The sequence below is a fragment of the Pollachius pollachius genome (assembly GCF_949987615.1).
Source record: "Pollachius pollachius genome assembly, chromosome: 17".
Classification (NCBI taxonomy): Eukaryota; Metazoa; Chordata; class Actinopteri; order Gadiformes; family Gadidae; genus Pollachius; species Pollachius pollachius.
Window position 1 is genome coordinate 4852358 of NC_136950.1, and position 123404 is coordinate 4975761.

Below are 123404 nucleotides of genomic sequence, written 5' to 3' on the forward strand. Positions count from 1 at the left end.
ATTTCAAGGTATTCCCGAGCTAATCAACCAATTATTTCCACAAAAATGTCTTCCAACCAGCAACCACGAACACCGACCACAAACAGCTCCGCGTATTTATTTGTTCTAAGTCCATCATGTCTGGAGGTGCTCCCATGCCCAGCCTGTTACACGGTACTTATGGATATTACTTTCCATTGATCAGGAAGTGTGCCCCCCTCCCCCGCCCATCCTGAAGGGTCTGGAAACACTTCTGAACGGTGACCGAGCAGCAGGTGACCGGCCACCTGGTCTTTGAAGTGGGCCTGCTCCGTATTGATCCCGTGCATATTCTCAAGAATCAAAGAAGGCATCAAAGGCATAACTAAACTCTTAAAGACCCTGTTTGTTGTGTGTGTTGTGTGTGTGTGTTTGTACACACACCCCTTCCTCCTACACCAACACCAACAGCAGAAACAGGAGGGCATCAATGACAGCGTGAACAAGCAAAGCAGGTGGTGGCCACTGGCCAAACCAATCAGCTTCACCCTCCTCAAGCCTACCCCCCCCGCCTCCAAATAGCTGAGCTAGCCGTCTATTTTTATACATAAGGTAGTGGCCAACGTTTCGGAGGATTGATTTTGATTGTTATGATATAATCAATACACCAATACTGATTACAGTTACATGGGTGATTCAAGGTTGTGCGAGGGAATTTTCCGCTTTTTTCTCTTGCTCGCTGAACAAACCCGGATTGTAGAGCTATAAAAATAAAGACCACGCACCAACATGCGGTCAGAGCCGCGGCCATGACCACCAATCACCGAGCCAACCGAGCAATACGGCGAGCCATCAACTCCACCGCCAATGACCTCCTTGCTATTGGTTAGAATGGATATCACCACCTTAACTACGAACTACGCTGGAAGCTGTCCTTCCCCACAACCCCAAGCTATTCCTCAAGCTCTCAACCCCCTCCACACTTGATGTATCTCTCTCCCTCCCTCTCTCTCTCTCTCCCTCTCTCTCCCTCTCTCTCTCATCTCTCTTTCCCTCTCCCTTTCTCTCTCTCTCCCTCCCTCTCTCTCTCCCTCTCCCTTTCTCTCTCTCTCTCATCTCTCTCTCCATCTCTCTCCCTCTCCCTCTCTCTCCCTCTCCCTCTCTCTCTCTCTGAGTCTCCATGGCCCCAGCAGGGTTCCCAGGCTGCCAGGACGACCACGGCCCTGGGATTACCCTCATGGCATGAGTCTCTGGGGCCCCTCACTCTCGCTCCCTCTCTCTCTGTGTCTGTCTGTCTGCCTCTCTCTCCCTTTATATCTCTCTTTCTGTCTGCCCCCTCTCTTTTCTTTCTCCCTCCCTCTGCCTCTCACCTTCTCCCCCTCTTTCTTTGGCCCTCCTCCTTGCTCTCCCTCTTCCTCCCTCTCTTCCTCTTGGTTCCCGCACTGTCTCTCCCCTTTTCTCTCTCTCTCTCTCTGTCTTTTCTCGACCCCCCCCCCCCCTCCCCCCCCCCCCCATTCTCTCAGCCCCTGCCCTCCCCCTCATGACGACGCACGGCGGGGGGCGGGGGTCAGGCGGTGCCGCTCTCCCTTGCGCCTGCCGCAGCGCCGTCGCTGAGTGCTCCTGAGACGTGGACACAAAGTGGCTCCCTTCTCCTTCTCTTTTTTTCCTCTTCATCTCAACAACGTTGAATTTCATTGGCTGTGATGGAAGGATTTACGCCCAGCACTCCAAAGGGAGCCAATCGGGGGGGGCGGGGGGGGGGGGGGGGGGGGGGGAGAAGAATTCTAGCTTCGAGCAATTTAGAAGGCCTTGTTTACAAGGTCTCCACATTGGTAAACACGTGGCACGTGACACATTGTTTGTTAAATGTATACGTTGAGAGATTTATATTCTTACTTCAAGTACTGCTCTGAGCTCCGCTTCAGAACGTATATTTTCCTGTGTGTTTTTTTTATTATGTGCTACAAAATAGGAGCGGGAGGTTGTTTGTACTTAAAGCCTCAATGTAGAAACAGCATGTGAACGAGGCGATCTGGAGCGTTGCACCGCAGCTCACTGTGCAACCCACAGGGAGCACGGCCGTCATGGAGGGTTGGGTAAATATACAGTCCTTCTGGAGCAGCAGGAGTCTGCTCATAAGCAGGGTGCACCTATAGGCCTCATCCACCAGTACATTAAGCGAAATAATAAACCAGTACCAGTACATTGAGCAAAAATATAAAAAATAGTTTACTCAATTTATTTTATTTTTTACCTCTGAATACCCCCAAAACAACTGTTAATGAGTAAAAGTGGTCTACATTTTTGCATGAACAATGCAGGTATTAGTATAGCGTTAGCCTTTAGCTCCATACAGGGTCTTCCTGTCGCTAATGCTCCCTGTGATAGCCCAAACAGTCATCGTCACAGGGCAGGAATAAGTGTCAGCAATCCAAACACGAATAAAGATATATGGTAACTGGATCTTTTTTTCCACTGCGTCTTCTAATAATGCCTTCTTTTTTTTTACCGGCCAAAAAAACATACGTAGGAGTCTTGGGACACTCCACAAATGCGTTTGATCATTAAGGAGCTCATCTGGTTTTCTAATCAGCTCCCATTCGTTTAATCTCTTGATTGTGTTCCAGGAACACCAAAGCAATTTGGCATATTTTTTTGGGTCATTAATGCAAGCAATTTTTTAAACATTGCTCTGCGACATGATTTTATGGTGGATGTTTATCAGTTTTTTTCCCGCTTTTTTTCTCCTTCATTTGCTATGATTAAAACTCAAAAATCATACAGGAACATTCTAGATGGCGTTATCCTCTTCAGAACAAGCCGCTCAGGCAATAAGAAAAAGAAAAAAATAAGCTTGTCCTGGCTCTCCTCAAGAGACTGAAACACAATGGCCACAATGAGGCCGCTGACCCCCGAAAGCCTCCTTTCTGGGGTGTTCCGTTTGTGTTTTATCATTTATTTCATGGGCTGCGTCTGCTAAGTGTTTGGGGTTGGCGGCGCATCCCGTACAGGGAGTGCCCTCGGCCCCGTGCTGACTGAGGAACATCTCCTCGGGAAAGCCTCTCCCCTTCGCTGACCGCCCAGGAGATGGGACTTGAGTAATGTTCTCGCATTAGAAGGGGCCAGCAAGGCGGACGCCCGCAAATTAGGATAATTAATCCAGTAGGGCACCACCATCTACCATCATTCAGTTGTATAAGTTGTTGTGCTGTGATCTGAAAAAGAAGTCAAAAGCCACAAGACACACTAATAGTTCCAAACAGACCAAACTAGCACGGTTTTGAATTACCAATCCTTTTTAACATGATTACATATTATAACAATGTGTTTTACACGGTAGTAGCTGTGGACATGGCACTTCTACTATTCTGACCTTGTAACATTTGTTGTGGGTCACTTTGATTGACATCGTGTTTCTATTCCAGCCACTTAGCTACTTACTTAGCGAAGAGCTGGCGTCCCAAACGGCAGACCAAAGGGCCACAGTGTACGTGGGCGTGGCGGGACATTTGCCTTGCTTTGATCCATGTCATGCAATTAAACACCAGACGTTGTAAGCGTTGTTTTAAAACAAGATATTGCGGTGACTCAAACACTGTGACGGCAGTTTGAGACCTGTTTTAAAAAGTTTTTTTTCTCCACTTGATAAAACAACAATAAAACAACCTCTATTGGGTTAATTGACTGATTTTGGGGGACTTTATTTAACTTTAAAGAAAATTGTTATTCTTTTAACATACTTGGACCACAATGGCCTCGCGAAGGGCAATCGGGGTGTTTAGAAAGAGTGTGGAAGAGGGCTCTGTCCCTGGTCTAAAGAGTGAACTGATGCAGACTGGAGAGTGAATAGGCCTTTTACAGGTCAGCGGCTCCATTCAGCCCCCTGACTTTGTCATTGTGCGAGCGTCATAGATGGACCTAATTAATATTCTAATCATAGGGCCCCCAGAACATTTTAAACTGAATTATTCTGCAAGTGCCACTTCCCTTGATTCAGTTGTTCTCTGACACCGTTTGTAAGTAACTAAGAACTAACATGAATTAAACTCAAGTCTTCTATGAGCAACATTTGTTCTGGCTTGCTCTTTATTTTAACTCAGGACGTATATCATTCCACTCCTCAATTGTTATATTATACACTGCATAGTAAATAGAAGATTCTTAGAAGATTCCTAACAGGTTATTGCTAAGGTTTTTATATTCGGTTTCATGTGGAATTAATGAAGAAAGTCATGTTATGAATAATAACAAATAACTCAGTACTGTGTTGCCTTAAGGAAAAAAAAACAATTTTGTGTTAAACAATTTTTGAATAAAAAATACAACATACAGTAAAACGATTACCTTTTCAAGCTTTGATGTTGAATGATAATTATTCATGCTTCACCTGGGTGAATACCAAAAAGTGTGCTACATTGTTCCAACTCTTAATTAACATACTGTGGTAAGTAAACACTTGTGACAGGATTATTAAATTAAGTTGTATTCTACATTACCTGCATAACTATTGGAAGTAGTATCCTGCCCATTTAGCTAGTAAACACTCTCAAGGGACTTAATGTAGAAGGGGCTACAGCAATATTTGGAGAATCAGGCATTTTTGAGTGAAAGCCAGAGGAATAATAAAAGCAAAAGCTAACTCTTGGTCGTACTTGTTCGGCTTATTGCGAATCTCTTAACGATTACAAATCTCTTCACACATTGACTCGGATTCCCAGTTGATCAACATAAATATCTCCGTCGATATGAACGCAGGGAAAAAAATGCTCATCCTCTCACAGCACGGCAATTTTTATTACTGACAAATCCCTCGAAAACCGCAGTGAAACAACGTCCTCCAAGCGCACTGTAATACCGCTGTTGATTATCCAGCCGCAAATCTACATCATTAGGGCCGCCGTCAGGACGGGGATTGTCTCCTCCTCCACCGGGGGAGTGCAGAGAGTTATGGAGCTGTGGCGTGCCGTACAGAAGGAGAACCCTGAACCCGGCCTCCTTTTGGGGCTTTGGCTTTCACGACGGAGCCCCTTCAGACGGGGTAGGAGGTGGAGGGGGGGAGGCACTGCGAACAGCCTGAAATGCTAATTTCCATACGATGATAAATCTGCGGTATGAATTTGTCAGTACAGCACTCCCGCCCCGAGGCTGCGCGTTATTGCTTTATTCTATTAGTCAGTTATTACCAGCGATCACAGTCGACCCCCAGCGCCCCCCCTCCCCCAACCCGTCTCTTGCGCTACCCCAGCGACACAAAGCCCCCTCTTTTACATTACATTTATCAGCCGCTGCACAAACGCTGGAACCATATGACGGCGGCGGCCCTCGGAGCCCCGTTTCCTCAGAGGGCTCGGGGCCCCTGCAAGTGACAGTGGGGCCCTCCGGATGTCCCCACAGTGAGGTCTGATCAGCGTGGGGGCTAGGTGCCGGGGACCCCATCGGGGGCCACTTAAATGTGTCCTCCCCCATTAACATCTCACCCAAGACATCTTCTGGCGCGACCCCGTGTTTGTGAAACTGAAAACGGGCAATTTGGGGATTCTGGTAATAGAGTATAATGTTGATGGAGAAATAAAATTGTTAAATTGTGTGTGTGTGTGTGCAGTGTGTGTGTGAATTAATATATGTATTTATGTTTGTGTTCAGAACTGTCTTTGAGGCCATGCCGGTGGCTGCTACTGTGTACTAAAAGTAGCTAATCGTAGCATTAGCGGAGGCGGCGTCACTGGCCAGATGTTTGGCGCTCTGTCCTCCTCCACCTATTCATCTTCTTACAGTACCGCTAGCCGCGGGCTATTTACATCACAATCTGCCGAGTAATTACCATACCATTTAATATAATGCCCAGGCAATCAAAGGGCGATAACATGCAATTAAGATGGCGTCTCTTCAAAAATGTATGTAGGCAATCTTGCCATCTCTCCGGCCTTCGAGAAGATAAAGTGCGGCGTCTCGCCAAATGTCAAACTCAAGTGACTTAATCCGGTTATTTTCAATTAATATGCATGTCTGGCGACGCCGGCTTCGCCACTGCGGTAGACGTTGATGAATGGAGCTCATCGCGCCTACATTTAGCCTAGAGACACGGGTTGTCAACCGCTTTGCTGAAGTCACCTGTTATATCCGTCGTCCTTTTTTAAACTATCTTCTCTTCGTCCTCCATTTGTTTTGTTGTTCTTCTATACCTCCAGGCCATTTGCATTCTTCTGTACCCTCCCTCCCCCCTCCCCCCCAGGACAACTAAATCCTGTGTGGGACTGTGGCGGCGAGGCGTTTATTGAGCGAGGGAACGACAGTCTGGGAGAGAGCACGGTGGGTATAAACAGGGTGTGACGTGCTATAATTGTATGTTGTGGTGTCACTTCACTGAACCCCATCGAGAGCCTAGTTGGATGGCAGCCCGACGTCCCCGGCTGACAGGTGGGGTAGGGTGGAGGTTGGGGGACAGGAGGTGGTGCTGATACCCAGGACCCTACTGGCACGACCTGGGCCTTCAGAGCCACCGTACCGTCTGCTCATCGTCCCCGCCTCTCTCTTGGAGAACAAAATAACCTTTGCCCTGACGTGCTGTTTAAGGACCTCCATCACCACCAAGAACCCCACCAGCACCACCACCACCTTAGAAACCCCACCAACACCACCACCAGCCCCACCACCACCAGAACCTTAGAAACCCCACCAACACCAGCACCACCAGCACCTTAGAAACTCCACCACCAACAGCCCCACGACCACCACCAACACCACCATCACCACCAGCAGCACCACCGCACGCGAAAAGAAGTGGGGTAGGCGCCCGGTGAACTGATTAAAGGGTTGACGGGGGGGGTGAGGGGAACGGAATCGTCTGTCAACCAGCACAACAGCTTTTTAATAGGAGTGTGTGCTGTTGGATGTAGTGGTACGTCTGTGACAGCGCGTAGCGTATCCACGTGGCGGCGGCGCCGGCGGTGGCGGCTGCTGGAATGAGGAGGAGGTGGTTCCGTCACGTCTCGCCGGCTCTCTCCTCGGCTCGCCCGGGGGAACGCGGTGCCCGCCGTTTGAAGATTAAAACATCGCACTCGTCATTTGCTGCTCCACTGGCTGCTCTCCTCCAAGAGGGAGAGTTGAGATATGAATTGCGGTTCTTCCACTGACACTCCCTGCCTCCACCACTCCACCCAACACCTCCGCCCCCCACCCCCGAACCAACAGCCCCCACCCCCCCCAATTCAGAGCTGATTATCAGCCCGCTCTTTTGCTGTGGCCTGCCGTGCTTCATGGTGGTCCGAGGAACAGAGGAACACAAGCCAGGAGAGAGAGAGAGAGAGAGAGAGAGAGAGAGCGAGAGCGAGAGCGAGAGCGAGAGAGAGAGAGAGAGAGAGAGAGAGAGAGAGAGAGAGAGAGAGAGAGAGAGAGAGAGATACGGCTCTGCTGGCTGTTGTGTGTGGGTGAGCCATTGTTCCCGGTACAACGTGCAGAAAGGTGAAGCTTGGCTGAGTCCATTTTGCCTGTCCTTGGTTGCACCGCGTGTGTGTGTGTGTGTGTGCGGGGAGGCATGCACCTTTGCCAGTGCGAGCCACACACGCCTCTGACCCATTGTGCGCTCCTTCCCGACGTTTCCGCTCATGTGTCCGCGGCCGGACCCCGGTGCGTGTCTGTGACCGCGCCTCCCGGAGCCCCTCTGTTTGGCCGGCCCCCCGGGCCCCCCCTGGATGTCTCCATCCAGCACCCGTACCAGGACTATAGGTGCCTTTAATAGAGCCATCAGTCAGGGGCCCCGACCAGCCAACCGTACTGTGGGGGCCTGAGCTTTAGTGCTGGGGGGGCCCGCATGGCGTCAGCGGTGAGGAGCGAGGGCCGTTTATCAAAGTGCATCCAATGTGAAGGGGGCTGTTAGCTAAGTGTGTGTGTGTGTGTGTGTGTGCATGTGCGTGTTGGTGGTGTCGCGGTGCTGCTTCGCTGGCCCGGTACAAGGCGCTGCAGTGTGTGGGTGTTTAGTGTGCGTGTGTGTGTGTGTGTTTCCTATTGAGCTAGCGACGACGTCAAACATAGCAGCTAAGTGGCTAAGTGAGAAGCTGATATTTAAGTGATATTAAACAGTGGAGCGATAAGGAAAAGCTTGTTTGATTCTATGTTACCAGGAGAAAAGTGACGTTTGGTTATTATTTCAATATTTGTGCCTGTGTGTTTGAGTGTGTCTGTGTATGTGCATGTCAGTATGTAACTGTTTGTGGGGATGTGTGTGTATTGGGCTATATGGGGTCTGTGTGTATGAATGTGTGCATGCAAGTGTGTAGGTATGTGTGGGTATGTTTGTTTATGAGTATGTGCACATGGACATAGTGTGTGTGTGTGTGTGTGTGTGTGTGTGTGTGTGTGTGCGTGTGCACGCGTGGTTTTGTTCCCGCCACTTCCTGCGTGACCTTCTGGTGTGTGAGAGTATCCACAGCGTGACACACACATCTACTCTGTGTGGCGCCTCAGATCACGCGGGTCCACACTGCTGACATGACATCATCGGACCCGCCCACTTTTGGCCGCATCACAAGTGTTCTCATCGCTCACGTTATTCACCATGCTTCAGCCTTTTTCCATTTCTGTATCATAATCTCCTCAGAGTACTGTAACCTCTCGCCCAGATAAAACGGTAGCCTAAGCGAGTGTTTCGTGTCCCAGAGGACGCCGTTTCCCCCCCCCCCCCTCCCGGCCTTCTCTCTCATTGGGGGGATGTTAACGCGCTGACCCTAAGGTATGGGACATCGGTGTAGCACAGGGAGGGCAGGATGAAGCACATCTGTCCGGCACTCACTATCGTAACCCCTATACGCACCTTACACAGGAATCCTCTCAGGCTTCAACAATACGCCTTGTAGCGGGCAGGTTCAATTCAGGCCTGTGGTCCTGTATGCCTCATGCGGTACCCCCCCCCCCCCCCCATCCCTTTCATTTCTGTCTCCACTGTGCCATCCATTCATCCATCCATAACAGCACAAAAGCTCATTCTTTTTTTGTATATATAGACACAAGCATTTACTGAACTCTGCTGCTGAAGTGTTACACCCTGGCTCTAAAGCGTTCTATTGCCTGTTCCACTAACAAGGATACTCAGTAATGAGTAAATCATTTGTGCTGCTTGAGTGTGATATAGTTATATGCATATTTATATACTTTTTCGTGAAAGAAGCTCCACAGAGAATACATACTAATGGTTGTTTACTAAATCCCACCGGCAAATAAAAAGCAAATAAAATTCAAAAATATTTGACTTCATTAACTTAAAAGCATTCTTTTTTTATCATCTCAAAACATTTTTAAAGTATTCAATTAAGAATTCATAGAGAAATATTTTCAGCATATGGAGGAAGCAACGTAATTCATTCTTCGAGATAAAAATATTGCCTTGGGGTGAAACTGAAATAGTTCAGCTGTTTCCGATCAAAATCTCTCTCTCTCTCTCTCCCTCTCCCTCTCTCTCTCTCTCTCCCCCTCTCTGCAAGAGAAAAAACACACACAGGAGTTGAGATGTAAAGATAGCTCGTGGTGAAATGTATAGATCTCCGCTCGCGTGGGACATGGGGAGCTTGTTTAGAGAATCCCTGATCAAAGCCGGGGCCCCCCGGGAACCGCTTTATTAGATTTCACACCTTCACGCCAGGGGCCAAAGAACGGAAAATCAACACACAAAATACTAAACAGCCGTTTGTGTGCAAATAAATATTTAGGACTTTCTTACATTTCCCATCGCTGATCAATGCCTTTGTGTTTATGTTTTTAAGTGTGTACCTTAAAAAAAACCTTAGGCACAGGATACTATCTAGATTGACTGGTGAAGTCATCATCTCTGCTCCCCTTATGCTCTGCGACCCCCCCCCCCCCCCCCCAAATAATCCTCCTCCCATCCTGGGCCCACCATGGCAATCAACCAATCGTGATATCATCAGCATAACGACGCAAGGGGCAAGACAGCAAACGCAGCGTTTTAATTGGCCGGGCATGGCTTTTGGGTAACCGGAAGGCTTTCTTGGTTGAATGAGATCTGGGCATGTTGCCAAATGAATAGAAAACGCAGCTCTCTCTCTCTCTTTCTCTCGCCCCCCCTGTCTCTCTTCCTCTGGGGTTAGCGATGGAGCTACCCCCTCGTTTGTTTTGGGGGGCACTCCAGATTTGATTTTAATAATATTAATAATGCCAATGTCTTCATTTTGTCTTCTCTGCTTTGCCTCCTAGGCCTTCCAGAGCAGTGGCTTGGGAGGGAGGAGCGAGTGGCAGAGTGATGGAGGTGAACAACACACACACACACACACACACACACACACACACACACACACACACACACTTAATTGTTTCCCTGCAAGAGAGGAGGGAGTGTGAGGAATCATTTGGATGAAATGAAGGTTGACTTCTCCTGGTCGTCTATGGAGTCCGCGGCCCTCCCAACCCCTGCACTAATGACTAATAACATAAAATCTCTGTTATCCCTTCATATTTCTGATTAAAATGACATGTATACAGGATCTTAAGAAGAAATGCTAATTGCATTTCCAGGCAACGGAAATAAAAAGCTATACTATTATGCATAGTTAACACCACAATGTCCCCCCATCACCTTCTGAGGTAGCTCTATTGTCCACCCAGTCACACGCAAATGCGTACGTACACACACACACACACACACGCACACAAGCACACACACTCCAAGTGTTTTTTCTCTCTCTTAATGAACTGTCTGGCCTGGGAGCTGGCGAAAGCCAGAGGTTAGAGCGACCATTTTCCCTCCCTCGCCGGCGTGTCGCCATGGCGACGGATATAGAAATCCCAGCGCCTCCTGGGAAGCGAGCGGCGGTGACACCATACAGTGGCACTTCTGTGGTTTATAAAAGGAGAGCCCAGCCTGGTCAGGGACGGGTATTCGGGCCGCCCCTCCCAGCCTCAACGCTCTACACCCTTAACAGGAAAGATCTGGACCCAGAGGGTGTGGAGGGGCGGGACTTGACTCCAAGTATCACCCAAAAATTCACAAGTCGAGGAAACGAGAGGGGGAGGAAAGGTGACCGCTTGATTTGAAGCGCCTTGACAAACCTTCACCAGCCCGGCCTGCTGTTTGAACAGTGGATTTATTCTATTTTGTAAATATTTGGTTAAACCCTCACATTTCCAATATGTTGCTTGTGCTACGTTTAGACCCTCCACACCACGATAATATCAATATAATTTATTTTACACATAATAACATGTTTTTCTGTGTTCATGTGTTTGTGGGGTGTAAAACGGGGGTTGTACAAGACATGAGAGGCCTCTACTGGCCAACAGAGATCTGACATCCGTCGCAGTACAGTAGAAATAGGCCAAGTCTCAAGTACACGAGGGAGTACAACCTGCCTACCCCCCCACCCCCCAACTTAAGCAAAAGCTCTTAGAGCATAAAATATAAGGCTAGGCTAACTAGCCACAGGAGCAACACGTCATCACAAGTGAATTTCTCAACAATGGCCATAAATGAAATGCAAAGATAAAATGAAATGCTCACATTTCTTTCATGTTTTTTTTTTTTTGGGGCAGTGTTATCTTTATCTAAAAAAGGGGAAAAGGGGCTCTTCCTCTCCTTGTTAAAAAGCATGTGTCAAAAAACGTTCGATAAAACCGTCAAAGGCTTCACACTGCTCGCCACACAAAGAAAATCGATACCATTAAACATGAAAAAAATAAAAGCTTAAGTGTGTCTCCTGAGGACTCGTATGTTATCGTCTTGAGTTATTTGTCAATAAAACATTCTTGAACATTCCCGGGATCCTAAATTCTTCATTACATCTCCGAGACAAAGGAATTTGAGATGTATCGTCTTCTCTTATTTTTTTGTTCCCCCCCTACCCTCCAAATGTTTTGAAGATTCCAGGTTAACGATAAATCAATAGAGAGAAAAAGAAAGGAAGAACAAAAACAGGGGAACATGTCCACCCTTCGTGCAATCAGAACTCCTTTTTAGCACCTAGGTTGTCTGGGATTGCCCGGCCAATCAGGACCCAGCCCAGTCCCATCGGCCCCAACATTAATTTCCTCAACCCACTCCAACTCCTACACAGGCACACAGGCAATCTCCCCATTAGTTAAGCAGAGGTAGGAGGCCGCTTGACAGGATCTCGCCTTGTTCCCATCCTGCTACGCTGAACCGCGGCGGCGCCTGGTGACAAATCACGTTAACTTGTGCACACGCCCGTCCGCGCGGTGCTTGAGCTCAAACACACAAAGTGGAATACGGTTCTCTGTGACAGTAAACACCAAGGGCTCAGGCAGCGCAAGGTAACTCGCCTGAGATCTGCGTTATTCCTCCGCCGGTACACAGACGACAACCTCTCCCCCCGGCGCGCTAACAGCTTGGGGCCATTGAGGTGTATTTAGGGCCTAGGTGTGTGTTTCTTCTGGTTTATTCGGGTTTATTCTGGGTTACTTGTTTATCTGCTCTTCCAGTTGATGGAGTATTGCAGCAGTAGAGCGTGGCTCCGGTGGTCGGAGTTGTAGGATTTGTTTGTGTGTATGTTGACTATAAGTGGATGCTTTGTATGCTTTTGATGTACCTGAAGTCATCCAAGGTGACTTCAGGTACGTGGCATTCAGGAGCAGGGGAGGCGGTTAGGTATCTTGAGGTAGGATGCGGACATTGGGGAATGAGCACAGTACTTTTCGGCCACTAGCAACATCCCCAATCTCCATCACTATAATGAGAGAAAGGACATTTGGTAATGTCACATTCACATTAAATAACTCCACCAAACATTCAGTGCCAGGCAAAACACAAGCTCTGTGCGGCATGACATCATACATTGGAACAGGTCGGGTAATAGCCACACCTGCGTTCGCTGCTCGTCTTATTAAGAATCACTGTCACAACATCACACCTCCTCCTGTCATAATCACGTCCGTGATCATCTCACAGTAGACAAAGACATCACTGACCTAGTAAAGGTTTGGCATGCGGCAGGCCGTCTTGGATTTACAGACAGACGCCCAGTAAACCGAGCCATAAACCACACAATAAAGTGGCGCGGTTTGATAGGGAAAGCACATCGCTTTATCTTTAATGAGACAGGAGTTACCGTCATAAAAGCCCAGGGGGTGCAGTGAAGAGTGGGAGTCGGGAACTATCTGCACAGACGCATTGGAGTATGTTCAGGAGGTGAACGTACACATACTGAGTTATCCCACACACACATATTCACATCTTGACAAAGCATGCTCGAAGCATCCTGTGTGGAGGAACAGCAAACATCACGTGTATTGCTGTGAATAAAAAGTGGAGAGCAAATATTGAGTTTTCTCCGTCGCTACCGTTGAATGTTGACTCTGTGACATTTAGAGGGTGGGTGTCCTCCAAGTGGCATGACCTATGCCCCACCCTCTGGTCCCCACCCTTTATTCCCCGTCACCCCTCCTGTAACTCCCCAAAGCACCTCCGCCCCACCCCGTCCCACCCAGCGCGGTCTGAGCCTCATCCCAGCGAGGATTCCCCTCGGATGGGAGCGCTGGGCCCAGCGACGCCACGGCTAAGGAATGCTTTGCGGTAGGCTAAGGTCATCCCCCCCCCCCCCCCCCCTGCCCCACCCCTCTCTATATCCCCCCCCCCCCACCCTACCCCGACGCCTTCTTTCAGTCTTAACCCCCTTACCCCACCCCTCCCTGGCCCAAATGCCTTTCTCTATTAATCAGAGCGCACCGCTCTCCCTCTCTCCCTCAACTTCCTTCCTCAAATCCGCGCTAAGCCTGTCATTTCTGGCCATTATTTACTTTAATGGGCTTCGGCTGATCCCCGGCTGCAGCCATGGACGTGAGCATAATGCGGCTGAGGGGCGGCGGTCCGGGGCGCGAGCGGCGGCGGCGCTAGATTAGCCCGTGGCAGATGGGCTTTACAGAGGCTTCCTGTGCGCAGGAGTGTTGATTGAGAGGGCATAATGAGAGAGGTGCCGTCCGCACAATGGACGCGGCCACCTCGCTGTACCTCTCGCGTCCAAACAACCCACCACACACCCCCCACAGCCCCGAACCTTCTCCGACGCCCTGAGCTGGTTGTCCCCACCACCCTTTCCTCCCCCCCGCCTCTCTCTCTCTCTTTCCCTCTCTCTCTCTCTCTTTCTTTCCCCTTCCTCCCTCTGTCCCTCTCCCTTTCCCCTCTCTCTCTCTCTCTACCTCTGTCTCCTACACCCTCCCTCTATCTCCCTCGCTCCACCTCTCCCTTTCCCCTCTCTCTCTCTCTACCTCTGTCTCCTACACCCTCCCTCTATCTCCCTCGCTCCACCTCTCCCTTTCCCCTCTCTCTCTCTCTACCTCTGTCTCCTACACCCTCCCTCTATCTCCCTCGCTCCACCTCTCCCTTTCCCCTCTCTCTCTCTCTACCTCTGTCTCCTACGCTCTCCTTCTGCCTCTCTATACCTCTCTCTCTCTCTCTATGAAGGAGGAAGTCAGAGTGCAGAGGCAGGCACAATAGCAACTGTAAATAAGCATGAATGTTAATCCAGCATTAATTGGTTTCCCTCTTAAGCTGGTTGTTCACTTCCACAGGCTCCGGCTCCACTCTGGGTCATTAGCGAGAGAGACAGAGGCCCCCATCTCCTTGTTTACTTTCAGCAAGGCAGACCGCGGCGAGATACGCTAACTGGATTTACGCTCACACTTCAAAATGGAATGGCTTGTCGGTTTTTGGGACAGTTTTAGGGAACCAAGCTTTAGCAAAGGTTAATAAGATAAACAGTCGATTGACCAATTTATTTAATGTTAGGAATGTTGGTTAAAATGTACAAGAACCATTAGTCCCTTGATTAACCATTAACACCTCTGTGGTTCTTAGGTTCTCACCCATGTCCACCTGCCTCTCTCTCTTTCTCTCTCTCTCTCTCTCTCCTCACCGGCATTGAATCTCTCTGAGCTGTTGGCCCAGACAAGAACTTTGCGTGTGTGTGTGCGTGTCCAGAGTGCTGCAAAAGTCGCCCCCCCGGGGGTCAAGTTTGTGTACAAGAGTTGAAATTTTGTTGCATCCGACTTTGTGTGTCTCCCACTCTGGAAGTTTCCACACAAGGGGGACCCACTACACAATCCCCAGTCTCCAATTATCCCTACGGCTCCGAGCGCCTTAAGCAACTTTTCATTTTCTTTTTTCTTTTTAAACCTCCCCTTTTCACTCGCCTCTTGTCTAGCGATGAAAGAGAAACCAAGCACCATGTCAAGGGAAGTCGGCTGCCTAGCAACAAGGGCCACAGTTTAACTCCCGACTTGCTCTGGAGTTCTGAGTAATGGGAATTGACAATGTTTAAGCGTTGTTTGTTGCCTGGTGAAACGCAAACAAAAATGGATTGTTTTTTTCCCTCAAAGTCCTGAGGATGATTGATGGTTAGAGACCATAATGGTGTCGTTCATTTCTCCCTTGTGTGTGTGTTTAGTTTTTTTCTGTGTTTTGTTTCTCCTCCTCCTCCTCCTCCTCCTCCTCCTTCTTCTTCTTCTTCTTCTTCTTCTTCTTCTTCTTCTTCTTCTTCTTCTTCTTCTTCTTCTTCTTCTTCTTCTTCTTCATCTCTGTGGTCCGGGGGTGGATGTCATATCTTTTCACGGCGAGTTAAAGGTTCTGGAGGAGCATGGAAAAGGCCGGCTTTTCATCTCGCTGCCAGACGGACGCCTTCCCTGCGTGCATTCCTACCACTGGAAGACGTTTAATGATGCCGTTCAGGGGCCCTCTGTTCGTCTCACCCAGAAATAATTTAATAAGAAACTTTGGCCCTTTTGGAAGCCTCTGTGTCCTGCCACAATGGTGGACTAAGGAGCAGCTCAGAGCAACAAAGACAAGCCATTAAATATGAAAGCCTTTGATACTTTCCATTTCTTCCCCTTCCCCTTGACCGGCCACTCTTGTGGTGGATTTGTTTGTTGTTTTTTTTGTGTCTTAGCTTTTCTAATCAGGGTGGATTTTGATGTTGTCATAAGGATTTTTTTTACAGTGCAACAAAGCATTTTAAAAAAGTAAGGGGATGAAAATCTTTTGGGTTTAAAGTGTTAACACTGATGTTAGATTAGTGTGGTTTACATACTGAATTTTCGCCTGGTTGGTTTTATAGAATTAGAATTAAGATTTAAGCCAATAACAACAAGGATACTGGACTTCAAGTACAATGAAAACAATGCATAGTGTGTGACCGTTCGATAAATATAAACAACAACAACAACATTCAGAAGAGGTCAATCTGGGAGGTCAACATCATCATGGCATTTGGAAAACCGCCAAAGAGTTGTGTTTCGCTGGTTCATTTACCATCAGGACTCCGACTTCAAAACGTCCCTCCAACACATTCAAGTAAGTTTCCACTTTGACAAAAACTGAAAAACACCCTTCATCTCTGTGGCATCATGAGCACACAAGCCCATTCAGAGAGAGAGAGCTCTGCTCTTGATGGTATTATACAGAAAACTGGTAATTTCTTCTGCTCCGAAGAGCATTTCTCAAAGCAGCAAATGACACAATAAGAGAACCATCCATCACAAAGGAAAATTAGTGTAGAAATAAATGGCAGTCTCTCTCTCTCTCTCTCTCTCTCTCTCTCTCTCTCTCTCTAATGACAACAGGCCGACGGCAGTGATTGGGCCACAATAACCGTGGTGACATCAAAGGGCGCCGAGGCCCCAGTTGAATTGGGGCTGACCCACAGAGGGCCGTCAACCTAAACAAACAGTGGCTCACCGCCCCCTCCCCACACACACACACACCTCCAGTCCCCTACCCTCCACATAGCGGTTTCACAGTCGGTACCCGGTAAGCCGCGTTCACACCGGACATCTAAGTGGTATAGTTCTACGACGCGGCGGTGCTCCCCATTAAGGCTGTGCTCCTAATCCCGGGTTCACCGTGGCTCTGGCCCATCGTGTCCAGGGCCAGACACAACACCGAGGACATTCAAACACCTCAAATTTGTTAATTGCAACACCAAAAAAATCGGGCCAGAGTATAAAAAGGGCGTCCCGCTGGTGTCTTTGTGTGCGCCGCGTTGCCTTTTCACTGCCGCTTTAAACATATGGAAATTCTAATCTCTGTGTAGCTTCTTGTTTTTTTTTTTTCTCCCCCGATATGCATTTCAATTCAGCCCGCATACAATGGGGCTCATTTGACGTGTGTGATGTCAGCGGAGGGGCTATGCATACGAGATAAGCAGCATACAGTATATAGAGACGCATGGCTTTCGGTGCCTTTGATCATAGTTCCCTTACTCTATTAATTTTCCCACAGCCTGTTATCGCAGGGCGCACTGCCTCCATGTCCCACGCTCAGCGGGCTTTGATCAGTCGTACCAAACGGTGTAATAGCACTTGTAATGGTAAAAAAGCAAAAAGGCAAATAAATAAGCGATGAGTGATCCTGAAACCGCGGTAGAGATCAGCCACCACACAAGGCGGATGGAACGCAGAACCGAGCGCGCTACCCAACGCCTCACAGAGATGTTCCCCCACCCTAACGCATTCGGTCTCGCATTTCCAGAGTTGCTCATTTGCTCGACTACCGACACGTAGGACTAATCAAGGACTACATCTTGGAGACAAAGTGTTCCGTGCAACAACCAAAGGCACCACAGACAATAAAAAAAGACATATCTGACGTCTCACAGGTCTTGACGTTGTCAAAAAACGTCTTTGGGAGTCCATAACAAATAGCTCTTAGCATTTGTGCCATCTGTCCGTAATGAGTCCATTTTCTCCCACAGTCATTTCCATACTGTATTGTGCATCGTCCTGACAACATTTGCATAATTGTTCAAAGATTTTGCGCCAAAAGAGATATCCATGCTGGGAAGTGAGAGAATGGGAGAATGAAGAGATGAAAAGAAAAGAGAGAGGGAAAACAGAGCAGGCAGAGAGATGGGAAAAGATGTTTGGGAATAAATGTGTGGAGAATAATCCTTTTCTTTCTCTCTCTCTCTCCTTCAAGCTACACAGTAACCTAATCAGGACTGGCTTTATCTGCTAATCCACATTTAAACTTTAACCTGTAGGGGGCCTCTTTGTGTTAGTTAATGTAAGCATAAAAACCAGAGGCTGGCCTGAATCCCTAATCAGATCCATCATATATTGTAAGACGAGAGGAAGAAAGGAAAATAGAAAAAACTGATTTCCAAAAGGGAAATTGGAAATTAGCGTGACTTCACACACTCCATCCAACGAAGAGAAAAGAGGAAAAAACAGGAGGGCAAATGTAAAATAAAGATGAAACAATGCCGATATAACAAATTAGTGGTGTGGAATGAATTAACTCTCAAAAGGCAAACTTCTTAATCAGCTCAGCCTTGCCCGCCTCGATTCAGGCGACACACACAGAGTCACGGTCACTTGGTAAACCCAGAAGATGGAGGAACGCAAAAAGGACACGCATATCATACAAATATGTGTGAGACCAATAAGTGTTCACGTGATTAAAAAGCAAAAGGGTCTTCTGAAAGGGGAGATTGTTGGGCGACATACGGGACGCATTCACATCTGATGATGATAGATGACAGCCTGTGGCAGCGGACATATTGGGGTATTAATATTTAAGTACATATAAAGAGAAGTCAGAAGTTGGAAAGAGGGGGCAAATTAAATGGGATCCCCTCTGACAACAATGGTTAATTCATTGGAGGCTTTACAAAAGGGGGGTCCTTCCATACTGCAGTACTAAATGAACCTGCTACCACAGTTTAAAACTACTAAAATAATGTCAGTCACACTTAGACTATTTTCTGTTTCTCAAAAGTCTACGTTACCTCTGACAAACTATGGCTCACACAAATATAAGCAAACTCCCCACATACATTCAAGGGAATGTTTAAAAAATAATCAAACCAGTGTGAACTATGAATATTCATCACTTACCAAATATAAGCATAGACCCCCTCCCCTGCCCCCAAAAAACCAACAACGCCTTGTTTACCATGACATAAGCACCACTCGTTGGATTTTACCAAGTCAATTACCTATGATAACTGCAAGATGCTAAATGGTGCAATTCGCATGAGGGATATCCATCGCGAGAGACAAGCCTTGTTTTGCTCACAACATTAAGCATCTGTTGACACTTCACGTTGACTCCTGAGCAACATTGGCTTCCTTAAAGCCCTCTCTATGTCACACCATCGAGACAAAGAGTTTCAGGTTATAATAGAAACATAGAAACCTAGAAACATAATAATATTTCAGAAAATTGAATTAGTCCATCTGTCGTTCACATTTGTTTTCCTTAAAGCCTTTCCTTAATGTGTTACACTATTGAGACAATGAGTTTTGGGTTATAGCAACATTTGTGGATGTGGAAATAATAGAAATGTAAGAGAAATAAAATTAGCACTTGTGACCTGGTAGAAAGATAATTACAATTTATGAGCACTTGGGATTAGATTTTTTGGTTGTTGTTTTTTCTAAATCCCTTTTCATGTTGAATCAAAGAGTTTCTGGTCATAGGGACATGAGAGGTACTAGAAATAATACAATATTTAGGAAAAACTTATAAGCACTTATTTTCCTTTAATATAATACGTTTCACTGCTGAGACAAAGAGTTGCAGCTGTGTACAATAGTGAAAAGTGAGGACTGAGAAATATTTAGGAATGACTTTTGATTCAAGTCCTTGGTGTTATCTTTTTCTTAAACCTCTCCACCAGTTACACAGCTGTGACAAATAGGACTGGTTTACAGTGACTTGTGAAAGACAGACGAACATGCAAAAAGAAAAAGAAAAAAAGTGATGATTTAATTCCTGAACTTGAACATGTCCTGACATTGTCACACACTGGGGCTTTAGAAAAACTAAAACTTCAGCTGTGTACTACAGTGGCATGTCAGTAAGCTTTAATAACAAAAAATAGGACCTGAGACTCAAGAACCACAGAAGAGAACAAAGTGTCTCCTCTTCTTCAGCTAAAATGTTTCTGTGAGAGCATGTTTGTAATCACACTCAAACGCACAAAATGCCCTAATCCCTCTACCATGTGTGCTTTTATCCACCATTAACACTCCGAGGCCTCGTGTGGCATCAAGAAGGGAAGAAAAGGAAAGCGTGTCAGTCGCTCCTCAGTCTGGTATCTCGCTGTATAATTTCCCCTCCATTAGAGGCAGAGACAAGCCTCCATGGCGGTAATAAAGTAGCACACATCAAGTCATGCTGTCTTGCCTTTTTTACCCGCAATTCCTATAAATCATTGGCCAAACCTCCCCCACACACACACCTCTAGAATACACCTGTAAGTATGATGATGCAATGATGACCCGAGTTGGCGGAGATTTCCAATTTATTCTACACTCCAAAAAAAATAAATAAAGGTTAACGTCGAAGGTACTTGTGTCGCTCAGAAGCAAAATACGATTTTAAAAGTTATTTAAGAGAAAAATGATATGCATAAATACAGCCTACATTATTATGTGGGGTAGAAATGAAGAGCAGAATGTAACGGCATAAGAATAATACCATTATTGACAGTTCAGGAAAACATTATTAACCATACAGGCTACACTATTAGCAGCGTGATAATAACAAGGTTTCTTCACAGATTACATTAAACTAAAGATATTACAGATAAACTGTATGGCTAGCCTAGCAGCAACGTGCGGGTAATTAGCCTGGCCTTTAAGACAGGGTGAAGGGCAGAGGGGGATGCAGGCGAGGTGATTATGATTTCCATTTTAATAAAACAAGATGGTCTCATGGTATATCACGTGCCGCTCTATTTATGAACTGTGCATTGGCAGCAGTGGTGGTGGTGGTAGCGGTTGTGGTAAACAAGGCCTGGGCAGTGGAAGATTGTACTGGGGGTCTCTGGGCAAGGTGACGATGCCCCCATCGCTCTCCGAGGTCTTCACGCATGAGCGGAGGCCTCGCTGTTCTTGCCGGCCTGTTATTATTGTCTTGCTTCGACCGCGGTCCCTCGAGCGCTTCAGTGGGATCTGACGCCATCTAGTGGCTGCACAGGCTCACTTCAGTGCAAGCACACCACATACACACACTGTCTGGCTTGACGATAACAAATACATTCACGCACCGCCTCACCCTCAAAAATAACATCAAACTGTTGTCTGATGAAGTGTGTTCAATCTCCAATAACCCTGCATTGTATTTTAGTGAGAATTGTGCAATTACTTTACGCATTGTTACCAAATAGAAGGCTGCAGGGGTTATGGTTTTTGCAGGGCCCTCATCTGGCCATGAGTGCCAGAGAGGATGAGGCTAATAAAACAATTTTCGGGGCAATACACAGGGGCTGCTAATAATTTAGAAAAGCCATCTCAGGGGACGTGTAATCTTGGTACATCCTCTAAAGCTTATTATTACCATATCATCACAATAAAGTTGTCTCTGTCGCATTAATGTTGCTCCCGAATTCTAATGAAGTTGTCCGGTCCGTTTTCATTTAGCAGATTACGGTACATAAAGAAACAATAACCCACGCGCCGGCTTTTCGCGTATGTAATCACGCCATTTACAACTACTCCTAGGTCTCATATGACAGGCCAATTTCCACACTTATTAAGCCCCCTGACACACTTGAAATAATCGTATTAAGAGTTAAGGTTTTTTTTGTTATTTTGGGGTGTGCAGGGTTGAAATTGGCCCCCTATTTCTGGGAGACCTGATGGTTTAGGTAATAGACTCTTAAACAGACCTCAAGACGTCTCTAATGCACCGGCCTGCGGGCGGGCAGGGGGGGGGGGGGGAGCAGGCCAAGAGATACCAGTCAGTCCAAACAGGCGGAAGAGCAACCCAGGGCCCTCCTCGGCCCTCCACGGCCACACTCTGCTTCCACTGGGGCCCTAACCAGGGGGACTCTTCCAGCCCACCACAGAGGTTCAGCAGATATGCGCCGGGTTTTAATGGCTCGATAACGGGCAGACCCCCCGCGGAGGGCCGGGGTCTGCCGGGGCCACCGGGCCCACCGGGGCCGGGCCCTGGAATATAACACACAGGGGGGGGGGGGGGGGGGATGTGTGTTTATTGGTTGCTTTGTTTAACACAGCTGACATTTTGTGGTGTTGGTGAGCGGGTTGGCGCGGCCCGTCGGGTAACATGACCAGAGTCGCGGGTTTGAAGTGGGTGTCGTTGTAATTCAAGGGGGGGGGTGAAGCGTAGACACGCCCCGGCACCCTGGGGTGTGTGTCCACCATCCCCGGCCCCCAGCCCCTCGCCCGGCCCTCTGAAGAATGCACACACTCGCGCTCTCTAGTTAGGCCTCCGCCACATCCTGGTACTTTTATCTTTGACCTCTGACCCCGGGCACATCTGGAAACATAGTTGGAAGCAACCAGGAGGAAGTTGGCTTCCCCCCCCCCCCCCTCCCCCGACCACAAAGCGCTGTAGTTATGGTAGAAAGACTTTTGAGTATTTAGGTTTTTCGTGCAACAATGTAAGCTTTCCAAACATGGGGATGGTGCTGGTGTCTGACCCTTGTGGTGCTGTGTAGCGTTTGACAAGACCAGTGAGTACTGGGGGGGAGGGGGGGGGGAGTCAGTGGGAACACTGGAGCAGCCGGCAGTCATGTAAACATCTCCGAGGGACGGGGGGCTATTGGAGGCTTTGATGTTAACATGTTTAAAAGACTGCTCTTGTGTCTTAATGGACACCGCGCTTCCCAGCCAACGCAAACATGTCCAGGCTGGAATTCTGGGAAATCGACAACTTCTTTTATTTTTTCCACACTTTCCGGACATCAATGTCTCCATTTCATGCGTATTTGTTGTTTTAATTAACAGGGCTGCAAGTGGGTGGGAGAATAAGCTATACAATATTAGAATGCATGTGTAGGTCCAAATATATTCACTTTATAGATTCCTCATTTTGGTGTTTTCAGTGTTTTGATTTTCAGTGTGTTCATCCTTGAATGTATGCCAACACCCACACCATGATGAAGTCCTTGTAAACTCTTTTTCCTTTGGTGATACAATTGTGAGTCAGAGAAGATGACCAGTAAAAAAAATACAACTAAAACAAAAGCAGCCCGCTACAGATCTCCTCCCCAGTTTCTGAACAGCGAGACGTAGGGCCGACTTATGCGCCTGCTGTCCTCGCATTATGAGACGTTTGGCCATAGATCTATGGGGTTGCGATCTTATTCGCTTTTCATGAGGGGGTTTATGTTGACATCCCATCCGAGGGGTCGAGGAAACAGAACCCCGGAACGCAGGGTGACGTCCACACTTATTGCTGCATCAATATTATCTTCCCCTCCAAAGCTGCCTTTTTCTATTTTTATTATTATTATCACCATCATTATCATTTATGCTTGTATTCCTAATTAAAAAACAAAACGTGTGTCTGAGGGTCCTACCATATTAAACGTTACAGTGTCATCATTAAAACAGTCATTATGCTCCTATGCAGAGCCACAAGCAGGATAACAAGTGACGATATGAATGGATGTTGTGTTGACGGATCAAATGTCCACCGGTCTCGGTGGAATTATTGCCTCCACAGATTCTGCTACGGATCTTTGACTGTCTCGCAGGAATATCTTCTGGAATATCTTTAGTGCCATCAGGGACTCTGCCAAAAATGTATCGTACGCCCTTCTCTGGCCTTACGCACTCAGAAAAGGCCCACCTGCTGAGGTGTGTTATTTAGATAATCACTCGTTTGGACCCGGAGGGGCTGCCAAAAGTTTCTCGTTTGATGTTTGCTTTTGTTTTGTTGTTAGCTCATCTTTCAGGGGACCCTGAACAGTCACAGAACCATCCATACCCCGAGTCTCCCACCTCTCACAGGCATGTCTGAGAGCAGCCAAGAACACTCGCTACTTGTTAAATAAATAAATGTATTATATGATATGTAATGTTCGTAAACGTCTCCTTACGTCAGGCTCCACCGCCGTCCCCCCAAAGCATTCTGTGATATATCGCCGACATCAGCTCACCCTTTTTTTCCAACTACGCACGCTCAAGTCCCGGCGTCTCCTTATTGTTTGTACAGCTGTTCGAGTCTCCCAGTATATTCAACGTCTGAGGTTTATTGTGCCGCGAATAACCACAACAAATAACCTACCAACGCGAGACATCAAAGCTGTGTCATCGAAGCTGTCGCACAACCCCTTCTCTTTGTTCCCTACTTTAAAAACAAAGTGAACACGACCAGCACCTCGACCAATATATCCTTACCAATTGAGTTTCCAATAAAATAAAAAAGTGCCGTAAAAATAACGACTTGTATTTTTACATCTGTGGCGCTGACTGTGCAGGGATGACCGTTTTGCACATCATCCTGCCCTGTGGTTTCCCGGCTTTACGGTCTCGAGGTCTACGCTCCCATTATATTCCTTTATGGGTCCCCTCGTTAACTCGGGCCCAGAAACAACTGCGCAAAAAGAAACATTTCCCCCCTGACAGTTTTAGATGATAATCAGTCCGATGGGCCCCCTTCATTGACTATTGGTTCCAGATAAAGTGTTTGTGATCGGCATGAGTCGACATGTATTAGCGTTTGGTGGCTTAGAAGATGTTTGTATCTTCACAGCTGAAAAACCCATCTGATGGAGTGACTCTGTTTCTATCTCTGAGCAAACTGTAAAGCACTTCATTGTACATCAATGACTGGATATCAAGTGCGAAAAAAAAGAGAAAGAAAAATTGTGATTGTGATATAAACAACTCTGAGGCGACAGAGAGATTAAAGAAAGAAACAAAAATGTTAAGAGATGGAGATAGAGATCGAAAGAAAACGACTATCGTCATAATAGGGTCACATCACCCCAAATCCACAAATTCACTTAAGAGTGTGGGTTGTCAATAGATTATAAAAAAGGTTATGTTATGCAAATCACTATCAAACGATGGAGAAATACACTAATTGCTTGCTCATTTTGCACAATAAAGAGTCATGAATCCAGAGGTTATTAACATCTGAGACAGTGTCCTTCATTGGAAACTGACCTATGCAAAGGCTCTTGTTACTTTCCTTTACTCTATTTTCCTATTCTCATTTTAATGCTGTATTCTGTATGCAAGACAAGACAGCCAGACCCACCACCAAGGGCTTTGTGGGTACATCCCCCGATAAGCCCCGGGCAGAAAGACCCCTTGTCTATTACTGTTTTTGTTTTCTTAGGAAGAGTATGGTGGTTGGTTAATTAGCAAACATCATCCGACAAGACTTACTGCCACCGAGGATTTCATATTTTCGTATTTTCCACAAGTTTCTTCGCCCCGAAGCCTTCTCCCGGATCCCGCCACATGTTTGTTCTACCAGAAATGAGACGAGAGAGTTTAATTGCTGTGGAAGCACGGCAGCGAGGCACAGCAAACCCCCTGCCCACCTTATCCACACACCAAGCACCCCCCGCCCACAACACCCCTCCAGTTACACACAAACTTCTCAGTTCAGGGCTGGCTAATTATGCTAATAGCCGACTGTTCAAGCGTGCTGATGATGTGTGTGTTTGCTGAGGGAAGTGGATGCGTTTCCCGTTCGCTCTCGTCATAAGCCGGCTGTGCTCGCACGCCCCGTACGTTACTCCTCTCTCGTGAGATCACTGGAGGCACCTGAAGGCACGGAGACTATGCCCTCATCCATCCTGCCTAACCCATTACCCTCGGACAGGGAAAGGAGGATAAATATTGTTGCAGATGCCTAAACTCCACCCCCCTCCCCCCCCCCCCCCCCCCCCACAAATGAGACTAGCGTTTGGAGCCCAGATTCATCACGCCGTGGCGGATTGTTTAAAGGCTTCCGAAGCCTTGGCCCTTCGGCGGGAAAGAATGGCAGCACATGTTTCTGTATCACTCACCACTGTGCCGTTGCCGAAGGGTTATGATGATATAGTCGACTGCCTCTCCTGGTGTGCCCGGCGGCTCTCTTGGAGAACGTCCACACCCCACAGTCTGTCAGCCCTGTGCGCTGATCTCATCATCAGACCACGCGGAGCCATCGCAGCCTTTTAGGAAAAACACAAAGGGGTTTGTATTGTATTAATTCTTAATCCTATACAGGAATTAGCGTGTTCTATTTGACTCTTTAGTGGTTTTGCCAGGCCCTTTAATCCAAATCAACGTAGTGTGAATGCGTTAACCAGTAGTAAGACACTTCAATATCAATCCATTATTCAAATAATAATGAAAACGTGTGCTCTTAACATTTGGTAACACCTTTACTGGTCCGAGAATTGGGAGGGAGTGTAATGAAACACAACAGACCAACTCGAACAGAGCCAATACAAGACTGCAGCGCAAAACCATTCAGTCATTTCCCAAAGAGACTCAAAGTTAAATCAGAGAGAGATTGTCAGGGAGCCAATGTGTGGAGTCTCTGGATGAAGGACGCCTTGCAGGAGACCTGAGAGCAGCAGTGGTTTGGCTCAGAGCAACACGGCACATGGGTTGTGGAGGTGGGATCGACCGGGCCCCCGTTGAAACCTTTGGTTGACTGCTATCAGCGCCAGAGGAGTCGGCTCGTATAAACAGAACATACACACTGAGGGCCGTCTAGATCTGGGCCGCCGCTTATGATGAATCTGCACGCCTGAAGAGAGAGGGTCTTCTTCATTGTTTTAATGAAAGGGGGGTCAGGGGGGCAGAGCTCCTCTGGAAGTTTGGGGGGGGTCTAAAACATTAAGCAAAAACATGCATTTCTTCATTCCAATGCAATTCGCTACTTCGAGATGGGTCAACTTGTGATACACAATAAATAAACACTAAACCACATTACAATGGCATATGGAATAATCCTTTGAAAAGCAGTGATTATGATCCTTGGATCATTCCAAAAATTCAGCAAAGATTGCACAAAATAACCACATCATAATTCAGACACTTGTCTTCACTCATAGCAGTGGTCGACTCAAACACGTTTCTCTGATTCACCCTCTCCTCCAAAGGCAGAGGTGGCTTAAGGAGGGGGGGGTTACGGTACCTGTTGCCGCGGTCGACGCTCTTAACGGCACTCGATGGAGCGGCGGCCACCCGTGGCCACGCGGCGTATTTATGTTGGCAATATAAGCGAAAAGAATTAAGATCGTAAAACTGGATGGCCACACAGGCTGCCGCCGCCGGAGTCTACTCTGAGCGACTGCTGTTTCGCGGAAAGCCCGGGTCTTTTATTTATGCAACTGTGGATTTAAGTCAAGGTGACTTGAATCCACCTCCAGTCCCCCGCCCCCCGTACAAACACTCCTCTCCCCTGACTTAAGCTGCTCTGTGGCCGTGATCGGGAGAGTGATGACTTGACACGACAATCTGTCTGTTTGCCTTCCTGAGCTAGTAATGTGTAGTGGTGTGACTTAGATCATTTTCTGTGTTCTTTCTTGTCGATGTAATGCTGTTATCTTTTTTGGAAGAAACAACAGAATGCAGGCCTATTTGCAGATAGCAGCATATCTCAAGGAGATATGGCAAAAAAAACGAAACAATGAAAGAACTTTATGATCCATGTTTTCTTGTGTATGGCATCATTTCTAACTGAGATGCACTTTAGTACAATGAGCAAGATTTTAAAGGTCAATGTTTGTGTGAAAGCCTCAGAATTTAATACTGACTACGGCAACCTTTCTTCCTGCGCTGGGCTTGTCAGGCAGACCACTTGAATGGCAAAGTTCAAGGCTAACAACAGATGGATCATATTCACCTTTTCCGGAAAAGCCAGGTACCAACCACTATGGGTGCTCCACTCCTAATTACCCTGGTTTCTAATGATCGGTCTCCGCTATCTTTCTTTCTTTTAGCGAAGCTAAAAAGAGCTAGATAGAGAGACAGACAGAGTTAGAGAGTGACTATCGCATCTTAAGTACGTTTCCCCCCATTTCTTTTCAACTTGATATTGTTTTCTAGACTCCAGGCTTGAGTTTCCCGGGTTCACTTACGAATGTCCCAAAGCTGCCATTACCAACACACTTCTTTCAGGAACTTTGCAACGACTTTCTCTCTTCTACAGCCTTAAGGGTCCCCAGCTAGCCAGCTAACTGCTTTCTACCCTACTGATACAAGAGGAAAACATAATATTCTGGAGATATTCTGGAATAGTATTGTAGTATTGTTTGGTCCCTCCTCCAATAAAGGGATGCAGGAATGACGGATTCTGGTCTCCAGGCAACACTCCTCTTTTTGCCTGTGCGTCATGTGACTCTAAAAGACAGACAGACGGAGAAACCCATAGGGAAGTGGCTTCGTAATAACTCTCTGTGTATTCCAACCACTCCGCCCGACCACCACCGCCTCCAGGGGGAGCTCTAACCAGCGGAGCACAGGGGGAGAGAAGCGAGTAAAATAAACACAGGGCTGACGCTAAATACTTTCCCTGCTAGCCTGGTAGAGGAAGTAAGGACAGGAAAAACTGTCCGCACCACCAGCCCCACCACTACCACCACCACCACCACCTCCCCTCTCTCCAACCCAGCCCGAGATATCTTCTCTGTGGGCTGCTGGAACAACAAGACTCAATGAGAAAGAAAGTCATAGGGCTTACGAGACGCGGAAAATAACCGCAATGAAAACGTGAGGGCAACGCCACCCGCGCCAGACACACTATCAACAAAGGCACAGCGGAGAAAAGCCACTCCACACAAACGGTGACCTTTGACCCAGGCACTCCACTCCCACTCCCCGCCTCCTCCTCTTCTCCCCCTCCCCAAATCAACACTTTTCCTTCACACACTCGTCGGCGAGACGACGGGGGAGCCCCGGAGTTTGTGCAAATGAATGATCTGTCAGGAGGCTGTTTATATCCCCTCTCGCTCCTTTACTTAACACTCCCGCATTAAAAGAGAGGAGCTTTTTAATTAGCTACGGACTCCTCTCTTTTTAATCAACTCACAAACGACGTCCAGCTGTGACAGCCGTGACAGGCGGAGAATGGCGACGGCGGAGCCACTCTCTACTCCGCCCAGGAAAGAAATAAATAAATACATGAAGTCAGATTTCTCCAAAATTAAACGTAAAAGAGGTAGACAATCACACACACACATACACGGACACACACACAGTGGGATTGATAGGTTTAAGAGGACATTTTGAAGATGAAAATGCAACTGAAATGTCCTTTTACAGAGAAGAGATTGCTGCTGGTTCTTTATTAATAATGTGTGAATTAGTAGAAGTAGAAGCTGTGGAAGAGTACGCGCCACGGTGTTATGGCAGTGCTGCTTTGGGTGTGGAGTCACACTGCCGTAATTCAGCCGTCGTGTGGAACAGATCTCCATCCCAGATCCACAGGGCCGCATTATTTCAAAATCATTTTCTCTTTCTATTGTTTGATTGTATAAGGGCTGAGGTATTTTAAGTTTGTTAGTTTGTTTCTCATTGTGTATGTGTATGTTCATACTTGCGTGCGTGTGTGTGTGTCGATATATGTGTGTGTGCGTGCATGCGTATTTGTGTGATGCGCCTGTACGTGCATTTATGTGTGCAAGCCGTTAATAGTATTAAGCGGGAAAGCCAGACCCGCCCCAGTGTAAGTGTAACCGAGGAGCTGGGTTCCTTCATTTGATTTAGCTGCCAGGCTGCCAGTGGGATACTCAGAAATAATACCGTCGGTCGGGGCGGCAGCTGTGTTCTGCTTGTCTCTGCTGAACAGATTGTGTCGGTCTACAAGAAAAAGAAATAAGTAAACAAATTAGAAAAGAGCTACTGCCGAACAATGGCTCAGATTAAAAGAGCAGGACCGTCTCACCCCCCCGTTCCCCTCCCCCTACTTCCTAGTTGCCCGAGACGACACGAACGCCATCGCTGACATTTAGCATGGACACGACGAGTCATCTGATACGACGCCTTAGAACAGGGATGAAACGCTGAGCATCAGCCATGCATTTGGTGCGAGAGGCGTCGCCAATACAGGCAGTGCTCTCGGAGGACCCCCCCTATCGAATGGCGCTTGGTTGTTGAACTTTAGCCAACTGGTGACTCAGAGGACACCGTCATCGCTTACAAGTGTAGTGACAACAATAACTTTTTCTTTTGACTATTTTAATGCATTAAGTTGCAATTAGGTGTAAATCCAGAGCGAGGATTAGACAGGATCTTCTCGTTTGTTCGGAGAGAACGTGAGGAAGTAATTCTTTCCTGCACTCCATGCAATATTCTAAAATTAATGTAAAATTAATTTATTGCTACAATTATACATCACTAATAAATTTGCACCACCGTGTTTTATTACACTTCCTGCCGAGGAAGCTGTCACAGTACGTCTGGCGCAGAACTTTGTTAAAATGCTACATTTCATCACATAGGCCGACGCTCATACTTCTGCCAATTCAGTTTCCACGCAACCACCATTCTTTTTTCTTATTCTTCGCGCAATTCACTTACCCAGACTTACTGCGATTGTGTGTGAGTGTGTGTGTGTGTGTGTGTGTGTGTGTTTGTGAACATGTGTGTGTGTGTGTGTGCGCGTATCGCTGGAAGTTTTCCATGCATCATAATCGTTTCGCTAATTCACTATGCTAATTGAGTAATTAATTCGGGAACAGGAGATTAGAAAGGGGGCAAAAAATAAAGAAATAAATAAACAAGTAAAGCGTTGAGTTTTACCGCCGGGGCTACCATTTCGTTTTGACATTAGAGATGCAAACTGACTAAAATATTCCGGCACTTTTGCTTCGTTAGCCCAGGGCTAGCCTCGTGTGTGTGCGTGTGCGCGTGTGTGTGTGTGTGTGTGTGTGTGTGTGTGTGTGTGTGTGTGTGTGTGTGTGTGTGTGTGTGTGTGTGTGTGTGTGTGTGTGTGTGTGTGCGTGCGTGCGTGCGTGCGTGCGTGCGTGCGTGCGTGCGTGCGTGCGATGAGCTTAGCGACTAGTCACATCCACGGTGGCCCCTTCACCGCGGGATGTGAGCACAGATAAGTGCATCCTATAGTGCTGCCACTGAGCTCCAGTGGTCCGGTCATCCCTGCCCAGAATTAGAGCTCATTTGGTTTTTAGTATTAGCCATTAAATGGCGCAGACCACACAGGAACACAACAACAGCAGGCTAACCCTACATTGTTGATGACCTTGAATAATTATTCATATTTGAGAAAAAACAATACATGGCTCTCTAGTGGGGCAATCGTGTGTGCGTGTGCGTGTGTGTGTGTGTGTGTGTGTGTGTGTGTGTGTGTGTGTGTGTGTGTGTGTGTGTGTGTGTGTAATACAGATATTAATCCACAAGATGGCACTAATATGCCTACAATACACTGTTTCAAACACATCCTCATTGGTACATTGAATATTATGAACCCTGCTGGGGTGTAATTTAGCAAGTAAATACACTAAATACAATTTCCAGTCAACTGACAAGGCCTACACACTTTTGATTAGGTTATGATTGAAATATATATTCAATCTTATCAGAACTATTTTTCACCAAATCCATAATTTAGCTGCAATTGGCAAAAACAATAAACTTAAAACCCTATCATTATTTATAAATGGATTTTGGTGGTGATATTCAGATAGATTGCATGGTGTCATTTTATGACTACAGACTTAATTTCTTAGTATTAAGTATCAAATGAAAGATAAGATATCAAGAAGATGAATAAAAGTTTTTGTGAAAGAAAGTACTTGTTCACATTCATTTATGTCCACAAGGGGGCATACCTGTGACAAAGGGTTCGCCATCAAATTGAACCAAATCAGAAAGTCTTTTTTTAACTAAATAATGTAGATGAAAGGTCATTAAATAGTTACATCCTTACTGTTTCAATACACATTTCCCATGTGATGACTGCCCAAACACACAACATTAAAATATTATATCTCTGACTCTCTCTTACAGCAAGGGACTTTGGTCCAAAGTGACTCACACGTCCATGTCTTGTTTTGAACAGAAATGACGATAAAAGAATGACGAAGCCTAGTGACTCATGTGCCCGGGAGAACAGTTAAAAGGTAATGCTGAAGCCTCCCATGTTTGTAATCAATCAAAGCGTTTTCCCAAGTACAAACGACCCCACCGGCCTCCACCAGTGTGATAGAGCTGCGGCAGCGATCGCTCTCGGCAGGCCTTCCAGAGGACATCAGAGAAGCCCAGAGTCAATCGAGTCACAGCTAATGACCGGCCTGGCCATTCTGGTCACTTGTTTCACTGTTTGACTATGATCTCCAGATGGTGAGGGTGGGTTAGGAGCAGGAGGACTGGACTAATGGGTGCATGGGCGTGGATAAAAAATAGTGTTTCCAGTACAGCTCCCTTTCATGTGTCTGCTGGTAAAGGTTTCTTCTAGCCTGAAAGCCAATGACATGAGCAAGACCCTGTTATGGTGTGTGTGCCTGCCTATGTCTGTAGGTGTGCACGTGTGTGTGTGCCTGCCTCTGCGTGTATGTGTGTGTTTATGTGTGTGTGCCTGCCTGTGTCTGAATGTGTGTGTGTGTGTGTTTTTGAGTGTGTGTGTACTCGTGTACGTGTGTGTGCCTGCCTCTGTGTGGGTGTGTGTGTGTGTTCTTGTGTTTGTGTGTGTGTGTGCCTGCCTCGGTGTGTGTGTGTGTGTGTGTGCCTGCCTCGGTGTATGTGTGTGTGTGCCGGCCTCTGTGAATGTATGTGCCTGCCTTCCTGCGTGTGTCTCGTTGTGTGTGTGTGCGTGCCTGCCTGCGTGCGTGTGTCTTGTTGTGTGTGTGTGTCTTGTTGTGTGTGTGTGTGTGTGTGTGTGTGTGTGTGTGTGTGTGTGTGTCTGGCCTAATGACCCTTTTTGCCTGTACAGATGGCCTCCATGGGTTTTTTATACGCAATTATGACGAGTCCCCTTTACAGTAGGCTTGGATGAGTTTTCCACAACTGCTGGTATAAACACAGTAAAAAGTACCGCGTCATTGGGCAGAGCTGTATTTTACGGGCTATCAGATCACAGTTTACGATGACAGTGTACATGTATGTGTAGGTTAAAGAGGTATGGAGAGCATACATGGCATGGAATGGGAACCATAGAAGGAACTGGTGAAACATCATTTGGGGCAGCGAGGAAAGGGAAAGGGGTTAACAAAGGTGATTCACTGGTACCTGTATGTACCTCTCCCCTCTCTTTTATAGAGAGAGACACAGAGAGAGAACCAAGAAAGAGAGAAAACCGAGAGAGAGAGAGACAGAAAGACAGACAGACAAGAGAGAGAGAGAGAAAGAGAGAGAGAGAGATGGGCTGATTGACTGTTGATTAAACCTCCTATTTAGTCAATTAGAAGATGCTGTTAGCCAAGGCAACATACAGTGAATTCAGATAAATGTCATAAAGGAGTTGGTCGGATTGCTTAAGAATGCAAAACCTCTGATCCACTAACATTTACTTCAACTCATATGCCGTACTTTATGCTTGCCAATTTCTAATTATCCAAACATTTCCCTCTAAATATCACCACTGTCGCAATTTCCAAAGACACTGCACAGATCCTCTTTGACGATGAGAGTCAAACGGATTTCTATGGCCCCTTAATCACAGTGAACGCCAAAGGGCCTTGGCGACAACACCCCCTGAACCATAAGCCTTCCGAGGGGCCTAAGGAGACACCCCCTCCCATACCACGTACCCCATTGGGAGAAGGCTTCCTTGAGAAGGAAAACAGAAAAAGGTCGAGTGCAAGAACGTACGGCATCACATTGACTTACTACCATTGGACACACAGAACAACACAATTAAAAGTTTCAACATAAACAGAGACGCATAAAATACGTTTTGCAATGAACGTTGGTTCCCAGGGATAAATATGACACGATCTAAAAGAGTGAAAGAGGCCATTAAGTGGTAGTCCCAGGTGGTGTATGGTGGTTGCACCGAGCCCCAAAGTGATTCAGTAACATATCCTGATGCTACTTAAAAATAGACAAGAACCCTTCAGGGACCCTGAGAAGCAGATCCCCCCGACGCAACATGTGTGCAAGTTTCACATGTTTCACAACGAGGCGAAGCCATGGGAAACCTCCTTGAAGAGGCGTGTTGAATGGGTCCGATTCATTGCACAAGAACATTTCCTTGTAAAGGAAGAAATGATATCCCAATAGCTAACATGTGTCCATGACCGATTGTGAGATAGCTATAAGATCAGAACATCATCCTTTGTTGTAAAAGGACGTAAGTGCATTTTAAATATAAAGTCTTGATTGGCTGGAGTTTAATGGTAAATGCTCAGTTATATTGTACGGCAGGTTATGCCTCGTTTCCACCGAGCAGTGAGGTACGGTGCGTGCGTTACGACTCGGTTTACTTATATTGGCATTTCCACCGCCAAAAGTTGGGCAGGGTCTCAAAATAAGTGCGCTTTTCAGTACTCCTCCGTTGGGGTACCAACCGTCTGAAAGGGTGCCGAAAAGGAGGAGCTACATACACCATCCGTTAGTTGGTCGACAGAATCGTCTCTTCCGTGCAACAGGTGGATTACCCCCGGAGTGCACCGCAGTGAACCGTAGCGCACCGTACCCCAATGAACCGTACCGCACCGAACCTTACCGCACCGAACCGCACCGAACCATACCCCACCGCTCGTTGGAAACTAGGCATTAGAGACCCATCTTATTTCACATATGAAATGGTTTCTTAACTTTATTATCAACATTTGTAATCTCGCCGCCACATCCAAAGAAACGTGTCTTGGCTTTTCTGCAGAGGCTATCAAGGGGAAATAGCTGACATTAGAGGACTGAAGAACCTTACTAAACCGGAGCTTCAGCATCCCTGGAAACCACTGTCACAGGAGGCTGTTTACACAGACCGTTTCCATTCAACTATTATGCGTAGATAGTGTTTATTTAACAAGGTGTTTGGACTAAAGGGAAGTCCTTTCTGTCACTGCCACCAGCAGGCTAACTAACAGCGGTTAAAAGGCATTCAAACAAGCTTAACTGGCCTTGGGGCTTTTATTCTTTCAAGTTGAAATGGGTCTGACTCATTGAAAGAAGGTAATTGCTAGTGTTGTTCTGATCTAATTAAAGAAATAGCCTAATGAACACTACATGTTGGTAAGACACGCAGTGCTCAGGAGTGAGAAAGATATCAGCAATCAGAAACGAGGGAGATAAGGTGTGGTGAGAGCGAGAGAAACAGAGAGAGAAAAGAGACGCAGAAGTGAGAAAGATATCAGCAATAGAGAGAGAGAGAGAAAGAGAGACAGACAGACAGAGAGACAGAGAGAGAGAGAGAGTGTGAACCACAACAAGAGGCAGATGCTCATGGGGGCTGATGCGCCGCCGTGTCTCATGGTGAAATCTATACGGCCCTTTCAGTCCAATGAAAAATGAGAAGTGTGCGGTAACTCTGTTAGCAGCGGGCGGTGCGGCCAGAGGTAATAGAATAGGGACCAGGCTCGCAGGTCCCCCCCCGCCACACTCTGTGTTAGAGGCTGAGCTAACCTGATTTGAACCCCGCCTCCCCCGAGGGACCCACCCCGCCCCCCGACTGATTGAATGAACCATGATGGACAGTTTACCAGCAGCCCATTAGCGCTGATGTCGCTCCTTTTAGTTCTTGCTTTGTTAATGTGTGTATGTGTACCCGTAGCAAGGACTGGGTTATCTTGGGCCTTCGGTGGAGTTACAGTCGGCTGGGGCCCCGGGGCCGTGGCTGGGGTTATCAGCTCACAGAGTGGTTCTCCATTGCTTTTCCCCTCATGGGGATCACTTTCACTTTCCCACTTACCTCTGAAACAGCGTAAGCACTGCAGGTACACCCAAACGTCCGATAGCATAGCCATGGTCCTTTCACGTCGCTAATGTGTGAAGTACTGGGATCAGTATGTACCATTCTACAGCTTCACTCAAACCACATGTTCCGACCATGGGACCGCTTTTGATGTTTGGCTTATGTCGACACACGTGGAGTCCATTCACGTGTGAAGATAACTTTATGTAAAAGACAAAGACCAAATAATGATTCATTGCCGAGGGGCACGTAACACACATTGCAGTAATCAATCATTACCATTGCAACTGCATGGGAGACAGTATGGATAACATCTTCCCTTTATCCAATTCTTCAGTTGCGTGAATCTCCATGTGTTGTACTGTTTTCCTTGGTTATAGTTCAGCAATACTTGTACCACATGGTACCGGCCATTCTGATAGTAAAAGAAAGCACACAGCACATTAAATCATGCATTTTATGTTTAAACTCTGACTAAACTCGTAAATGAATGCCTCGAGATCAAAATACCCTCCCTCGTGTAAAGGTGAATATGTTTGATCTATTACAACATTCATTATCAATCATAAATAATTATGTCATCAACATGGTCATTTCGAGACATATTGAGACAGCTATTTTAACCAGTTCTATTTATAACAGTGATGAGATGTGTTGAGAGAGCGAGAGAGAGACAGAGAGAAACAGAGAGAGAGAGACAGAGAGTGAGAGAGAGAGTGAGAGAGACAGAGAGAGACAGAAAGAAACAGAGAGAGACAGAGAGAGAGACAGAAAGAAACAGAGAGAGACAGAGAGAGAGACAGACAGAGAGAGAGAGAGAGAGATGTTGCTGTGTACCAGGTTCCAACAACATGTCTCCCTCGTCTCCTACTCCCATCTCGCTCGATCCTTTCACTCCTTCAAGATTAATTAAGAGAGTGAGACGAATCAATCTTCTGCAGCAGAGAGGGAGAGGAGAAAAAATATTTACAGAGCTCCCCGGGGAGGGATTTCATTAGGGTGTCCCACTCCCCGGGGTGCCATGGCAACGCGGTCCGAGGGGTGGTGTGAAACTTGACCCCTCGGAGTGCCAAGGCATGTCGGGTAGCATGTCAACATGTTAGGCACCCTGACGCGCAAAGTGGAGGGATCTATGATGCAAAATAAAGTAACCCCGAGACCAGATAACAGATTCACATAATAACATCCCTTCTTCCACAACACTGTCCTTATTCCCTAAGTGGTCTGAATCCCAACAACACAGGGGTTGTATAGGCAGTGAAATGTTGCAGCATAATAAATAATAACATTATGTTAACTGAGGTTCAACATATATTCACAAAGCACAGCAAGACGTCGCATAGAACCCCCCCCCCCGCCCCCCCCCCCCCCCCCCAACTCCCAGAGATCAAATCATCGAACCCATCCTGTCACCTTATTCGGTTCAACTCTCCAGGGAATGGAACCAACACCTCACGCGCCATCACAGGCCAATACGCTTCTTCTGTGTTTTTGGTTTAATCCTCCCTGTTTCTTCTTCTGTGTTTTTGGTTTAATCCTCCCTGTTTCTTCTTCTGTGTTTTTGGTTAATCCTCCCTGTTTCTTGTTAATATTCCTCACTTTGCTCCTGTTGATTGGCAGGGGAGACCCCTGCTGTTATTTCCTTGAGGCATCACCCCCCGCATGCAGCCACTCCCGCCCACTCCACGGGGGGCCCACAATGACCCCCTCCCCCCCACCCCTCAAACCCTCCCTCCGAGGGCCCCTTGGACAGTCTAGTGCCTCTGTGAGTGCCAGGGGTTAAGATACTGCTGGAGCATCTCCGTTCTCTCATATGCCATCTTTGAATTGATTAATTGAGGTTGTCAAATACTCATCACACCGAAGAGCAAACTTTATAGACTGGGTTCATAGATTGGATTAGACCTAGAGGTGGGGGTCATTTCTTTAAATTGGTTGATGATTAATAATGTTCTTTAAAGGATTTAGTGGCATGATTAATATTATTCTTTAAAGGATTTAGTGGCATCTAGAGGTGAGGTTGCAGATTGCAACCAACTGAATTGTTTCTAGTGGAATATATCAGATATAAGATGTGATTGCATTGATAATATTATTTAAATCCTTATCGCCCAGCATTGACTATAAATATGTCCAGGTCATTTTAAGCTACGAGCTAGTACATTTTTTACATATTGCAACTTTAACCAAAATACCAGCGACCTCCCCACAATTCTGCATCTAATGGCAGATAATGTTGCTTGCCATTTAAAAAGACAAATGTTGATTGTTACCATCGCAAAGCCTATCATTTAAACAACCCCAATATTGGACTTTCTAAGGTTTGAATTAAGCCACATGCAGCAAGTACTTTAAAATCTTAGCCAAGGGGTCTCCCACATCTGTTAACAATCAAAATACTTTTGCTTCTATACTCATGTGAAACAAAACGTGTCATGTGAAACAAAACGTTGTTTTGTTTGCTTTGAACTGGACATTGGAATCCTTCAGCCGAAGAAACAAACCCAAGATGGGCACGCTTTGTTTTCGAGGCGCTGTGTATTCTTGTCGTGTGACCTTGACGCCTTCCGCTCGGCACTCCTAAATCTTTGTTAGGGGGGTCAGCTGAATGCTAGGAAAGGGAATTTTTGGAACAAACCTACAAAGACCAATCACCAGCGGCACATAGGGGGTTTCAAGAATCCCTCCAAAGGAAGGAAGCTTTCCAGCATTAATTACAAGACCATCAAGGGGGCGTAACCTTCCCCAAAGGAAAGACTACAAACATTTTCACAAACGTGTATCATTTGACCTGCCAATTGTGATTCATTACGTGTTTTCACTTTGAAAGCTCTAGCCTGGAGGGTAGAGAACCAGGCTTCAGGGATTATCTGCGCCTGGCAACGTGTTGCTAACAAATATCGGCGCCCCGCAATTCGCAGCAAAGTGGGAATTGGGCTCGAGAGGGGGGGTGAGGGGGGAGGCGTGCCGCATATTGATGTGACCACAGAAGTGTGTAATTGACAGGGTTTTGATTTGACAATTAATTTGGCCTGATGCTTGAGGAGGGCTGGGGTGAGGGAAGAGCGCTGTGTTCCTAGCGCACCGCTGAGTCACGTTGCTTTAGTATCCAAAGGAGAATAGCAGAATAATAACTGGACCAGGAATGGGCGGGTTTATCACACGGGCTGACAGCGAGATGGCAATAACACCAGAATTAAACTTCTCCCTTTGGAGGTCGTAGGCAGCGTGCGCCAACAACAAAATGTGTTCCCGATTCGGTTCATTGCTTCTCTGTACCGAAGTTGTAAGCTAATAGCTCTCAATGGTCCCAATAGTTGTGTCTGAGAGACGTTCACGTTGTGGCACAATGTGATATGAATAAATTCTCGGGGATCCAAGTGTAGTCTCAGCTTCGACTCCCAGCTGGACATTTTTGGGTTCGACCCCTCAGAAAGAGGGCTACATGCCCCATTATGTCCTCTACCAGTATAGTATCAGTATTAACTGGAGGTCTCTTTGGAAAAACGTGCCCCCTAAACAATAAAATAGCAATGGTACATCTGTGAGATATCTAAAGCTTCACTTGAGGCAGAGAAAGCATTCCCCAAGATGATTTAAATATTAGGAAACTTACACCAGACCAAACAAGTATCACATTCTTCAACTCAGCTGGTAAAGTTCATGGGCTCAATGAAAACGACAAACCATCTCTTACCTTTCTATCACATGATTTTCATCACATGAACACAAAATAATCAGAAAACCGTGTGAAGAACCGTGGTATAGTTAAAAGTGTATTTTTTAAACTCCAAAAGAACAATAACATCCAATAATATACAAAACAAACCACACTTTTCCTTGCCATATTGGGTCATAGGAAAGGAAGGTAAAAGAAATGGCTGATTCTAAAACAGTCAGCCTGGCCAAGGTTAGAGCTGAACACAGGTTCACTCGACCACAACTGAAAAAATCTACACGCAATCACAGCAGACGTCATTGTAGTTTAACGTCACAGATGTTGGTCGGTTTGAATGTAGCAGGAATCTGCTGTAAAGTCGTAAGAGTTAACATATTGTTTGACATACAAGTCAAGTAGGGACACGATGTAGCATGGATCCTGTTATTTAACTTAAACCAAACACTGCATTCCACAGTTTGAGGCCGTATGTCAATATTGTCTTCTTCAGGGTTGCTTTTTGCTGTTTGAATAAGATGGGTGTTTTTTAATAGTCTTGGATGGAGCCGGTTGCAGTTGGTTCCATTCAAGTTGCACTCAGTGCCTGTCATTCGGTGTACAGCCTCTCTCCAACAGGGGATTGTGTGTTGTGTAATTCCACAGTGTGTTGCATAACCTTTAATAAACAAAGAATGTTTCCCATCAATTATTAGCTCAGATTCAATTCAGCAGTTCCTTGCAATTCTTCTGTGTGAAAAGGACTGATGGACTGATTTCTTCAAGTTCTTTGAGCGCATTGAACATGATCAATGCGCTCATTTATTTATTATATTTATCCTGCCCTTGAAACAACAGTTTATCTAAATTATGATGATGGCCAAAGTGATAATTTTGTCAACATGCATAAACACACATTTATAAATAGCTGTGACTGCAGATTAACATTCCACTAAATCTCTCTGCAAAACACATTTATCGGTGCGCAACATGATCCTCATCCGCAAGGTCTCGTTGGTTCTGAATGCCGGTCAGTCGTTCTGAATTAACGGAATGGAACAGGACAAGATGGCGGCCACCTCGGTCGCCATCTTGTCCTACTTCCCATACGACCAAGTCCATTAATTCAGAACGATTGACCGGCATTCAGAACCAACAAGACCTTGCGTCGCTGCTGTTTTGCCCTATCCTCCTAAACCAACGACTTAGTCCCCCCCCCTGCTCGAGATATTGACCCAGCTGACATCAAACCAACAAGACCTGGCCTTGCTATAAATGAGGCCGCAAGAAGAGCGACGAGGGAATGGATGTTGCATCGTCTTGGAGTAGTGAAATAGTACCGTGCCATACGTGCTGTTGAGGGAATGGGATTGTATAGTGCCAGTGATGTAGCGCACAGAGGCGACAGGGCAAAGGAGCTGCCCTCTGATTGGCTGAGCATGTTTAAATTGTCAGAGAGGGGGGCCGCGGATGTGGAAAGGCGCTCATCTTTCAATGCAATTCAGATAAGGACAGTCTGGTTAGGATAAGAAGCAGGCTTCTTGTAAACCAGTGCCTGCGCGCTTTTTTCTATGCTTATACGCATACAGTCTCACACATGCACACAAACACATGCTCACCCACACACTCATGTACACACACGTGCTCACGTACATATACATACACTTGCTCACGCACACAAACAAAGCCATTCACAGACATGTGTTCAATACATAGAATCTGTATGATGAGTTGTTAGAAGCTGGAATTCTAACCATTAGGAAGACACCTGAGTAAATAAAACATAGAACCACACAAGCACACAGACACAAAAACACACCTTTCGACATCACCCAATTGAGCAGTGCAATCAGGAATGGGACAGCGCGAATGAGATTGCAAATTTGACCCGACTCCCTCCCCCCTAAACACACACACACACACACACACACAAACACACACGCACAAATACACACGCACACACCGGTAAGCTAATGTGAGGTTAGGGTGCTGCATTTGTCACCCGATAAATGGGCCTCGGAAAGGAACAACGCTTCCGTTTCATCTAAAGCCAAATTTATTTGTTCACTTTCACACACTTAGTGTCTGAGACATAGGCGTCAACATGATGAATCCATTTAATAAGAGGAATTAAACCCTGTAGTCGACAAAATAAATAAAAAAACTCTGAGGCAGCCAACCCCTTCTAACTCTCCGATCGACTGAAGAGCAAAGCAGGTTTCCATGAACTAGCAGAACACGTTTTACACAAAGAGAGGTTTACACAATGTTTACACAAACAGATAGGACCAACACAACCAGGAAAAACATATAGGATCGTGCACATTTTCCAGGAGGTTCTGGCCAATGTATGTGTGTGTGCGTGCACTATGCGTCTCCGATAAAATCGAATATCAAAAGTATTCACGTGGGAGGTTAACATTAGTGTACAAGAAGGCAGAAAGGCCTGGGTCTGGTATCTAAGAAATGTGTAATAGACAAATCGTATTAAACAAACAGGAAGCCATCGGGAAGGCCTGCACCAGGCCTTCCCTATGGCTTCCTGTTTGTGTAATAGATTTGTCGTCTCCAACATGTCCTTTTCTTGTTTGATTAACTGAGCCCTGTGGCTTCATGGTTTTAATGACCTCAGGTCGACCGAGGGAGAGGTCAACGGTTTCCGTGACGTTGAGTTGGATTTAAACCCTTTGGTGAAGGATTCGTTTAAACACCAGGATGTGTGCAGGTCTCAACTCTTCTCTCGGTGGGCACGTAAATCTCTTACAGTTACAGTTTAATCACTCGCAGCTCCAGATATTCGCTGGGAGCACACAACTTTTAATGTGAAACACATGAATATCCTTCTCTCTCTTGCTTTCTATCTTCATGCTCCTGCGGGCATTGCTCTGTCCTGTCCCACAAACACAAAGAGTCATACACAACCACACACGTACAGACACACACAGACACAAGGTGGCACTCTCACTATGACACATTCACACCGACACAAACACACACACACAAACAAGGTGGAACTCTCACTGTGACACTTTCACTCATACACACTGGCACACAAATACACACACACACACACAATAACAAACATGCGGGTGAACTCTGACACATTGAAACGTACACCTGCACACACACCAGCGCACCCACACAGTCACGCACACACAAACAAGCACACATAAACAAACACACACTTCTACCCAGAGCCTAGCTAACAGGGCTAACACATTCACTTGTTTGATATACACACACAAACACACACACTCCCACAACCACCTACACACAATGACACACAGCCAGAGCCTAACTTACAGGGTAAATTCATTCAGTGTGAGGAAAGATATAAATATTTTCCTGGCCTTGGCTGCCCCAGTGAGATGACTCCGAGGTTATCCTTGACACCTCAGTACGCAGGCAAAACAAACGCCTTCTCTCAGCCACAATCGACCCACTGCAAGTACAATGGGGGGGTCCTGAAGCCCTCTGCAGTGGAGGAGTCATTAAGGATGTTCACAAATAACAAAAGACAGGATGGTATGCTGTTGACTTCTTCACGCGCTGCGCTCAATTCAACAGATTTATTGTTCACTTGTTCACTAAAGAGCAACCCAAGTCCTTATTGCTATTAAAGGGATACTTCTCCGATTCAGAACCGGCCTTCTATCATTATAAAATCACTATTGTAATATAAAACAAAAGTTTTTTTTCCCTCAGTCTAACCCAGGCTTCCCTTGGCCCAGCTTTCCTGATCTAATTTTCTCCTGAAATGACGTCAAATGACGCGTTTGACGTCAAACTTTGCTTGCCTGCTAGAAGGGCCGAGGACTACAAACCACTGGTTCCGCAAATTTGTGAGCCCACCAATAAGAAATGAGGGTGGGCGGGAGCTCGCATACGAGATGTAAACACAGCCAAAGTGGATTTTGAAAATGTATTGTTGGATTCGGACATTCAGGGCTATTTGTACGAGCCAGAATACAGCCAGGAAGAATTGACACAAATAGAGAAGGAGGCCGCTGCGGCTGCAACAAGCCTTGCCTGTTGCCGAGGACGAGGAGACGGAGCGCGCCGGTTAGCTCTGTTGGCCTATAGACACTAACACAGAGTCCCTTTGCTGCAGCGAATTTCAGCGATGCCAGTTTCTTCTAGAATAAATGGCTGAATCTGGCGAGGACGGGGCATATGTGTAACCTCTCACCCAGGCTTTACGCCTCATCTGAACAGTAGGGTATTGGATACATATTTCCGAACCCAGAAAGTGAACTGGAAACGCCAGCAAGCCCGCCGGGAGAAACAGAGGTCTGAGCATAGAGTAAGTGTTTGTTTTTTTACTAACACATTGGCTACAATAGTTTTGAGTCCCGGCGAACATGAAAATGTAGTTATCCGAAAGTAGCCGATCTTATTGGCAGAGCATAGGCTACGTTACATTAGCTTGAAGTCTGTGTAATGCTGTATAGGTTACTCAAGGCATAATTTATTTTGCTTTGCTAATGTTGTTCTCTTTCTTTCTTAGACAGTATCAGCTTTTTGTGTTGTCCAGGCCATCAGAGCTATTTACCCAGCACAAGATGGGCAGTACCGTGGCTACCAGGAGACAGTAGATATTCCAGATGAGCTATGACTATTTTAACTCTAGCAAACACGTTTTAATTTTGTAAATAGTTCATATTTTTTCATGAATAAAACTTCAAATTCATGTTGGTTGTTGTGATTTGTTTACTAACCCAAGTGCTGTTATACTAAAGTAGGCCTACTGTATAAAATAAACCATTATTTCAACGGGGGAGAAAAGGTTTGAGCACAAATACTTGATATGCTGAGCTCCTGTAATTAGCAAATGTACATGCTGTACAGTAATATACAAATGATGCGTTTGAAAAAACAAGGGCAGAAGTCTAAACTAGTCAACGTATCATGGGGATATGTTAACACAAAGTTTGCTCGCGCTACCACTCGCGCTAGGACCATGGGTCCTTCCCCCTCCAAACGGAAACAGGCGGGCGGTGCAGCGAGCGCAATGCACTGTGGTAGTTGGAGGATTTCTTACTTTTGAGTCAGAGAGACACTTTCTGCCTTATCTCAGGCAAGGATGAACCGATTTCAATTTTTTTTGCACATTGATAATACATAGAATTGTTTACTTCATATAACCTTCATATCTCCACCGGTGAAGTATCCCTTTAAAAGATGTCTGCATATGAATCCAGAATATGTCGGCAACAGGACAATATTTTGGTATTGGTATTGTGGTTACTGTTGGTAGTCCGTTTGTAGTGCGAGTAGTATAAACCAATCATGTTTCAGTTTGCTTTAGTTGCATGCAAGTAAACAGTCAGTTTGGAGGGCAACAATCTCGGAACTCATCGCTATCATCCGACTACGATTCAGCTTTTTATAAGCTGTGATACAAATTTATAGATATTAGCCAAAATGTTGTCTGGACCTGAAACACCTTCAGAAGATATTTAAAATAATGACCAGCACACAGAGAAGGAAGTCGTGGCCCGAATATCCATTATCCAGCTACACAGGATAGGAATATCGCCCGGTTTCCTCAGAGTTAAACAGGTACAGACGATAGCCAATGATTTCCAAGATTGCACAATTCAGAATCGAGTTAACTTCGTAACTCCCTCTACAACTGAAAAGTTTTGTGACAGCTTTGAAAGTTCTAGCAAGCCGGAGATTGCAAGCGATGATCATAACACATTTTAAAGATGAATAATAATTTCATCACTAATTGTTTGCATCTCGTTGTTGTTTGCCCTTAGACCATTTATGACGTGGGAATTGGGAAGCTGTGTTGATTACAGCCGGGTGTCTTCAGTATAGAGAGGCAGATGGACATGAGGAGTAGCAGGCAAAGGATGGAGAGAATTGGGCCAAGCATCAAACGTTGGCCTCCACCATAGACCAAAACAACTTAGACTTAGCGTCTGTCACCCATTGGTTTACACATGTTATGAAGCCGTAGTTTTCACACACAAGATATTTTTAAAAAGCAGTGGAAGTTGTGCATATTTGTAACATTCAGGGTGGTCATTGAATGGCCATCAATGCAGTAGTCCACATCCAAAACTCATTCATATTTAATCCTTAATAACTTTAAAAGGAAATAAAACCGTCCAGAGGAGACCTCTCAAAATATATTACATGGAGATGAACCAGCTACTGTGATCCTAACCGAACTAAGAAAAATGGGTTCGCTTTGTATTAAAAAAATGAACTCCAATTCACTTAGAATGGATAGAGAGTCGATAGTCACTTCCACCAGGGCTTCACGACCAGGTGGTCAAGGCTGCCGCTGTCTACACCTTTGGCGACTGGTGTTGTTGTGTTGATTTACAGTTTTCTTATAGATATCAGAAAACTCTATGTGTCAGAGAGGTGTGACTTTGAACTGGGATTGTCCAGAGCCAGTGGTGATGAGAGCACATTTCAAGACAGGTTAGGGGGATGGGAGTTATGGTGTCAAATGCAACAACAAGCGCAAGGGGGGTTCAGGACAAAATACAAATGCACAAATGTCAATAGTGTATTTCTCTAATACACTAATAGATTGTGGTGGAGGATGCCAAAATAAGCAGGACTGGGGGGGGGGGCAGTTGGCAGTATTTATAGATTGTCTCTTTTAAATTATCTGCTTTGCTCAGTCTTTTGTCGGGTTTCAGTAAGACGGTGAAATTCCATCAAGCAATTAATAGACGAAAATACTTGTGTGTTAAACAGAGAGCAGGATATGGGGTTGCTTTCTGATTTGTTGGAGGGACTTGCCGCCAGAGAAATTGGAACGGAGTTCGCCATGGAAGATTTGTAAATAAACTTTTTGGGGGTGTTTTGGTTTGTTTGCAAGCCGGAGATTAGATTAGAATGCCAGAACATGTTTCCCACTCCCCAGCATGCTTCTAAACAACACAACATCGGCTATCGCTCCGGCCTGCCGGCATGGCTCGGTCAAATGCAGCACCAAATCAAATCGCTTTACTCCTACATTGGTCCTGCACTAATGTCCTGTATTACAGGGATATAACTCATATTCTGGATCCTATGATCTCAATCCTAATGTCTTTAATAAATACTATAACTTTAATTAAATACATTAACCAGCTTAGATATACCTCACAATTAAATACATTATTCAAATGACTATAACTCAAATTAGTCAACAAACTCATAATGAATGAAGATTGGTTAAAATATAAGTAACACAACAACGTAATTGATGTTTTCGTATTTTAATCGCTAAGATAGCGGGAAGTGATGCAGTGGGGCCTGCTGTCAGTCAGGGGTCCACAGTAAACTCACGGTCATCCAATCTAACACGGTGTTGTCTTTCATCGCCAGGTGGCCATGACCACAGTTTGACATTTTCAGGTTCTGCTTTCCTCAACGGCCGCATCTCCTCGCTGCAACAGCTCACCACGTGTGCATTGGTAATTACCTCCAGTAAGTCAACAATTCATTCTACTGGGGTTGAACGGAGAACAACACGCCTAATCGTGTTCAGAGTAATTTGATTAGCGGGCAGCAATCCCACTCTGGCATCCTCCAGGGGGAAACAACACCAAGGTCCAGCCACTTCCTGTGGGTCCAGGCCTTTACTCACAGCTATAACACCGTCACAGTGGTTAAAAGTGTAGAAAGTTGTTTAAGTGCCACAAATTCTCCTTTTTAGTGGCTGCATTAGTAGAACTAATAAAACAAAAAATAAAACTGCCAATTTCGGTTTGGCAATCTGTAGCAACCTATAGGAGGATATTCATATTTATCTACCAAGGGAACCATCCAAATCTCCATGTTAAATCTCAATCCATCTGTTGCTGTCCCGCCTAGACAATAGTAAATCACTGCTGTGCAATGGAGTGCTGTAATAATATCCTGTGCCCAGTCGCTCTGACTTATTTGTTTTTGTGTGTGATATGTCGTTTTGAAGATGCAAAGCCCTGGTATCCCCGGGATGAGATGATTAGCGTGGTTAACTCCTAGTAAAGTTAAGACCCAGTACAGCTTTTGGTTGATATCAAAGTGCAGGTGATGGTGCCTGTGACAGGATGTGCCATCTCTCTGAAGTGATAAGGTTTTTGTTATTTTTGTCCCTAATGGATGGATCCTTATCATCCAAGGAGAGTTGAGGATTTAATGGCAGACAATCTTAGTGCGCCAGAGGTGTAAATGGCCCTGTTGCTGTGTATCACAACTTGATATGCGGACGCTCTCCACTCCTTCTCTCTATCCCTCTCTCCATCTCGCCCCCTCCCTCTCACTCATTGTCTCTCTCTGTGTGTGTTTCTCATTCTCTGTCTCTCTCTCTTTCTGTTCCTGTCTTTCACTCTCTCGTATGTTCTACCACTGTCTAACCTTCTGTTTTCTGTCTCTCTCTCTCTCTTTGTTTCTGTAATGAGTATTTCTCATTATCTTCTCTGTATCACACAAGCACTCTTTTTGCACTCTTCCACTGTCTCTCTCTCTCTCTCTCTCTCTCTCTCTCATGGGTTCCTTCTCTGTTTGCATTTCGTTTCCTACTACTCTCTCTCTTACTTCTTCATCTACTTTCTAAACTTTCCTGTATAGAAAGAAAAAAGAAAAACACGAGAAGCAATGGTACGCCAAACGATCCAACATCGTTAGTAAACTACACGCCCCTGAAAGAAGCTAGTTGCTACTTTGAACTTACTTGCCCCCTTGATAAGAAGCTCAAGACTTGCCTAATGCCACGACCTCGGAGCTAAGATCGCAGGTGGGGGGGGGGGGGGGGGGGGGGTTGGGGACGAATACCTGTGAGGTGTGCACCGTCGGCGGGTGTGACCAAATGATTTAGCCGGAGATGGGGTGGGGTTAGGGGGGTGACAACCAATGCTGCCTCATCCGTCAATGTCCATCTCTGTTGGCGCAGGACATCTAGGCGAGGGTTGGAGGTAAGTAGGTCACCGTATCGGCACCTGTCACCTAGTGGGGAGACAAAGGGGGCCATTGAGAGACAAAGAGCTCCTCAGACTCCAGTGGTGACCGATGATTGTTTGCCGATGCTAATTATAGAGGCTGTTCCACGACAGTTTGGTTCTTAAGCCTCCAGTGATAGACACATCGTATTTAGCTCCAATCTAGTCCATAAATCAAATGAATTTTTTACTCTTCAGGGATTTCACATTCCCCACCTGTTCCCAACCGATGAGTGATGCAGCGCTGTTTAAAGACGGCTTAATGTAGACAGAACTAGGAGATTGTGGTGGATGGACGCTCCCGACAGTATTGTCATGCATGTTAGGTGCCAAGCGATTGTTCTGTCGCACACGTATACATAGTACATGAATGTGTATATGTGAGGGGAATGCGCAAGCAGACACACACGCACACTTTCACAGCATCAAGACGGGAGTGACAGCTGGGTGACAATGGAAAAAAACTCAGCTATGCTTAGGAAGCTCGGTGTCCATCGATAACCCAACTCCAAGACCCTTATCCCCCACCCGGCCCCTCGCCTGTCCTGCCCCCCAACGTACACAAACAGACACACACCATTCGCACCCTGGGTCAGGTGGCTATCAATGTTGTGAATGTTGAAGACAGGTCGAACAGAACCACTGGACAGACTGTGCTGTTGTGAGATTTGTGTGTGTTTTTCTGTTTGTGAGAGAGAGAGGGCGAGAGAGAGAGAGAGAGAGAGAGAGAGAGAGAGAGAGAGAGAGAGAGAGAGAGAGAGAGAGAGAGAGAGAGAGAGAGAGAGAGAGAGAGAGAGAGAACATGGGGATGGGGTGTGAAAAAGACAAACGGAGAAGGGGGAAAATTGTGCAATAGCATCTGTGTTTTTATGTTTGTGATTAAGCACAATAATAAAGTGTGTGTGCCTATCTGTGAGAGAGACTTTGTGTGTCTGCATATGTTCCAACTAATCATTGAGCTGACACCTGAAAACAAGCCAAAAATCTAACATGCTCCAATATTGTGTCTCTGATTGTGTAAAAAAAAGAGGGTGAGAGAAAGAGCAAAAGAGAGTGTTTGTGTGTGTGTGTGTGTGTGTGTGTGTGTGTGTGTGTGTGTGTGTGTGTGTGTTTCTTTGCAAGTCTGTAAAAGAGAGAGAAAACTAGAGGGAGAAAGAGAGCACAAGAGAGGGTGTGTGTGTGTGTGTGTGTATGTGCGTGAGTGAGTGAGTGAGCAAGTGCATGGCTTGTGTGTCAACCAGTGTTCCTGCTTGTCTGGCTCCTCAAGTTAAGTTGACTCAGAGTCAGTCCCTGGCTCAGCGAGCCAGTCTCCATCTCTATCTCTCTGCCTATCTCCCTCTATTGCCAACATCAACAGCCCTCCGGTTTCAGCCACTGCAGGTAGGAACTTATTTTACCAGTTCATCCACAGCCTTTTATTTTGCTTTGTTTTTTAAATTTGTTGAAGGTTGCGTTTACTTTCACTGGGATAGGGTCAATGAAGCGATGTCGGAGGTGGACTGAATTGAAACATGTTTAAAAGGTTTTGCCGTGGTAACCAAAGCCATCTAGCAGTCCAGTAGGTTGCATAAAAGCTTGTTTTTCTTTTAGTGTCAGTGTCACATTATATTTCAGCATATCTCTGAATCTTTCTGTTCATTGACTTATGTATTCATTCTATGAATTTGACTCTTATCAATGGTTGACGCTTTTATTCCTCTCACATTTATATCAACCAAACTTTTTTCAAGCAGCATTCTTTGTGACACGTTGTGAGTGTACACAGAGAGGGGAAGAGAGAGGGACAGTTAACAGTAGACGACCAAACAGTGGGGAACCAGCCGGAGCTATTCTCTCATCCCCCCTCACCCAGAGCGCCCCCCCCCTCGAAGCGGAGGGAAGGCTGGGACAACTTCCTGAAAAACATTGTCCCTCTCTGTGTGGAAGAAGTGATTCCATAGATGGGGGAGAGAGAGAGAATGGGAAAATTGTATATAGAATAGCAAGGGATTAGGGAGGGAAGAGGAAGCTTATGAAGAAAGCGATAAGCGAGAAAGTGTGGGTTGGAATTACAAATGGTCCGGAATATACAATTGTTGGGCTGCATGACACTGAAGACAATGGGGGCGAAGAAGTGAGAAGAAATCCTGTATAGCGACTTGAACTCTAAAGGTTCTTGTGTTGTTAAGTGTTAAAATTTACTCAAAAAATGTCAAACATTATATCATCAAACACTTTCATTTGGCTTTTGGAGTGCGTTGTGACATTGGTTCATTCGCAAATGTCCCTGTGGACACGGCACAGCGAGTGGGTGCCAGCGACAAGGTGCCAGGGACATAGCACGGTGACGGGAAGTACTGGGGGTTTCACTTTACATAAACAGTGCAGGAAGTGATGGCATGGACTGCATGGACGGGTCAAACGTCACGTAAACAGCAGTAGGCAGACGTGGTTTCTCAAGCCAATACATCCATTAACCTGTGCCCTGCAGTCCGTCCGCTGGGAATCTCTCTCCCCCTCTCTGTCTCCTTCACTGTCCCTCTGTCCCTCAGTGTATACCTCCCCGTCTCAGTCTCTCTCTCTCTCAACGGCTCCATCGCTTTCTCGCCGTCTTTCTATGTTTCTCTCCCACTGTCTCCCAGTATCTCTCTCTCTTTCCATATACAAGCACTTGTCTTTGTCACTTATTCTCCTTCCAGTGAACACAGGGTAACTCTAAGCTAAACTTTGTAACACATGTATGTTTTATATACCTATATAAATATACACCACTTGTATATGGAAGTCTATACGTTACCGTTTTGTGATGTTGCGTAACACGGCTACACATGTGTTTGGCGTTACATAGCCAATTATGCAGCTGTTATTCCGCAGGAGAGCTAGTGCTTGGCTGATCCTATTGTCTTCCAAAGGCCTACAGGTTGAGCAACTCTTCAGAGAGACTGCCGTAAGATAAGACAAGGAGGAAAGGGAGCCGGGAATTCAATTGAAATTCAAATCACCGTAGATTTGAACACCAGGCATGCATGCAACTAATCTTTGCATCTAGCCAAATATATATTTATATTCATTCAGCTGATACCAGTCAAAATATTGACCGTGGGGTTAGTGTGGAAAATGGGAATTATTCATATTTAATTAAAGGTGTTAAGTGCTTTGAGACTGCAGCAGAGTTAACAGCGGTGATTTAGTCATGTACATTAGTACATTGGGTTACATTTTCCAAGCGATATCACGCGTGATGAGGAAAGGAAGGAATAGTGTGAAAAAAGAGGGAGAGACACACACCCACAATGAGAGAGAGAGCGAGAGAGAGAGAGAGCGAGAGAGAGAGTCAGCGCTAAACGATAGGGGATCATTGTTTGATAGTGTGCATAAGGGTGGTGGTGGTGGTGTGCCTGCCAGTAAGATGAAAGTGATGGTATCATGGTTCTCAATATAAATCATTAACTCCAGCAGATTGACTTTTCTTTTTTTGAGGCCATTGCCTCTTTTGCCAGCCAGATGGTGGTGCTCATGTCAGTGTATAAAACAAAAGAGTGGCCCTCAGATAGCTCTGTTGATGGGAACCAGGCTTTGAAATCCCCTCACATTCTAACCCTGATTCACTCAAATTCAGGACTTTTGCCCAAACAGCTTAAGTCTGCCATGAGTCTCCCATGATCTCCAAAAAGTTCTGTTTTTAGTTTTTGGAAATATGTCCCTGAAATCGGCAATGGGAACGGAATGTGGTCCATAGTGGACCAAGTCCCAGTTCACGTCGGGGTCGTCTTAAGGTCAGCCCCAGGTCGCTGTATATTTCCGAAAATCCTATTTTTTGTTAATGCGTCATTGTCACTGGCGTCATGATGTGTCCGGTGTTGTCTCACTTTGGGGACATTTCATGTTTACCGACTACGGGGAATGAAAGTAAAGTGGATATATGCCTTCCTGTCTGCCGTCACCCAGGCTTTATGGCGGCCCCTCTGTTATGCGGTGCACTGTCCCTCGGCCGACTCAAGGGCCACACGCTGCACTAAATCAGCCTTCGTCCGCTCAGGACCAACCTTTTATTACGCTCATTTACATTAGGATGGCTACTCTGATACTTTGATATAGAGAGCATTGGCTGTGTGTCTCTATGTCCCGAGTGGCGTCCCACCCCTCTAATGCGCACGCACTAACAAAAACAAACACACACCGCTCACCTTGTGCATCTGCCTCATGGAAAAGTTCTGCCGGTCAGGAGGCTAGTCCTGTCGATACAGAGGGGGTCCAGTGCATGTTAATCACAGAATGTCCTTATAAGGTCAATGGAATTCTTAAATTCAATTGTGATTGGTTGTTGTCTGCTTTTAGAACTCACATTAAATGGCTGCAGTTGACTATAGCCGTTAGTGAAACGAAAAATGAGTGAATCTCATTTTCATCAGAAGAACAAACCTCCCTGAGTGTTATCCATGTTAGGCTTGTGGCAATGTTCAAAAGAAAAATACAAAATAAATGGCACAACTAATTGCAACACATTAAGCAATACTCTAAAACGTAACGGCTCTCAAGTAAGATTTTATTTATTCTGCGGTCTGCTTTTTACAAAGAATCGGTATGAGGATTTTGACGAGCAGACCCAGATATATGCTATTATTCTGTCCGACTTGGCATCCACACAGTCCCCCAAACTAAACTCTCCACACATCTGCAACTGATATGGTTATTGCTCTAGCGCCAGCAGGAATGCTCAGAGGTCCAACGGAATAAGGTAGAATATTGACTCAGAGTTGAAGTAGGTCTCCTGAAGTATATTTGAACTTCCTTTTATTAAAAATTCCTAATATTTAAATGAACTATTACATTCATGCATATTTTCTTAATATCAACCAGATGACATTCAGAATATGGCAGCGCTAAATATAGTGTAACATATACGAATTACACACACACACACACACACACACACACACACACAATTTATATAACCGTCAGTAACATTACTGTACATTTATCTGGTGTGACTTGCCATGAACCAAGCCAACAAATGCTATTTGATTACTTGTAGAAGTGTTTTTTTCAGGTCCACATCAGGATCTCTGTGAGAAGGTCATTTACATGTTACAGGTCAGCAGGTTGAACCGGAATGGCTGTGGGACAAACAGCTCTATACTAGAATGCCATCTTGTGGCAAAATGGAGGTCCGAATAATAATAATAAATAGTAATGATACATATCTCATTAACAGTTATGGTTGTTGGTGGTATTGTAGGCTAGATATATATTATTTGTACATTGTACAATAATTTTAATTAAAATGTTTATGAACCATATACTTTGTTGTACATTACCTACATGTATTTATAGGTAATACTCATCCGTATATAAATTTCAAGTTATTTACCACTTAGTAACTCAAATTTAGAACCCAGGCTGGGAGCTGAAAATCATAGAATCACACTAACCTACTAATTAAAATGTTTGAATGATGTTAATTTTCAGACTTTAATATCATACTTTGTCCTTTAACTTGGTGTTCATTAGTAGCTTTACAATATAGTAGAATGTAAAAGTACTACTGTAATATTGTAAATAACAGCTATGGTATAATATAACAGAATATATAATAACAAAAATAGAGTGGGATCCTATATTAGGCTTGTGGCAATATTCAAAAGAAAAATACAAAACAAATGGCGCAACTAATTGCCTCACATTAAGCCATGTTCTAAAATGCTACGGCGCTGAAGAAAGGGGCAGAATTCATTTTTATCTCCTAGTTGTGCGTTCTGCCTTCTCCACAAATGGAGCACACAGAGAGAAAGGAGTCAACGATCCCCGGGGCTAATTTTCCACAGCGTGCAGGTTGGGCTTTTCTCACCGAGAGAGGTTTCGACAGAGCCGCCGCCACCGCCGCCCCGCTGGCCTGTTTGTTTAGGTGTGCGCTGATTAGAAGTTCACATGCTGCGTATCTTAGCACACCGAGGGCTCGGAACGTGACATGTCTTTTACAGCGACTGGAGCCGGAGCCTGTTTTTTTTACCCCCTCGCCCCCCTGCTCTTCGGTGCTTCCGAGTTTAATGGCGTTGCTATTTGAGCACATACTTTGCCGCGCAGTGTTCATTAGCGCAGGTCGTAACGCGCAGCCTAAATGTTCTCCTTCCGGGTGCCGACGGTTCGCCCAGATGGACGGCTATTTGATGCCAACGCTGTACATTTTTACTGTCCCCATTCATTAGCGAAGGGCCGTTTCAAAGGGGAAGAAGTAACAATGCTGACTGTCTATATAATATTTAAAAGGAGCTTAAGTGGAATATTGAATAACGTACAGCATCTGTTCTTCCGAGGGCTTCTTATGTTATATGAATAAAGATAAGCGTCACAATAGGTTTTAATGTGCTGGTCCATAATGAGCTGGCATAGGGGGGAGCACTTTCAAGGGGCCGCATGTGAATTAGCGTTTATGGGCTGTAACGGCAGTAACCATGGCTCTCCCCCTTGACTGTCGCTGACATTTTTCTTTTTTGTTGTGTTTTTCTTTCCTAGGACTTGCCGAGGCCTTTTGCCCGAGGCCCGTATCAGTCACAGACAGACAACCCCCCGTGACGTGCCCCCCCCTGGTTTTGAGCGGCCCCAGAGCCCAACGGCAAGCGGTGGAAATGGCGAACATGACGGCAACGGCCTCCGAGGGGATACAGCTGACCTGTGGCATGTCCGGGAGCCACAGGTTCATCTTCACCCTGGTGCCCGTGGTGTACGGCTTCAACTTCGTCATCGGCGTGGTGGGCAACAGCATGGTGGTGGCGGTCATCTACCGCTACATGAAGCTCAAGACGGTGGCCAACGTCTTCGTGCTCAACCTGGCCATCTCCGACCTCACCTTCCTCATCACCCTGCCCATGTGGGCCACCTTCACGGCCACCGGCTACTACTGGCCCTTCGGCAGCTTCCTGTGCAAGGCCTGCGCCGGGCTGGTCATCTTCAACCTCTACACCAGCATCTTCTTCCTCACCGCCCTGAGCATCGACCGCTACCTGGCCATCGTGCACCCGGTGTGCTCGCGGCGCTACCGCACGGTGGGCTACGCGCGCATCAGCTGCGTGCTGGTGTGGATCTTCGCCTTTGTGCTCAGCGTGCCGACCGCGCTGACGCGGGAGGTGTACGTCATCGCCAACGGGACCACGGTGTGCGGCATCCTGCACGCAAAGGACGACCCGAGGCCAAACAACCTGCTGCTGGCCATCAGCCTGATGAAGAGCCTGCTGGGCTTCTTAGTGCCCTTCCTCATCATCAGCACCTGCTACTGCCTGATCGGACGGGCGCTGATGAGGTCCTGGCACATCCAGAAGAGCGTGCGTTCCCGCGACGACGAGGTGCTGCGCATGCTGGCGGCCGCCGTCCTGGCCTTCTTCCTGTGCTGGGTGCCGCACCAGGTGGTCCACTTCCTGCAGGTGCTGCACCAGATGATGGTGCTGAAGGACTGCTCCATCGTGGAGATCATCGACACGGCCATGCCCTTCACCATCTGCATCGCCTACTTCAACAGCTGCGTCAACCCCATCGTGTACGGCTTCGTGGGGGCCAACTTCCGCAAGAACCTGCTGCGGTTGCTGTGCTGCGCACAGCGCGGTATCCCCCTCCCCCATCCCAGCATCAGCTCCAAGATGAGCGCGCTGTCCTACCGCGCCAGCGAGGCTCTGAGCCTGACCGCCAAGGGCAAGACCTCGTCTGCCGACAGCAAGTGAGGGAGGGACAGGAGCGAGGACGGACTGAGCCGCCCTGCACTGGCGGAATGCGATGCTTGTAAGGAAACACCCCAACTGTATTACTAAAGCACTGAAACTCCAGGAGAAGACAAGGCCACAGATGTTGCATGTTGTGTTCCTGTATATTCTATATGACGTTATTCCAGGATACCTAATTAACCGTACACAGCACTAGGGTGCGGTCACAATCCTTATTTATAAAAAGTCTTACGTAATAAATATGTCAGCCGGACTTACCCTGGCTAGTATATTGGTCCTGTCCTACTCATATAAACAGCTAAAGTGCCATCATACCAGTGAGAAATTAACTTAATTGTCCAGTAGTTGAAAATGAGCACTAGAAATATATATAGCATGGTTCATATACTGTATACTGCAAGGTTTCACCATGGCAATCTAGCCAGAGTGATGATGCATTGACGTTATTCCCAATGCTGTGTTCTTTGTGTCTTTAATGGTCAAATGCATGCAAGTATGGACATGAAAGAACACAGGCTCACTGTTGCTTTGTGCTCCAACAAATTGGAAGCCCAATACAATCGGATGAAAATGATATATGTTGCTATGACGAGGGGATATGTTTATGTGATTTATGTTTATGTTCAATATTCTGTGCTCCCGGTGGCAGTGTTGAGGTGTAGGTGTACGTTGCATACTGAAATTTGACTTGCGGCGTTAAGGAAGTTCTGGAGAAATAGAATGTATCGCCCAAGCACTCCAGGTAGGGTGTTTTGTTGTCCATATCTGTGGTGATTGCATCTTTGTTGTATTTAAACATGTTCAATGTTGATGCTATAGCGTTGATATTATTTTTTTGTACTCTTTTGTGTGATTGTACAGTTTGTGAATATATGAAAACATAAATAAAAAGGTAAATAAATGTACAAGGCTTGGTGGTGAGGCGCTTGCTACATCAACAATAAAGTCTGTTGAGTCTCTCGAGTGGGCATTCCAAAATAGGTGACCTTGGTTCACACAAGAAAAATATTGGTTAATCATTAATCGAGCATCTCATCCAGGGCCGCTGCTGGCCGTTTCGGTGCCCTACGCGGGGGGGGGGGGGGGGGGGGAAGGGGAGCCTCTTTTTATATATTAGGTAAAAACATATAATTGCCGAAATTGAGTGATAGGTTATGCAATTAAGAAAAAACAACGGTGGGCCTCTTCATAACTAATTTATATATTTTTTTAATTCAATAATGTAATAATTATTTTTATTTTTTTTACAAACCATAATTTTTGGTGCCCCCCCCAGGGACTTGGTGCCCTACGCACTCTGCGTACCCTGCGTATAGGGAGCGGCGGGCCTGATCTCATTGGTGCCACCAATTCCTCTGAAGAACACGTGCAGGTGTGCAGGACGTTCCCTGGGGAGAACGACGTCGCTGACTAGGATTGGGGGACGGACGCAGCGACGGGGACTATAAGAGCGGTCAGGATTCTGCCCCAGCTCCACTGTGCAACGATGAAGGTCTTCCTGCTGTTTGGATTGGTGGCATTGGCCCTGGCTGAGGTCACACGCTTTGAGGGGTAACATTTCTGATGAGATTATAGAATGGAAATTAGGAAGAATATGTGGTGTGCTGTGATAATATTCCTCTCTCTAGCAACTAACTTAATTATCATAGATATTTTATATATTTCTTTCTCCTAATAGATAAGGTCTAGCTATACATCAATTTAGGGTAAAGTCTAGGTACATTTAATTATAGGGTTAGGCTAAGGTATATGTATAAATGCATATATGGTTAGGGTAAATTAAATATACAAATAGGGTTAGAGTAAGGTATAGCTAGATACATAAAAAGTAAGGTAGCTAAATTTGTACTATTTTTTGCATAAAAGGTTTTGAGATCTACACCAGTCGAGTTACAACAAAGATGATTTATCATATAGCCCATGATAATGCCAATAGTGTTAATGGCATTATAACATGGCATAGCAGCAAAATAACACAAATGCAAAAGGGTTTCATGAGTCACGTTTAGGGCATAAATAATTCTTCAAATAAATCCAGGAATTGGCGGCTTGCTTCAATACCCAATTATATTAATATCTTAAATATGTGCGTGAAATAAAGGCTCCTCAATAGTACATATCTTACTGGTTCCTCTCAGTGGTGTTTATATTTAGCATCCTTTTTCTTTTCTTTCTACCAGGGAGAAGGTGCTGCGCCTGAAGCCTGTGATGGACGAACATGTGGCGCTCATTAGGGAGCTGGCTGCCAGCATCGAGGTAGAGCCATCTCTTCACACCATGCTTTACCTTAGCGTGAGATTCTCACTCTGCACAGGGGATAAATTGGCTCGCTAAAGGTGATGTAGGCTAAATTGGATCCATTTTCTCAGGTCATCCGCACAATTTGTTCACAACTTTCACCGAAAACAGTCCAATTCTCCCTCCACTTTTTCGTAGCTCATTGTAGACATAATAGGCTACGTATCCGGTCCTTTTTTCAAGGATTGGACAGCTCCCTATAGCTACAAATAAACCCATACCTGAATTGTACACTAGAAGGTCTTACCTGCCTCTTTTTACATTTTGCTTTCGGAGAGTCTCGGTTTTGCGTTCAAGTGTTGGCCTATGGCGCCCCCTGCAGGTCGACTTCTGGAGCCCCGACAGCGCTGAGTTGGTGACCATCGACATTGATGTGGACATCCATGTGCCGGCCGCCTACCTGGACCTGGTCAGCACGATGCTGCAGCAGAGCGACATGGAGACCGAGTAAGGCAGGGTGTTGTGTGACATGTTATCCCCTCTCCTTTCCAAACATCACAAAGGAATCCTCATCCTCATTTCTTTCCGATGCATTCCCGAAGAGAGCTGATGAAAGTATTTTTTTTTCGGTTTAAACGCTGTGCTGGATTTGCATCAGGTTGTAATCTAGAATAGACTTCATTTAAGTCATTTAATTACATTATTTCGTTATTTTGCTGACATTTCTATCCAAAAAAACAGGCTGCAATTCATTCAGATACATGTCATGAAGCAGCAGATTGGGGGAAGACCTCTTGCTCGGGGATGCCTACAGTACAGGTAGACTGTGGACATTAGGGACTCACTGTGGTGCTGTGTGGCCCTCAGGGTGCTGATTGAGGACCTCCAGGTCAGCATCGATGCCCAGAACGGCCCCGCTCCCAGGACCCACAGCTACACCAATTACAACAGCTGGGACAAGGTAAGACATGGACCCATCACACCACTGCTTTTACATTCTGCATTGACATGACATTTTTACTCCTTGTATTGTGTTATATATTTATTTTGTAGTCTTGCTGCATATTCTAAAGAATTTATGTTTATTATTATTAATTTAAGTTTTTATCGCTTTAATGACACCTTCATTTCCCATCTTGGATTAAAAAAGTACTTGTTACCTTATCTTATCTAATAGATAATATGATAATTGTGATACATGGATCTCACAGTACCGTTTTGGATTCTCCTTGTCCTTCTGATATGATAATCTGATTAAATCTTTTGATGCTGCGGTCTCCATTTTAGGTCCAGTCTTGGATTGCCGCCATCTCCACCTCCAACTCTGCGCTGATCAGCAAGCAGTCGATTGGCAGCACCTACGAGGGACGCCCCATGACGCTGCTCAAGGTGTGTTCCTATGGACACCTGAGGGATATTTACTGTAGCCACTGCTGTAGGGGGTGGGGGGGTACTATAACTATAGAGGATTTTCCCATCAGGCAATACCCATGAGGCATTGCTTTCGCCCAAATCCTCCCCTTGGCGTTTACTTCCTCAACCACCCTTAATAGATCACCTGACTTTGACTTTGTAAATTTCTAAAGCATCATGGAAAATAACCACCAGTCAAAAGTGTATTTGCGACTGTTTGAACTCACGTAACTCCCACTAGCAAACAGATTAACCTAAATCTCATCTCTCTTGGAACAGCTCGGCAAGAAGTCCAGTGTCACCAAGCCTGCCATCTTCATGGACTGTGGCATCCACGCCAGAGAGTGGATCTCTCCTGCTTTCTGCCAGTGGTTTGTGAAAGAGGTAGGACTAAAACGACAGCACCACTCAGACCTCATGGCCTCAATCCGCCCATACGATAACACATCCAGGAAGTTGACTGCATACATTAAACAAATGACAACAACTCTAAAGTCCTTAAATCAACGGTCAAATGGACACTCATTTGCAAACTACAAACACCAATTAAACATAAAAAGCAAAAAGTTGCAGCCGCAATGAGGTACATATGCAGAGGGTGTTTCACGGACATCCACCAGCATTGGGTGTAGATCTTGACCCCGCTTCAGGACTTTCGGTAGTGGAGGTCTGGCCATTGTTGGGGCTGAGCCGCTCACGGAAAACATTTCGGCTGAGAACTTTGTCTTCCCTCCTCCCTAAAACGATCTTTATCTTTCCCAGGCCCTGTCCACCTACGGAAGTGACTCCCAGATGACCAGCCTGCTGGACCAGATGGACGTGTACGTCCTGCCCGTCTTTAACATCGACGGCTACGACTACACCCACAAGAGTGTGAGTTCAACAAGGCTCGAAATACATCTTCGTCCAATGGACGTCCACTCCCTCTGTTCTGTTGACTTCACGAACAAAGAGTTACGTGAGAGTAAAGTGCAGCCTTTTGGGACCTTGTAGAACAGGATGTGGAGGAAGACCCGTTCCAGGACCTCGGGAACCAGCTGCCTTGGGACCGACCCCAACAGGAACTGGAACGCGGGCTGGTGCAGTAAGTCAGCCGTCTGTGCAGGGTTGTCTATGTCTAGACGTCAGCCTCCAAGCTTACGTGGACGTTGGTGTGTTTGGTTATTTAGGCCGAGGGAAAAAGCAGTCTCATTGTTTTATCCAGTTGTTGGTTCGATTTAAAACACGTGTGTCGATAACCGTTCTAGTTTCCAAACGGTAAAGGAAACCTTCACAATTGTTTTTTGGATTATTTCAGATTGTTTTCAGTATTTCTCTTCTCCCACATGACATCTCCGCTCGCTGGGTTCCTTCCCATAGCAACCGGAGCCTCCCGCAACCCCTGCAGTGAAACCTTCTGTGGCTCCAAGGTCGAGTCTGAGGTGGAGGTCAAGAACGTGGCCGACTTCCTCCGCAGGAACAAGGCGGACATCAAGGCCTACCTGACCATCCACTCCTACTCCCAACTAGTGCTCTTCCCTTACTCCTACACCTACGACCTGGCCGCAGACCACAGTGAGCTGGTCAGTCCCCGACTCCTTTTCAAACCGACCAAAGTCACATGCACGCACATACAATAAGGCAGCCTAGGAACCACATTGGTAAACGTCGTCAAGCAAAGCACCTGCTACAACGATGTTTGATATTTTTCACTTTCTGTAACAACGCCATTATGCAGTGTAAATCCTCTCTCTTGGACTGGAATATATATATATATATGGACATATTGCTCTTCATATGAACATACCCTTGTCCAAAATATATTGCTGAACAACACTTATATAAACAACCCACGAGTTGCATGTATAGATATATAAATGTATTTACAGGATGCAACTCCAGTAAATCATTAAATGTGCCTGTGAGACCTTCCTCCTGCGTGGGGCCCCCCATAGGTCCCATTATCACACCGATCTCTGGGATTTATGCCACTGAAAATCATTGACTTCCTGACTCTTGATCATGTGATATCCCCCCATCCACCCCTTCCTCATAGGAAGCATATAGGGGGCTCTCTTACCACTCCACGGGGTGTAGGACGATGGTGCTTAACACTCACACCTCTGCTCCAACTCTCTCTCTCTCTCTCTCTCTCTCTCTCTCTCTCTCTCTCTCTCTCTCTCTCTCTCTCTCTCTCTCTCTCTCTCTCTCTCTCTCTCTCTCTCTCTCTCTCTCTCTCTCTCTCTCTCTCTCTCTCTCTCTCTCTCTCTCTCTCTCTCAGTGTTTCATAACCTACCCTCTCTATCCAGCTCTGCTATTTCCTGTTTGAGCCTGTTGTCTATGCCAGTTCATTTCCTGTAAACACAAGGCTTCTGCTTTCTCTCTGCTATTGGTTTTAACATCGGCAGATGGAAAATATTTTCATATGCTTGGCGCACTTCAGGCTCAAAATGAGAAAGATTAGTACAATGTGTGTACATTGTCCCAGGCTACATCACCTGGCATCATATATTTATGCTTGGTTATTTATTGGTTTTGGTAATACGGTTTCAAGCCAAATCTGATATTAAATGTTATCTTCATAGAGGGGCCCAATACTAACCATTGTGTGAAGCATGAGTATGTACCAAAATACAGCCCTCCCAGTCCCAGTAGCCCTTTTGTTTAAGCTCCACAACCAAAATACAGAACAACTAGAACATGGAACAATCTGTGACGTTTTCACATAACACACCTCCTTTTTAGAGTTCATTTTAGAAATGGAAAAAACATTAAAAAGAAAAATACCAAAACAAGGAACAAAGGACGAAAAATGTCTGGTCGTAGACATAACGCAATTTCTGTACATTTTATACAGTTTTATTGTCTGTTTTAATTGTTCCCAGTCTCACGTTTAGTAAGTGACTGGATGTCATATGTGTCCAGTGTTAACCCTTTGTTTACTGACCTTCTCCATGTGCAGCTGAAGGTGGCTGAGGGCGCCTCGGCCGCCCTACGCAGTCTGTACGGTACTCGCTACACCAGCGGCCCTGGAGCAGCCACCATCTGTAAGTATACAACCACAAGAAGAGCCATCCCTCTCTACACTCCTCAGAAGCACAAAGAGAGAGAATAGAGAGCTCCTTCAATGCCTGGCTGTATAATAGACATGGCTAATTGTAAAAAGAGAGGCTCAATCTACCTTTGACAGTGATCTACTATACCACAATGCTCCCTTAGTATTAAGCAGTATTCATCATTTAGTAAGAGTAAAATAATACAATAGCCCTGCTCTACTCCCAGACCCTGCGGCCGGCGGCTCAGATGACTACGCGTACGACATCGGGATGAAGTACTCCTTCACCTTCGAGCTGCGCGACACCGGCCGCCACGGGTTCCTGCTGCCCGCGTCCCAGATCCAGCCCACTTGCATGGAGACCATGCTGGCCATCAAGTACATCGCCGCCCATGTGCAGAAGAACCTGTACTAGGAGAGGACCCCCGCCCCCCCACCCAGCCCCTCTTTCTCCTCTCTCCCTGCCAACCCAGCTCTTCTATCTCTTTTCCAGAGAGCCCACCCTCCATCCCTTCACTCTCACAGCAACCTCCCCCCCCCCCCCACAAGCCCCGCCTCCTCCAGCCCTGTGTCCATGGTTACAGGGCACCACCCCCCATGTTTCCTCACTGTGCTCCACAGGATGTCAGGATGAGTGCAAACAATAAAATCAATGAGCCATCCCCACCTGCTGAATAGTTTGGCATGTGTTTTGCATGTGTGTGTACATCTTCGGTATTATAGAAATGCACCATCTTGTGGACACAGCTTTTGATTTGATTCTATTTAAAAAACAGAAAAGGTAGAAATAAAGTATACCATAATTGCCCTATGTTAAGCATTACAAGCTAAATAGTGATTATTATTAATCAATTTCAAGATAGATAAATATATAAGATAAAAAAATATATATAAATATAATATTTAGAATCTCCCTTGAAGGCATGAATAAAAAACCTTATACTTCTGTTCAGCCTACTTCATTCATCAAAATCAAACAAAATCAATTCTAGGGTACGAAGGAGAAAGAGCCACTGGTTTCCTGTAGAGCCCTTGGTGACTGCATGGTCGCTCTTGTGCACTGGCAGTGCCCAAAAAGTGGGCGTGTGTCCATCATAAGCATCCTGGCCAGCTTCACAGTACGTGACAGCAATACTGTATCACTGATTGCTTAAGTTGGCAGTGTGTGCATTCCGCCGAGCACGTCCATGACAAGGGAAGACAAAAGGGCCAAAGATTTGTACTGAATGTAACTGAACCGAGTACAAACAGATTTAAAAATGCGGTTGAGGTAGTTAACTACGATTGAGATTAACTCGAAGGTAGTGATGATAGCAATGGCGTTTCTGTAGTTATTTGCAATTTGATTTGTCCTAACGACGTTGATTCTACTCGGCAGTGGCGGCGGGTGAAAAATGTTGGTGGGGCACAGTAATAGACAGTGGGTCTGGGGGTCTGGGGTTCCCCTCCCTTCCTCCCTTCCCCCCCCCCCCCCCCCCCATACATTTTTTTTAATTTAATAGATTTGATTTCCTGTATTCTGGAGCATTTTGGGGATGGCCACTACCTATTTACCTACTATTCATTCAGATTCATAGCCTACATCCTGACTTGCAGGGCCTCAACAAGCTTACACTGCAGATACAGACCTACTTCATGGCCATTCCACCAGCCATTGTTATTTGACCCATTGTTGTTATTCTGATATTGAGACAAATCATGATCACTGTCCTATAGCGTCCATTTTTTGTGAGTCTCAATGTCTACTTCAAATGCAGTTAGAAATATGGGACAATTGCTTCATTTTGTTTATATGCTACAGGCCGAAAGACTAAATTAATATGTAACTTACTTGCTCCTTTTAAGTATAACATTGCTTGGGGAGTCCAATTCCTCCACTGAAAGGGGTGGAAAGTGCTTCCAACTCTCTGCTAGTTAGCGATCTATCTCTTCTCTATATGTAGTTGTGTTGCGCGAATACTGCTGAGGGAGGCAGCCTATTTGATTGATTCACTGAATTGTCCAATCATGCGGTGATAACAAAAAAGAAAAGCGATACCATTGGCCTGGGGCGCACACTGGTGCGACCCGAGGGCGAATTTTCTTGCGCCAATGAAAAGCTGTCTCTGCTTGATAGACAGCAAAAAGTTAGCGAGCTTACATTGACTTCAACGTGGCCGGCGCCCCTTACTTGGAGGAGGGCTTTATTTCGAATGACCAATAACTAGCCTAGCCCAAATCATTGACGTTCAGACGCATTTAAATGGTTGCTGGCAGTGACAAGAATATCACACAATTAAACGAGGATAAACGCTATGTATTTTTGTTGATTTATTTCGTATTGATAATAGTGTATTTATAGTTGGCAGATATATTCAAGTGAATATTTCACGGAGGGGCGGCGCCCTAGCGCCCTCTGTTGACCCACCGCCACTGCTACTCGGTATTGGTAGTATTGCCTTGCATTTTTAAACGATCAACCAAACAACGTTCAACACAAAATCACCCTGGTGTGTTATTCAAAGTACTGTTATGGTACGGCGGACATAGAACACTCTCTGTGCCACTAGATGGCGACAAGGTGTAATTGAAACTGGATAACAGTCTGCACGCGGCCTGTGCGCGGTCATTATGCTCCCACATGTGTCATGGAATTGCTCCATTTTCCTTGTCATAAATTATGACAATATGCGAATATGATTATGACTCATAATCATATTCGCATATAGCCTACAAAAAAACGGACACGGTTTGCCATAATTAACGTATAATAAAACATTTAGTCCGGGGGGGGTCGAACGGCATTCAGGTGAAACAAATGTTTTCCAATAATTGGATGTTTTCCTCAGACCCATACCCTCCATTTCGGTTCTACTCCAGTTTAAACCTGCGGACGGCCTTTGCGTTGACATTTAAATGTAGCATGAATGTGTTTTGAACTCCCTGAACTTACCTAGACCCTCACCACAGACCCCGGACAGGTCGGTTTCCAGAACACCGTGTACTGGTTCGTCGAGAAGGTCCCTTTACACGCGGGGAGAGGGGTGTGTGTGTGTGTGTGTAGTGGGGACGTCACGTGACTCTCCGGTGAGCCACGGTATAAATCCTACTCGGAGCACGCGAGGTCCTTCTCTCACGTGAAGGTGTCCTGTTCTGACGTCCCGGCTGCACCGTTGCTTCGACTTCTACTCTTTAGTCATGGCAGGTATGTGACACGAATGGAAATGTGTTATCGTTTAATTGGAACCTAATGGATGGCATGCATTTTGCATACTACTGAAGTCTTAGGATAATTGTGGAAAAGTAACTGAGCATGGGTGACTGCAGGTGGTCTCAACTGTCGAAAGTTAGAACATTTCTTATAAAAAGAGTTACCCATTTATCGTTGTATCGCAGTGTGGGGTGTGTGTTAACGCTTCAATCTGACAACCAGAATATCTGGGTTGTGTTGTCTTCTCAACAGCAAATACTGATGCACTGTTGAATGATGGATTTTACTTGGAAGAGGACTGACTACTGAGGCGTGCTTTTGTAATGTTTCTTGAATTCTGACAAAAGTTTGAGTAGCCTCTTGGCTGCTCAAATGGGCACCAGCGTTGCTTTTGCATTGCTACTTTAACCACAAATAAACATGAATGAATGGTTGATTGTTTCCACCGTCATCCAGAGCACAGATTTATTTCACATAGCCTACACATGAGAGGATATATAGTTCACTGTATTGTATGTCATTTGGTTTGCGGTGTTGTCTATTGTGATTATTGGGTTTTTAAGTACATAGTTTGTAAGAACAACAATTTTTCTACGACGAGACAGTTGTTGTTCTGATACAAGGCTTGGCTAGCGGCTGAAATACCTCCTGCTGGTATTTGAATTGTTGATAAATGGGTTAATTAGGCCGCTGTAAAACAATTTGGCGTGAGAACTTTGAAGTTGTTGAGGGTGGTTCTGGTTGAAGCATTTGGATATACCAGTGAATCACTAGTCAAACTTTAGCTTGACAACTGTTTGGACCAAATAGTCACATACACACGCACACACAAACATACATGTTTATACATTTTTTTAAAATTCCGTTTCAGACCAGGCTTTCGTCACGTTGGCGACCAATGACAACTACGCCAAGGGAGCCATGGTCCTGGCCCGGTCTCTGCGCAACCACCACACCACCCGCAAGCTGGTGGTGCTGACCGGCCCACAGGTCTCCAACCCATGCCAGTAAGTCACCATGGACCACCACCCCTCAGGACCCAGATCAGCCATGGGGGGCGACCGCAGGCTAAGGGCTCTGGTTGTCCTCCCCTCCCCCCAGGTCTGTGCTGAAGAAGCTGTTTGACGAGGTGCGGGTGGTGGACGTTCTGGACAGCAAGGACAAGGCCCACCTGGCCATGATGAAGAGGCCCGACCTGGGGGTCACCTTCACCAAACTCCACTGCTGGACCCTCACACACTACTCCAAATGTGTCTTCATGGACGCAGACACGCTGGTGGGTCACCGGACATCTTGGAATATTTGACCGATATCGACTTGTTTTGGAAATGTTTGTATGTTATTCTCTATTTGTGTGTGTGTGTGTGTGTGTGTGTGTGTATATAGGAGCCCTTAATAGGGTATTGTAGTGGCCAGTATAATCCACTACCAGCCGAAAGGTACTGGGTTCGATCCCACAATGTCTGCAGTCTGCCTGTTCTTGAGCTCGATGCCTGACCCTCCACCTGATCCATTATAACCTTTCTGTGTTCACTGTATGCTTTGGATTACAGCATGCATTCTGTAATTGTGGTATACCAATTAGCCACGGTAACGAGTGCGTCCCTCTGTCCACCCAGGTGGTCTCCAACATAGACGACCTGTTTGAGCGGGAGGAGCTGTCCGCAGCCCCGGACCCCGGCTGGCCAGACTGCTTCAACACGGGCGTGTTCGTTTTCCAGCCCTCCATGGCGACCTATGAGAAGCTGATGCAGTACAGCACTGAGCACGGCAGCTTTGACGGTACCACTCTCAACCATTTGTTGATCCATGTGTTTTTTCTTTCTTTGAAATCTGCTGAGAATACTTATCATTTGTCATTTCGTTTTCATAGTGCAGGTCATCAGACTCTTGGTTATCTGGATATATTATCTTTATTAATATGAAACTTTATTTTTGTTTGAAAATGACGTTTTTGTGGTTTAGAGATATTTGTCGGGTTTTCGGGACATCTAGCTTAAAACAGGGAAAATTTTGGAATAAAAATGGGAGGTCTGATGTCCTTATCGACACCTCGCTTTCAAATCCATTGTATATTTGTATACAATGGACAGTTTTCTCTGTTTGGCCTGCCTAGATGCTTCCAGGTTTAAGCCTTGATTTTAAAGAGCTGTTGCAAATCGGTGGTCAAATCTTGACCGATATAACCCATGCTTGTTGTGTAGTTTAAGCCAAGCCATGATCGCCTAGGTACAAGGCGCTTCCTGTCTCAGGCTGACCAGACACGCCAGGTTATTCTCAGGGGTTATTAACTCTCTTGAATGGGGGCCGAAACTACAATTTGAAGAAGCTCCCCTGTTTTTCACAGATCACTGGTTGGCATTCAGTGACTCTTGCGACGCACAGGGATTGTGGTCTGCATCTTGGCGTCAGATCATGTTTTTCCTCAGTATGTAGCTATTAAATATAGTAAGTTAAATGCAGCAGACCCTTATGCCAGTGGCAGAACAAGCCGCCCTTGTGTAACTCGATTGCATCACTGCAGTTTTTTGAGGGAGTCTGTCGTAAACCTTGGAAGACAAAAAGTTTATTCATGGAAAGGTATTTTTTTGACCTTTCGAAAGACTTGGGCATAGTCAAGTACACCATTTCATCACTTGGTTTCAGATTAACTTTTGCTTTGATACACTTGTTGGTGTCAGTGTGACGGTATGAAGAGCCAGAAAACATTTGAGCTGTGATGATACGTTGATGAGAAGTGTATATTGGACAGTGATGAATTAACTATGTTCCTATTTTTACTAAGCATGTTTCTGCTTATTTTTATCAACGCCAAACAGTTGCGTCTGACAGTACAATCACATGCTGAAGATTGGAGTTTGTTAGGACGGACATCTCCTGAGAAGGTGTCTCTTTATTCTTCAGCTTTTGTCATCCACAAAAAACAATATAATAAGACTTTTGTGGGGCTCGAAAAACTCCTGTGGCATCAAAACTGAGACTGAACCCTTTTCTTATCCATGACATTTACGATGACGGGTTTAGTGTTTTTTGTGGGTGGTTTTTCCTGAAGCACCAATTAGTCCACTTAACGATGGCTCACACATTGTGAAGCGAACACCCAGTTCTCATCCACTCGCTGCTGGCAAGCGTTCAGTCTGTCTCGTAGCACAATAGACAACAACAAGCAGTTTACTCTTGTTTGTGGTCTAGAAACAAGCCTAGCCTCACCTTTTAGAACCCCCCGAACTGACACTCTGATGGCCCAGTGGCATTTTAATGAATAAAGATGTTTATATATAGCTGAGGATGGCCCCCTTATGCACACTGGTTCGTTACAGCCCTCCCTTTTGACCTTTACACTAGCTTTAGCTCTGTAGGCTGTGTGCGTGTGTCACATACATGACATAACAATGTTTTCAACATGCGTATTTGCTAACCTCGGCCCGTTGCACTTCGGGTTGTCCAAAATTATGCTCCATTGATTTCAATATCACGTGGACTGATGGAAAGTGACTGCTGTGCCACGTAGCATGTATCTCTGTGGTTTTCAGTGTCCGGGGTTGTCTGTTGCCAAGAAAAACGGGCCCAGGGAGGGTTGGTGGGGGGGGGGGGCATTCCTGATGGGTTATACTCATCCTCCTTTTTAAAAAATGAGGATGCTTGTTCCCATGTGTAGTTTGGCGAAGCGTAGGGCGTAGTGTGTTGGTTTGGTTAAACCACAGCGGCAATGAGTGTTATTTCTGACCTGAACGAGCGTCTGGTTTCAGGGACTGTAGAGACTACTTACTTGTATGTGTGACCAGCCACGTTTTAACCACGAGTTTAACACATTCAACCTAAATGTAGTCTTGGGGCCAGGGTTTGTTATGCACATGTTTGCACTGTAGATTGACCTGTTGGCCAGTGTCACTGGTCTGATTAGATAAGGTTGACCTGCTTCTATGGAAGATACTAAGACAATGATGTGTTGATTGCTTATTCATTGATTACAGATGATTTCATTCAAAGCCTGTAAAGTTGTGAAAGACAACTGAGTGAGGGAACAAATGGCATGCGAGTTGGTAAATAATGACTGGGGCTGTAGATGAGCTGTGAAAGACCCAACATGCTATTAATACCTGCCTACAGTAGTGATTGGACTCATCTCCAACAAAGATGTTACAGCCTACCTAAATGAAATTAAGATGCTGACATCATGGTGCAATGACAACAGCCTTGAACTAAACATTGCTTAAACAAATGAATTGGTGGTTGACTTCCGAAGGGACAAGCAGAGGCTACATCACACACCACTGAACATCCATGGTGCCCTGTTGGAGACAATGAGCCACTTTAAATATCTCTGAGGACCTTTCATGAACATCACACATCTCCAACCTGGTGAAAAAAGCAAGACAGCGTCTGTACCATCTCAGAAGCTGAACAAATTCAGGATATCCAGAGAGCTGCAGAAAACATTCTACTCAGCAACAATGGAGTCTGTTATTTCTAGAAATATCACAACCTGGTACGGAAATAGCAACTCTCAGGATAAGAAAGCCTTGCATAGAGTTATCAGGTGTGCAGAGAAAATCACCAACACTGCACTCCCTGGACTTCAGGATATCTACACTAGGCGCTGCCTGTCGAGGACAAATACAATTTTAAAGGACTGTCATCACCCTGGCCGTAAAATGTTTCAATGGTTGCCCTCTGGAAAGAGGCTTCGTTCTCAAAAGGCAAGAACAGAAAGACTGAGAAGAAGTTTTTTCCCCCCAAGTCATACGGACAATGAATGCAAAATTACCCCTCTTCATAAACTTTTTATTTTATTTTATTTTATTTAATCCCTAGCCCCCCTTCTCTTTTTGGAGTTGCAGTCGCAATCCCCATTTCACTGCTTTTTGTTCCACAAATTACGCATGTGACAATTAAATAATTGAATCTTGAATCTTGAATCATTTAATGATTAAGATATTGGAAATTGTGTACCATTCTCACTGGCCTAAAGTTCTATCCTTTTTCCTATACAACTTAAACATTATATTTTTTCAACATCGTTTTAATTTGATGCCCAATTGCTTGTAATTCTGTCAAGGAAATGCCTTTTCAGACCTATTGCGTGACATAATCATGCGTGACGAGGAGGAATAATGGCTTTGTGGTTCTGGCAGTTGCAACGTTTACACATGAGTTGGCTGTCGCCATCTTTTAGCAAAGCTATCGAACCAATTGCCAAGTCTGTCAATACCAATCTTTGAGTGGGGATGCCTTTGGACAGGCGCATTGGCTGGTTGTAATGTCATCCATTGGATTTCTCAATCCTTATCCAAATACAGTAGGACTGTATCCAAGGAGGTCCCTTCCACACACGTTTGTTATGTGATCCGTTGATGTGGCAAGAAGACCAATGCTGCATAGACACTACCCAGGGCTTCACGGTTTAGATCATGCATTAATACTTTGCTGGCAAAGCGGGCTGGACGCCACTAGAGTGCTTACCCGTACTTTTCTCCTCTCCATTCCTCCAGTGGTCACTGCAGCCTCATTTCCAGTGTCCTTTAATCCATTTTTGGGGTCTTCAATCTGTTGGTTAGTGCAGAATAGTCGATTTGGTTAGGGTGTTTTACTCCCAGTTGAAGGGTTCTGGGTTCAAACCCCAATGTTGGCCATCTAGCTGTAGGCATGCGTGCACAAGGATGTTTACTCAATAATTATTTTTAGGTTTCTTTTTAACAACTTTGTTCATTCATACAAAGTGTGACTGCCTTGTAACATGCCTCTTGAGGGGAGGGGTTGACCCGTTTGTTGCTGTTCCTCTGCAGGGGGAGACCAGGGGGTTCTGAACGGATTCTTCAGCAGCTGGGCCACGACAGACATCTCCAAGCACCTCCCCTTCATCTACAACCTCAGCAGCATCGCCCTCTACACATACCTTCCTGCATTCAAACAGTACGTATGCAAACCCCCCACCGGCCCGACCACCATCTGACTCCATATAGAACCGTTCCTACGGAGGCAAGTGTTTTAGACGTAGAAAAGCACTTGAAACAAGGTCAAGTGTGTTTCTGTCAGCGAGTTCCTCGGTATGAGTCTCAAAGCCATGAGGTAAGGGGATATGGGGTCACATGAAGGCAGGTTCATGCCCCCACATGACATTAGGTTACCAGGAAGGAAGAGCTTGGCCGGGGGGGCCCAGGAGACGAGGCCCCCACTCATGCCTCCCCAACCCTTCAGCCGGCTGGTCGCCCCTCGGGTTCCAACAGCTGATGCCGGAGACCAAAATAGAGCAGGTTTTTTAAAGAACGGTCACACAAGAGTAACTGGCTGCTCATTGTGCGCCCTTTCTGGCTCTTCTCTCTCTCTGGCTCTCTCTCTCTCCATACTCATAACCCTAGACAGAGAGCATATCGATAACACGACCGTTGGCCAGAGGGATCAAAGCTGAATCACTTCTGACTCCAGCTCTGACAACCTTATGGAGGAACTGGAGAGGCTACATGGCACCAGCGACGGGGGAACACACCAGCGTGTGCTGAATTGGCAAATGACGTGGCCTTCATGCAATACGTCTTTACCGACGAGCTGCTCTGTTTAGATTTATTGGCCACAAACATATATATCAAATCAACATTCTGCAAGAATACATATCCGCCATAAACACTTGCTGATTTGAGGTGGATCCTATATTGTTTTTTAATTTCCTCAACGGGGAGCTCTCTTTTTCAAAGAAGCAATGCTTACTGTCTGCGGCCACAATCTCATTTTAAAGGAAAAAGACACAGCTCAGGTTTTTAACAGCGCTGCATTTGTTCCCCCACTTCAGGTACGGAGGCAACGCCAAGGTGGTCCATTTCCTGGGGCAGATGAAGCCATGGAGCCTCACGTTTGACCCCAAAGCCCAGAAGATCAGGGGGGGCTCCCAGGACGCGGTGGCCTCTCACTCCTCCTTCCTGCTGGCCTGGTGGACCCTGTACTCCAGGGAGGTGCTGCCGCTGCTGCAGCAGCACTACGGAGACCAACCTTTCCCCTCCGGATGTGTGGAGGTGAATAAACACATTGAGAGTTTAAATAGTATACCTTTTTATTTTGATATTAATTTCATGTTTTTCCACAATTTTCTGAAAATGAGTTCCGCTTAACTGGATTTAGATCTCCAGGGTTCTTTTTTAAAATGTCCTCATTCGTCTGCTCCCAGTACAGTGACGCCTGTGAGGAGGGACAGGTATGGGGTGGTTGGACTGTCTTGGTGGTGGTAGTAATAATAATAATAATAATAATAATAATAATAATAATAATAATAATAATAATAATAATAATAATAATAATAATAATAATAATAATAATACTACAAGCTGGGCCTTGTTAACCACTACTACTGCTCTCTCTACTCTACAAGAGGCATGTCTCTGGTAGTTTGCTTTATGCCGGTTGGAAATATCAATGCTTTTCAAACAAAAAAGGCCACTGCTGCACTTAATTCATCTAATTTGAAACCCTGAAGCTTGTTTTCCACTCTCTTCATTGGCTGTTATTTAATTGGTCACACCTTTTTGCGTCCTCCATCGTCCAGGAGGAGGAAAGCCAGGAGGCCTCTGCTGCTGCGTCCGAGGCCTCCGGCCTGTCGTCAGAGGAGCGTAAGGAGCGCTGGGAGCGGGGCCAGGCCGACTACATGGGGGAGGACTCGTTTGAGAACATCGAGAAAAAACTGGACGCTTTTCTCAAATAAAGGGGCGGCAACGGTGGCTCCACAAGATCTCTCGCTATGTCCCGACGCTCCGATCCCGTAGGTCCTCTGAAAACCAAACGACCCCCTTATGCACGTTCACCACCTCCCACCCACCCATTACACATCAGTGTTTCTAGGGTCTTAGGAAATTGTGTCATCACCTTTTGCTATTGGTCCACTTTGTTTGACGGTACAATGATCTAAAAAATCAACTGCAATGTAGCTAAATTGGAGGAATCTAGCGGCACTAAAGTTTGAACAACATGCCTGTCATGTGTTGTACGGGGGGGGGGGGGGGGGTGGGGGAAGACAGATAGACAGACAGACAACTGAACAACTCAACCAGAGCTTGGCCTGAATTCTCTGAACAGTCGGTCTGTGGAATCGTGGCAACATTATGCAAGATGAAGTGATGGTAAATCATTTTCACGATCATATCGATATTTGTTGTAGGGTGCTGATCCTTTTGTATGAATAACAATGGCTGGACTGTGGGTAAAAGACTTGGGTCTGGTTTTGTTTGTGGGCTCAACGTATGTTTGTATATTAAATTTATTTGTTTTTGTTTTAATATTCAGTCCGTAACGATTTACACCTTTTTTGTATATTGGACTTCAAATTCCTTGAATCCTACACTCTGTGGGGACAAACGTTTACAAACTTGCATCTTTAAAGAATGAAGGCCAACTTTTGCATGGCCCTGCTTTTGAAAATCTGCTAGGTGTCTTCCCTTAATCCACAAGATCCAAGTGCCTTACACTGCAGTGCTTGCTCTCTGCTAACCCCGGCAGGCTGTCTGCCAGCGTTGCTCTCTCCCTTGTCAACAACCACAACCTTGTCACTGGTCTTTTAGCCAAACGCGTTCACTCACTACTGTGTTGCTCCAAATGTTTGTCTCCATGGCTCTTGTCACCAACAGAATAAAAACACATTAAAAGGAATGATTGAAGAGCTTTTATTTGTGTTTAATAGCTTGATTTCATTAAAAAAATGTGTATTTGGTTAACAGACTATTTGAAACAATCCTGAACAAACCTTAGACTGAGTTTATCTGGGTTGGGATTTGACATGCGTTTATGAGCTGTGTAAATAAAACTTCACTGTAGAGTGCGCTTGCTGTCCATGTCTGGATGTATAGGGCTTGCACTGCCATCTAGTGGCCACAAGAATCAGCAATACACAGTTCCGTGTATGCAATTTTAACAACTAAAGGAAGATTGGATCGATTATCTTATTGAGTACAACGATGTCCTTCTCTCTTTGCACGATGGACACTCATGGGTCATGACTCAAGAGTTTTAGATCTATGATAATTCCCATGGCCAAAATCCCTCGTGATCGGAACGGGGCAGGTCCCTCCGAATCCCATGACGTGTACTAGCTCAACCAGCGAACAAAGAGGCAAAAAGTAAACACGTTATTTTCTTAAGATGGCCTCGACTTCTGTGGTTCGTGTTGTGCTCCTGGTGTCATTCTCGGTCCTTCTGACATTGGCTCTGGGCTTCGGGCTGCCTGCGGTCCTCAACTTAGCTGCCGGATGCTTCGGCTTTGCAGAGAGGAGTGTCACGGAATGCATCGTGTTTAGTTATTTGGTTTTCGTGGCATACGTGGCAATGCCTAGAGTTCCTAGGGGAGTGGTGGAGGTATGGTTGTTAAATGATGCATGGCTTGTTATGTTGTTACCCATGATGTGATGTGTGATGGGTCGTGGATGCTTGACTTTGCAGAGCTTCAAGTAGGATATGTTGTAGTTTTGAGTGCTGACACTACCGTTGCATTGTACGCTTTGTTGTTAAAGGAAGTCATTGTTTACAAGTTGTATTTTGGGTCAATTGAATGGTGTACACATACCCTGGTGACCACTGTCGTTTTCCCAGGTCAAAAACAAAGCAGTGTTCATCACTGGCTGCGACAGTGGTTATGGCAAAGCACTCGCTAAACACCTGCACAAACTGGGATTCACGGTGTTCGCAGGCTGTCTTTTAAAGGTAAATGTTGCGTTTTTTATTTAAAAAAAAATATATATATTTATGAATGAAAGCCTGAATTCCTCTAGTAGCTTATACCCTTTAGTTGGAACTTCCATTTTCGATCACGCATTTATGAAGCTGTAACAGTGACATGGAATTCGGGGTTGTTTTAAAAGTATGAGCTATGCCTATCTTCAGGACGACGATGGTGAGGGGGCGAAGGACCTGGAGGAGTTGAAGTGTGACCGCATGAAAGTGTTGCAACTCGACGTGCGCAGTGAGGAACAGGTCACCAAGGCTGTGGCATATGTCCAAGCAAGTCTTGCTGACAAAGCAACAGGTATTTCCATCAGTGATGACTGCAATGCATACGCCATATATCACGGGGAACTTGGCTGTTAAGCCAGAACTAACGATTTTGACGTAAAATGACAAAACCATGTGTGTAGCCTACACCTTTGTGTTCTCTGTGCTGCAGGCCTGTGGGCGTTGGTGAACAACGCTGGCGTTTCAACATTTGGGGAAGTAGAGTTCACGTCTATGGATACCTACAAGCAGGTGTCAGAGGTCAACCTCTGGGGAACCATCAGGGTCACCAAGGCTTTCCTGCCATTAGTCCGCAGGGCCAAAGGTCTGTGTGTGTTTGTATGTTTTTGTGGTTTAAAGAGGTTTGGGTGACCGAAGTGCCCAGCCAAGCACTATCAAATCACATGTTTATTGTGATTGATTAATGTGGACTCTATGAATATTTGTTAACTTGATTTGACGACAAAAGTTGTGTTGCTTCCCAAAGGCGGTGTTTTGAGAAGTTGACCCCTACGTGGTTATACATAGGAGTACTCTTTAAATCAACCAATTTAACCTCAGAGTAATGTTTGAGGAATTCCCTCTCTGGACAGTTTAACTGTGGACCTGCATGCCTGCCAGCTTTAGGGCCCTCAGGATTAACACAAAGCCGGTGTGCTGGCGTCCGGGCCCTGGTAAACCTTTTAAGGACCCTTATTTCAGACGTGTGTGTGTGTGTGTGTGTGTGTGTGTGTGTGTGTGTGTGTGTGTGTGTGTGTGTGTGTGTGTGTGTGTGTGTGTGTGTGTGTGTGTGTGTGTGTGTGTGTGTGTGTGTGTGTGTGTGTGTCAGTGTGATACCTGACTAGTGCTGATTTATTGTTCATGTGCTTCATCATCCAGGAGTTTGATACAGACGGCGGCCTGTGCCCATTTATTAACAAGCAAACTTTCTGTGACAAAAATATATTTGTTGAGCTTCGCCATGTGTCTTTGCAAGGTCTAAGGCTTGAAGGGCCCTTATTTTACTACTAGTCTGTAGGGTCCAACATACAGTTGACTTAGGACTTGTTCTGTCCATCATACATGTCATGTCAAGTGGATTGATTTGGAAGTGGCTTGTAAAAAAAACGGGTGAACCTAATACATGGTGGTAAAACAAGGGTCCATTAACCAGCTCATACTGTCTCCTCGGTGGCTTGGTCCTTTCTCGGTGGCTCCAACCCAGATTCTGGGTAGGAGCCACCGAGAAAGGACCAAGTTTCCTTAGGTCAGGTTGGAGTCCCAGAGAAAGGACCAAGTTTCCTTAGGTCAGGTTGTAGTCCCAGAGAAAGGACCAAGTTTCCTTAGGTCAGGTTGGAGTCCCAGAGAAAGGACCAAGTTTCCTTAGGTCAGGTTGGAGTCCCAGAGAGAGGACCAAGTTCCTTTAGTTCGGGTTGGAGATCTGACGTGGGTACCAGAGACATGAACTTTGAAGGGTTGGAGACCCGAGTTCTGTCTGGGTTAGACTCTTAGAATCCGGGTTGGACGACACGAAAAAGGACCAAGTTCCTTTAGGTCGGGTATGAGTCCCGACGTGGGTACCAGAGAGACCGTTGATCTGATCTTAAATACATTGCACTTTCTAAGATGCTTTTTAACTTTGCCTTCATTTTCTATCTATTTTACTATTTTTTTTTCTTTTACTTATCTATTATTTTATTTTATTGTATGACAATGTTTATATGTGAAGCACTTTGAGTCTGCCTTGTGTATGATAGGTGCTACATAAAGGAAGTGGCTTTGCCTTGATAAGAACTAACAACTCTCTGCCCGCAGGCCGTGTGGTGAACCTCGCCGGGGTGTACGGCCGCATGGGCTGCGTCCTGCGCTCGCAGCTCTGTGTCTCCAAGTACGGCGTGGAGGCCTTCTCCGACTGCCTGCGCTACGAGATGAGGCCCTGGGGGGTGAAGGTGTCCATCGTGGAGCCCGGGAGATTCGCGGTCGCCAAGGGCAACCTGGCGCGTGACACGGTGTCCACTGCGGCCAACAAGCTGTGGCGCGAGGCGCCCGCCCCCGTCAAGGAGGACTACGGGAGGGCGCACTTTGACCAGCAGATTGCGCTGGTGCGTTCGGGCTGCACCGCCGGAGGCCGCGACGTGAGGCCCGTGCTGGACGACATCACGGACGCCATCGTGTCCAAGAGGCCGTACACGCGCTACAACCCCATGGAGCCGCACTGGTGGATCCGCATGCAGCTCATGACGCACCTGCCCGGCGCCATTTCAGACCGGCTGTACTTCTAAGATGGCCACCGGAGAGAGGGCAGAGGCGCCACAACCCCCGTTGGTAGTTAGCGGCGGGAACGGACTCTAGTGCGACTGGTCTGTAGACTCCCCATGACTCCCCATGACTCGCCAGTCCTCCTCCAGACCTGAGTCCACATCACTCACAGCCTTAAATGCTCAAATGTTCAACAATTGCACTTCGATTGTCTGTTTGTATATCCCGTTATATTCAGGTGATTACGTTCCACACGGTTGTCGCCTTATGGTTTGGTAACAGTACGGCTCTGAGAGTCCGGATGAGGAGAGCTTAGGGGTGGATGGTGATGCTGAATGCTAATGGTATGCTGCTGCATGGGGAGGGGGAAATGAAATGCCGTTTTCTTCGTTTTTAGCTTCTGGCCGAGACCAGGGCATTTCAAGCGGAGTCTCCTGCCGTTCAGTTGGAGCCCGCTCCAGGAACTGGCCGGGGCCGGCCGCTGTAGGACTGTGGGCAGACCCTGCCAGGGACCCTCGTTATGTAATGGAAACAGAAGCAGCCTTTGTCTAACGCGTTCCATAGGATCCCGTTTGTTACTTTAGCAATTTCGTTTTTTTCCCCCGCTGCACGTGGAGTTTCATCATTCCATGGAAGCCATAGTTATGACTGGAAAAATGTATGAGACTTAAATATGTCTATTCAGATGTAGCGAAAAATATTGTTGTATTTTTTTGGGGCATTAGATACAATCTTGTTAGCCTTGGATGTAGTACCACTTGAAGCCACCAGGGGGTGTCAAAGTATCACGTAACATTGTGGCCTTTGTGTTGGCGATCTGTTGGCTCCTCATCATTCACAGCCCTGCTGAGGATCACCATGTTAACAGATAGAGAGGCACTTTATCTTGTAAGTACTAGAGTACAATTGTGATATTCTACTAGATATTGCCTGTAGGTGCTGCAATGATTTCATTAAGAATGAATGTCAAAATATACCTATCATGTCAGTTAAGCATAATTTTGCAAATGTTTCATGTGCAGAAAACAGTAATGCCAGAACCAGATGTTTAACATTAACGTCATGGTATTGAGGAGTATGTTTTTGATATCAGCCGACTTTTGCGTGCAACCCGACTTTTCAAAATAGCCAATGCATTTCAATAGCATTAAGTCTTTCCCAAATTAGGTTTCATGCAACTATTTTCAAATGAATACCTAATTTATTTTAATACCCATGTGTCTACTGAAAGTAGACACAGAAGATTAAGCATAATCACATGGATTCAATCGCCATCGTTGTCATTTTCAGATCAGTGTACTCAATTGAAATCCTTCCAAAACCATCAGCTCGGTCTTTAATGTCCTATCAAAGAAGTGATTTGTATTGATGAATAAAACATTTTAATACGGCCAAGTATCCAAAACTGTAGAAAAAAAAAATTGGAAAAAACTCAACACAGAGGACATGATCATTTTACGTAGTTTATTACTTCCTTTGAACAGTCTAATAAACTCTGCTAATTTATTACATGTGAAGATGATTTCCACCTCTATTAAACAGTATTAAGAGCTTTACATTATACTTCACAGCACACTCGTATCCCCCCGGGACGCTCCTGTCCTCTCCGCTCACAGAACTAAACCTTTGTGTGACAAAGAACACCATAGACGACATAAAAAGCAGCACGGACAAAAAGCACCGAGTTGACATATATTGTTGCTGTCTTGTGTTTATTTTTTTTTATCATCAAGCTCACTCGTTCTGCACTGGGGTAGTTCAGACAAACGGGCAGGATGCCGTTTTCCAAATGCACTTAATACTTGACAGAGAACTGGAGGTGGCCTAAACAGTGTTAAGAGACTGAACGCGTTAAGGGCTGTAACAGATCAGAGGCGCCGCTCGTGGCGCCTACTACCATGGTGAAAGGTATCGTGGGAATGAGCATTGATGCGAGGTGCTCGTCAAACCAAGCGTGTTCAGGAAGATGGCTTACGATTCACGAAATCGCTGAAGTCATATCTGAAGTGACTCAACTGCAGAAAAATGTCGAATGCACTGGGGACGTTTTGACTCAATACCACGCCTGCGTCTTAGAAACATAGAACGTTTGACATGTGATTGCATTTGGAGATAAAGAAATTGTCCTTGCCTTTATGATTCGGGAGGGCAAGTGGGGTTTGAGGCAGACATCAAGCTAAGGGCCGACATCTAAATGGAAACAGGGAATCTTTCTCACACACACACACACACACACACACACACCCCTGTTTACATCACAGGGCCGTGTGTAATGAAATGAACTACAGTAAGGTCACTTGATACCATATAACATGGGCATTTTATGCATCACGTACGAATAGAACGCCACTTCTGCAATGCCCCCACTCCCCGCTGGAAATCCTTCCCCCTCACACCGATAAGGGGACGCGATCTCACCGTACCGAGGACGCGTTGCGAGCATCGCCTCCACCCAGCGCGCGCTAATCTGAATCAGTTGACGTGCATGCAAAACCGCTGACCACGTACACACTGCAGTGAAGAGAGAAGAGGGAGTAGATAGAGAAAAGCTTTGGCGATAGTGTTTCATTGTTCCTGCCAGTAGAGGAAAGTGAATTGAATTGAGAGCAAAGGGGTGGGGTACTAGAAGCACACTGACAAAAAGGAACACCAAACCTTTGGTTGACAGTTAGCTATGAAGGCACTTTAATTCGTTTTTCACATTAACTCCTAGCGAATCCTTTCAACCAGGACATATTGTGTCTTGCCTAGTAATTACACTGATATTGCAAGCGGAGGTTAAAAGGTGAAAGTTCAGGCGAGGCGAGGCCGACTGCAGCCCCTTAACCTGAGCGGTCGCTGTAAACTACTTTTGACAATCACCCTGGTGGAATACCATTTCATTAACGGCATGGTCCGGTGGTTTGGAAGACCAACCAACCGCCGGGACAAAGGCTGGACCACACCCAGGCCAGGATCAGGATCTATCAAACATGTTATTTTCTCCTGAATTAAGGGTTCCCAAATTGAAAGCAGTTGGAATATTATGGATGGTGCCAAACATATCATTTATTCTTACGACACCTATGTAGCATCCAGCTTTGCAAAATCAGATAGGAGACTGCATCTGTAATCTTCATGCGGTATCTGTAATCTTCATGCAAATGTCTGGTTTACACATTTGCGTCTAGATTACTGATACCGATTAGTGGGAAAAGCCTTCCTTCGGAAAGAGACTTGATATCTCTAAAGTTTGTAGCGAAAGTTTCCAACGTCCCATATTTCTCAGATTTCTGGAAGAGGTAAAATAGTACCACAGGAAAAACAAATCCAATTTGATCTTTCCCCAGAGCAACCAAAGTTATCGTGCACAAATGTTGATTATTTTACCAGTAGATGCAGTGAAATCCAAGTCATGAAATCGTTTTGAGTTTACTTGAGCAAAATGTTCAGTTTTGTTTACTTTTGTCTTTGAACCCCCAATCACCCAAAAAATAAATACTAAAATCCTGGAGAAAGAAAAGTCACAACTTAATTTCCATCTCAGATACATGATGCATAAGCAGAGGCAGTACTCCACCCTGTTCACTGAGGTCAGAGCTCTGGTAACTGTACCCTGTGGAATAAGAAGAGCCTCCAAAAACCTGCGCTTTTGTTTTGAAGGATCATTTTTCCATTCCTCATTCCGGAAAACCCTCTTCTGGTGCCGAGCTCTTATCCAACCGAGCGATACAGCTGGCCAACGAATCATGACGTCCCCAGTGGTGGCTCTCCCGGGCCTTCTGGACGTGCTCTCTAAATCCACCTCACTGTAGGTCCCTGGTGGCCCCGCCTCTCTGTGGTCCATTCTCACACATAAAGAAGTCCTACCTAAGAGACTTCACCCTATTTCCAGCCCGCTTAACGGCATTCTAACCTGACAAGAGCCCAAACAACTAAAACAGACGTGATCCCAACTTCTGGGGCAGCAAGACTCGCTTGGCGTACAGCATTGTACTACAATGCAATATTGTTATTCCCCTGATTCTTCCAAATCTGAACCGCAACAATCAACAGGGCCCATCCATCCACAACACAGCAAAAAAAAATAAAAACAGAATAGTGAGAATGCTTCTTTTGATACAGAGAGGCACAGTTATACAATCAGCTTTTCTTTCTGCTGCTCAACTCATAAACGGCTTCACCATAGAAACACACAGGAGATTATGGTATGGTCAGACACGCTTGTCCATAGCTTGATGTACACTCACACAAACGTGACCTCAGGGTGACCCGTCATCTTACTCCTCTTCCCCTCCCTTCCCCGCCTCCTCCTCCTCCTCCTCCTCCCCCCCTTAAGGCTCTGATTGGTCAGCAGTGACATCACTGTGGACAGAGGCCTCCCCTTACACCTTGACTGGGTGGGTGGGTTGAAGCAGATGGAGGGTGGGACAAAGTCTTCTGTCTATCATGCCCGGAAGCAGGAGAACCAAGAAGAGCGACAAGATCTTGAAAACTCAAAAAGGAGGAACCATAAAATAATTATAATAATCTAATCCTTTTAATCCAGAAATCGCCCTCCCTCCAGCCCACTCCGGGGCTGTCAATCACTCTGTCGGTCATTTCCATGGCGCGTCGCCACGGCACGATCTACGCTGGCTTGCTTCGGGACATTTAACGCTTTCAGATCCGTTTTCTCTTTAAATGGAAAGGGGACTTCCGTTTGGTGGAGGGGGGGGTGAGCAGTGTGTACTGTGCAGTGACAGCGTAGAAAAACATTCAAAAAGATAAGGAGCCAGCAATACGTGAGAGGTGCTCAGGTCTTGGCGATACGTAACAAATGGTTCGACGTGTGACAGGAGACACAGGTGGAACCTGGAGGACGGCGAGGCTTCATGTTCACGGACCGGTGTCTTCCATTCGCGACACGACAGTGCGTCATCGTTTTGATCCAAAAAGGTCAATCATTAGGGGGGGGGGGGTTGCGTTTCTGATTGGACTGTATCAATAAATATACTTTGGTCACTTAATTATTTTATTCATAATTAGCAGTTAGCAAAAAGTTGCGGAGGGATGGCGTCCACAACGTAGCATGTCATGAAGAAGAATCACTGTAGACGGACACAAAAAAACGCAAAAGAACAGATGAAAAATGACGTGAAACGTTTTTAAACTAAAAACATGAAGACTCCGGACCTCCAGCATCTGAAGGGGAAAAGGTCTCAAGTCTTATCATTGTTGGGAGAATGGGACAGTTGAGAGTTAAAATCATCACATTTTTTTAAAAGAAACAATTAAAAAGAATATATATTATAAAAAAAAAAAATAAAAAAAAATAAACTAAGATCTTGTCGACGACAAAAGGGTGGAGATTTTCCTTGGCGACCGGCGAGATCCCCTAGAAATACATCCTGGATCTTTAAGAACGGTCCAAAGACCACCAGCGGTCTTAAAATCCAAACCTTGGTTTAGGGAGTCCATTTTCTGTCCATAATCTCCCTCCCTCCCTCCCCCGCCCCTCCCCCCTCACCCAGTCTCTCCGTGCGTCTCCCCCGTGCTCTGCGCCCGTCTCTTGGAATGCTCCGAATTCCCAGCATTAAAAGTCAAGAGGACGCGGAAAGTCGTTGGGGCTTTACAAGTTCGAATGCATGTCCTCTTTTCTGTGTGGAAAGGTGTCTGCATGCATTAGTGAAATGTAACAATGTAGTACGGCGTGTGCGTGTGTTTGTATGTATGCATGGGTGCGCGTGTGTGTGTGTGTGTGTGTGTGTGTGTGTGTGAGAGAGATCAGGAGGCGGCGAGGGCCTTGACCAGATACAGTTTATCCCCCTGCTCGCTGGTGAAGATGGGGGCCTTTTTGTAGTGTTCCACCAGCTCCTCCATGGAGCTGAACTTGCGCTGGCCGATGCAGTACAGGCTCTCCTTCAGCTGCACCTTGAAGTGCTTGTTCTTGCTCTGCGCCTTCAGCGAGATGGAGAAGTCGTTCGGCTGAGGACGGGGGGAAGAAAGCCATTATGAGATAGAGTGAGACTGTTTATCATCTAGAGAGGTTAACCCATCCCTCATTGCTACAACACTTATTGGGGACACATAAACACACACACACAAATATTGGGGACAAACACAAACAGACACACACACACAACACTTATTGGGGAACCACACACACACACACACACACACACACACCACTTATTGGGGAAACAAAAACACACACACACTTATTGGGGCAACACACACAATTATAGGGGACACACATACACACACAACACTTATTGGGGAACCACACACACACACAACACTTATTGGGGACACCCACACACACACACACCACTAATAGGGGACACCCACACAAACACCACTTATTGGGGACACCCACACAAACACCATTTATTGGGGACACACACACACACACACAGTTCTGGATAGTAATTCATCTTTACAAAACATTTCCCCCCATGCATCAAGTCCCTTTCCGGTACCACTCACAGACGACTCGCTGTCTCTGATGAGGAAGTCGCCCTCGCTGCCCCGCTGGTTGAGGGCCACCTCGGCCTGGTGGCGCGTCACGCGGCCGTAGTACCACTCCTTCCCCGCGAAGCGCCCGCTGCCTGACGGCGAGATGTAGTCGCAGTCGGGCGTGGGCGGCCCCGCCGGCCCCGCCGACGCCGCGTTGTGGGCGGCGGCGTCCAGCACGGTCACGTAGTTCTTGGGCACCAGACCGAGCTGCCCGTCCGCCTTGCGGCACTTCCACCACTCGGGGTCGTTCTCCGGCTTCTCCACCACCTCCATCACCTCGCCCTTGTCGAAGTTGAGCTCCTCGTCGTTGACCGAGCTGAAGGGGTAGAGCGCCTGCACGGCGTGCAGCACGCGGCTGCCGTTGGCGCCGCTGTGCACCACCGCCGCCGCCAGCTTCTCCGTCAGCGAGCCGGCCGGGTCGGCGCCGCCCGCGCCCGCCGCCGTGCCGTCCATGTCCTCCGTCACGTAGTTGGAGGGGAACCAGCCCGAGTGGCCGCTGTAGCTGCCGCGCCACCAGCCGTCGCTGCACTTCTCCATCACCACCACCCGCGTGCCCTTCACCAGGGACAGCTCGTCCTCCCGCTCCGCCGCGTAGCTGAACTTCACCAGCGCCGGCAGGTTCAGGTCGTACAGCCGCTCGCCGTTGTCCGCGTACATGTCCGCCTCGGCGTTGGACGCCGTGTCCCGCATGCCGCCCTTCCTGCTCTTCACCTTGCCGATTCCTGAGCGGGGCGGAGACATTTACATGTAAGGGGTTTAGCAGACGGTTTCATCCAAAGCGACGAATATAAGGCTGTCGGTACAGGAAGGATGCTCATAGAACCAAGTGCAGAGCAGTAACAACCACTAGGTTAACCCATAACCTTGTATACAACAAAGATAGCTAGGAGATGCTACAAAACCAAGTACTACAACCAGGTACAACATAAAACAAGTGCGTACATTAAGTGCCAGGACGTACAACACACAATAAGTAGGAGGGGTGGGAGGGATGGCTAAGCAGGAGACGGGCTGGGGGTGGTCAGGTGTCACATGACTACACGGCCACTTGTGCATTTTCTAAACACGCATTTAGTGGATTCACAACAACGCTCTTAAACGTTCCATGTTAAAAAAAAAAAAAAAAAAACAACACAGAAAACACTGATCCCCATTTGTCTAAGATGCTCCAAGATCATCGGTCAAAAAACCAATGGGATGTCTGGATGGAAACGGCTTGAAAAGGTAAGGGCCGTACGGACAACTCACCACAGTGTGAAAGAGCTCTTCGGTTTGGGTCAAATCTAAATACGTTTTACCACACCGAGCTCCTTAGTGCTCAAATCTGTGACACCTATTCCCTGTTAAACAAGTCTTGACAGCCAAACAATTGCCACACACAAACGAGGCAAACCCCAAAATAAATGCCAGATTCAAAGAAGGGAGTGAGAAGGAGGATAAAAGGTGAAATCTAGAGGAGAGGTGTGGTGTGGGAGATGAATGGTGGGATTAAACACCTCTTCTCTCTCCACCCAACAGTCACCAGCCCTCGACACCCGCCCCCTAAATTAAACCCGCCAAACACATTCTTAGGGATTAGGACTAGTCCTGGTGCCTTCTGCACGTGTGAAGAGGTCTTGGGTGAGTTTGAAACCTGTCCTGACAAACTCATATTTAATCTTTGTAAAAAGCTAACCATTTGAAAGGGTACAGTTTCCATGTGTCCTAACAGTGCATGCTAAGGCTAAAGGGCATTTTACATCATCCATTTAGCCATTTTAACAACTCAAAAGTGTCAAGGCCCACTGGGTAAGAGTTGTTCAGGGGATAGACATTAGCCTAAAAGCAATGTAGAAATGAATACCAGACCTACCACACACACCCACACACGCAAATACTAGTTCACATGTTTTAAAGTGGAAATTATGACGAACCAACTAAACAGAGATTGTAAGGGTGTTATTTGATTGGTGGAGCCAGCCACCAGCTACCCAACTAACAGCATGCATTGTCAATGTGTTAATCTTAAGGCCTAACACTTACAAGCAACGGTCTGCAATTTGTTTTAGGAGCATGTCATATTGGTTTAAATTCTCTTCACCTATCGACAACAATAAAGAAATCAAAACCTCTGACAAAGAACAATCTGAAAGGTGTTATCCGTTGCTTTCGCAGGACTTAAAAAAAACCCGTCCTATCATTTCAGTACGAGGAATTAAATGACTGGATGGCCTACCTGTCTGTCTACTTACACGCACTCTGCCCATGTGCGCTTTGCGCATAACCAGCAGTTTCCACAAGGCTAGGCAGAGCTATGGCTAAAGCTAGCACACGAACGGGGATACTTTCTAAACTAGCTTACTGCGGCTGGTTTTCCCTAAACGGATCTTTATCAAGCGGACCACAAACTCATTCGGCGGGGAGCGGTTATTGCGGGCTAGTGCGCTCCGCGGGGCAGGCAGGTCCTCCATCATCGCCACCTATCCCCCGGTGCGGACTGCCCTGACCTGCTGCAGCACAGCCAGGACACCCGCCTCTGCCAAACGCCGTCCATGACGTCCAACGCCTTCCCTCCATCACTCCTTCCTCAAGCAGCACTTCTCTGAGCTCCCGACGTTATACCGAGACCAACACACAAATATAGGCCATCTAGGCCAAATGCTCCAACATTCTTTCCTTAAACCTAACCTTACCCTCAGCCAGGATGACAATGGATCTGTCAGAGTGAACTGGAATAACACATAATTAAGGAGGACGAGGATGAATGAACGAAGAAGAGCTAGCATTAGCAGCATATCATTTACACAATAGGTGGCCAAACTGAACCATCCTTTTGAACACCACCACCTGGCTTTGGGCTACATATAGCCTTGCATTACCAATCAATCATATTTTGTGTTCCGATTGTCACACTGCCCTAGCGTAAAAAACATCCTCCATCCACCAAGTCTACAAGAGCGTTGCCACAAAGTGGTTGTTTATAGGAGAACTGACAACTCTATATAAATAGGAGGAAAGTAGTTGAACTCTTATAAATTGCTCATACTCAAGAGTATACTCGCAAAGCAAAATGCAAGATTAAACTAGGTCCACTGGGTTTTATTATGACGGCTATGAGTTAACAGAAAAAGGGTGTGTTATAAGTGTCATGGGTTTTCTGACTCCCGGGGCGAAAATGTACCGGGTTAGAGCCCTAATCTACACACCTTAGCTTCTAGGCATCCTTGAGAAAGACTTCTAACCTCTAAATGCCCCTCAAATGAACCGTGTATTCAGTTGAAAGTCATTTTGGTTAATAGCATCTGCTAATAGCAGTACTATTAGTAATAAGTCATTTTGGATTAAAGCATCTATCAATAGTAGTAGTAGTATTAGTAACTAGTCATTTTGGATTAAAACATCTGCTAACAGCAGCAGTATTAGTAACAAGTCATTTTGGATTAAAGCGTCTGCTAACAGTAGAAGTATTACTAACAAGTCATTTTGGATTAAAGCATCTGCCAACAGCAGCAGTATGAGTAACAATAGTGAAGAAAAGGGGTGTTGAATGGATGGGTTTCTGTGGGAATAAGCTCACCTTTTTGAAATCAAAGGATGGCTACTTTATACATTCTGTGAGAGCTTATTGATCAACAATGTATCAACAGAGGTTAAGTGGCTTCACCGTGCAGTGTGATAACGTGACGGCCAGCGGCTTAATCTAATAACGCACAACGTTCCAACACAACAGCGCAGATTTGGTTTACAGCACAAAAACAAACATCTAAAAGGAGGTCATAGCCATAAGCTCATCCAACCCCTATGATTTCATTATAATAAAAGCACCAAAGTTACACCAATGTGGACTGAAAACACATGATGCAGCACCAACCAGTTTCACCATTAGTGTGAAACTAATTACAGCAACTCAAACCGCGTCTGACCAGCGGTTGGCTTGGAGGGGATTACCAAAGACTCTTCTTCCTTCCTCCTCCCCCCCCCCCCCTCTCTCTTCCTCTCTCTCCCTCTCTGGACGATGGAAACCTTGGAGCTCAACATTGGCAGGCCTGTAGTCCTGGTCTTACTGGACAGGAATTCCAACTTGGCAGCCCAGCCTGCTTAGCGATGTATAAAACCCTAGACCCGGCTAGCACACCGAGAACTACACCGAGTGCTACATCCCCTTTATCCAAACATTACTGGCCACAGGCTTAGCGGGCTAATGTGCTAAGCGCACACCGCAAACAACACACCGCATTTAGCCCGACGTAAACGCTTGTTATCGTATGGTTATAAATACAAGCCCTCGTGGCCACACCTAGCGGCTACGAAGGCAACAGGAAAGCCGGTGCCACGGCCTTGACATCGCAACGGGCCAACAGCGGCCCCAGTCCGCCGTTAAACAGAATATATCTCCTGCATATTGCGTGTGCGGATGATAGCGCTTGCATAATCAAACTCAGCTGGGGGAAATTGCACAGGGAGAGGGGAGTTGTCCCAATCACCGCACTTTTGAGGATTATGTCATAGTCTTCGTGTCACAGCGAGGAAGAATATGACTTATGGACACACACACACACACACACACACACACACACACACACACACACACACACACACACACAAAATAGGTGTCTGGGAGTCACTTGGAGCGTAGACAACTGCCCTAGTAGTGGAGCAAGGCAGTGAGTCAAAGGGCTCTCAGGTGCAGGCCTATCATTACAGACTGTTCTTAAGTACAGAGTGCAGATGGGCCGCTGTGGCAGATGTCTGCCTTCCAGCTCCAGTTATAGCACCTCGCCATGCTAACTACAAACTACGAACACACACACACACACACACACACACACACACACACACACACACACACACACACACACACACACACACACACACACACACACACACACACACACACACACACACACACACACACGACAATACAACATAGAATAAATGGTGGAGAAAAAAAAAACCTGCACAAGATATATAAAATCCATTGGAGACATCACGTGTGCACATCAGCATGCATCTCACAAGTGTAAACAAATCCTTGCAAGTATAACCAGAAACAAACACCCACAATATGAAAGAGTCACTCTATTGAGCGCACACCTTCATAAACAGTCCTGTTCTAAGACAACATAAACAATGACGGGAAGTGTTGAGCAAATGACAAGAAAAAAAAAGATGTCGCTTATTTAGACAAGGGCCAAAACTACCAACGCACGCAACTGGGGAGGGGGGGGAAATGAAAAATAAACTTGATTCTACAGCCGCGAGCCCCGGGATACAGGCTTGTGCTCACTGCTTGAAATGACCTAGTTAGTTCCAAACAAATGGTCGGGGGGTCGCACACACCATAAAGTGACACGAGGTACTAGCTCTTATCTTTCCAACAGACAATCTGATGTTCCTTTGTTTCAGTGACACAATACGATTTGCATTAAGTAAGCAGTACAACCCACGCTTGCGGGGGGGGTTGGGTACAGAGGCAGGCAAATACAGTGAGGGCACACAGAGAGGAGGGACGCTGGGGCCCCAACGGTATCACAGAGGCCCGGTTGTGAGGCAGACCCTACACACACTTAGCTGATTTCTTACCGCGTGTATCCCGGTCGCAAAGCAGCGCACGTGAACTCCCGCATGCTTTTGAGTATTTATAGTTTAAAATATAGACCCGTATACCGTCCACAGAACCACCCCCATGACAAAGATAGACAGCGAGGCTAAATTAGTAGGTCATAGTAGGGTAGGTGCAGGCTAGGACCGTTTGGCCTACATTTGGAGAAACAACGAGTCATGCTAGGCTAGGCTAGGCCCGTAGTTCCCAACCTTTGACTTAAGGTCCACCGCTATCAAGTTATTTTGCGGGCCTCGTATGCAAGTGAAAAAAATGTATAAACACGTGCAGTGGGTGAGCCAAGAGTGCCAGCGCACCCATAAGACTCAGGTAAGAAGGCCATGGCCAGCGGGAAACTAATCAACATTAATCAATGGAAAACATAAGATGGAAAACAAGACGGACTGCACAAAGGAACACTCATTTTGAAATAATTACAAGCCATAATGCTACATTTACTAATTCATTTCTTTTCATGATCTACATTAGTTTGTCTTATATTGTAAATGTGTCTGTTCAAGAATAAAAACCGGTTCCACTGATCGAGGGCTATGTAGGATCGTACAGCTTTCACATCGTAGCTTCTTTGAGGTCAAGTCCGCCTCATCAGTGATGTTTGGCATACCGTGAGGAGGCATTAGAAATACAAACCACAGCAAAGACCTCCTGAATAAAACCCACCGCCCCCGTTTGTAACTGAGTAACACACTACTGCCGCTGTCGTAATCCATCGGCCTGGACTAACAACCAGAATGGATATCCTTTTTAAAGAGAAGAATACAGGGAGCCATGTGTGCCTTTGTATGTTCGGAAATACAGAAATATTAAATTTCTGGGTAGTAGTTAGTTCCTACTCCTTAAAACCCACATCAGAGGATTCCTCTGCACACGTCTCCTCGTGGCACCACCACAACGCAGAGTAGTTTCACCTCCGAGGACAGACTCCTCTCAGCTGTTCATTGGGGATTTCCTGCAGGCCACAACTCGAGGCATGAGAGAGAGGTTCCTGAGACGTTATGAAACGTTACGGATGTTAAGAAAACGAAAAAACCCTTGTGACTAAGGTCCGCAAACCATTTTACTCAATACGCAACAGAGATTCACACAAATAGCCAACGCAATCCAGTAGGTAAAGAAAGCATCCAACACCCCAAGTGATTTAAGTAGTATAAATTGGTAGTTTGGGAGCTATGACACTGTACTGCACTTGATGTGTCAGGCAATTATTCCGAACCATAGCAACCAGTGACTCAACATTTCCATACAGGGAGGATTGACCACTCTCAGTGCGGATCTTTTGTACAGACAGGCCAACAACTGATTCAGAGGACTCAGCAGCAGTGGCCTGTACTCCTACAGATAACTCCTACTGCTGAGAAAGAGACGATTCAGTAGTCCCCACTGCCTTCTACCTAGCCCGGGGAATAAACAACCTCCTCCCTCAGTGAACAGCCCTGGCTGCTCCACCTACTACCCCTAGACTCAGTAGATGGATCTTCGTCTAGGTTCTACAGGCCGATTCCGAGCACTCTTCGTCATTTCTTGATTCTTGTAAGAGTAGAGTCACAAGAGCCCTTTTTAGCAGCGGGTATGAAAAAAAATAGACAAAAAGGAAACCATTGTATTGTGCACTGGAACTTTCTACGTCAATCGCTCCTTCCTGCGGCCTTCCTGACACGAGAAGGATGCAGAAAATAACCCAGAATGCATCACATGGTAGATAAGAAAAAGGGGAAAAAAAGAAACCCAGCTGATACAGTTTGTTGTCCATGCCACCAGGATACACACCACCAGTTATTTTGTAGAATTAACCGCGAATCAACAGGAAGTGGGAAAACATGGAGCTATGTTGGAGTGGCAGCGGGAAGGCAGGAACAGGCTTAGAGCCCTCCCTCGCTGGCCAGCTTTCCATTGTGTACTGCGGCCCTTTGACCCGGCTGCTTCCCCTCGTTCCAGGGCTCTTCCTCTGGACGAAAAACACCCCGCGTCAGCCTGTCTGACAGCACCTCCACATCCTCCACACACCCAGCCTATAAGGGCTTTGCAACAAAGTGACGCCTGACAGGAGTAGTCTCTCGGTATTTTACGAGGAGAGCAGGCCATCCACCAAAAAAGCCGGATGGCACACTGCTTGGAAAGCAAAGCATAAAACAGAAATGAGGCCAAGACTACCAAACTGCTCCACATATTATAACCAAATACCCATGTCAGCTACGAATCACCACATTGTTGTGCGGCGTGACGACTCCATATTTCTCATACTGTGATTGCTAGGCAATCGACAGGTACCCCAGCGACTAAAACCCATACTCATACACAAAGCACTGTACACAACCGTTGGGGGAAGCTATGGAATGGAGCGTAGGGGCGGTCGTTGAGATACAGCCATATGGAGCACAAGATGGCCTTCCATATGGCGTGCTGGGTCGGAACGACACAGACAGCGGCCTCTGGGTCTTTGGATGATGAGAGCGATATTAAAAAGAGGCAATCCGAGAGAGGAAACACACATGGGGTTGGGGGAGATGGGGGGGGGGACTTTGTACACTGTAGTGAGAGGCTACTTTTCTGAGAAGAGGCCTCTGAATAGCGTCAAGGCCGTGTTGCTGCATGCATGTCTGACTGATGGCCGTACAGGAAACACAGAGTCCTTTCAACTCCCCTCCGTCTGGGACTTCAAAAGCCCTCCACCCATCAGTCTCCGTGATGGAGGAGAGCAGGGGGAGGGAGGGGAGAGCGCTGGGTTTGCAGTGGCATGGATGCTTCACCTCGAGTACCCTGCTGCCCGCACAATAGTTATGCTGAATAGAACTCAAGACTTGAGTCTAGTTATCATATGGAGGCTAGCCAATTCAAAAGGAGATTTCAAAAGAAAGGCTTTTAAAAGCAAGGACTTCAAATTAAGCTCAACCCTAAACATTTTTAATAATCTCAGTATTTTCAGAAATGTTTTGTGAAGGCCACTAGAATACCGCCATTCTACTATTATATTATTCATGGGCATGTTTGAGTTTGGAATGGCAAACACTGTCATAGTGAAAGACGGCTCCAAAACGAGCTGTAGCCTATCCACTCAAAAATGGAGGTCATCTAATTACACTGGGGCCATGATCATACGGCTTCTGAATATGGCGCCAAAAATCTGTTTTGTTGTCCACCCCTCGGGCCACAAACAGGAAGTGGTCATAACGGAGGTCTCCCCCCCCTCTTACTCAACGTGTCAACAGTTATTGCCTCTTAAAGCCCCTCACTGACCACTGCTCCCTTCCTCTAGTCCTTCTCTGAAAGGCCAAAGACAAAGGCAACATTCAACATAAATGGCTGAAACATGACTTGTGCCTGAAGGTTTCAATGATGCAGAGGCAAATGGCGGTGCATTTCTTCTCGTTTGCTTACAGTGTTACAGAGGAAGATAGCTAAACACGGGATCGGGGGGGACGACTTTATGAAGGAAAAATAGTCTCACTTCCCCTATGCTGCACCAGCCAAAATGGAGCAGAGGGAAGAAATGTGGCTCAAATTAGAGCTTCCGTTAGCTGGGGGGTGGGGGGGGGGGCAGAAGAGTGCGAGAGACACAGCGATACATGCTACTATGAAAGTAGACACAAGCAACATGTGTCAGCTGATCACAACAATCAGACATTCGCAAACAGACACAGACAGAGGACACCACTCGAAAGTTACAAGGTGTGATTACGGCACGGGGTGGGGGGGTGGGGGGCATCCGTGGGCTGCGGAAGTGCTGGGCGAGCGACATTCCTCTGGTAACCGGCGAGGAGGTGGTACAGCAGATAGAAGCCCCCAGCCTCATCCATCAACGCAGACCTAACCCCACCACGCGTTCTCATCTCACACACAAAGACTACAGTGTTCTACATACACACACACACACACTAGGTTTCATCCACTGTAGGTTATTATTCAGAGTCTATGTGTGTGTGTGAAGGGACCATCACAGTAAAACTAGCCCACCCTTCGCGCAGCATAACAGAGAAGGGGGCTTAAGGCTGCATCTTGAGATATTCCTAAACGGATGGGTGGGTGGTTAAGGGTGGGTGTGGGCTTTTTTTTTTCTCCAAGCATGATAATGTAATCCAGCAAGCCACGGCCCACTAACTGAGGAGACAAATGAGAGGAGAGAAAAAAAAGTGTGTGTGTGTGTGTGTGTGTGTGTGTGTGTGTGTGTGTGTGTGTGTGTGTGTGTGTGTGTGTGTGTGTGTGTGTGTGTGTGTGTGTGTGTGTGTGAAAAATCCAACAAGTCAAAAAACAAAGAGCTAGAGTTTCTATCTCATCGAACGAAGAGAAAGAAAGAGAAACCGACAGACAGGCAGGGATAGTGAGGGGAAAGAGAGAAGGAGGGCTGAGGCAATAACAGGCTTTCAGTAAAAGCAGAAGGCTTTTCAAGAGCGCACACCCGCCCAGTCTGTCCGGTGGCTGGTTCAGACGCACCCCTCTAAAAACCCCTCCAAGGACCCACTCTCCCTCCCTCTCCCTTTAGCGTCCAGCATGGGCTAGCACACCAATCCGTCCATAAAACCAAGCTACATACGACACACTCATTAGCATACAGTCGGCAGGCAGGCTGCGAAAGACTCACAGCAGGGACGCGTGGGAGAGGGGGGGGGGGGGGAAACGGTTTGCTACAAAGCAAAAGAAAGAAAAGAAAGGCGGAAAGAAAAAACACCAACAGTTCAAACTTCAGAAGGCTATGAGAGCTCCTTCTCCACCCTCCCCCCTGCCCCTGAAGTCTAGCGATACCAGTTGGCAACACAGTTCAGAATAACTGAGGAGCTACAACAGAAAGTTCAAGAAAGTAGAAGAAATTTGGTAACTCACGAAAGAAATGTTTGAATAGGTTAGCCATGTCCATTTTGTGTGTGCGTCCCTCTCTCTCTCGCTGCTCTCCCCCCTCTCTTCCACTCTCTCGCTCCCTCTCCTTCCCGGCCCAAAACTCTCTTCCCACTGCAGCTGTGGAGTTATTCCATGTGAACACCCAGAGAGCAGGGCGGAAAGCAGGGGAGGCCCTCCTCCTGCACATGCCCAGACATGTGACCCGGGATAGCCAATGGGAGGTCGGGAAAGAGGCCTCCAGTCCAAGGGTGGAAGACAAGAGTACAGAGGCCTCATGGAGAGGGAGAGAGAGAGAGAGAGAGAACGAGAGAGAGAACAAGAGCAAGAGACAGAAAGAAAGAAAAGAAAGAGCGAGAGAAGAGACGAGAGAAAGAAGAGAGCTAAAGAGAAACAAAAAAAGAGAAGGGAGGGAGAGGGAAGGGACAAGGGGAAGAAGAGGACAAAGGAGAAGAAAAGGAGGGGGGGAGTGGGTTGGAGGTTAAGGAGAGGAGCCATTTCGTCATCTCAGAGGCAGATGGGAGGAGGAGGAGAAGGGGAAGAAATCCAGGGCCTTTCCAAGCAGATAGACTGCTGGTAGAATCAGGGCTGCTGACTACATGCGAGTGAGTCAGTGAGGGCCCCGCGTTACCGTTGCCCGTGGAAACAATCCCCGTAACTATTAACAAACAGGAATCCACGGAACAGCCAGGCTCTAAAACTTATTCAGACGCCTGCGGGGATCAGGTCTGACACAAGCTAACGCGCTACAAGCTGACCAACACCTACCACTTCTCATCATTGTTCGTCTTCTCCTCAACATGAGAAACATATTTAACAGATATTGGACACTATTTTATAGTCCAAATAACCATTGAAAAGCAGAATCTCATAAGTTAGTTTGTGTGGTCAAACTAACAGAAAAGGCTTGCGAGAGTGTGTTTCAGACTAGTGCGGGTCAGCGAATGCGTGAGCGTGTTGTGAGCTAGTGTGGGTGTGTGAGGGCAGCTGTTTACAAGGCACCATGTGAAGCCTGGGCTAGGGAGTGTGTGACAGGTGAGATTGGTGGGTGCCTCACAGCTGTGGTCCATTACAGTACACACACAGACAGTGGACACCAGATACACACCGTACAGACCCGTTACGGATACAATGCCTCCAACTCAATTTTAAACCCTTAAACGTTTTAATTTCCATGTATTTATGTATGGGATTTAAAACAAGCTAGGGACTAGAGCTAACATCCTGTCAGGGGAGGGGTTGTTATATAAACATATTCAGCCCTTGACTGGAGATTTGAACCCATTTATGCACACATACACGCACGCATCTGGGCCTGCACGTGACAATGTATGCGCCTTCGCATATCACATTCATCCGACACACTTCCCTTCTATGGGTCTTTTGTGTGCTGTAAACAAACTGCTTATAGCGGTGGATGACTCTATTGTGGGAGAAAGGACGAAGGAAAGACAAAGAATGTCAGAAAGAAACCACCAAAACAAAGAGGGGAAAATTGAAGAGAAAGAAAAAGTAAAATATGAGAAAAAACAAAAGAAAGCGCGAGGAACGAGGAAACGAGAAAGAGAGAAAAGAGAACCCCTTGGCATGACCTCACGTCACCTGCTGAGCGCCCGACCCTAACGTCTCGCTCTCGACCCCTGCCCTAGCGAGAACAGCCCTCCCCATGGGTTGAGTTCTCAAACCGCACCCCGCAAACACCCTTTATTGGCTCGAGCACCCATAGCGCCACCTTGCACACAAAAAACCCGAAGGGGGCGCCTTCGATGGGAGAAGGTGGACCCTGACTCAGCTGGGGTTCCCTTTAAAGGTCATCCTAAACAGGATATGGTCTCTTCCATCAAGACCAAGAGTGTCAGAACGGAAGAAAAAGGGTCAACCAATTCTCTCTCTCTCTCTCTCTCTCTCTCTCTCTCTCTCTCTCTCTCTCTCTCTCTCTCTCTCTCTCTCTCTCTCTCTCTCTCTCTCTCTCTCTCTCTCTCTCTCTCTCTCTCCCCCCTGCATTTTGACAGCCGGCTCTATTGCATCAGATGTAAGCTGTATTGGCATCGCCGCTGCTGTAGTGGTTATGGATGTGCATATGTGATCCACATTTCTAAATGCAAACACATGCCTACATTCATACCCTAGTTCTATAGGAGAGCCAACATCTATGCAACAAAATCTATGCTCAATGGAAATAGGCATCGGCATGCCAACAATGGACCTGCATAGATTAAATGAGGAGGAGTGATTACCCTTAATACATTACAGCAACTTCCAATGACGCAATACCTTTTATGATAAACAATATGATGGAAATCAATAAAACTCGATTGGCAATTTGCTCTGATTAAAAGTGAGGGCAATGACTGCATGCACATGTGACAGTTGCCCTCCTACTTTGATGGACATGGTGATTTACAGTTGTTAGCGTAACTGTTTTGTAATTTGTGTGCAAAGTCGAAGCCAGGCCTTGCAAAGTCAAAGCAACACACGAGCTGAGCTCTATAGCTTCTGCACAGAGAGAGGAAGTGGGTAATGCTGTCTCTCCATATTTGTTGTAATGCTGTGGCAAAATATAGTATTTGAATTAGATACAGAGTGTATAGGAATTGGTATCATTCAAAAGTAAAGCTCCTCAGGCTTGTGAGAGTGAGCAGGCCTTCTGCTGCACTGGATGCCAACAGTCAGCCTGTACCCATCCAATTATCATAAATGTCACCAAAAATTAACTTATCATAAACAGTCAGCCTGTACCCATCCAATTATCATAAATGTCACCAAACATTAACTTATCATAAATTGACACACACACACCCATTGTGTTGACACAGCACCTGTGCAGGTTTAGTTCTGCTTCCATTACAGAAAATAAACGCAGGGCCCAAGATGCCCTCATATGCCCAAAGATGTATAAACAGGTGGATAAAGTAGAAGGAAGATCTCTGAACATCCAAATATGCTTGTGCTTTGCTGAACATGCCTGACTTTGCAGTCATAGTTCCATGTTAAAGACGTTTAGCAAAAGGCTCCATTCCTCGTGCCTCAAAAGTTATCAATATGCAAGGTCGGCCAATAAGACTAACATGCCAGACTGTATAAACAATATGATCATATGCATAGATGCAATATTATAGTACCCATTAGAAAGAGTACTAGACTAAACAATTGGCAGATTACTGTACTCCATCCTGTGTCCAAAGTAAGAGAGAGAGTGAGTGATTGAAGGTTGAGATCTATGGCTGGAGTCTAGAACAATCTATTCAGATCAATTCATCAGATATATGGGACAGTAATAAGAGACTTCTATCAAAACAGCACAACTTTCGCCATAGACTTGCATATCAGAAAAGGGAGCTCTTCTTTACCCAGAGTGTCCTTGAGGTTCTTCACGATGGAGGCTTTCCGGGCGCTGTTCTTGCGCTCCACGTAGTTGGAGGGCACGAAGCCCGTCTTGTTGGTGGCATTGCGGACCCGCCACCAGGACTTGGAGTCGTCCAGGAGCCAGAGGCGTTCGTTCTTCTTGATGTCCAGCTCCTGGTCCTGCTGGGCCATGTAGTCAAACTTGGCAATGACAATCACCTCTTCCGTCATCCTTGACTAGGCGAGCTGTGGGGGAGAGGAGAATGAATAGGTGACAGAGACTTGTTAAGGGGGAACGAGTGCGGATTTAGTGGATCAGAGCTTAATGTTCATGGCCACCTAGTTTTCCCATACAGCGGTAAATGGTTTGTCATGTCATATGCTACCCACCTTTGGTCATACTTGTAAGAATAAGAATATTACTTTGAGCGATGCTCTGCCTGATGTGAAAGTGAGAGATTGAAACCAGAGTCGCAATAACTTCCGCTAGGTCAACCTGATGAGGTGGCTGTGGTGAAGCCAGCTAGACTATTATTATATTTTTTACAATTGTGACACATAAATAACCCATCTTTGTTGGGGTTGGCAGGTTGGTTCTGCTTAAAGCCACATTATCCATATTAACAGTCTGTCTGCAGGCAAAGGGCTACAGATTCTTATTCTCATTTATCTAACGGCTTAAAGATTAATAGACAAAATAAAATACCTGTACTGCATCAAAGCTGAGAACTTCAAAAGATGCAGATACTTCCGTCAACCTATAAAAAGAGAAGACAAAGTTGTATGAGAAACAGAAGTATTGAATATTATCTTCAGAAATCTCGAGCACAGGAACATTGATTACTCATTGCTAGAGATTAGAATTTAAAATGTAAACCACTCGATATGGCTAAACAATTGCCAATATTAAGTGCACCACAAGAACACGTTATCCATTGTTACAAATATGCTTCAAAATTTAACAAAACAAGGCAAGCCAACAACCAAAACAATACTTTAATGAGTCAAATTCTTCTAAGACATAAATCCCATTGTTTGAATATCAAAAAATCGTCCATTTTCTTCCAGACATTGTTAATAATAACCATCCTAAGAGTTTGCGGTTAATGCTGTCGGTATCTATGATGGAATTACAGTGGTGCTGATTTCCTCTATGGTGCTGTCCAAACCATATTCGATTGTGTGTGATCAAACATCAACCAGAGGGTCCAGGAAGATGGCAGAGGAACAGACTGATGGAGAACAGGTCATGTCTGCGTTTTAAAACAGGAAACGCTTCTTAAATTTGACACAGGCTCAAAACAAACTTGTCGCCAGTCTTCACCAAACAAAATCAAGATCTGCCTTTGTGACACAGTGTCCAGTTTAAGGCTTTGAAAAAAATAAGAAGAATCTGAAATCAGATGAACCATCTTCAAATGCTTGTGATCCACCCGAAAACTAGGCTATCAGCAGGCCGCTGTGCTGAATACGTCTTCATGGTTTAACAAAGGAGACATTCACACACAGTGGGTCTTATGATCTACTTAGTTATCACAGGGAGCAGGCTACAAGCAAAGGTCCATGTTCAGTTTAACAGAAACGTTATCTCAACGTTGGCCAGAGGAGGAGAGTGTGCTCTGTTTGAGAAGGTCAGAGGTCATGGGAGAGGATGGAGTTCCATGTCCACCCATCGGCTTACCCCCGCTCAGGCCCCGCATCATTCCCCCCAAGAACCACTGGATTCAGGACGCCTAAGATGAAGTTTTCATTGTGGTAGTAGCACAAGGTCTTCAGAGCGAGCTGGAAGCAGAGACCTGACCTCTGGCAAACAAGAGGACCCGTTTCAGCCCATAGGAATAGTAGGTAAAATGACCAGATACATATATGAATATAGAGCCAGAAGGAACACAGCACACGCACAACACATATATCCCCCTCTTTGTTCTTCTGAAAACTGATGAATTATGATGCTACAAAACCAGCCAATGAGACTATAGATGCCACATGTAATAGGGCCTTGCAGGTTTATTTACAACTTCAGTTTGAAAAGAAAGGAGGCCGATTTTGATATATTGCGACTAAATTGTTTATACCACATGAATGATTTAAACACTCATGCCAACTTTTAATATGCTGTCTCGGATGACTTTCTCTGGCAATGAACATGTCAGCCAAGTTTCACAGCCCAGTAATATTAGGGTGGATACTGCGGTTCTCGCCCATGGCATGTTATTGCCTGCCCCAATTTCATTTTTAATCAAATTAATAAAGATGCTACAGAGAAGCATCACGGGGTGTGGCATGAAGAAAGAAACAACAACTGAGAGGGTATTTCCCCTTTAAGTGTTCTGTGTCTCAGGCCAACACAAAAAGACAACTGGCTCTTAGATCCCTCCCTCCCTGGGCTGGGCTGGGACAGAGCAGTCAGCCAAGGAGAGTCAGCATCCATGGATGACACAGTTAGTTTTCTACAGACACTTTGTCCGTTATTCAGAGCACTTATTTACTTGGTTCCTCTAATGTATTGATAATACTTTATAAAAAAAAGTGCACTTTGCAGATTGAACTCCTACCATTGGACAGAGCAGATTGGATGGTCGAAAGACTGAGACTGTCCTGAGTGCTAAAGGCCCATTAACACCAGTATGATTTAGAACTGGTAAGAGGGCTGCGGGGGACACAGCAGCTATGCAGCAGATGCTCCTGGTCAATACGCAGGACGTGACGAGGCAGTAGGCTGGTCCAGTGCATTAACCAAGGCTATGGAAGTCAAGCAGCCTCATCCTCAATCGAAATACAACTCACCAGCTCCTCTGTTAACCCGCCTCACACAGCAATGCCAAAATCCAGGAAAAACTCAGTTGACCGTCGTTGCAAGATATTGCTCTGAAATAGCAATGCGATGTGGTAGGGCTGGGCGATTAATCGAATTTCGCTCTCGATTTCGATTTTAGCATCAAATGATCACAAAACTAATATACTCGTTTTTTTTTTTTCTTATGTTTTATCGAAAAAACAGCTGGATACATTTCTGTACATTAGGGCTGCAACAACGAATCGATATAATCTATAAAAATCGATTACTAAAAGCGTTGGCAACGAATTTTCTCATCGAGTCGAGTCGCGCGATTAATACGTCACTCGTAGGCGCAGCACTGTTTACAGCCAGCCGCCGACAGGTTGGTTCATGGTTCATGCACGCCCACAGCGAGCTTTAGTGTGAGCGACCACAGCTTGTATTTTGGTCATATCTTAACACTGGACTGTTGGCCTATATAAAAGTGTTGTACCTGCACTGTCTTTTGGGTTAATCCTTCAACTCAGTATCCGTCTAGTCCAACCGAAAACTCCGTCAGCTGCTTCTGCTGCAGAAGGTGTGCAGACGGGCTCGGAGTCGGCAACGCGTGCATCAACAGTCATTCAAAGCAGCGGTAGTAATCACACAACCGGACGGTGTAGAAAGTTCCGTCAGTTAAAAATAGTAATCCAATTTTTAAATCTATGTTAAAATCGGCAGGATATAGAGCTAGTTATCTTAAAAAAAAGTCGCAAAACATTGTGTAATGTGATGTGTTCAGGTCGGCTCAGTAATAGGATTGATGTGTTCAAATGCAACACAAAAAAAATAATTCCCAGCAATATAAAATAGATAGTAAAGATGGAATTATGACCCTGTTTAACGTCCTATCTTGAACTATGATCATCTTATCAGCAATTAAAGCAATAATACAAGTTATATTTCAAGGAGTCTCGAAAATGGTATCAATATCAATAAAAATTAACGATCTCCTGTCATCTGAGAGAAATTAAGACGATTTAATTTATTTTTAACCGTTAGTATTTACCGGTTAATGATCTTATCGGTTGACTGGTTAACCATTGACATCCCTTATATGCTGCATATATATAAATGTATATCATACATTTTTTTTGTGTTATCCCAGTTACGTTTTTCTTTTTTTTTAATCATTTAATATTACTTTTGATAGTTCCGGGACATTGGAGCAATAACCTGGTGTTTTTACACTTCAGTCTGCACTGTGAATTTGAAGTAATGTTCAGTTTCTGAATAAAGATGCGGCAATTACAAATGTTTCTTTTTTTTATCAGATTCATCGATTAATCGAAAAAATAATCGACAGATTAATCGATTATTAAAACAATCGTTAGTTGCAGCCCTACTGTACATTAATTTGATTGGAACAATTTATTTTTGGCCATTTTGTGTATTTTTTTAAGAAGAAAATTCAAATTTCTCAGTTACAGTGTTTTTGGGAGAGACATGCTGAATATATCATGTTTTCAAACTCAAAAATAATTGTTTGAATAATCGTGATTTCAATCTTGACCGAAATGATCGTGATTAATATTTTTTTCCATAATCGAGCAGCCCTACGATGTGGTGAACTAAAGACGTGAACCCCGGTCTGAGTGCCAGTGTACACCTGCCAAGGACACGGCGCTTCCAAACCAACCCGCCTAGCTGCAGCCCTCCTTTCCTCTCTTAAGAGCCCAAAACAATTGAACAGCAAAGAAAACAGGCCGACAACAGTAAGCAGTCAAGCTGTGGTGTAGCAGTGTTCTACATGTCAAGTTCCCTATATGAAAACAGATTAAACCTGACTTCCGAATATGAGTGGTGTAAATTAGAGATTAGAGTGCAACCTTTTGCAGAAAACCCATCAGACAAGCTCTCACTGAGATTTCGACAAGCTGTTCGATTATAATATCTTGATATTTCTTGTATACAGCTTTTTTTTAAATGTAACAAAAAAAATTCCAAACCTAACAGAAAGTTCTGAGATGATATTAAATGATGCAAAACTTCAGTTTGTCTGAACATTCAATAGCCAAACGCGCAAAAGGACTCCAATAAAACACCTCAACGGCACAACAATTAAATACTACACACACTCGTCAGAGGAAAGCCTCATCCACGTCAGACTGGAACCTGACGGCTCCACCTTATCTGCAGGTGGGCCTTCTGTGGCCGGCGACAAGTCCTCTGGCTCGTCCTCATCAGTGACCCCCCCGCCGGTGCCCTCCAGAGCCTCCTCAGCACCCAACGACCCCGCCCGGCCACGGTGTCACCAGCACTAGCCCCTTTGTTTGGAGCTTAGGAGGAGCGATCTGAGCACTTCATGCCAACCTTTCTTCTGCAAAGTGAGAGTCGAGATCGTGAGGAACAGCGCTGCAGCAAGTGCAGCAGCGTGCCGCCGCAGATGAGCCATGCAGCATGTAAGCGGCGTACTATCGGCGCTAACAGTCATACAATACGAAGATAACGCTTCACCACATCCTGCGAGTATGCAACAGCTGCCACAAGGCCTCTTCTGTTCAGTGGAGCTCGGGAGAAACGGCCCTCCTGGTGGCCACTTGAGCCATTACAAATAATGGTATCAATATCAAATTGCACAGGAAATTGCTTTCCTGTGCGATTTACATAGCACAGGAAAGTCCAAATGTGGTAAATTCCACCTTCACCATAAACCATCCACCAAGTCCACAGGTGGCACATTTTAAGCGTTCAAACTGAAGCTTCAGCAAACACACAATCAAGGCCCAAGCCTGGGGTCCCCATCCTTGTTGCTTGAGAGCCAAGTGCAAAGGGGGGGGGGGCGGAAGACTGTACCTCCAGAGTGCTCATATGAGAGAGAGAGAGAGAGAGAGAGAGAGAGAGAGAGAGAGAGAGAGAGAGAGAGAGAGAGAGAGAGAGAGAGAGAGAGAGAGCGCCAGCCCTCAGACGGCATCGGAGCGAGCGCAGAGGGCCAGACAGAGTAACATAATCCCTGTGACAGCCTGCTAAAAATCACAGGGCTCTGGTGCCTTCTGGAATGTGCTCTGTGGGCTCACTCAGCCCCCTCGGGCAGTGCTGTACTTCCTCCACATCCCACACACATCTCTCTCTCTCTCTCTCTCTCTCTCTCTCTCTCTCTCTCTCTCTCTCTCTCTCTCTCTCTCTCTCTCTCTCTCTCTCTCTCTCTCTCTCTCTCTCTCTCTCTCTCTCTCTCTCTCTCTCTCTCTCTCTCACACACACACACTTTGGACACAGGACGGAGGACAGGACCCTGAAGAAAGTCACAGAGCACTCCTCGTGGATAATGAGAGGCACTGTTGGGACACGGGGGTGGGTGGGTGGGACCCCTGGAGAAACGATCCCAGGGGCAGTGCATCCTCCCCCGGACTCTACGAGATGCTCTGAAGGCGGCAGCGCTGCAGCAGAGCAGCGAGGGGTCGTGGGAGAAGGGGCAGGCCAGCGCTGTGGGACAGGAAGCCAGGGACGTGGGGAGCGGGCCGGGGATGGGAACAGTGAGGCAGCGCCGACCCCCTGATGACCACACGCTGATGAGATGCTTCCTACTCTGTTTCAATGAAAGCCTTAACCCATGGCAAATGAACGTACATTGAACAGCAAGCTTTGGACACACACACACACACACACACACACACCTAAATCTGCAAAAGACGGTTCTAGGGATGTAGTCATTGTCAACCAAAGAAAATAAACCAATCTATTGTCCCAAGGGGGCTAAATAAAGAGAAAATCTTTACAATAACTGTAGATTAATTTATACTTATAACAGTGACAGCCACAGTGCACTCTACTCTACCTGAGAGCATAAATGTCACTTAAGCGCCGTTTTGAGGAAGTCAGGGGATTTCAGATCCACTTTTGGTCCGAGTCCGACTCGGTTAGGGTTTAGTGTCTGACGGGCCTCATCGCACCGGACAGTGGTTACCCTAACCCTAATCCTAGCAGAAGGGCAACACGTCTGAAGAGTCAACTCTCGGTTCAGTTCTGCATTGGATATACTGGGTCTAGCGAGGAATCGGTTTGAGTACAAAAAGCTGCACCGTTCCGTACTCTAGTCACGGTCCGGGGCATGCAGGTAATGTTGGTACCCAGAGAAACTTCTCAGTCTTGGAATACATGGAGTCGCTGTCCTGGCAGGGCTCAAGACTTACATTTTCCTTTTTTATTTTAGGGGCAGCCTAATAAATATGGTTGTAGGGCCTTTTGCAGCATCGGCCTGTCCTTTGTCACGTACCATCCATCTTTTTACATCAGATTTTAAAAGATGAAATTACTTTGAATAAATTGTCAAATGTAGTTATCGCATAGGTAGTCCTTTTATTTTTCCATCGCCAGTGCCTCGACAACTCTTTCCTCACGAATCAACTATTTATGCTCCTCCTACGATATCAAAAATCTCTGCCCAATGATAATAATAATAACAGGCTGCTTTCTTATCCGGCATTTCGTCATCGACAATAGTGCATTTCTTCGAATGCTTTTGACTACTAGGGGTACTGCTGAGATGCAATTTTAATTCAACTTTGCAGATATTACAAACAAGCATTTTAGTTGTATCATCATTTGGAGTACCCCCATACATTCAAAGCAGCGTGTCTTCATTGGAACCTGGGGGGGGGGGGCCCAACATCACCACCGCCATACAGCCTTGCTAGAACTTCCAGCACGGCTGTCGAAAAACTCAACCTGCCTCGCATCGCAGTGCCTCTACCACTCATTATATTAAACACACAAGACATAAAGGCCACGCTGCCCGACGTGGCGCTCTGCGGCTCGTCTGGTGTGCGACCCGCTTTACATTGAAGCTCTGCTTTAACACTCACACTCGGACCAAGAGCGGATTCGAAGGCCACCGACTGTCACACTCGGACCAAGAGCGGATTCGAAGGCCACCGACTGCCTCCACACAGCACATATGTTTAACCGATTACACCGTTCCAGATATTAAATGTCTTTGTCACTACAGTTGGATAATTAAATGATACATGATGGCACAGCACCACTAATCCTTTGTTTGGGGAAAGAGATATTGATTTTTTTCGGCATTTGTGTCATCCCCTGCTTAACCTACCGTATCGAACAGAGAACTGTGACCTCGAAACCGTGATATGAACCCAACAGTCACTTTTGTGAGCCGTTCCACCTCAAAATGGGTTCCAAATCCCAATGGATGAGATACAAGACATGGTGCAAAGTCTGATCCTCCAAGCCTAATGGGCATTAAATGTGAAAGTCGACGGAGTTTCGCAAACCACCACATGAAAGAACGTATGCCACACTTTTTTTGACATCCTTTTAAACCCAAAGCTGCCACACCAACAACTTATTTGAAATGGTGTAAATGAGTTTGTTGCAAAGTAAATATTCAGTAAGTAGACTAGCAGTCACCCTTAAGTTGGGCGAGTTCAAATTTGTGAAAAGCAGGGTGTTTGGACCTCCTTTCTTATACTTTGTATCGTCAATTAACCATACAATGATTATAACGGAAACTACGGAGCCTTGAATAATATTTGTATTCATAATTAATGTTATTTCTAATACAGCTCATCACTCAAAAATAACACACACACACACACACACACAGTGTGTGTGAGGTTGTTCAATATCATAACACAAGTTACATGCTACTGAGTTATGACCAGACTCAAATAGACTTCAACCATGTTTCCATTTCCCAAAAAACACTCCCATAAAATGTGACTTGAAAAGTAATCAGTGCTCCTTTCAGATATGAACATGCACACATTTTATTTATCCTACTTCACAACAGACAACTCTGAACCCAATTACACCATCTACAGGTCAAATATGTAATTCATTCAATTTGTCGACATACCTTAGCAATTTGTATTTAATGAATTCAAAGGGACCATCGATACATTTGTAATGTGTCCTGTCGAGTTCTTGTGATCAAATGTCTTACCAAATACGTTACATCCGAGTGTAGTGCTTTATCAGACAGCATAATCCGTACACTGACGCTCACTTTGTATCCTGTGCATGAGAAATATCGGCCACTCCATGAAAAGAGGCTAGGCTACACTTAAATGCTGCAGGTGAGAACAGTGTGTATCCGATTTATTTAATGCCAAGCGACCCATATGTCATTTATTAAAGCAAAAAAAAAAGTAATGACTTTTAAAGCTGTTTACCTCCTGTCCAACTTGTTTAAATGAATCTGTACACGACTGTCAGGTGACTCTACATTAATCCGTCATCTGCGCTTCTCCTTTGTCCATGATATGTGATTTCCCGGTTAATAACTGTCAGACCCAAGTCTCACAATAGAGCATTCAAGTGAATATAATTTAACTGCAGCCGTGCAAACTACATATTAATGGCAAATCAATCTCCTCAAACCCTTTTGCAAACATTAATTCTGGGATCCATCCCACAAAGGCAGACCCATCTCCTGGGGACCCTTTGGACATCATTCCTTTGGGGACCATGCATTCTCCTGGGTTTGAGAGCTTCCCGCTACGGTCTCTCCTGAGGGACCCTCTCTAGGGACACTGAAAACAGCAAGTGTCTGATTATTCTGTGCAACAAAATCCCCTTTATATCTGAAAAGCAGGATTTGCAGTCATAATGCATCAAACCCCGACGCATGACAGTAAACAGACTACTTTCCCCAGATTCCACCTGGATCTCAGAAACCCGATCACCACCAGCACACTCTGATAACATGACTTTGTTTGGGATTCTGATCCAGGGCCAGCCACATCCAAGACGTCTGGGAACAAGGCCAAAACTATATGAAAGCTCAATTTGAAACGTTAACAGAGCTGGATGCTGTAGGGGATTTCCATTCACTAATACAAGGGACTCCGGTTGAGGTCTCTTTTTATCCACATAGATACGTTACAATAAAACCCAGCATGGGGCCTTCATTAAGCCACGCCAACGATCACCGAATAAAGAAGAGATATTGTTGGTTAACAAATCAGTATATATAAATGTCGCGCGGCAAGTGTGTGTGTGTGTGCGCAAGAGACAGTCATCCCAGACAATGTGTGTGTGTGTGTGTGTGTGTGTGTGTGCGTGCGTGTGTGAGCGGCCTTCCAGGCAGGTACAAACCCCTGGAGTGCGGTCACAGTAGAAACTAAACAAGCCAATTGGGACCTAACTCTGGTGCACACACACACACACACGTGTTGAAACTTGTGTGTGTGATGATGTTGGGAGAGGGCGGTGTTCTGATCAGATGACAGAGCGATGCGATGGGATTCTTATGCCAGAATCATTTACTTATGGGCCGTTGCCATTTGTTTTGTTGGGCCAATCAAGTTACTGTTGACATTCAGAGCATCAGAATAAGCCTATCACGCCATTGGTAAATAAAAAGAAGGAGTGCGATACCAAGGAAAAGAAAACGCACCTGCAACCATAACAGGTTGATGATGTTTACTGATCTTTATCATCTAATATGTTGCCTGGATCATTAAATTGAATGTTTATCTAAATAAAATAATTTAAAAAAAGAGAGCCAGACAGACCGACAGGCAAACAGACATTAAAGCACAGCTGAACACAAACTGTGGCACACAAGACAAACTTGTCTTCAAGTTTGCTTTATTTAACATTGTATTGACATCGTGTATAATAGAATAGCTCAAAAATAGAACAAATACGGGGTGGACTACATCCTCTTTTCTGTTTTATGAGGGAAACTACAACCAAGCGAAACTATGATTAACATCAAACTGTGAAATCAAGTATTATTATTCAAGCCACTTTTCACCCAAATGAGGAAGCAGTTTCTCAACCCGAATTTGAAATCCGAGCGTCTCTTCTGGACTACCGCATTTAGACACAATATCACTACTGCCAGACAACAAATATTTCTATATTGGCGATGGCACAGAAAAATAAGCTCCCAATACAAACACTTACAAACGCTTATCTACAGAAATACAGTAAATGAGTAATGAACAGGCTCCACGTGTGTAGCAGAACCAACAGTAGAGCACCCACAACCACTATATCCCATCCAGGTATGTTCACCCACGCTACCAAAATAGTCTGCACACCTTCATCTGAAGCCCAGGTGGCATTAGGACCGGTCAAACCATTGAAACAATTAGTGATTTTAAAAATATAGGTCAATCACTGTGCACAAGAAAGCCCAAAGCAATCCCTTCAAAATCGCAATACTTGTGTATTGCATGGCTGAGTCTCGTGGCCTGCATTTCCTCTGCTATAGTTGGCCCTGGTTGGAGTCACATTGACTGATCAAACACACCTGCGTGTGTTAGGCAGCCACTGGAAAAACTTCAACAAGAAACCAAGTCATCAAAGAAAAGAAAAAAAGGAAATGAAAGCCAGCTTATGTAACAACTATGATGATGAGCAAAACCAAACGGGAGAGAAAGAATAGATGACTACAGAGATTTTGTTTTACTACTTCTCAGTTCAGTGTTTGCTGAGGCAGTCTTTAATAAGCTAGATTCAGAACTTGTTATTTCACCAGAGGGATTCTTTAACCCATTTTTAGGGTTAGGGTTGAGCTAAGAATCTGCACAGTTTGTAGTTTCTCCTCCTTGAGAATGATGGGGGCAGAATGGACTGTTATTGGTAAACCACAACCAGCCATTTAAAAAGAGACAAGGACGTTTTATTCTACATTAGGCAGAGGAAGCGAAGGCCAATTGCTAAGACCAACTGCCAATCAGCTGCCTCTAACTCCATACAACTTCACAATAGAATCGGAAGACTTTTAATGTCTAGGTATAATGGAAAGTAATCAAAGAAATAAACCACCTTTGACCTAGAAACAGGTATAAAGCTCACATTACTTAAACAACAGCTATTATCTTCAATAACCATAGGAACAGATTATAGACAAAAAAAATCTTGTCTCACTCCATAACTAAAAGAAGATATAATTTGTAAATGAATGCATATTGAAGTTGTATGATGAATTTATGATAATGGGGGGGGGGGGGGGATTTAAAAAACAAGAACAATTTAACGTTTAAATAAGTGAGATACTAGTCGGATAGTCAGACCATAGTCATATGAGACTGGCATGTACTTCATATGCAATTTTTTGTGTACGATGGAAAACACTTTGGCCTACATCGCTTCTAACAAATGGGATACCACAACGTCCCCAGCTAAAGGAACCTTGGCATTAAAAAATGTAATCATCCCTTTAAATAGTGTTATCTGCAAATGTACCCATCTTTTGGTAGACCACAATCTCCTCCATACAGATGGGATGACTACATGATGATCCGCTACGAGGCCAGTGAGCAGACAGACAACACATGACCACAGTGTTGTTGAGAATGAACGAGGCAATTCTCCAATTACATTAAAACTAAATCCATTTGAGATATTTTGAAGAACAATTAAGTATTTTATAATCACTATGAGATGTACATGCACCCACCTGTATACATAATGCTGGTTATAATCATCCACACAAACAGACATCATATATTTGAAGTCGACACCATATCCATCGTTATATCTATCAATGGATATATGTATATATATGTATATATATATCCATCACAATGTGATGGATATATCACATTGGATAGATATGGATAGATACATATGGATAGATATATCCATCACATCACAATGTGATGGATATATCTATCCATATCCATGGATAGATATATCCATCACATTGTGATGTAAATGCTTACAAACGAGATGTATGTCACAAATTTGTAAATGACCAGCACTGACGATCCTATTTCTAGGAGATAACGGTTACGGGATATTATGCAGAGGAATAAAACAGGGAACCTGTATTATACTGAGAGGTCGTGTACTGATTTTATCTCACTGTCTTCAGACAAGAAACAAAAGTAAGGTTAAGTTGTCAATACATATCTATAGTATACACAGTCACATCAAATAGTCGGACACGGAGGGTATAGGGTGATTACAAGTCCGCTCTATGGGATATTCACCACCGCTAGTGGAGAGTGCTATGTGTGTTGTAAGCAGCCTTTTAATAGTATGTTGGCCATGTTGGCATGGAAAGAGTGGCTGGGCTATCTGGGCTGCCGCTAGCCCCGTTCCCAGGCGTCCCCATGTCACGACCGAACGCCTGGAGTGGGATGTTGCCAACGAGCGTTATAAGCAGGAGCGAGGGCGGGTCTTTTTTACATGAGTTTAGCGGCGTGAGGAAGGGAGGGGTTTCTGATATACGGATATCGTTTCCACGACATGTGTCGGTTATTGCTTTGTGCAATTTTTCGTAAAACCTCCATACATATTTAACCTGAAATCGTTTGTTGTTCTGCTACACATGTTATTATTATTCTCGCTTGGGGGGCTGTCGAATGGCGCACACAGGCCATAGGAAGTAAGGAACCGGAAATTACGTTGCAGTAGACCGGGATAACGCTAGAACTCACGGTCCTCCCTCAGCCGTGGCTGCCGCTAGCCGAGTACATAGAGCATAGCATCGCTCTTAGCCTGGAGCTAACTCGAAAATGGTTAGCACGGGAGCTAAGATGTGATAGCAGTAGCGTTACTAGTAGCAGCAGCAGAAACACTCGTACCATACTCGTCTCTTACCTGATTGCAGGTCGTGGCCACCCTCTCGTACTGTGTAAATGGGAACTTTAACATTCGGGTAAATTATACAGTCTGTAAAGCCTTCAATATGTCTGCAAGTTGCAGATGCTTTTCCAGATAATGATATCCCTGTAGAAATAGCGTTCCGATATCAAGGCATGACATAGGGTAGGGAGTTAGCCAGGACGGCTAGCTGCTAGACAAGCCCCTCCGAGTCCGGCTCCTCCCACTCCAAATCTATTGGATGCTCAGTGATTTGGTTGCTTTGTATTGGACGGCGACGCTGTCACTCCTTAAACCTTTTTCTCTGAGCATATTCTATTCTAATTCTATTCAAATTACCCACAAAAAAAGAGCCACGCATTAATTTGATAGAAAAATGATTTACATTTTCGCAGGCGGCATACTTTTGGTTCATGGATAGCCTGTTTGCGCGCGTGCGTTCAAATGCACTCGTACACACATGCCACCCCATAGCTACACGTGCACACGTATGCGTGCGGGCGCGCTCATATACATACACTCTCTCTCTCTCTCTCTCTCTCTCTCTCTCTCTCTCTCTCTCTCTCTCTCTCTCTCTCTCTCTCTCTCTCACACACACACACACACACACACACACACACACACACACACACACACACACACATACACATACACATACACAAACACACACACATAGAGGATGGCCCTCCCTGGGATGCCGAACAACATATCGAGGATAATTGGAAGGTTGAACATCACTACAGGATGCAATCTATTTCCTGCACTAACAGATGGGTATTCCCTACATCATCTCACTATGTGCCCACACTCTCTTCTCAAGAGGCATTCAACTACAAAAACTGACTCGTTTAAATGCATGAACCTGTCTATAATTAAGAGAGGCTGCCGCTGGCATGGGTGCATTGGATTATACTTGATTGTAATATAAAAAAAATATGACGTAATAATAATAGGCCTACTTATCTAAAATGTGAAGTCCACGATTTAGCTGTTTGTGGTTGCTGTAAATCAATCCCACAGCTTATAAGAGAATGACATTATGCTTTTATTTATAATTGCACGATTTACAGCTGATTTGAATAGTTTTTGCCTGAATAATGACTTACCTTACCACAACGTTTATAATTTCTGTGCCTCTGAATAACTCTGACTCAAACGTTGCATGAAAAAGATTATAAAATTTCTTTCGTAGGCTATGACTACACAAGAAATTTCATAATCTCAATAAAAAATGTCAATGCGTACAGTAAGTATGACAGCAAATACCTCCATTTGATCATTCGAGGGTTTCTTTTGGTTCAAACTGGTTCGTGAGTGCCATCTAGTGGATCTCAGGGAACCGTTCATGCTGTGGTACTTCCCAACCACAAAATGCGTCCTCTATTAAACCCCTGTCGTTATTATGTCATTTTCTTTCTGGCAGTTTTGCTTTGCTGGAGAGGCCAAGCAGAGACTGATTACCTCAGTTGGCGTTTCTCCAATCGTCCCAGTCTTAACCACGGAATTTCCTTCCCCTAACGAGAGAATGCAGGCATGTCTACTCAGTAGAAAAGGTGTTTAAATGCACTACCGCCTCTAGCCATGAGCTTATACCAGCTGCACGAAAGTAAACAGGAGACACGCACGGACAAACTCACTGGTTTTCCAGTGTGTGTGTTTTATGCAGCACACTATTAGAGCAAAGGGGAGTGTACAGTTTGATATAACCTAATACTGGGGGAATTAATCATACAGGCTATGTCGTTGTAGTGTAGTCTATTAATATATGAATATGGAATTTCACCACAGATATTTATTGTGTGCAAAATCAAGAAGCCAAACAACACATTCAAATGACATTGAAATGCAGAGTGGGCTATATAAAAATAGCCAACACTTAACCATTGGGTGAAGGCACCTTATTAACTAGTCTAAGCAACCATGGACTCCTTCGGTCTTGGTTCCATGTTATTTTTGGTGACACAGATATAATTGATTCTCTCCATGTATTTACGGGCCACAGACGGGTGTATTGCGTGTAAGCATGTAGTTGTCCTCTTTTGTGATCAAAAGTACAGCCTTTATGTTTAACCATAGAGGAGTATAGTGTGGAACTGGGGGAACTGAAAGAAGATTAGATTGGGGTGAAGATGCATCAGAATAAGATATTTTGAGACACTCAGAACCACACAGAATAGACCACACTGATAACACACACAGGGTTCCACAAACTGCCTTTGAAGCAAGGCCATCGGAAAACAAACCAAATAATAAATCACCAACACGTCTCTTTAGTTTATTTAACTCACAACTATTTAAGACATTACACAATGATTGGCACTCTTCCACCAACACAATACAAAAAAACCAACACATGAAGGTCCAGACATTCTTCAAACAATGTGCACATGAACCAACACTGTAAACATCGGACTGACGGACAGAAAATAATAAATAACTGGGGGAGCGGGTCTCATTTGATGGGCGAGTCGAGGATCTCCTGGTAGTCCTGCCGTATGGCCCGGCTCACCCGGTACAGCTTGACCCCGGTCAGGGTGAACACGCTGGCCATGATGACCAGGCCCCCGACCACGTCGTACACCGAGGGCACCATGTGCAGCACCGCCAGCTGCAGCAGCATGGCCACCACGATCTCAAGGTGCTGCACCGTGCTCACTAAGGCCGGGTGGAACTTGTTGAGGGCGTAGTACACGCCCAGGAACGCCACGGTGGAGCACGTGCAGATGCCGATCAGGTAGCCCCACGTCTCCCCGTCCAGGGGAATGATGGGCTCCTGCATGACAAACATGGTGGACGCGCCCCACACCGTGCCCGTCCAGCCGAAGGTGAACAGCGCCGTCCACATGCTGACGCGCTCCTTGATGGCGCGGTACACGATCATGGACAGCGCCGCCGTCAGGCCCGCCGTCACTGTCATTGTGTAGCCGAAGGCCTCCTTCCAGAAGCCCAGGCGGGACTTCTCCTCGTCGGCCACGTTGGGCACCATGACCAGGCAGAGGCCGAACACGCTGCCCACCACCGTCACCACGTCGGTGTAGCCCAGCCGCTCGTCCAGCAGCAGGAAGGCCAGCACGGCGCTGAACACGGTGGTGGACGCCCGCCACATGATGGTGCCGTTGCTGGGCGGCACGATGGCGAAGGAGGTGTAGGCGCACGTGATGGAGATGACGTTGCACACGCCGTAGCAGAAGAGCCGCAGCCGGTAGCCCTTGGGGCCGAAGGGGGCCTCGCGGCGGTAGAACACCACCAGGATGGACAGCACCTGGATGACGGAGCGGATGAACAGCAGCTCCAGGGAGGGCACCTTGGAGCGGTCGGCCGCCAGCCGCGTGATGAGCGCCACGCAGCCGTGGGCGGCGGCCGCGCCGAACAGGGCCAGCCAGGTCACCCTGGAGGCTAGCACGTTGGCCTCGCCGAAGCTGGCCAACTGGCCCCCCACCCCCTTGTCCCGGGGCGGGGCCGGATGCTTGGGCGGCGGGGTCTCCATGGTGCCGAACAACGTCCTGCCCCCTTTGGCCTCGTCGGCCGGCCGCTTGGCCGGCGGGGTGGCCTCGGCGAAGGAGCCAAAGTCCTCGAAGGAGGGGGCGTCGTCATAGCCCTCGTCGCCGGGCTGGGGGAAGTGGGTGGCGTACTTGACCGACACGGCGTTGGGGTGGAGCTTCACCCTCTTCTTGGAGCCGTACTGAGAGCTGGAGGGAGAGGCGTCCATGTTGGAGGAGCGGCAGGAGGGAGGATCTGGGGAACCACAGAGGAGGCCTTTCTGTTTGTCACGTTGCCATGGATATGTGAATGTCAGCATTTTTATTCTTTCTGTTTTTTTTCTCAACTTTGCCATTCTTTGTTCACACATGCACGCACAAACACACACACACACACACACGCGCGCACGTGCACACGTAGAATCCCTACGCACATACATTGCCGCCGTCCTTTTAGGATGCCCGTCCATGTTACTCCCGGTGTTGTGTGAGTACAGCTATTTATATCTCTAGCATGATTTCAAGTAAGCCAAGCTGTGAACACAGAGAGGCTGATGCAGTGTGACGGGGGGATGCCATTGCATAACACACAGTCATATAAAGGGACGGCGTCTACTTAGAGGATTTTAGGAGCTACACTATGCTGTTTGTCAACTGTATTCTCAAATTAAATAGAGAGCTGAGTCACAAGACTCTTTCAATTTTATTTTTATGTTATTTGGATAAACCCTACATTGATATGATGACAAATCTATATGGTATACAGAGTTTGATCATTTGTATCATTAAGTCATGTGGCTCAATTGTGTATTTATCCCATTAAGAATTTTTTTTTGAACAAAAGGGGTTTAGACATGTGTTATTATTCTAAAGGAGACTATAAAGTCATCACATATATAATGACGCTAAAGGCATATTGTATAAGCCTCCAGTAAATTGGTGACGTCTTCGCAGTTGACTATAACCCCACAATATAATCTGAACCACAAGAGGGCAGAAATGTGTTTCTTTTAACGTTCCCCTCGATTTGCCATGTCTACCCATCCCCTCCCCCTATTACAGCCGGTCTCTAGCTTTCACAATTTTAGGGACTATTTCGAAAAAAATGTTTTTTACCAGACTGAGCCTAAATGTTGTAGCCTAATGAAAAATTTAAAAACTGTTAGCGTTAAAGTGACGGATGGAAATGCACACGTTTTATGTATTGTAATGTTAGAGCAAGAATACAAATCAGAACAGTATTCGCATCTTCCATGCATTAATAATAGTAATAGATGCCATTAATATTTGTAACACAAAATAAAAAAAATGCTTTGATAGGCTTATCAGTAGTATCGGCTTGTGTATTGTACTCCTCAGTAGCCTTTGATCTGTGAGTTCAGAAGCAGATTGGTGGGATTCATTTTAAACGCTCTAACCTCACGCTGGAATAGAAAAACACATTTTGTACTAATACAAAAATGCGCATTCACTGAGGAGACAGTATTTTGTTTTTTTAGCTCAAGATACCAAATCCATTAAGACCTATGCAATATAGGCAATATCATATCCGGTACCCTTTTTGACGAAAAGGATTAAGATATATCCTAATAATCGTCAAGAGAGTAAATATATATGTTTAAAGTTAATATCTTACCTTATGTAGGTTATTCCCTATGTCGAAATATGAGTCAAGTTTATGTCATAAATCAACAAAATCAGTGATTTCTTGAAGATTGGCTTTGAAAAAGTGCCAGTTCTCCATCTTTCTCTCGGAGTCGAGAGCGTGCTGAAAAGGCAAGGTGCGTGTTCGCACGAGATGCTCTCAACGGCCTCGACGGACGGAAAGGGGGCTGAGGAGGTGGGCAGAGCGGACTGAACTTACCCACCGCGATCACCCCTCCCCCTAGAAGCGATTCCCACCGAGACCCGCTACGTTCTGCTCTTTCGTCGTCCATCATAGCGAAAGAAAAAGACGTGCGTCGGTCCTTCTTCACTGACATTATCATCATCAATACTATCACTCTCATCACTTTCATCAGCATCAAAAGGTTTTTATAGATAAAGAGCAATCAAATAACCGCTCACATTTCTGTCGTAGTAGGCGTGTCTATATGACATGTGCCGTCGTGTATGTATGCTAATGTATGTGTGTTTGTATGTATGTCCTATGTATGTATGCATGTATTTATGTATCGGTCTTTGATTGTGTGTGTGAGTGTGTGTGTGTGTGTGTGTGTGTGTGTGTGTGTGTGTGTGTGTGTGTGTGTGTGTGTCTGTGTGTGTGTCTGTGTGTATGTTTGTGCATGCGTGTGCATTTGTTCATCCATGCATGTGTCTGTGTGCAAAATGTCTCATTATTGAGCTCCTGTTGTCATCATTGTTATTTTTGGATAGTATGGGATGCAGGGCCGTGTCAACTTCATGTACTAAAAAAAATAGCCTAATGCAGGGTTTAAGATTGTTCTTCATATGCTAACTGTTAACATCGTTACTAAGAAACGGGTTGGTAGACAATTTACAGCTCCAATACAGGCATTTATATTATCTTCATATTAGAGCAGAAAGCAGACTGAAATGAGATCCCCAGTTGCGTTTATGCCCCAGGCGACAGCAACATACGCACATGCTTAATAACCCACCCACGCTATCACCCAAATAACATTTATCATCTAATAACTATCAGACTCAAAAGTGGCAGTTTGTCTGGCACTTTAGTAAGGTCACTTCAGCTCAGAATGTATCAAACACCACCTAAACAAACTTGAATGTAATTTAACAATCACTCTACCACAGTAAATATACATAACCACTTTAATTTCGTAACATCATGTTCTGCATAAGTCATGAAGTATTGGACTGAAAAATGGCCAGGCCAATACGGTAATTTTGCTGTGCAGTCAAAGGTAATCAGAGCCCCAGGGGATGGTTTCTTGGTAACCTATTGAGGTACGTTCCAAACATTGACGTCGTTTTACTGACTTCAGCTTTGTGTAGCTGACGTATAGATCCTAGGTGTTACCAATGAGGGCGTATGGCCAAGCCTGGACAGGCAGGTTATTTAGATTAATCAGATCAATCGCTCACAGGTGGGTGTGGGTGATATTTGGCAGAACCACCTCAACGGCAAACTTGCTATCATAGCATTTCATGTGTTAATAGCATTAGCATTATTATATACTGCACAAAAGTAACCGAGATAACCAAGGAGTACATCCTTGAAGGGATGAGAACAAATTGTATTTGACGTCTTCAGCAGCTCCGACCAATTGAATTGTTGGCAGTGGCCTCTGCAAGTTATGTCTGGTACAACTTGCTTTAATAAAATGTGCTTTCTGTTCGAGGTACTTCATTTTATTTGATTTGACAGGGTTATGAATTTTTTAAATATCGTTTTAGCTTTCCTGGGAACAAATCTCATTTGAATGGGATTTCTATGAATTAAGGTTTTAGATTTAACAACCATTGTTAATGGCCTCTTTCCTTTTGGCTACATTTTTCATTATGGCTACTCTTCACTATTTGCTGTTTTTTTTTTAGCTCAAGCAACATTAAAATAGTATGCTTCGATTGTTATCAGTTAAATAACTTCATTCGTAAATGCATATAAGTTAAATTGTTTCAATGTATTATCTTGTCCTTACACAACCAACATGACTTCATGAATATGTAGTTCAATCTTTTAAGTGGGCTTTATTGTCATTACGAAACCCCAGTGATTGTTTAGTCACATCTCCTGGGTAACCCAAGGGGGCATAAATCCATCAGGAAGTCATGGCAGTCTCCATGTTGGTCCCTTAATGGATTTTACAATACAGGTCTGGCTCGTTTGTCTCTCCCTGCCCAGGGTTCGGGCCGCCTGTCATTCAGTAAATGGCTGTATCACTGTGTTCCTTGTGTTTGTCAGAAGACTGACAGCTGCTTTCTCAAAAACTGAGACCCATCTCGCTTTTCTCCCTCTGGGGATTACAGGAAACGGCAGAAATCAGGGAGACGCCCAATAACAGGAAATCAGAATGTCTCTGAGATGTATAGTCTTCACCTTGATACATTTTTCACCTTACTTATTTGAGTGCCATATTTGTCCATAAATGTGTGTATTTTTGATAAAGGAAATGTTTACCAGAGTGAATTACCCAGCGGTGGATTACCCATTCACAGCAGTTTCAACTGTCAAACGTGCAATGTTTTCAAGCATTTGTCGTCCTTACCAACGGCAGTGAACACGCAGAGGCTGATACTTATTAAGATAATCGACTTCAGACAGCTGTGCACATTACACGCCTTGCAGTCTTTTTGCTTTGTAGTGTTTATCAGCATCCCATCCCTCTTTTGGATGAGCCATTGAACCGGTGTCTGTAATCCCTGTGGTCACAAAAGATCCAAAGGAGTCCTTTCAAACCTGGCTCTTGTACCGCACGGCCCTCTTATCATCCCCCAGTGTCTGATGAGATTGTTTCATTCCTCACCTCTCCGCATTTTATAACACAATGTAGTCAACAGAATGGTCATCATTTCTCTCTTCTTAGAGAGACGGTATCAGGGCCATCTGCTTCATGTCAGAAACACAATATGTGTGTTGTCATTCCTTTGGGGATTATTCACCAAAACATTTCTCTTTCCAATTTCATTACCACACTTAAAAGTGATCTAAAACACAAATTCAACTGGTAAGTCGTTTATCAACCTCAAACGCCCATTCTCTCTGTATATGATCCTCCCTGGTCATTAAACTAGAGCATGCGACCTGCAATGCCAGTAGCATGAATATCATTTCAGGCACACAGAGATCGGAAGGATGCCGGATTTTGTAAGCACAGAACAAGACAAGCAGACCTGCCATCCGTCCTCTTTAAAAATTCTGCCATGTAGCAAAGATCCCCTCCTCCCCCCTTCTCTGACACACTCTGGCGTTATCTTAAAGCTCTTAGCGGATGGTCAATATCAAAATTGGGCTTCATTAGTGTTATGTAGAACGGGTAGGGGGTAGATAGCAAACACTGAATTACTTTCTTATTCAGAACTTGTTATTTATTCTCCAATTTTCTTTAAATGTTATCATCCAATTCTTTGGGAATGTACATTGAGCCGAGGTTCCCAAACAGGAACAACAAACGCCCCTAATTGGCTTCTAGCTATCTGCAGTCGGCATTCTCATCCTTGTGCAGATTGGCATCAGGTTTCACCAATCAATGGCGAACACATCTGCTCAACACCCTCTAAGCTAGTTATCAGCCACATGGCCCAACACCCAATCAGGTTCTAGCCAGACTGTATTGACCACATTCCCAACTCAACCTTATATATATTCCACTTTCAGATCCCAAAAGGGAAAGTAAACCCCCAAATAACATGTTTGGTAAATTTTGGTCTCACAGAGTGTTTTTATGTCTGTTTTCTTTGCCGAAATGTAGAAAGCTTTAAACGGGGAGGAATTCCCTGTAGAATACAATAAGGCTGCCCCTTCCGGCTTAAAACTATTTTCCAGTGTGGTCGTTTTCTATTGGCTGTTATTGTGACGTGGATTTAAGCAATACCCATCACAATTGATCCTATCCAAGTCAATGTGTCAGTTTTTCTGAAACCTTGTCGGCAGAGGTTATCCTGTTGAAACGGGTTTCCCGTTAAAAACTATTTATCATGAATAATAAGTGTCGATGGCTTCTGCTGTGGTCTGTACACGGTAGCTGAACATCATGGCTGCTTCGTATGTCACTGTGCTGGGGCAGATGATAGAGGGGCATTTGATGGAGGCTGCGTAACACTCACACTGGAAGCTTTACGATCTGCCTAGATCCATCGTCTGTGAATTATACCACAAATATGAATTGAATCATAAGCGCTTCTCGTAGGTGCGAAGCCAATTCGGATATCAATGATTTCAGATGTAATAAATGTGTTGACACAGATTCATTGGATTGCTGTTATCTGAACAACGTAGTTGGTAGTGCTCTCTAATCTCTGATCTTATTAGGTGGAGAATTCATTGGATTGCTGAATAAACTAATATAAAATTAATATACTATGGCCTGGATCTCAGCCACCCATTAAACATTGATATGCATATTTTAAATGTAATGTTTAAATGTAGTGTTACATCTACCAAGACTATTTGGTGTGTGTGTGTGTGTGTGTGTGTGTGTGTGTGTGTTTGTGTTTTTGCGATCCTTGAAACTCCAGTGGCCATAATCAAAGCGGCTCAGCCAAGACACTGATTATTTTGGGCATAATGATATGGGTTCTTAATGGGTTAGTGGAGGAGGACTCGTTCTGTTATCGTCTGCTTATCCTACATATAAAGAGTGAGACAGAGAGAAGGAGATAAACTTTCCCCACATCTGGCTGGTACGATTGGGAACACGTTCGTGTAAACAGAGGAGTTTTATTGAAAATAAAAAAACAAAAAAACATCTAATCAAAAATGGGTGTTGAATCCCAATATGTATCTTGAATAAACTTGGCCAGAGAGTGACACAAAGGAAAATGAAGAGGGAGGAGAGACAGCGAAAGACATAGGGAGGAGATAGAGAGACGATGCAGAGAAAAAGATACACAGAGTGATAAAGAGAGGTCTAGAAAGAGAGAGATAGAGAAAGACTGAGGGAGAGAGAGAGACAGCAAGTAGGAGATAAGGAAAGATAAAAAAACACACAGTTGAGACAATATTGGATAATAAAAAAGGCTTTGTTGTGTTTCTTGTCTTCATGTAGGGATGGCCGCTGACCTATCGCTCATGGCTTCATGGAGACAATGAAGGGGGCTCCAGTAAATTATGAGATGCAGAAGGAACAATACTGTATGTGGCAGAAATCTGTGTCTCTCTCTGTCTCCCTCTCTCCCGTACCAAGCCCCCACACTATCTCTCTCTTACCCTCTTACTCTCATCATCTTTTCTTTTTCTAAACCTTTGCCTGCCTCTCCACCTCTCATCCTCCCTCTTTCATTGTTTGCTCTCCCTCCCTGTCTTTGCCCACCTCCCTCCCTCTTTCTCTACAGCTGTTAGAGAGCTGTTAGCTCTAGAGATGTAGGTCTGTAATTTAGAAATGTGACAGTAATGGCAATGTTTGAGAACTTCACACCAGTGCAGTTTGTATCATTTTGTAATTTTGTAGCATTTTCTTTGCAGTTTAAGCGGAAGCATTTGAGCTCTGGAGATAGTGTTTGAGGTAAAGAGGTTTGTTCTTTGGAAAAATTAAGGATATTCTTAAAATATCGGAATATCAGAAATGATAACATCCTAGCCATATATGTTTAATCCATTGAAACGGCTCGTGAAACAATGCTACCCCTTCTTGCATGCCATTTCAAGTCATGGGAGAGAAAACAGATCAATAATGCCACGAGCCGTGCTCTAGAGGTGCTGGAGCAGAGTCCACAGCCATCAACTCCATCGCAGCGGGCCAGCCCAGTACATCCGGTTCACACTGGAGCAGGTGAATATAAACTCTTAGAGCAAGCTGTCAACTTAACGGGCACATTCTGTATCTGTAGATAGTTGATGGCCTTCCCTAGCCGGCCCTTCACCAGGCAGAACCGGTGACCGCAGAGCAAAAACACAGAACATACACACAAAACAACCTCATTATTTGATAATCAGCATTGAATTAACTAGCGTTATATAATGAGACCAAACGCCCAGCAGGAGAAGGTCTAAAGGTCCCGAGGTCCCAACCGTTGGCCATTTGAAACGTTTGGGGAGACTCGGACGAGTTCGGGAACCAATCTGTGAGTTCAGCTGTGTTACCGCGCGGACGGTGGCTGGTCTGATTCAACATGCAAAGTCTGAGAGCATTGGCGTCTGAGGATTGCCGCCTCTGATTGGTTGTGTGCTGCTAGCACACACCCAGAGAATCAGTGTGGTTTGTGGGAGGGGCGGAGGAGCGCCACCAGACTAGCACCAACCAATGTTAAGGAGACGTATTGCGTCCTGCGCAAGCACAGAATGTACGCGCTACCGTGTAGATGGCAGTAGTCTTCGCGGTGCGTTTCAATGCAACTTCTCTGCCAAACGGGTCAGACGAGAGGCTACAGAATGGTTGGATAAATGCAGTTGGCCGTTGGTTTGAGTCTGGGTGGTGTGGGCCCCTTCATAAGGTCACAGAGTGGTTGATAAGGGGGCAGAAGGGTCCGTGAATGGAAAGCTAAAATGTAATTCGTAATCAAAATAACTGTAATTGATATCTACTATTAATCACATGTCGTTGATGACGATGTCATGATGCCATTTAGTGAACCGCTTTAACCCTGTTCCCACTCAAACGGATTGAAGGAATAAAATAACAAAAATAACAAAAATGCTCAGCAGAATGCGACACAACCCTTGCAACATCCTTTGTAACAGCTGGGTAGGTGTACCTCGCCCCATTAATAAACAGCAAAGAAAAAGGTCATCAGAAAAGCTAAAGGGAGGCGCTATTGTCTGAAACCTGAACAGACCAGATGTGGTCAGTTGATGATTTCACCTAAAGGAAGAAATAAAAAGCTTGACTGACCATTTCAGGAAC

The 123404-nt window shown here is 45.5% G+C and overlaps 6 protein-coding genes across 10 annotated transcripts; 4 read left to right on the forward strand and 2 right to left on the reverse strand.

Annotated features, from left to right (window-relative positions):
• Positions 1-54684: 54684 nt before the first annotated feature.
• On the forward strand, positions 54685-55770 carry agtr1b (angiotensin II receptor, type 1b; the record flags this gene model as incomplete). The annotated part of the gene is made up of 1 exon (XM_079755184.1): positions 54685-55770. The coding sequence occupies one exon, from the start codon at positions 54685-54687 to the stop codon at positions 55768-55770; it is 1086 nt and encodes a 361-aa protein (XP_079611310.1).
• Positions 55771-57256: 1486 nt separating this feature from the next.
• cpb1 (carboxypeptidase B1 (tissue)) lies at positions 57257-62971 on the forward strand (the record flags this gene model as incomplete). Its single annotated transcript, XM_079755232.1, has 11 exons — positions 57257-57321; positions 57951-58026; positions 58391-58515; positions 58876-58969; positions 59296-59397; positions 59701-59805; positions 60184-60294; positions 60415-60505; positions 60781-60983; positions 62363-62447; positions 62683-62971. 11 exons carry the CDS (start codon positions 57257-57259, stop codon positions 62868-62870), a joined length of 1245 nt encoding a protein of 414 aa, XP_079611358.1. The 3' UTR covers positions 62871-62971.
• Positions 62972-65539: 2568 nt separating this feature from the next.
• Positions 65540-73606, forward strand: gyg1b (glycogenin 1b). 3 transcript variants are annotated; one of them, XM_079755171.1, is made up of 8 exons: positions 65540-65639; positions 66517-66652; positions 66747-66921; positions 67265-67427; positions 71432-71558; positions 72433-72652; positions 72805-72861; positions 73180-73606. In XM_079755171.1, the coding sequence occupies exons 1-8, from the start codon at positions 65633-65635 to the stop codon at positions 73333-73335; spliced, it is 1041 nt and encodes a 346-aa protein (XP_079611297.1). In that variant the 5' UTR covers positions 65540-65632; the 3' UTR covers positions 73336-73606. The 3 variants fall into 3 exon arrangements, with proteins under 3 accessions (XP_079611297.1, XP_079611298.1, XP_079611299.1); XM_079755172.1 differs by having other exon boundaries at positions 72805-72831; XM_079755173.1 differs by lacking the exon at positions 72805-72861.
• A 1129-nt stretch (positions 73607-74735) lies between these two features.
• Positions 74736-82121, forward strand: bdh1 (3-hydroxybutyrate dehydrogenase, type 1). Its single transcript, XM_079755000.1, has 5 exons — positions 74736-74978; positions 75213-75323; positions 75504-75645; positions 75784-75936; positions 77406-82121. The coding sequence occupies exons 1-5, from the start codon at positions 74766-74768 to the stop codon at positions 77870-77872; spliced, it is 1086 nt and encodes a 361-aa protein (XP_079611126.1). The 5' UTR covers positions 74736-74765; the 3' UTR covers positions 77873-82121.
• Positions 82122-83348: 1227 nt separating this feature from the next.
• Positions 83349-111589, reverse strand: nck1b (NCK adaptor protein 1b). 3 transcript variants are annotated; one of them, XM_079755163.1, is made up of 5 exons: positions 111440-111589; positions 98807-98858; positions 98106-98346; positions 84297-85048; positions 83349-83795 (listed from the first exon to the last, which is right to left on the reverse strand). In XM_079755163.1, the coding sequence occupies exons 3-5, from the start codon at positions 98329-98331 to the stop codon at positions 83595-83597; spliced, it is 1179 nt and encodes a 392-aa protein (XP_079611289.1). In that variant the 5' UTR covers positions 98332-98346; positions 98807-98858; positions 111440-111589; the 3' UTR covers positions 83349-83594. The 3 variants fall into 3 exon arrangements, with proteins under 3 accessions (XP_079611289.1, XP_079611290.1, XP_079611291.1); XM_079755164.1 differs by lacking the exon at positions 111440-111589 and adding an exon at positions 102995-103130; XM_079755165.1 differs by lacking the exons at positions 98106-98346; positions 98807-98858; positions 111440-111589 and adding an exon at positions 94744-94874.
• Positions 111590-113894: 2305 nt separating this feature from the next.
• Positions 113895-115151, reverse strand: slc35g2b (solute carrier family 35 member G2b; the record flags this gene model as incomplete). Its single annotated transcript, XM_079755100.1, has 1 exon — positions 113895-115151. One exon carries the CDS (start codon positions 115149-115151, stop codon positions 113895-113897), a length of 1257 nt encoding a protein of 418 aa, XP_079611226.1.
• Between the last annotated feature and the right edge of the window lie 8253 nt (positions 115152-123404).

Bases quoted from the DNA above. Each gene is read 5' to 3' on its own strand.
- nck1b (XM_079755163.1), bottom strand. From the start codon at position 98,331: ATGACGGAAGAGGTGATTGTCATTGCCAAGTTTGACTACATGGCCCAG. The intron at 85,049-98,105 runs GTAAAGAAGAGC...CGCCCCGCTCAG, and splicing joins GAACCTCAAGGACACTCTGG to GAATCGGCAAGGTGAAGAGC. The intron at 83,796-84,296 runs GTGAGTGGTACC...CCCCGTCCTCAG, and splicing joins TCAGAGACAGCGAGTCGTCT to CCGAACGACTTCTCCATCTC.
- bdh1 (XM_079755000.1), top strand. From the start codon at position 74,766: ATGGCCTCGACTTCTGTGGTTCGTGTTGTGCTCCTGGTGTCATTCTCG. The intron at 75,646-75,783 runs GTATTTCCATCA...TCTGTGCTGCAG, and splicing joins TCTTGCTGACAAAGCAACAG to GCCTGTGGGCGTTGGTGAAC. The intron at 75,937-77,405 runs GTCTGTGTGTGT...CTCTGCCCGCAG, and splicing joins ATTAGTCCGCAGGGCCAAAG to GCCGTGTGGTGAACCTCGCC.
- gyg1b (XM_079755171.1), top strand. The intron at 67,428-71,431 runs GTACCACTCTCA...GTTCCTCTGCAG, and splicing joins TGAGCACGGCAGCTTTGACG to GGGGAGACCAGGGGGTTCTG. The intron at 71,559-72,432 runs GTACGTATGCAA...CCCCCACTTCAG, and splicing joins TACCTTCCTGCATTCAAACA to GTACGGAGGCAACGCCAAGG.